The sequence below is a fragment of the Tyto alba genome, unplaced genomic scaffold, assembly GCF_018691265.1.
Source record: "Tyto alba isolate M040663 unplaced genomic scaffold, T.alba_DEE_v4.0 Super-Scaffold_17, whole genome shotgun sequence".
Taxonomy (NCBI): domain Eukaryota; kingdom Metazoa; phylum Chordata; class Aves; order Strigiformes; family Tytonidae; genus Tyto; species Tyto alba.
This window is the reverse complement of record NW_024881279.1, coordinates 15,925-134,058: the sequence shown is the minus strand read 5'-3', so window position 1 is coordinate 134,058 and position 118,134 is coordinate 15,925. Positions and strand designations below refer to the sequence as shown.

The 118,134-nt window shown below is 54.9% G+C and overlaps 7 protein-coding genes across 7 annotated transcripts; 5 read left to right on the top strand and 2 right to left on the bottom strand.

The window, feature by feature from the left end:
* Nucleotides 1–2,967: 2,967 nt before the first annotated feature.
* On the top strand, nt 2,968–10,222 carry LOC116960894 (zinc finger protein 70-like). Its single transcript, XM_042790316.1, has 2 exons — nt 2,968–3,016; nt 7,379–10,222. The coding sequence occupies exon 2, from the start codon at nt 7,387–7,389 to the stop codon at nt 9,064–9,066; it is 1,680 nt and encodes a 559-aa protein (XP_042646250.1). The 5' UTR covers nt 2,968–3,016; nt 7,379–7,386; the 3' UTR covers nt 9,067–10,222.
* An 11,524-nt stretch (nt 10,223–21,746) lies between these two features.
* Nucleotides 21,747–61,002, bottom strand: LOC104358131 (deleted in malignant brain tumors 1 protein). Its single transcript, XM_042790476.1, is given in 29 exon segments — nt 21,747–22,183; nt 22,442–22,771; nt 23,327–23,650; nt 24,046–24,369; nt 25,898–26,271; nt 26,327–26,675; nt 32,441–32,517; nt 32,656–32,775; nt 33,357–33,573; nt 34,115–34,444; nt 35,072–35,395; nt 36,160–36,465; nt 37,393–37,746; nt 43,511–43,643; nt 43,844–43,954; nt 45,400–45,524; nt 46,827–46,973; nt 48,806–49,120; nt 49,848–50,156; nt 50,761–51,115; nt 51,344–51,702; nt 52,070–52,384; nt 53,342–53,656; nt 54,080–54,409; nt 55,650–55,970; nt 57,143–58,413; nt 58,648–59,141; nt 59,855–60,069; nt 60,901–61,002. Coding segments are annotated over 26 exon segments (7,074 nt in total). The 5' UTR covers nt 57,216–58,413; nt 58,648–59,141; nt 59,855–60,069; nt 60,901–61,002.
* On the top strand, nt 60,910–66,335 carry LOC104368152 (zinc finger protein 628). The gene is made up of 2 exons (XM_042790312.1): nt 60,910–61,149; nt 61,648–66,335. The coding sequence occupies exons 1-2, from the start codon at nt 60,910–60,912 to the stop codon at nt 66,010–66,012; spliced, it is 4,605 nt and encodes a 1,534-aa protein (XP_042646246.1). The 3' UTR covers nt 66,013–66,335.
* A 1,207-nt stretch (nt 66,336–67,542) lies between these two features.
* On the top strand, nt 67,543–76,950 carry LOC116960888 (soluble scavenger receptor cysteine-rich domain-containing protein SSC5D-like). The gene is made up of 9 exons (XM_042790475.1): nt 67,543–67,669; nt 68,751–68,777; nt 70,168–70,482; nt 70,561–70,668; nt 71,293–71,607; nt 72,052–72,207; nt 72,483–74,660; nt 75,433–76,448; nt 76,930–76,950. The coding sequence occupies exons 1-9, from the start codon at nt 67,645–67,647 to the stop codon at nt 76,948–76,950; spliced, it is 4,161 nt and encodes a 1,386-aa protein (XP_042646409.1). The 5' UTR covers nt 67,543–67,644.
* Nucleotides 76,951–78,415: 1,465 nt separating this feature from the next.
* Nucleotides 78,416–79,975, top strand: LOC116960904 (CD5 antigen-like). The gene is given in 5 exon segments (XM_042790474.1): nt 78,416–78,420; nt 78,681–78,753; nt 78,933–79,329; nt 79,414–79,739; nt 79,831–79,975. Coding segments are annotated over 5 exon segments (810 nt in total). The 3' UTR covers nt 79,840–79,975.
* Nucleotides 79,976–81,829: 1,854 nt separating this feature from the next.
* On the top strand, nt 81,830–86,889 carry LOC104368936 (uncharacterized serine/threonine-protein kinase SBK3-like). Its single transcript, XM_032989800.1, has 4 exons — nt 81,830–81,903; nt 84,844–85,020; nt 85,228–85,430; nt 86,203–86,889. Exons 2-4 carry the CDS (start codon nt 84,849–84,851, stop codon nt 86,887–86,889), a joined length of 1,062 nt encoding a protein of 353 aa, XP_032845691.1. The 5' UTR covers nt 81,830–81,903; nt 84,844–84,848.
* A 25,924-nt stretch (nt 86,890–112,813) lies between these two features.
* LOC104368937 (kelch-like protein 10) lies at nt 112,814–116,889 on the bottom strand. The gene is made up of 5 exons (XM_009976358.2): nt 116,738–116,889; nt 115,740–116,229; nt 114,536–115,153; nt 113,689–113,838; nt 112,814–113,140 (listed from the first exon to the last, which is right to left on the bottom strand). Exons 1-5 carry the CDS (start codon nt 116,869–116,871, stop codon nt 112,814–112,816), a joined length of 1,719 nt encoding a protein of 572 aa, XP_009974660.2. The 5' UTR covers nt 116,872–116,889.
* Nucleotides 116,890–118,134: the final 1,245 nt, after the last annotated feature.

Sequence of the window (118,134 nt, the reverse complement as noted above, 5' to 3'; positions counted from 1 at the left end):
CCCGAGATCCTACTCCTGTGTGAGATCCTACGCTTTGCGTGTGATCCCACTCCTCCTGTGTGAGATCCCATTCCTCCCGAGATCCTACTCCTGCTTGAGATCCTACTCCTTTTGTGTGATCCCACTCCTCATGTGAGATCCCACTCCTGCATGAGATCCTACTCCTTGTGTGTGAGATCCCACTCCTCCTGAGATCCTACTCCTGCGTGAGATCCCACTCCTGTGCTGAGCTCCTGCTCCTCCTCTGCTGAGAACCTACTTCTGTGCGAGATCCTACTCCTCGTGCATGAGGATCTTACTCCTCCTCTGCCAACATCCTACTCCTCCCACGCCGAGGATGGGAGCAGCCTGGTGTGTACTTGCATTGCATGTGTGTCCCCACATGTGCACACACGTGTTCCAGGTGCGTGCTTGCATCAAACACGTGTGTCCCCACATACCCACGTCTGCTCCTGGCATGTCCCTGCAATGCACACACATGTGCGCATACATACACACATGCCCCAGGAGTGTCCCTGCCATGCAGACACATATCCCTACATGCACACACATGTACTCCAGGCATGCCCCTGCATTGCACACATGTGGCCAACATGCACGCGCATGTCCCCATGCACAATCATGTGCCCAAGGCATGTCCCTGCGATGCATGTGCTTGACCCCACATGCCCGTGTGTCTTCATGTGCAAAACCACACAAACTCCAGGAATAACCCTGACACGTACACACATCCTCACATGCACACGCATGTCTCCATATACACACATGAACTCCAAGTACGTCCCTGCCATGCACATGTCCCCATATGCAAACAAGCATGCCCACATGCACACACAACTGTTACAAGCATGTCCTCACATATATGCTCATGCTGCAGGCTCGTCCCTGCCAGGTACACACATCCCCACATGCCCACATATGTTCCAGGCATGTTCCTGCATGGCACACATGTCCCCCCCATACACACACACACTTTCTCCAGGCATATACCTGCATTGCACACACGTCTGTGTCATGTACTTATGTGTTCCCACATGTACGCACCTGCCTCTATACACACATACATGCTTCAGGCATGCCACTGCATTGCACACGTCTCCCCATGCACCTGCATGTTCCCATGCACACAAACGCACTCCAAGCACATCTCTGCCATGCACGTGTCCTCATACAGACACATGGTTCAGGAATGTCCCTGCCATGCAGTCACATGTCCCCACATGCACACATGTCTACATGCACACACATGTGCTCTAGGCATGTCTCTGCCACCTACATACCTGTCCCTATACACACACATATCCTTCAGGCACGTCCCTGCTTTGCGCACACATGTCCTCACATGCACACACATGTTCCCACAGGTATGTGTCTTCATGTGCACACGTGTTTCAGGCAAATTCCTGCATTGCACATGCATGTCCTCACATTCACACATGTCCCCATACACATGCACTTCAGGCACCTTCCTGCATTGCACACACATGTCCGTATGCACACATACGCGCTCCAGGCATGTCCCTGTCATGGACATGTGCCTCCCCATACATACCCATGTGCTTCAGGCACGTGCCTCCACTGCACACGTGTCCCTGCATGCACACTTATGTCTGCATGCATACACATGCTCCAAGCATGCTCCTGATTTGCACACACATCCTCACATGCACACACGTGCCTCAGGCATGTCCCTGCATTGCACATATGTCCCCACATGCACATGCATGTCCGCTTGCACAGACATGCTTCAGGCATGCCCCTGTACCGCACACACGTGTCCCTATGCCCACACACATGCCTCAGACACGTCTGCATTGCACATGTCTGTCCCCACATGCAGACATGTGCCTCCATGCACATACACATGCTCCTGACATGCCCCTGTGTTGGACATGCGTGCCCTCATGCCCACACACACACTCCAGATGCATCCTTGCATTGCACACACGTGTCCCCACACACACGTGTGTTCCAATGCCCACACATGTATTCCAGGCATGTCCGTTTTGCATGTGTGCCTCCACGCCCACATGTGCTCTCCAGGTATGTCCTTGCATTGCACATGCACGCACCCCCATGCACACGTGTCCCTATGCCCACTCACTCACACTTCAGACACGTGTCTGCATTGCCCACACGTGTCATCACCTGCACATGCCTATGTCCACACATACAGTCCCGGTACATTCCTGCAGTGCACATGTGTGTCCTCCCACGCACATGCATGTCCTTGTGTCCTTCTGCCCACACATATGCTCCAGGTATGTGCCTGCATTGCACATGTGTGTCCTTTCACATGCACGTGTGTCCTCCCCACGCACACGCGTGTCCCTGTGCCCACACGCTCCCTCCAGACACGGCCCCGCACTGCCCACGCCGGTTCTCCCACGCACACGCGTGTCCCTGTGCCCACACGCTCCCTCCAGACACGGCCCCGCACTGCCCACGCCGGTTCTCCCACGCACACGCGTGTCCCTGTGCCCACACGCTCCCTCCAGACACGGCCCCGCACTGCCCACGCCGGTTCTCCCACGCACACGCGTGTCCCTGTGCCCACACGCTCTCTCCAGACACGGCCCCGCACTGCCCACGCCGGTTCTCCCACGCACACGCGTGTCCCTGTGCCCACACGCTCCCTCCAGACACGGCCCCGCACTGCCCACGCCGGTTCTCCCACGCACACGCGTGTCCCTGTGCCCACACGCTCCCTCCAGACACGGCCCCGCACTGCCCACGCCGGTTCTCCCACGCACACGCGTGTCCCTGTGCCCACACGCTCCCTCCAGACACGGCCCCGCACTGCCCACGCCGGTTCTCCCACGCACACGCGTGTCCCCGTTCCCGCTCCGGACTCACCCCCCCCCCGCCCCTCCGCCGCGCTCCCTGCGCATGCACCGCCTCCCCCCCCTCCCCCGCCCCGCCCCCGGAAGTGGCGTTACCGCGCTGCGCGCGAGCGCGGCCGGAAGCGGCGTTGGGCCGCGGCACCGGCCGGGTGTGCGGGGGGCGGCAGGGCCCGGTGAGCTGGGGATGGGCCGTGTCTGGGTGATGCTGGGGGGACCGGGAGGTTGTGGTTGTAATGGCTGGGGGGAGGGCAGCGAGATGAGGGTCTGGTTGATACCGGGGGGCACCGGGGCGTGCTGGAGAGGTCTGTTTGTAATGGCTGGGGGAAGGGCAGCAAGGGTCTGGTTGGTACTGGGGGGGGACTGGGACAGGTTGGGAAGGTGCGGTTGTAATCGTGGTGGTGGAGCACTGAGAGATGAGGGGGTCTTGATGCCGGGACGGGGTGGGGGGTACTGGGGGTGCCTGGGTTGTAATGGGGATGGAAGGGATGAGGAGATGCGAGTGGCGCTGGGGGGGGCTGGGCCACGCTGGGATGGCCGGGTGGGAGCGGGCTGGGGGAGGGCAGCGAGCTGAGGAGCTCTGGTTTATACCGGGAGGGACTGAGGTACACAGGAGTGTTCTGGTTGGAAGGGGAGGTCAGTGAAATGAGAGGGGCTGGTACTGGGAAGGACTGGGGCATTCTGGGAGGGTGTGCTTATAGTGGTGGGTGGTAGACTAATGAAATAAATCTGGTTCGTACTGGGGGTGACTGGGGCATATTGTGGGCATCTGGTTGTAGTGGGGGTGAGGGAGGGGATGAAGATAGAGGGTCTGGTTAATACTGGGAGGGATTGGGGTGTACTTGGGGGGGTGTCTGGTTGTAATGGGTTTTGGAAGGGGGATGTGATGGGAGTGTCTGGGTGATACCAGGGAAACGGGGAACATGCTGGGAGGGCTTATGGTATTGTTGAGGTGGGGTGGGAATCAGGATATCTAGGGAGGGTCCTTGTTTATACTGGGGGAAAACTGGACCACGCTGGGAGTATCGGGAGTGTTTGCAGCATGGAAGAGGGGTGAGGGGCTGGGCTGTGTGTGGGTTCTTGGCCATCCCACGGGTGCTGGGGATGCTGGGTGGGCTGGGGGCGTCACTGGCGCTGGGGGGGGGAGGGGTGTGGTGTGGTGTGAAAAAAATAGTGTATTTTTGGCCCAGCAGCTCTTAGGCGGCTGCTGTTGGAGCCTTTTCTGCTGCTGCAAATTCCTCCATCGCTGCCCACTGCCTCCTCGCTCCCACACCCGCCCTGTGCTTCCACTGAAATTACTCTTTTTCCTTTCCTATCATGTTTTCTTGCTTTTATTTAGAGCCTGCAGGCTGCAATTCCTCTGTGGCTACGCGTGATGCCCCCAGCTCTTGCTCTGCAGGCAGGACTGGTCGCTCCGATCAGTCCCGTGACTCTCTGAAATGGCAACTCGCTGTCACTCTATCTTCACCAAAGCCGTTCTCACTGGGGATTGGCTCAGCTGTGGTGCTGCCCACTTGGGGAGTACTTCTCCTGCTACGTTTTAGGAGCATGTAAGCTTTTTTAGGACCCTCATGGTCACCTGTCTTGGACTGATCCCCCCAGATCTTCTCTGTTTTAGCAGAGAAGTTCCGCTCCAGCAGACATTTGCTGTTTTTTTCCCCCAGACACGTCACCTTGCTGCCCTTGTGCTTTTATTGCTTCTCCCCTTTCTGTTCCTCTGGCTCACAAGGCCTGTGAGTGCTGCCTGAACACTTCAATCCCTTCCCCAAGAACAGATCACTCTGAAACCCCTTAGTTTAAACCAGCTGGTGTGGTGCATCCCTCCTGGCCCCCAGTAAGTCCGGTGTCTCATTTTGTTCTTCTCCCAGCTAATATCCCCCCACTGTGGTGGTCCTCAAGGGGCTCCCACATAGCTGTACCCAGTGCTGCAGCAAGTAGGGAAGCCCCAAAACCCCTTGGTGACTTCACCGTAGCCATCACACAGTGCCAGAAAAACATCGAATTTATCATCTGGCCTGAATTCGCAATGGCAAGTCAGCCAGGACATGTTGGATGTCCAGATGGCAGCAAAGGCAGCTCTAATGTTTGGCTTTTTTGGAGGCACATTTCCAATGAAAGGTAGGGCATGGGGCTCTTCACCATCTGCTTGCGTGAGTCTCCTGCTCTGTGTCCATATCTTGCTTCCAGCCCACTTTGCCGTCCCTTTGTGCCTACACAAGAGATTCCCTCTTTTTAACACCTGGATTTGAGAGCAGGGGGACCTGAGATGGCAGGTTCATTCTCCCCTCTGCTGGGGGTGGGGCTTTCTCATCCCCCACCCAGTGTCACCCTGATGTCTCAACCCAAAGGGAAGGGCTCTGCAGCCTCCAGGTGATAGTCCTGGCTAAGGAATGGTCCAAATCCATCCCAGAAAGGTGAGTGTAATGCTGAGCCACCTTCTCAGCTTCCAGCATTACTCGTGCAGTAAAGACTCGGGCCTGGGCCATTTAAACAACAACGAGGGCATCTCATGAGTGCCTGCCTCAGCAGGGGACAAAAAGTAGTTGTCTCAGTTCATCTAAATAAGGACTTCTGCTGGTTTGGGGTTTTTATTGGCTTTCTCTACTTCTGGCCTTCTCACTTATTCAACTTTCCATCCCTGTCAACCTTTTCTGTTTGTAATATATTTGACTATCACCTTCATCTCCTCCCTTTTCAAGGTGGGATTCCTTGGCTTCAATTTATTGGGGTATCCAATGCTCCTGCATTACCCTTTGGGCTGACATTACTCCGTGCCAGCGAGACCAAATTGCACCTGGAAACCCTCTTGCTTTGGCCGTGAATTCCCTTTTCTGCACCTTGAGACCCAGCTGGGGATGGGAGGTGTGGGTGAGGAGCAGAGTTTCTTGGAGCACCTCTTATTCATTAAGCTTTAATGGGCTCAGAGTGGTTGTTAATAGCATTTAGCTCACTCATCCATAGCTCATCCTCCTCCTTTCTCTTGCAGTTGTCTGGTTGAGGCTCCATCCCCAGCTGCAATGGGCTCCCACTGATATTGGGGTGCTGGGGGAGAGGCTTGGAAAAATCTTGGAAAGACCCTGTTGTGTTACCAGCTGTCTGTTTTCCCACAAACTCCTGTCTCTTCATAGCAGCTACTGAGTTATACCATATTACAACCTCTGTGGCAGATGCCAGCATGGGCTCGTGGCCTCGAGCAGACTCAGCGGAGTCTTTGTGCCCAGAGTTTATTGGTCCTTGCGGGTTCAACTGCAGGTCTCCAGCATTTATTGGTCCTTGGGAGGCTTTGGCACAATGTCTCCCCAGCCTGTATCATTCTTCTCTTCTGTTTTTTATTCTCTGACAGCTGTTTCCCTTCCTACACCCACAAGAGTCCCTTCTCAGGCACCTTTAGGGCAGTTTTACGTCTGGCTTTATGGCAGCTTCCTTGCCATGTTGGCGTCAGGTCAGTGGGAACGCTTTTCTCTGTACAACATGGTGCTTGGAGGCTCTTAAAGCATCTGCTGCTCCTGACGTCCCCTCAACCCAGCTGCTTCTCACTGGGATGTCTGTGGGCTGTGGATGTCTGGTGAGAGCAAACCACCTGAATTTAGCTGCTTGCCATGAAAAGCTCCTTGTTTTAGCTGGTTGCTCTGGTCTGTGCATCAGGCTCTCGTGAGGTGTGATTTCACATGGGGTTTTGGGACACAGATTGTGCTTTAGCCTTCTTCCTTGGCTAAATGGATCCACGTGCAGTGACCTGAGTGGGAATGGCAAATCCAGCCCAGGGGATCCCTGAGCTGGATATTGGAGCCTGGTGCCTCTTGTCAAGCTGTGCAACTGCTGAACAGGCTCTGGAGGTATTGGCGGGCTTAGACGGAACTTGGAAAAACACCAGCCTAAGAGAGGAGCGTTTGTTGAGAAGGTGATCTGAAAAAACACCCCAATATGCGCCGGATCCAAGTCGTGCTCCAGGAGCTGGGGGCTGAATCCCTCTGTGCATGCACTGCCTGTGCCTGAGGCAGGGCTGGCAGCTCCTTGTTGCAGACAGGGGAGTCCTGTAGGCACCCGGGGAGACCAAGCACCCTCCAAGGAGCATTTCAGATCCCTGCCTGGAAGCTGCTGGTCAGCCAGTATGGCCCTTGACGGCTGGGGTCATGGCTGGAGCTGGTCCCTCAGCTGTTGCTCCAACCAGGTAACTTATGAGCAGGCCCTGCAAGGAAGTGAATCCCTTCTTGCTATGCATAGCAGGTGCTCTTGGATGGTAGTGACAGGCTCATGGGTAAAAAGGCTTTCAGTTGGCAATCTGGACCATTTCTCTGGCACTAGGTCTGCCTGTCACCTTGATCCCACAAAGGGGAAAGGGATTGGTGATGCCAGGTTTTACAAACTCTGTAGTGTCTTGTCTCTGCCTCCTTGTTTCCCTCCCTTCCTGTATATCCGTATCTCTCTGACCTCCCTCTGTGCTGCTACCACCATGTCTTCGTATTCGCACCAGTTCCCTCACCGTCTTGCTCCAGCCTGTTGCTTCTCTCATGCTCTCTCCTTTCTCATTTTTGCAGGGGCTGCCATGGAAGGGCAGCCAGGTCCTCCAGCCTGCGAGCCCCCCTTTTCGCAGAGGCTCTCCCCTCTTTCCAGAAGAGATGGGTCTGAAGATGAAGAAGAGCAGGAGGCGGCTCAGGAGCAGGATGCAGCTGGGATGCAGCCAGGAGAAGAGCTGGAGGAAGGCTCCCTGGAGCAGCTAGGACAAGCTTCTCCACGCCGCTCGGGACGGTGCTGCCGTGGTCAGGGCTCTCTCACCCCTCGGGGTGCATGCAGGCCTTGCCAGAAGACTGATGAGGACGAGGGGGCTTCCCCGTGCCACCAGGCACTGGGGGAACTGCGGCCATGCCGGCGGAAGCACCGGCTATGCCTAAAGCCTGAGACAAGCCGGACCCCACCATCCCCGGGTCGGGGCGAGAGTGCTGAAGAGCCGGGACCCTCCCGGGGGAAGAGGCTGCGGTTGATCTGGGGCCGGGCAGGTGACTTCAGGCAGAGGATGATGGAGAATGGGCTGGAAGAGGCACCACAGAGCAGTGAGGAAGAGGAGGAGGAGAGAGGGTCTCGGTCCTGCTCCCCTGAGCTGCCCCTTTCTGGCGATGCCCGACCCAAGCCGGACTTTGTGCAGCTGATCGATGAGCGCGGCATCTACTCCACTGCCAAGCTGGTGCTGGGGAGCGCAGTGGGCGAGCTGGAGGAGGCAGCGGTGGGGCTGCCGACCCACCCAAAGCGGGGAGCAAGCAGTGTCGGCGAGCTTGAGATTCGTGAGGTGATCGTGGATGAGAAGCCCTTCCAGTGCGGTGTCTGCGAGAAGGCCTTCAAACGGGCCTGGGAGCTCTTCAGCCATGAGGTGGTACACAACGAGGAGCGTCCCTTCCGCTGCGACCTCTGCCAGGCCTCCTTCAAGCGCCACTCGGACTTCAAAAGCCACCGTCTGGTTCACACGGAGGAACGACCCTTCCGCTGTGAGCTCTGCGGCAAGCGCTTCAAGCGTTCCTCCAACCTCCAAGAGCACCGGCGCATCCACAGTGGCGAGCGCCCCTTCCGCTGCCCCCGCTGCGCCAAGAGCTTCAAGACCCCCTACGAGCTGCAGCGCCACGCGCTCACCCACTGCGCCGAGAAGCCCTTCAAGTGCGCCGACTGCGGGAAGGACTTCCCCACCTCCAACGCCCTCCTCCTCCACCAGCGCCAGCACTGCGACGACAAGCCCCATGTCTGCGGGGTCTGCGGTAAGAAGTTCACCTACGGGCACAGCCTCAAGGTGCACGAGCGGGTGCACACGGGTGACCGTCCCTTCGTCTGCCCGCTCTGTGGTAAGGGCTTCAAGCAATCCAACGCCCTCTCCTCCCATGAGCGGGTGCACACCGGTGAGCGCCCCTTTGTCTGCAAAACCTGTGGGAAGGCCTTCAAGCAGTCATCCTATCTGGTAATCCACGAGCGGGCACACACGGGGGAGCGCCCGTACAAATGCGAGGTGTGCGGGAAGGCCTTTGCCCGGCCCTCCTTGCTCCTCCAGCACCACCGCGTGCACAGCCAGGAGAGGCCCTACAAGTGCAGCTTCTGCCACAAGTTCTTCAAGGACCTGGCCTACCTGGCCGTGCATGAGAAGGTGCACACGGGCGAGACCCCCTACAAGTGCAGCGTCTGTGACAAGGGCTTCGCTCACCCCTCCAACCTGCTGCAGCACCAACGCGTGCACCGCGATGGCTGAGCCCCGGCGTGGCGAGCGCAGACACGGTGTCGCCAGGCCGCGGTGGCTGTCAGCACGCCGCTACCAACAGCGGATGAGCCCCAGGCTGGGGGACCCCGTACGTGCGCCCGAAGACTGGCGTGGACCCCCGAAAAGCTGTGGCGCTTCTCCTGAGCCCCAGCCCTCTGCCGAACCTGGACCCGTGGCCGTGCTCTCCCCCTCCCTCCGTGGGGGGTGATCCCAGCAGGACCCTTCCTGAGCGTGTGGGCTGAGGCAGCTGCAAGCTCATGGCAGGCATGCCACAGCTCATGGCACACCACCAGTGGGCAGGCAGGAGCCCTCTTCTTTGCCCTCATGCAGGGAGAAGGGCTGCGACACACCCCTCCCCTCCTCCTTACATCATCCCAAGGTCCCTCTCCCCCCCCAGTCATCCCAGTGAGCGTCAGCCCCCAGGCTGGGGGCTCCCAGGGAGTCAGGGCACGCTCTTGCCCGCAGTAGGGGACAGACTTGCTGTTTTTTGGGGGCGGGAGACACTACGATGGTACAGGTGGTGGAAAGGATCATGGGGAAGAGTGAGGAGCGGGCACCTCCCTTTCCCACTTAAGCCTTTTGGGGTTTAAATGTCCCGTCCATATCTCATGCTGCTGCTAATGACCCGGTTAATTACCCCCTTTTTTTTTCCTGCCCCAAGGCCCTGGCGGGGCTGGTAGGGAACAGAAGAAAAGGGGGACATGCTGCTGCCGTCCACTTTTGGGAGCCTCAGCAAGCGATGCCCAGTGCTGTAAGTTGTTCTCCGACCGCTCCTGGGACTTTCCAGGCAGGAACCTGGATGGAGTACAGGCAAGCGAGACACAACCAGCCCCCTGCATCATTCTCCTCCTCCTCTTGCTTCCCAGAGCTGCCCCCGTGCTGCTGCCAGAGCCTGGATTTGTCCCCTGTTGGCTTGTGGCTGCTGGGCAGAGGGTGGCACATGGACATTTGTTCTCAAGAGCAAGACAAGAGCCCTGTCCTTACCTGTGCTGATGCCCTTGTGTTGTCCCTCGGACTCCTAGAGATCCCGGGTCCCACCCTGTCCCCCCTTTTCGTACGGTCCCTGTAGCGCTGGGAACGGGGGGGGTGGGATGTGTGTGCTCCTTGGCACTCTGCACACTAATTACAGGATGGTTATTTAACAATGGCTCTGTCTCATCGCCTCTTCCAGCTCATGGCTGTGTCTGGCTGGGTCTTGACATGGGCCTTTGGTGCTGGTACAGTCCTTGGTGATCTTGCCTCCTTCCCACCCAGTACCTTCTCTCAGCATCCTTCAGACGTGTGTGGGAGGTCACCTGGCATGTGTTGCCAAGAGATGTGGTAAGGAGAGACCTGCCAAATCCCAGGTGTGGGGCAGATTCCACTTGGCACGGCTAAGCCTGCACCCCACAGATGGGTGAAAGGAGGGCCAGTAGGCTGTCTTAGGGATTTGGGCTGGTGGATCCCCCTGCAAGGATGCTTGTAGGCCTCCTGGTCTTTGCTGCCCCACAGCTTCCCAACTTCCTTACATTTCAGCCCTTGAGACAGCACTGGGGCAGCTCTGGCCTATTCATAAGGCTGTTCGAGGTGATTTGATTAGGGGGTCGAGCCTATCCCTGAATTGTAGCCCAGCCAGTGCTAGACACATGTCAACAGGTTCCCATCCTGGGATCTGCTTTGTCCACATGTCCCTGTGGTGGCAGGGAGAGGGTGTCCAAACAATTGATGGAGACCTGGGCTAGCATTCAAATACTGAGGCTGTCAGAGATGATCTGGGGTACCCAGCTGGCTTTCAGCTCTTTTTCCAGGAGATCTTGCATCTCTTACAGTCCCTACATCCTATATGCCAGCCCCCCATGAGTGTGTGGGGTGCTTGAGGGCATCTCCTATAGCACTAGGTGAATGGTAGCTAGACTCTGTGTCCTCTTGTGGTTGGACAAGTCCCAGCCTTTGATGGGCATCCTGCCTTGTGGGATCTCCGGCCTTTGGCACCCTGGAGACCCAAGGGAGCTAACCTTGCAGATCTGCTGCATTTCAGATGCAGGGAGAGCAGCATCTCTTGTGGATCAAGCCCCCCAGGGCGTCTGCTCCCAAAGATGCCCATCTTGGAATTAAGGCTTTTCTTATGTGCTGGGATCATGCATTGCATGGCCACCAAGCAATGACCTTGTGGCCAACACCAGCTTGGTAGGTGGCAAGGAAAGACCTCACTGCTGGAGGAAATTATCACAGGTTTTGTGCTGCTTGGATGTCCTGCAGACCCCCTGCTCCCCGCTCGGCCGTGGACTGGGGAGTGATCTCATCCTGGTGCTGCCCAGCTTTTCTAATCCATCTTGAGATGTTTGCTTCAACACCTGGTGAGCTCCTGGAGTTTCTCAGGCGGGATCTAGGAGACAGCTTCATGGGGGCTCACATGGAGGGCTTTCAGTTTATTTCTGAATGTGATGGCCCCCAAGCAGCCCTGGCTGATTTTGCTCCTAATGTGGGGACAGTGCTTTCCAGCCCTTCTGAAGCATCACAGGAAAAAGGAGAAATGTGGGGAAGTGTGGAAAAGCCTTTGGTTCTGTGCTTTTCCCAGTTTTGGGATGTCATTCATCCCTGGGGAAGCTGGAGAGAGAACGGGGCACGTTGTACCCATGTTTACTTCAGTCTCTGGCAAGGAAGGCATTTGGTTGCCTTGGCAGATACCATCTCCTGCTGTTGGGACCTCTGCCTGTTGGGCCTCCTGATCTCCCTTGCATCATCCCAGGTGCTTTGGGGATGCAGCCCTCAGTTTGCAAGCCTGATCGGCCCTGAGGCGAGATTGAGAGTGGGGTCCCTCTGCACCGGGATGCTTTTAGGCGTGGGGTACCCACGGAGAGCCATAAGCTACCAGGCAAGGGCATGTCTTGTGCTACCATGAACCTCATCAGGGAGGTTCCCCAAGGGATGGACACAGGTTGAGGGCAACAGGGCAAGGAAAATAAGGTTCTATGGCTGCCCCAAAGTGGATTGAGGGAGGATGGCTGAATATTTGGGGTTGTAGGGTGAAGCGCTTTGCAGCTCTGGCACCTGGGATGGTCATGAAAGGGGAGGGGGGGACATGACTTGCCTCCATCAAAGGTCTGGAGGAAGCTGTGGCAGAAGAGCACAAAAGCAGCTTGCGTCCCTCCCACCAGCATTCATGCCTGTCACACCTAGAGGTTTGGGGGCAACCCTTTTAATTAATTTGCACCCTTCCTTCTGCTCTTTTAGCTCAGCCTTGCACCGGCTGCCAGGTTTATCTGGCTCCTCCTGAGTCACGGAGGCTGCTCAGAGTTTGGGAAGGTGGGTTAAAGAAATGTCACCAAACTGGGAGATAGCCCCCCACACCCCACCTTGGCTGGTTATTTGGGGTCTCCTGATATAAGTCATTGGCACTGTCTGCTTTTGAAATGTCCTGCCCATCAGCTGCTGCTTTGCAGTCTTCAGGAAAGCGGATGAGGGGAAAGGGGCAGCAGGAACCCCATGTGAGCCCAGGGGCATGCGCTTGGGGGGGGCTGGCATCATGGGGCAGCATCTTCCTTCATGAGCTGTGTTGTCTCAGTGTCGGTGTCCTCGGGGGCTTCGGCCTTGGTGGGGAGGTAGATGGCCCCTGCGGGCTGGAAGGACGTTGCTGAAGCAGTCTGGTCTCTGGGGTGCCGTGGGGCTGTGAGATGGAAGAGGCACTGGGCTGTCATGGGGCTCTGGCAGCCGCTGACCTGATCCCCATCCCCTGAGTGTTTTGGGGTGGCTGGAGTGGGGACCATGACTTGGGGGGGGTGGGGGGCACACAGGAGTGAGACTGTCACCTCCAGCCTGAGCTGCTGCCACGCATCTCCTCTTCAGGTTGAGCCACAGCAGGACCCCGCTCAGCAGCATCACCAGGACCAGCAGCACTATCAGCACCGAGCAGGGTGGTGAAGCACCTAGGGTTGGGGGGAGTGGGCTTCGGATTCCATTTCCAGTCAAGACCAGTAACAGTGTGCAAGAAAACCTATCACTGAACATAGCCTGACGTCCCCCAGGGGCTTGGGTGGTGGTGGAGAAAGGGTTTTCTTAAGTAGGTTTTCCATTAAGACCCATTTCCTTGGGTGGATGATGGGATGGGAGGACTTGGAGCAACCTTCAACATTTCTGCTGCTCTTACAACCTCTATCAGCTCTCTGGTGCATTTCTCCCCCCCCTTTGGATTTGGGGTGCTCCATCTCACAGAGGCCTATTTCTGACCTCATCCATCCTTCAAAGTCATCCCAGCTCTACCTCAACCTATCTGAGAAAATAAGGTCCTGGAGGGAGCCCAAAAGGTTTTGGAGGGTGGGAGGTGTGGGGGGGTGAGGATAAGGAAATTTGGGCTCCAAGAAGGAACGGGAGGGGTGAGTGTGTTTTGGGGTCAGGAAAGAATCTCTGATGCTCCCAAGGGTGATGGTAGATGAGGTGCATCCCCCCAGGAAAGGGCCTCAGCAGCTTGCCAGGATGAACATGTGCCACCTTTCCACTTCCTTCTCACCTTGGGACCTTTTTCCCCACCCAGCACAGCCACCATGGAGGATTCCAGTGCTCACCTTTTGGCTTTGTGCACACCACACCGGCCGCTGAGCCCTGCCTGCACGGCCCCGGACCCATCCCTCTCTGCTGGCACTCCAGGAGCAGTGACTCGGTTCCCCGGCAGCTCAACCCCTCCAGCAAGCTATGGCTATCCTCCCGGCTGAGCTGGGCTCCGATGGGCGCCGACTGGGCTGGACCACAGCCCAGCTGCCTGCAGACCACCTCGGCTTCCAGCAAGCTCCAGCTGCTGCCGCACACCCCATGCCAGGTCGCGTTGTAGAGCACCTCCACCCGCCCTGCGCACGGACCGGGGCTGTCCTGCAGCCGCAGCTGCAAGGGGTTTGTGCCTGCAAGAGGGAGCAAGTGGGGTGAGACAGCCCCTCCAACCCCGCAGGCAGATGGAGAGGGGCATGCAAGGTGCACAGGTGTGCAAGGATGGGCATGCATGCCACGTGCCACCTCTACCTGCTGCACTATTCCTCCCCTCAGCTCCCTTGCAAGGTCATTCCCATCACTGATATCCCACCAGTGCTGCCAGCCTTCCAGTCCCAGATAAAGCCCTTTTTTGGGATATTTGAGCATTCCCTCTGGGCACCACCTGAACACACGACTCCCGCGTCTTCCTCATGGTTGCAGTTATGCTGTCCCCAGCTCCTAAGGTTGCACTGGGAGAAGGTGGTCTCCATGCCAGTGCACTCCACGTCATCCAGCCAGATGGGTTCCAACCCTTGCCCGAAATGAGCTTGGTTCGGGACTGACACAGCTGTCCCGCAGCCCAGCTGCTGGCAGACCACCTTGGCATCCTTCAAATCCCAGCTGTCATCGCAGACAGTCCCCCACTGCTGTTTGTGAAGCACCTCCACTCTCCCGGCACAGCGGTGTGGGCCGTTGACCAAGCGTACTTGCACATTCTCAGTGAAGTTGGCATCTGCCAGGAGAAATCCTATTAGGAAAGGAGAACAGGACACCCCTTGCCTTGCCAAAAAAAAAATAATATCCAAACCAGAAGCCAGAGTGAAAATACAGAGTCATTATGGTCATCCTGAGCAAGGGATGCAACCCACCAACCCTTCCAGAGGAGCATGGCTGTAAGGATGGACTTCAGCTGCAGCTTCATACCCAAAAATGGTGGTGACTCCTCCATGGAAGTGTGTGGACCAGGCAATGGAGACCAGGCCAGGGATTTGGGGTTGGGTGGTCCCCTTGAGACAGGGCTTGGCTTGCTTAGTGCCATGGGGAGTGGAGCGTGAAGGTTTTAATGATATGTTGGTTATGAATAGGGTGGGAACCTGTTGCGGGTTTGGGGAAAGGCCTGGCCAAAAAGAGGCTATGACCCTTTGCCAGGCCCCCTCCCCAAAACCCACATCTTTCCAGGTCTAACATCACTCCAGAGACAGCCAGATGCAAGACAGACCCTTCTGTCCGTCCATCCCCCCGATGCCCTGTGTCGCAGGATGGGATGTACTTGAGCACACCACGCTGGCATCTTCTCCATGGTGACACTTAGTCTGTCCCCAGGGAGGAGCTTGGCACTGGGCGATGTCCTTGCCCCCAGTGCAGCTCGTCATCCAGCCAGATGTGCTCCATCCCCTGCCTGAAGTGAGCCTGGCCGTGGGCTACCAGGGCTGCCCCACAACCCAGCTGCCTACACACCACCACCACGTCATTCAGGTCCCGGCCATTGTCACAGACTGTCCCCCACTGCCCGGCACGGAGCACCTCAACCCTCCTACTGCAGTGGTTCGGTCCTTGTACCTGGCAGACCTCTGCTACCTTTGGCCTGGCCTGGTCTGTGGGCAGAGAAGCGGGTGATGCAGCACTGAGGACAAAAGGACCACGTGTCCAGGGGAGGCTTTCTGGTGACAGCGGCTGGAGTGCAAACCTAAGGCAGATGCCAAGCCACAGTGGGACAGGAGGACAGATCCTGGCTTGAGTCCTGCCTGCAGATGTGCAGGCAGGCATAGCCCTTGGGGCTTCATAAGAACCACCAGGCACCTGCGTTTGGCCTGCAGACTCAGTCCCTGATGGGGAAGGGGAGAAATAAATCCCATTTCTTGGAGCCTTGCTGAGATACAGTGCAGCCCACATCACAAACCATGCACTGATGTCCTTTTTCCCCCCTTCCCTGCTCAGCTGTGCCAAGGGCAGTTGGATCTGGGCAGCTCCCCAGGTTACCAGGGTGTGGGGATGGGGGCCAACACTGTCTGGTGAGGGGACAAGCCCCCATGCCCTTGAAATCTCTTTCCTGCAGCCAATGCTTCTGAGGTCAGGTTGGAGAGGAGAAGGTTTAGGGAGGGGGCAGCTCCAAGCTGTGCTTTTAGGACCCCACAGGAACAAACATCACCTGCACAGACCACACTGGCATCCTCTTCGTGGGTGCAGCCGTTGCTTCCCCAGGGCCTGGCCCGACACTCCACAAGGGCGTTCTCCCTCCCACTGCAGGCGACACTGTTCAGCCAGATGGGATCCAGCCCCTTCCCAAAGGAAGCTCCTGTCGGGGCTGTGACGGCTGCCCCACAGCCCAGCTGCCGGCAGACCACCATCGCATCGCTCAGGTCCCAGCTGTGGTCGCAGATCGTCCCCCATCGCTCATTGTGAAAGATCTCCACCCTCCCGGCACAGCGATGTGGGCCGTCCACGAGCCGGACAGTCGATGTGTTGGTTGCATCAGTGCCTGGAAACACCACAGAAACATCACAATGGGTTGGGAACACATACGGTGCTCATAGCGATGCCTGGGGCTGGGGTAAAAGGACCCCCTACCCCAGGAAGGGCTTGACTATCCTGCTGCAGCATCACCCTGGAGGCAGCGAGATGCAGGATGGACACCCCCTGGCCCCAACCCAGGACACCCCATGTTGCAGGAGCAAGACATACCTAAACACACCACGCTGGCATCTTCTCTATGGTTGCAGTTACTCTGCCCCCAGGGACGGGCTCGGCACTGGCCAAGGGTGTCCTCGCTTCCAGTGCAGGCCATGTCATCCAACCAGATGAGTCCAGTCCCCTGCCCGAAACGAGCCCGGCCTGGGGCTGCCTCGGCTCTGCCGCATCCCAGCTGCCTGCACACCACTGTCGCATCATTCAGGTCCCAGCCGTCGTCGCAGACTGTCCCCCACTGCCCAGCGTTGAGCACCTCCACCCTCCCGGCGCAATGGTGTGGCCCATCCACCAGCCGCAGGTCAACTGAGCTGGAGTTGTCTGGTTTTGTGGAGAGAGAAATAGATGGGCACATGGCTGGAGGGCACCCCCATATCCCTGGACACCCCTCCTGCCAGCATCTCTGGGCCACCCCCTACCTTCAGCGCCCCGCGTGCCTCCAGGGAGGAGCAGGACAGGGCCAGCATTGGGGCGTTGGTAGCACTGAATACAAAAGGGATTGATGTGGCCGGGTGCTGCCATTTTACCAGGGGAACAAAACCCTGCATGATGCCTGACTGCAAGGTGCTGCAGGCTGCCCCAGGATCATAGACTCACTGAACAGTTTGGGTTGGAAGGGACCTTTTAAAGACCATCTAGTCCAACTCCCTTTCCATGGTACGTCTTCCACTAGAGCAGGTTGCTTAAAGCCCCATCCAACCAGGCTTTGAATACTTCCAGGATGGACTCAGAATGGTTTGAGCTGGAAGGGATCTTCAAAGATCACCTAGTCCAACCTCCTGCCAGTGGCAGGGACATCTTCCACTAGATCAGGGTCTTGAAGCCCCATTCAGCCGGACCTTGAACACTTCCAATGATGGGGCTTCTCTGGGCAACCTGTTTCAGTGTCTCAACACCCTCATCATAAAACATTTCTTCTTTACGTACAATCTAAATTTACACTCTTAGTTTAAAACTATTGCCCCGTGTGCTGTCACTACAGGCCTTGGTAAAAAGTCTCTCTCTTTCTTATAAGCCCCCTTTAAGCACTGGAAGGCCGCTATAAGGTCTCCCTGGAGTCTTCTCTTCTCCAGGCTGAATAACCCCAACGCTCAGCCTTTCTCCATAGGAGAGGTGTTCCAGCCCTCTGACCATTTTTGTGGCCTCCTCTGGACCTGCTCTAACATGTCCATGTCCTTCTTGTGCTGGGGACCCCAGAGCTGAGCACGGTACTCCGGGTGGGGTCTCACCAGAGCAGACTAGCGGGGGAGAATCATCTCCCTTGACCTGCTGGCCATGCTTCTTTGAATGCTGCCCAGGGTGCAATTCACATTTTGGGCTGCGAGTTCACATTGCTGGCTCAACTGTCCAACTTGTCACCCACCAGGGTCCCCATCCCTTTTCTGCAGAGCTGCTCTTCAAACCCTTCATACCCCAGTCTGTACTGATACTGGGGATTTCCTCAACTCAGGTGCAGGACCTTGCACTTGGCCTTGAGGTGAAGGTCCAGGAGATACACGTGGGTGAGAACTGCAGGAAGCCCCTACACCAGCCCTGCACATGACATCTCCCCTGAAAGGGGCCAGCTGTGTGCCCCTGGGTACCAGCAGGAGCTCTGCTTCCAGCCAGCCCCATCCCGGCTCTCACCTGAGCACACCACGCCGGCATCCTCCCCATGGTGGCAGTTGTGGACACCCCACATCTTGGCTTGGCACTCGGAGAAGTCAGTTTCCTTCCCAGTGCAGCTCACGTCGTCTAGCCAGATGGGGCCGGTCCCCCACCCAAACCGAGCTGAGCTGGGGGCCGAGAGGGCCACCCCGCAGCCCAGCTGCCGGCAGACCACCGCTGCGTCGCTCAGGTCCCAGCTGTCATCACAGACGGTCCCCCACTTGTTGTTATAAAACACCTCAACCCTCCCGGCGCACTTGCTCAAACCACCCACCAGGCGAAGCCTGGGGTTGAGGTCGATCTCTGAGCCTGAAAAATATCCCAAAATGGGCATTATTAGAGATATGCTTGTGCCTCTTAACATCTGCTGGGTTGGAGCGGGCAGGACATTTCCCACAACAGGTCTGGGTGGTGTTGCTGCAGTGAGTTTGTACGTCCCTTGCCCTTTATCAGGGACTTGCAGCAAAGCGAGCACAGGGATTTTTGCAGGGTAGAAAGAACTGCAGAAGATCTCTTCCACCAGTTACACCCTGAGGGTGGTTGCACTCTGGTTCAGAGATCAGGACAGGAGAGAGCACACATCTCCACCTGAGGGATGCCATGCTGGGAAGAAGGGATGCCCAAGGGTCCTTCCCAGTGTTTCTCTGTGTTTTCCTTCGTTTCCCCCTTGCTTGGAAGCTGCATCACCTAGTTCACCTGGTGCTACACACTTCTTGCCCTATAGGAAATGGCAAAGGTTCTTTTAATGGTTGTCCCTGTTCTGACTGCCTCTGACTGCTACATTGACCTGTCCATGGAGGTTGACCTTCTAAGGCCAAGGCTAGACTGGTAACAGCTAGCTCAAAAGTGTGTATCACATGAAAACAGCTGGTTCCATTTCATCTTTCTGCATTTATCTGTGCATCCTGGCATTTTACAGTGCTGGCAGCACAAGTCACTCTGCCTGCTTTTGAGCTGGGGCAGGGTGCTGTTGCATCTGCTGCCACTCAAGCAGCACCCATGCACCCTCCAGCTACTGCTCCCAAAGGGTGCAGGTGCTTCACCCCATGAAAACATCTTGGATACCTCCAGTGGTACCAGACACTGAGGCATGTCTTAAGCCATGCTGCTTTTTTCTCAGTGTATCATCCCATGTGTCTGAACACTGCTATTTTACTGCCCTTTCTAGTGATGTGGGCAATTTGTTGGCCAGCTTGTTCCCAAACTGTTCCCAGCCTTCAGAAGGATAGGGCTTGGTCTGTCTTACAAAGAAAACACGTGGTGAGGGTTACCTGAGCACACAACGCTGGCATCTTCCACATGGTTACATGCATGGTGTCCCCAAGGCTTGACTGGGCATTCAGCGAGGGTGGCTTCTGTTCCAAGGCAACTCACCCCATCTAGCCAGATGGGGCCAAGTCCTTCCCCAAAACCAGATAAACCTGGGGCTAACACGGCTGTCCCACAGCCCAGCTGCCGACACACCACGGCTGCGTCGTTCAGGTCCCAGCCATCATCGCAGATGGTCCCCCACTGCTGGTTGTGAAAGACCTCCACCCTCCCAGCACAGCGGTGAGGGCCATTCACCAGCTGCAGGGCTTCTGAGCTACCCGGGTCCAAATCTAAAAACAGAATCAGAGGACAATAAATCCTGTCCAGAAATGCCTGCCCATCAAGTGGCTGGAAATGCAGTGGACCTCCCCTTGCAAGGAGTCTTGCAAGGCCTCCACCAGCATATAGCATTTCTGCTACTGATGCACCCTGGGTGTGCATGCATGAGCACCCTTTGGGACAAGCCTGATAGGACCATGCCCAGTAGATTTTGAACTTGGCCAAGTTACCAAGGAGCTCCCACGATGTGAATATCCTCATGAGGACAAGCAGGTAAGGAGACACCAAGTGCATCGTGCACCTGAGCAAGGAATAGCCTAGTGAAGAGAAGGGACGCCCTGAGGACTAGATGCTGTGTGGTAGCATGGATCAAAAAAAAACAAAACAAAACACCACAGTGGCAGCTGCAACCCTGGTGTGCCAGGTCTCTTTACGTGTGGTGGAAAGCCTGTTTTATAGGCTTGAGATTTCTGGGAATCCCAGGCTGGGGTTTTCCAAGTACTTTTCTGGAGGGAAGCCAGTGGCGGGTAGACCTCAAAACAGAAAATGCCTTGTTCTTCCTAGTGCAACCACAGGAATAAGGGCTGGTTGAGCCAGGACAAGGAGGAGCTGGATGGGCGAATTTGGTCAGACTGCACAGCCTCCCCCAGGGGAGGACTGATCCTCAACTCACCGCCACTGACCTGTGGCCGCAGAGCACATGACGCCTGCGTGCCCCCTTGACTTGCAGCTCTTGGCGCCCCAGAGCTTGACCTTGCAATCAAAGAGGGCCCCCTCTGTCCCGGTGCACTCCACGGCATCCACCCAGATCAGACCATCTCCTGTCCCAAACCGGGTAGTCCCTGCAGCCGAGCGTGCTGCACCGCAGCCCAGCTGCCGACACACCACGTGGGCTTCAGCCAGGTCCCAGCCATCGGTGCAGATGCCCCCCCAGCGCTGATCATGAAACACTTCAACTCTCCCGGAGCATGGGTCTGAGCTGTTCACCAGGCGGAGGCTTCCGAGGTCAGAAATGCCTGATCCTGCAACATCAGGGAGCATACACACGTTAAGGAGATGATGCTTTCTGTCCCATGAAACCTCTGGCTGCCAACAATGGGTTTACACCAGAGGCTGAGTAGCACTGGGGGGTCAAGGATGCTTTCGTGGCAACACTTTGGGTCAAGGTTGATCTTGTGATGACAGAGAGGGCAGACCTTTGAAGTGTGGTGTAAACTGGGCCAAGTGATCTCCAAGGCTTCATTGGCATGGGCTTGACTAGACTATAGTCAAGAGACCTTATATAGTTTGCCCTCCTAAAGCAGACACATTGGGCAGGGTCCAGTCACCAAGATGTAGACATCCTTGTGCCATTTGGGACTTCTGGGATACCTCCACTGCCCTCCAGCTGCTGCTCCTGAAGGGCACAGGTTTTTCTGTAGGATCTATTAGCCCAGCTAGGGTGAGATAGCTACCTTCCCATGATGGGGCAACTGAATTCAATGCTGGCCATCTCGGTCAGTGACTCCCGGATCTTGAGCAAAGTCCATCCTGATATTAAGCAACCTGGTTGCAAGCCCGTGACCCCAGATTCTTAACAATCACTAAAAAGGGCTACGGGGTTACTCTGGCAGAAAGTCAGAGCTGGAGAGGAGAGAGAGGGATGGGAGATGGGCTCATGCAGCTCAGCATCACAGGGTACATCTACCATGGATCAAGGAAAGGTGTCAGAGAGTCCTCCCTGACTATAATGGAAGAAGACTCATTTGTACTGCAGTCTGCCCTGCTGTGAAGAAGTAGGTGGCTGTGTTGTAATTTGCTTGATGGGAATGGTCTCTGGCCTGTGATAACTGCCAGGATTTGTGGTAAATAACATCAGCCAAAAGCATGCTGGAGACCATATTTTTAGCAATAGCCATGTAAATGGGCAAGGTGTTTGTTTTTCTTGGAATTTAATGTCTGTGTACATCTGCCCTCTTCCACCAGGATGGACCATGAGAGGCTGACTTCAGATGAAAGAGTCTCCAGGCTGGCTGCAAGCTCTTTCTGCATCACAAGACCTTGCACTCATAGGGGAAAGGAGAGTCAGACTCCAGTGCAGGAGGACCATGGTAAGTTTTGCCATGGTGCTCCCAATGCCATGACAAATGATGGTTACCTGAGCACACCACGCTGGCATCTTCTCCATGCTCGCATCCATGGACACCCCAGCCCTTGGCTCTGCATTCGGAGAGGGCTGCCTCAGTCCCCATGCAGCGCACATCGTCCAGCCAGATGGGTCCCTGTCCCTCCCCGAAGTGAGCCCGCCGTGGAGCCGATATCACCATCCCACAGTCCAGCTGCTGGCACACCACTTTGGCATCCGCGAAGTCCCAGCTGTCATCACACACCGTCCCCCATTTCTCATTGTGAAACACCTCAACCCTCCCGGCACAGCGACCTGGGCCATCCACCAGCCGGACTGGGGCGAAGCTGGAAACATCTGAGCCTGCAAACAGGCAGGGAGATGCTCAGAGCATCCAGCCCCTTCATGGGAGGAGGAAGGACCTTGCATTTTGGTGCTGCTTGGTCACATCTCCTCTGAACCCATAACATCTCATCCCCACCTCATGGAGGAACTTCTCAAAGGGTTTAGGGGTACTTGACTCAGCAGGAAGTGGGTTGAAGCTGGCACCTTGCTCCCAAGTGGGATGGGGGAAATTACCAGTGCATCCTGACCCGCTACTGGTGCTGGAGTGATACCCACCTGAGCATACCACGCTGGCATGCTTTCCATGGCCACAGCTGCTCTCTCCCCATGGGCTCGCTTGGCATTTCGTAAGGGCTGGCTCTGTCCCCTGGCAGTTCACATTGTCCAGCCAGATGCGTGAGGGCCCAGCACCAAAGTCCACCCCCTCCAATGCTGGCAGTGCCGTCCCACAGCCCAGCTGCTGGCACACGACCTTGGCGTCCTGCTTATCCCAGCCATTGTTGCAGACGGCTCCCCACTCCTCCTGGTGAAGCACCTCGACTCTGCCAGTGCAGCGGTGTGAGCCATTTGCCAGCCGGAGATGAGCTGGCTCAGGGATGATTGAGTCTGCAAACACCCGAGAGAGGTATTAATGCCTTCAGACAGTCACCAGTTTCCCTCCATGCTTATCCTATTGCACTTAAGCTCCCTGTCTCTCTTCAAGCTGCCAAAAGGCACAGAGGAGGGTAGCACAGGAAGGGTGAAACCCAAAACTCTCCTCAGGATAACCCTCCACCAGAGCATCTCCCTACAGGTGGTGGTCCACACAGGTCCTGCATCCTCCTGGACCCCTGCCTCACTCCCTGCAAGAACTGCTTGCCAGGCAGGTTCCTTTTGATGAGCTTCTCTGCAATTAGTTGGTCTTGTTGTTGGAGCTGGAGGCTTCTCAGAGGGGTGGGAAACAGGGGTTTCTATAGGAACGACTCCCACCGCCTTAAATAAACACCTTGGAATGGGAAGAGCAGCCCTCCAATGGGACCACCAGGTGCAGGGAGGGTCCAGGAAAACCCCACTGGCTGCTGATGCTGACCCCCAGTCTTACCTAGGGGTGCAGACCTACCATCACGACCCCCCCGCTTCCTACCACCTTGTGTGGAGTGATGCCAAAGGAACATTGGTCACCTGAGCAAACAACGCCAGCATCTTCCCCATGGTAGCAATTATTGATGCCCCACGGTCGGGCCCGGCAGGCAGACAGCATGTTCTCCATCCCAGTGCAATTCGTCTCATCCATCCAGATGATGCCGTCCCCACGCCCAAACTGACCCCCCCCGGGGGCTGACAGCGCTCGCCCACAGTCCAGCTGCCGGCAGACGACCTCGGCATCCAGCAGGTCCCAGTTGTCATCACACACGGTCCCCCACTGCTTGTTATGGAACACCTCAACCCTGCCAGCACAGCGGCTGCCATAGTTCACCAGACGGACCTGGTCGCCCTCTAAATTACCTAAAAGAGGGAAATATGGGGAACGGCTGGCATGCTGTGACCCCTGGGTAAGGAAAACAGCCCTGGTACCTTCTCAAGTCTGAGTGTTCCACCAAGTGCTGCAGGCATGTCTAATCACCACAAAAAATGGATCTGGCTGATCCCCAGGGTCTGCTGGCTAAGGGGCGAGAGGATGCAAGCTGCACTGCAGCAGCATCCCACCTGCTCGCATCGGCACTGACCCCTCCAGGAGGATGCACAAAATTTTTCCAGCCCTCCAGACGCCCCATGACACCCGGTGATGGAAACACCCACAAAGAGGACATGTTGTCCAGGGCTGCTTGGAGAGGCAGAAAATCAAGGTGATGAACCAAGACCCATCAGTTCTCATGCCACGTCAGTGTCGAGGGGATTACCTGCACACACCACTCCAGCTTCTCTCCCATGATGACAAGTGCTGTTGCCCCAGGACTTTGTCTTGCATGCAGAGAGAGCAGTCTCTGTGCCCACACAGCTCACGCTGTTGGGCCACATTTGCCGGGGTCCTTGCCCAAAATGTGACCTGCCAGCTGCCGACAGTGCTCTCCCGCAGCCCAGTTGCCTGCACACCACTCGTGCCTCGGCCAGACTCCAGCCCTCGTCACAAAAGGCTGCCCAGGTGCCATTGTGGATGACCTCCACCCTGCCTTCACAGTGCGTCGAACCGTTGGCCAGGCGGAGCTCGGTGGCCATGGACACCCCTGAAGCTGCCAACAACATGCAAAGATAAGTGCACCGAGAGAGCCGTGGCTGTTTCTGCCCCAGCCTGAGCATCCTCTGTGTGCAGTGAGTGCCCAAGCTGGAGACTGAGTGCCTGCAATGCTCAGCATCCTCTTAAAAGTGAATTTTGAGGGGTGGCTTTGCAAAGGAGATTTATTGGAAAGACACTTTATTGCAAAGTCACCTTATCGCAAAGTCACTGTGTCGCAAAGACACCTTACTGCAGTCACATTATCATAGAATCATAGAATGGTTTGAGTTGAAAGGGACCTTTGAAGGTCATCTAGTCCAACCCCCCTGCCATAAGCAGGGACGTCTTCAACTAGATCAGCTTGCTCAAAGCCCCATCCAACCTGACCTTGAATGTTTCCAGGGATGGGGCATCTACCACCTCTCTGGTCAACCTGTTCCAGTGTTTCACCACCCTCATCATAAAGAAGTTCTTCTTTATATCTAGTCTGAATCTACCCTCTTTTAGTTTAAAACCATTACCACTTGTCCTATCGCATCAGGGCCTATGAAAAGGTCTGTCCTCATCTTACTTTTAAGCCCCTTCTAAGTATTTAAAGGCTGCAAGAAATTGTTCTCAGAGCCTTCTCTTCCCCAGGCTGAACAACCCCAAAACTCTCAGCCTGTCCTCATAGGAGAGGTCCTCCACCCCTCTGATCATTTTGTGGCCTCCTTTGGACCCTCTCCAACAGCTCCATGTCTTTTCTGTACTGATGACCCCAGAGTTGGATGCAGAGCTGGGTGCATGGGTCTCATGAGAACAGAGTAGAGGGGGAGAATCATCTCCCTCAACCTGCTGGCCACACTTTTCTTGACGCAGCCCAGGATACAGTTGGCTTTCTGGGCTGCGAGCTCACATTGCTGGCTCACATCCAGCTTTTCATCCACCAGTACCCTGAAGTCCTTCTCTGCAGAGCTGCTCTTGATCCCTTCACGCTCCAGCCTGTACTGATACTGGGGGTTGGCCCTGCCCAGGTGCAGGAGCTTTTTGCAAAGGCACTTTATTGCAAAGTCACCTTATTGCAAAGGCACTTTGCTGCTCTCTGCCTTGCAGGCCAAGTTAAAGAGCTGAGCTACACACACATCAAAAACTCCATCAGAAGGCCTGCATTGCAGGTGATGGGAGGGACAGACCTGGCCCGGCTGGATGGGCAGGAACTGGGGAGGGTGAGTTATGCCTGCAGAAAGTTTTGCTTGGTGCAGCCTAGTTGCCCCCAAGGTAAACCAGGCTCTGGGGTAGGTCCTTGGTAATTCAATCACGTGACTGAAAATGAATGGCCCTTTGCTGTTCCTGCACCTTAGCACTGGATCCACAGCAGCAGGAGGTGGGTGAAGGCTTTGCAGGGCCACTTTTCCACCTGGATGCTGCAGGTGCTCCCCAGAGTTGTAAAGGGGATGCCGGGGGCAAGCACCATGGGGGGATGCAGGAGCCATTCCATGATCCCTTAGGAAACCCTGAAAGTATGATGTTGACCCCTCATGCCCCTCGGGGTGAGTTACCTGAACATATCACTCCAGCATCCTCCCCGTGGAAGCAGTTGTTGTCCCCCCATGCGCTGGCCCGGCAGTTGAAGATGGTGTCCTCAGTGCCAGTGCAGTTTACCTCGTCCAACCAGATGGGATCGTGGCCCCTCCCAAAGCGAGCCCCACTGGTGGCTGACAGCGCTGTGCCGCATCCCAGCTGGCGGCAGACCACCGCCGCATCCGCCAGGTCCCAGCCGTCATCGCAGACCGTCCCCCACATGTGATTGTGAAGCACCTCCACCCTCCCGGCGCAGCGGTTGGGGCCATTGAGCAGCTGGAGGGTGCCCAGGGAGGTGATGCTGGAGTCTGCAGGTACCCCAAGAGGACAATTGGAGAAGGGTTGTGCAGCCCTGCTGGTAGATCAGGAAGGGATGCAGGGGTGGAGGTGGTGCACAGCCAGATGGCTGCTGTCCTGGGCTACCTGAGCACTCAACGCTGGCGTCCTCTACGTGGTAACAGTTGTGTTCCCCCCATGGCCTGGCTCGGCATTCAGACAGGTCCCTTTCCTCTCCGGTGCAGTTGACCTCATCCAACCAGATCTGTCCTGTCCCTTCTCCGTACCGAGCTCCTGGTGCCACTGACAGCACTGTCCCACAGCCCAGCTGCCGGCACACGACCCGGCCCTCAGGGGAACCCCAGCCATCGTCGCACACTGTCCCCCACGTCCCATTGTGGAGTACCTCCACCCGCCCGGCACATCGGCCGGGGCCACCCACCAGGCGAAGGAACCCCCCTGGGATCTCAGCAGCTGCGCCTGCAAAGCCAGGATAGGAAAGAGGAGGGGAGGTGAAATCCTGGGCGTGAATAGAGCTCAGCTGATCATATATCTAAGATAGTTACTGCCTCCCAAAAAGGGTTTCAGAGGTGGTGTTGACCATCCCAGGCCTGCTCCGGGCATCGCAGATGGCTCTGGGGAGCTGTAGTCAACTGAGACCCATCTCTGCATCTAAACCCTGAATTTAATCATCTTAACCTCAGTGTGGATCCCACACCCCAGGAGCCCTTTTCTTGCTCATGTAACAGGCACAAAAAAGTGGGTATTTGAGCTCAGGCATGTTTTCGTACGGGCAGCCAGCAGCAAAGATGGAGCTTTGCCATCAAGAGTGGGTAATGCCTTGGGGTTCAGCTGCATGGCAAGTTTGTGGGAATGGGTGGAAAAGTGCTTGAGCTAAGGGTATTGGCAATGTGCAAGACCCACAGCGTGACGCTGCCACTGGTCCCATAGGCACGCTTTTGCAAGAGAGCTAACCAAAGGGAGATGGTGCAGAAGGAGACGTAGCTGAACGTTAGTCACGTGGAGAGCTCAACTGGGTCAGCAGAAAAAAAGATCAAGAGGGATATGATTGCAGTGTGTAAATAAGCTTGTTGACCGTGGATAATGATTTCTGAAGTGCTCAGGCATTGATCTGTGCACGGGTCTGACCATCAGCGAGCAAGGGGCCAGATATAGCGCTTGGGAAGTCATAGGGCCCAGAAAGAGACAAAAACAGGTTAAAAATCACATCCCTGAGTCACTCAAATACAAACAGCATCTGGACAGCTGTGGCACACTGCATGCAGGTGTGCCCAGATTAACTCCTTCATGCAGGCTGCGCAGCAGGGAGCAGTAAAGCATCTTTGCAATCAAGTGTCTTTGCAATAAACCCCTTTGCAAACCCCCCCCTTAAAATTCACTTCTACAAGGAGGCTATTGGGGGATGCACTGGGGGCACTTCTTCTACAGTTTGCACGTTCTCCTGTCCCCAGGGTAAGAGCACAGTCCTGACGATGGCTGGCTCTTCTCTTTCACCCTTTCCCTGTGCACTTTTTTGCTCTCCTTCCTTATTTTTACTAGGATCATCGAGGCTACCCTGTGATAATCAATAAATCAACCCTGAAGCTGAGACTTAGCCAATCTTACTGATAGATTTCTTGGCATGTTTCTTTCAATCACTGCCTGGTCACATGTGCATTGGCTGCGCTTGAGTGGACAAGTCCCAGCCGAGATGTCTCCAGTCAGCCAGGAGATACTGAATGTTGAAGAGGCAAACACTCTACTGAATTTTCCAGGAGCAGAATTAAAAAAAAAAAAAAAAAAAAAAAAATGTGGGAAGATTGTACTGTAAATGAATAGATCACCAAAGAAGGAGGAAACCCAAGGACACAAGTGAGTTAAGGCAAAATTTTAGTTCCAAGAGGCAGTGGTACAAACTGGCCTTAGCCGCTAATCAGCCTGGAAATGAAAATGAAATCTCTACCAGCTGGGAAAGCACATTCCTAATCTTGCTCACTTCAAACCTGATTAGATGAGTGTTTCTGCTTGTGCCCTTGGTAAATGTGAAACAGGACCAAAAAGGTTTCCCAAATCAAATAATCAGCTTCTGCTCTGAGCCTGGCCATCTTGGGCAAAGCCCTGAGCCCTTTCTTAACCATTTCCAAAGCAGAGCTGCCGTTGAACCATCGGCATGATATTGCTCTTGCAGCAGAGCTCTTTCCCATCCTTGCACCAACGTCTGAGAGCAAACCATGTCTGTAGAGAAGGGACCTGTAGGGTCTGCACCTTCCTTACGGCTCCACCCGAGCATGAGAAGGGACATGTCTCTTGCCGGCATCTTGCCTGTCTGCCCTGTTAGCCCAGAAAGGATTCACTTCCTTGTGCTGCACATTCATGAGACACCCAGCCCTGTCCTGGCAATGTGGGTCCCTACTTGTTCACCTCTCCATCATACAGGGAGCCACCCCTGTTAATGCACACTGCTGGTGGGTTTGGCCAAGCCTCCTCAGTCCTGTAATACCATGAGTTTGCCATGTACGGTCCAGGATAAGCCAAGATTAAAGCAGGGCAGGAGGCTGTGGCCAGCTGGGAGACAGCTTCAGGATCAGGCATGCTTCCCTCCACTCTTGTAATGATCACAAGCCTTTAATTATGGGGCACAAGCCTTTGAGTATGGGGCAAAACCATGTGTGCAGAAGTAGACCTGCAATGCATGGCTCTTGGAGTGCAGCAGAGCTAGCTGAGCTCCTGACTTCATGTAAAAAGCCTTTCACCTGCCTCCAAAGCCATTCATAAGCCATTCCCCCCTACCCCGGGCCCCCAGGTGAAGCCCAGGACCACTGACCAGCCTCTGCTGTGCTCCACCCAGTGCTAGCTGAGCAGGCTGGAGGAGCTGACATGGTTGATGGGCTCCCTGCAGTTATCAGCAAAGCGAATGCCACTCACCCCAAAGGCACACCATCAAGACGAGGGTTCCTGTGCTCTTGGCCCCACCACAGGTGGGTTGGTTTCTGTCCCTGGGGTGTCTGGATGAGGGATGGAGACCACCCAGCACCCCCATGTTTGCAGCCTAGCCACAGGCTGCAGGTTGGAGTAGATTGTCCTTGTGAGAGATGCCAGCTGAGCCCAGTGTCCCACTGGCCAACTGGGAGGGCAGACTGGGATTTCTGCAGTGACTCCTCCTCTTCCTCTTCCCTGCTCCCCCCTGGGAGTTTCACCTCCTGGGAAGCTCTGCCAGGATTTGACGTGCTGCCCCATGCAGTGGCCATTCTTGTCATCGGGTTGCGAAACAGCGAACGGTTCCAGGAAAGCATGTGGCAAACAAAACCCTCTCCACACTCAGGTCCCATCTCATACATGCCAGCCCCTGTGGACACCATGCCTGGCCTGATGCATACTAGTACAAGATACCTACTTTCAACAAGATAAATCAAGCCTTTATACACAGAACTGCAGAAATAGAGCTACATCAGCTAATTAGGAAGTGTCTCATTGGGTTTGGGGGCATAAGGGACCATCTGCTGCAAGAAAATGGGTCTATAACGGCTGGAAATAGCTTTATTGTGGATGCTGGAGACAGCACCTGCACTGTAGCCATTTGCTATCAGGCGTGTCTGGACACTATCCGTGATGGGAAAGGGTCTCGCACCCCTCTTGCGATGCTTTCAATGGCTCAGTCGAATTTGGAAAATGAGGGGAACTGCCATTTTCTTATCCCACTGTGGCTGCACTTGCAAGACCCCAAAGGGTCCCTTTTGAGTTAGCAGTTTGCTTCCCGATTGCTATTACGCAGATGATGCTCCAGGCATGCTCCTTGCAAATCGCTGCTCCAAGCATGTCCTGAGATGCTGGAAGGATGAAATAGTTTGCTGTCCTCTCATCCCTTTGTGGTGACGTGCTCAAATTGTGTAAGCAAAGGGCTCGAAGGCAGAGCAGCATGACACTGGAAAGAATGAGTTTTGCAAAAGGGTCATCAAATTCACATGACTCATTGCTCCAAATGGGAGGGTTCAGATGAGGATGGGTGCTGTGCTGGTGGTACATTGAAGGTGGGGCTTCCACTGAGCAAAGATGTGGCCCCTACCAGAAACAGGGTGGCTGGTTCTGCCCATGACCGTGCAAAAATAAGAAGCAAAACCAGAGCATGTAATGGGAAGAGGACAGCATGGCCAGGAAGGTCTCAGACTGTTTAACCTGTTCAGCAAAACCTGAGATGAGTAGTAGAGTGGAGAGTAGCTTGCTGCCTGTAGGAAGATCAAACAGGAGAAACCCAAAGCCCAGAGGCATGCAGAGCTAGGGCTGAAGACCAAAAGGGAAAAAAAGGTGCACTGAGCAAAGGCACAAGAATGAGCAGGTGAAAATTAGTTTGGAAATCAGTCAGAACTCATAAAAAGTCCAGCAGCTGGAAAAGGTGACTGTATTCATGTGTACTGAGGCTCAGTGAGCCCAAGGACTTTGTTCCCCTTCTTTGCAAACAACCAGGCTAGCAGCAAAGAGATCCCCAACACTGACTGGCATGGAAACGCTGTGAACTGTCGTTCACAGCTGATGCAACTCTGGGCAAGGATGTTTCTGCTGGGGCTGTTTTCACAGTATGGACAAACAGCCGGTCTGGATGTGAGTCATGGTCCTATGTCCCTTCTGCTCTTTTGAATTTGAGAGCTGTGTCCCGCTGGGACGTCTGAAACCCCTTTTTGAGATACTGCTGTCCCTGCAGAGTACCTCCGCAGAGTAACCCATGGCCTGAGCTGGGATCTATCAGGTGCTGGTCCTGCATTTGGAGCCCTGAAGAGCATCAACTCGTCCCAGCTTTATCAGAACAATCCTCTCCAAACGGTACGCATATTTTGTTGCACAAAACTGGGTCCAAGCTCCTGTTTTCCCCTATTCTGAGGACACTCTATTCAGAGCTAGAAGGAGCCCTGGGCCTTTGATGTGAACTTTGGGCCAGGCAAGGATGGAAGACGAGGTCTGCTGGGGTATCCGGTGGGAAGATGAGAAGGTTCAGGTGCCAGCAGGAGGATGAGAAACCCTGAAGTCCCAGGACTGATGGATGTGCATGGAGGATCAGAAGATGGCCTTGTGGCCACGTGTTGGGGCCACCTGTGGCCACCCGGCCAGGGGGGCTTAGGACAAGTAGCAAGACACAAACGGGTCACAAGCTGCAAGTCGCTGGCTGGGAGGGAAGGAGAGGCTGGACCTGAAGGGCATTGAAATACATGCCATGACTCTTTCATTACGTGAGTCTTCTCCCTGCTGCCTCTTGCACCAACTCTTCCCTTCCATGCCCCTGTGCGGAGCTTGGCTCACAAGGCACACCTTCATCACAACCAGGTCAAGCTTGTGGTCCCTTCATTCCCTCCCCATGGCACTGTGACAGTGCTCTGACCATGGCCACTCCTGGCTCCACCAAAGTGGTGGACGGTTTGGGACTCAGGCCTGACTCCATGGGATGCTCCATTAGGAACGTGAACCTTCCTCGGTGGTGGCCAGGGCTATCTCACCCAACATTAGCAATCCGGAGTCTCCTGTATCTGACGCCATTGTCTACAATCCCTCTATAACCAAGGGGCCTGTTCTTTCATCACTTCACCTTGCCAAGTCACTTCGTGTCCCTCAGTCTGTATCATGCTGCACTCTCGTTCTTTTGGGTTTCAGGGTTTTTACTGGTATTCAAATGTGGATTGAATAAACACAATGGGTGAGGGACTTCTCACCCTGTTCTGGACAAGCTTTTAAGCGGCTTCTTCATCTTGCAAAGGTGGTTGCGTACAGTGCAGGAGAGCACCCTGCTTGCTTGCTCCTGGATCAGGCAGTAATCCTCACTTCCATGGGAGTTTAGGGGAAAAGGTGTGATCCTGTTGGGAATGAGGTGAGGGTGATGGCACTGGGTGCCACTGCAGATGATGCTACAGGGGGTTGTAGGGATTATAGGGTGCTATAGGGCTGGGAATAGGAATTATAGCGGTTATAGGTCTGGGAATAAGAGGAGTCTCTGCAGATGTGTTTAGGATGCTGGAGCCTACTCAGAAGACCATATAGGGGTTATTCTGAGAAGACCTTGCTTGGAGACTGAGGGACTTCATGGTGCTGCATGGAGGAACTGGGACACACAGAGGCTCGGTGCAGTGAGCTGGGGGCTATGGGGCACACAGGGCGAGGGTCTCCGCTCTGCCAGAACAGGGCTCTCTCTGCTGACCAGCGCAGTGACTGCTCTGTTCTTCTTCCACGGAATGGGGTCTTCTCGGGTCTTGAGGGAACCTTGCCTTTGACACCAGGAGCGTGGCTGCCTAAGCCTCGTGTGACGTCCTGGTGTCCTCTGTCTTCTTTATAAGTGGCTCGTCTGCAAAATGAAGGAGCAGGGTGGTGCATGGAAGGTGCAATCTCCAGCCCCAGGTTGGGGTGCATCCAGGCCAGCCAGGAGTGCAGCTAGCTCCACAAGCAGCCCGAGTGCACCACCACACTCTGGTCCTGCTCTTACCTGGGGAGCGTCCAGCCCATCTTCCACACCTTGTCCACAGGTACAGGACCAAGAGGGTCCCGCAGAGCATTGCCCCTGTGCCGAGTAGGCCTGCCAGCACCGAGCAGGACTGTGTGAGGTCTGCGGGAAGAGTGAAGCTCAGAGGGGTCTGGTTGGATGGCCTGACCCTCTCTGCCCCTCTCACCCTTGCCTTCTGTTGCATGTTTTTTGGGACTTGCAACATCCTCCCTCACTGCCCGTTTGGGTGCTGGGCCTGACCCTCAACAGCAGGAGTGACAGATCACCCTCTGCTTCAGGAGGGTGGGTGCATGGCACTCCCCCTTTGGGCTGATGCCAACAGAGCATGTCCACCAGGGATGCTCGGATCTCCATGCCCACTGAGATGCCGTCACCCAGTTGGTCCCACTCTGCTGCTCGGGATAAACAGCCACTGCCCATCTAACATCTCCCAGCAAAAAGGTTTATGGCAACACTTCTGCCTGCCTGGCAGGAGGCCAAGAATGGGATGGAGATAGGAGCCTCTACCCTACCTGCACTGTGTTTGCCCTGCTGCAGGCAGAGCGGGTGACGGGGGATCCCGGTGCTCACCTTCCTGCTCTGCACACACCACAGCGGCTGCCAACCCCTGCCTGCACGGCCCCGGACCCATCCCTCTCTGCTGGCACTCCAGGAGCAGTGACTCGGTTCCCCGGCAGCTCAACCCCTCCAGCAAGCTATGGCTATCCTCCCGGCTGAGCTGGGCTCCGATGGGCGCCGACTGGGCTGGACCACAGCCCAGCTGCCTGCAGACCACCTCGGCTTCCAGCAAGCTCCAGCTGCTGCCGCACACCCCGTGCCAGGTCGCGTTGTAGAGCACCTCCACCCGCCCTGCGCACGGACCAGGACCATCTTTCAACCGCAGCTGCAAGGGGTTCGTGCCTGCAAGGAAGAGCGCAAGGGCGTGAGGTCACCCCTAAGACCCCACATGGTGATGACAGCTTCTGACTTGTTCCTGGGCATTTTTTTCTGCTGCCCTGCTGAAGGCAAGCCACCAGCACCCGTGACCAGCTACAAGGCATGGCTTGCCTTACTCCATTCCCTTGTACAAGATGCCTCAATAAGCAATGTCACCACAGGAGACCCACACACACCTCCCCAGTGGAACTGGACTTCTGCATCCAGGAAAGGTGCACCTGGATTCTGTTTTTTTAAGGAAGGTTTTGCCCATCCCAGGATGCTGGCACTGATGAGTATAACTCCCACCTCAGGCAGCGTGGCATTTTTGATCAATACCAAGCCAATTGTCTGGGTGAAAGCTGACTTCTGCTCTGATGCTGGGGATGGGGAAGAGCGAGCAGAGAGGAGAAAGCCTGGCCCAGCCTTGGGGTAGAACAGCAGCTCCAGCACCCACCAAGCCCCACCTCGGATGGACACCAACCCTCCTGGCTCACCCGCACCAGTCCCTGCAGCCTGGTGTTACCTGAGCACACCACACCAGCATCCTCGCTGTGGCCGCAGTTGTGCTCTCCCCAGGTGCTCAGCTCACACTCGGTGAGGGCAGACTCAGTCCCCAGGCAGTGAACACCGTCCTGCCAGATGGGATCCACTCCTGGCCCGAAATGAGCCGAGCCTGGTGCTGACAGCGCTGTCCCGCAGCCCAGCTGCCTGCACACGACATCAGCATCATGGATGTCCCAGGTGTCATCACACACGGTCCCCCACTTGTGGTCATGAAAGACCTCGACTCTCCCCAGGCAGCTATTTGAGCCATTTACCAGCCGCAGTGGGCGCTGCCCCGAAGTGTCCACGTCTGTGAAGAGAGCAAGGGGCACATTCATGCCTGACCATCATCTGCGGCTCCAGCTGGGCTTTGCAACATGCTGAGCTGTGGGAAAATCAGCACATCCTTCCACTGTGTGCAGCCTCCATCTGCCTGGGAAAGGTGCTACACCAAGAGGGCTGGCTTGGGATTTGCTTCTCATTGGGCTGAATAAAGAGGGGTCACAGCTCCAGAGCTTGGGGCTTGGAGCCTGGGAAAGGGTTCTGGGATCTGGGAATGAGTATGGGAGGGTCCTGGGATCAACAGAGGACTATGGGCGGGAGGGGGGCCCTGGGATCAACAGGGACCATGGTGGGTGGTAGGAAGCATTGCCTGATGAACTTGTGTAGCTGGAGTGATCGGAAAGGGGAGAGGTAGGAGAAGGGCTTGCTCTCCCTACACAAAACCATCCTAATAGCACGCTGGGGGCTCACAGCCTGTGCTGACAGAGGGAAGAGCATCAGCCACTGTGGCATTCATGGCCTCCTCTCAATTTAATTTTTATTTTTTAAACCCGAGTGGGGTAAAGGCACCCATCCCTCCTGGCTACCTGGGATGCAGTTGAGCTGAACCTGCACCCCATCCTGCACACCATTTATCCCAGCTAAGGTGGATTACCTGAGCACACTACACCAGCATCTTCTTGGTGGTCACAGCTGCTGGATCCCCATGGCCTGGCCTGGCATTCAGAGAGGGTGGCTTCTGTCCCCGTGCAGTTCACTTCATCCAGCCAGATGCGGCCGGACCCGTGCCCGAAATGGGCAGATCCCAGAGCCGAGACGGCTGTCCCACAGCCCAGCTGCCGGCAGACCACTGCCGCCTCAGCCAGGCTCCAGCCGTTGTCACACACCGTCCCCCACTGATGGTGGTGGAGCACCTCCACGCGCCCTGCGCAGCGGCTGGGACCGTTCTCCAGGCGCAGATGAGCTGGTGTGTCAGTGACTGTGCCTGCTTGTGATACGAGACACAAGAGGAGCGTCAGAACGGGTCTCCCCCAAAGTACTTCTTCTTGCCAGCATGGTGAGACCCACACCAGAGGCTGCTCTGCTGTGTTTTGCACAGGGGGTTCCCACGTCCACAAAGAGATGTTGAGGACTATCTAAAATGTGGGGCTAAACATCTCAGGTGTGGGCAAAACCAGCCATGCAATCTCAGAGCCTGTGCACATTCGACAGGAGCGTAAGTAAACCATAAATGGCTGTAATCCCTTTTTTCAGTCCTCCTGGCTGGCCATCCATGAACCCTCCCCACAGCCACAGCATTCCCCCAAAGGGAGACACTTCCTTCAGCCCCCCACTGCCACTGCCCCTTCTTCAAAAAGGCTTCTGGGCTCCCCCACCCCATCTTTTCATAGCCTGGGGGCTACTGGTCCCAGTAGTGTGGCGGGTTGGGACCTTGCTAGGAGCATCTAGCACCCAGCGTGGTGCTTCCCCTCGCTCCTTGGTGCCCACGGGAGCACACTTTTTGCACGTTGCCCAGTGGGCATTGTTCCCGTCCTATTACCCCTGCTGGGCCTTACTTTCATGGACCTGTGTGCTAAAGAGTGCCAGCGTGGCATCTTGCTGGAGACGGGACAAGGGGGACAAGGTCACCCACCCATGTGTCTGCTGCCCAGCTCATGGCTGCAGCTGTGAAAGCGGTATGAATCCCCAGAGCAGAGCAGCCTCCACTGAACCTCTCCTCCTGGTCCACAAGCATGATGTTACCTGTGCAGGCAACGCTGGCGTCTTCTCCATGGTGGCAGTTGTTGACACCCCAAGGCCTGGCCAGGCACTCGGACAGGGCAGCTTCGGTCCCACTGCACTGGACATTGTCCAGCCAAATGGGGCCCGATCCCTCGCCAAAGTGAGCTGCGCCGTAGCCTGACACCGCCATCCCGCAGCCCAGCTGCCGGCACACCACGGCAGCATCAGCGAAGCTCCAGTCGTCATCGCACACGGTTCCCCACTGGTGGTCATGCATCACCTCTACTCTTCCAGAGCAGCGGTTCGGGCCATTTACCAGGCGGAGCTCTGCAGGAGCAGCGTGGGTGGTCACAGGGTGGCTGGATGAGTCTACAGAGGGCACAAGAGGTGCACCATGAAAACCCCCTTGCCCCTCATTGCTGCAGGACCATTCTGCACTCCACTGCAGTTGTGGACTGCACCCAGTGGTTACCAATGTGTAGCCACCTTGGGACTGGGACAGGGATGATTCCACATGGTCCCAGGAACACGTGGTCCTTCCAGCTGTGGCTGGAGATCCTAATGGTGCTGGGACCGTGTCCTCTTTGCCAGTGGAGGTGACAAGCCAGGAGGCTCAGCACACTTGTGTGCTAAGGTCCGGTGGGACAATTGTGGCACCTGTGGTTCCAGTATCTACCAGTTGCCATGAGTACATGCACCTCGATCAGCTACCAAAGCTCCATGGTTTTGGAACTCCAAGCTTTTGGGGCCTCACAGTTTGTGCCCATAAAAGAGTGTTCTCTATCTGATTGCAGCTCGCCAGAGGCAAAGGCACGGAACCCATCCTGTCTCTCATGTTGGTGATGGGGAGGAGGACTGTGGGTGTCTCCTCCTGGCTGTTCTCTCCCCTGCCTAAGGCTGCGTCTCACAGTGCCTGCCTGCAACACACAACGGGTCTTGAGCCCTGCCTGTGCCCACAAAACATGCAACCACAGTAACGCACCCCTGGTCCTGCTCACCATGGAGGTGTGTGATACGCAAGGGGTCCTTACGCCTCTCCCAGGGGTGATTCATCATCTCAGGAATGTGGAATTAAAAGAGAAAACTTTTTCAAGCCTGCTTCCCAAACTGTTCCCTAGCCTGCAGTCCCTTGTACGGGACAAACAACAAAACCATCCCTTGCTGGAGCCGGTGATGGTTTTGGAAAAACTGGTGGGTCAACACTCCTTGCGAGGGAATTGCTTTGTGGACCATGTGTCGTTGTGCCCGCCCCACCCTATAAGTTCCATGGGGCATTACCTGAGCACACCACACCGGCATCTTCTCCGTGGTGGCAGTTATTCTTTCCCCAGCCCTTCGTCCTGCAGTAAGACAGGGCGACCTCTGTCCCCGTGCAGTTGACGTCGTCCAGCCAGATGGGACCGGACCCTGCCCTGAAATGCCCGGCCCCAGGGGCGGACAATGCCGTGCCACAGCCCAGCTGCCGGCACACCACGCTGGCATCCTCCAGGTCCCAGTGGTCATCGCAGACTGTTCCCCACCAGCCCTCGTAGAAGACCTCGACCCTGCCAGCGCAGCGGTGCGGGCCATCTGACAGGCGGAGGGGAGCCCGCTGGGAAGTAACTGGGTCTGCAAGAGGGATACAGAGAGAATTCAGTTGGAAAAGCAGCACTGGGAAAGGCTGCTTCGCTTGCACGAGCTTCACGGAGCCTCTGCAAACAGTGGCTTATGTGAACCATGGACGTGCTTCTCCTTTGGCTCAAAGATAAACCAAAGAAAATATAAATCCAAGTCCAGGAGAGAAAATGCTCTGCAAACCCCCTTTTTGAAAGACTTTAAAGGGGCTTCAGGTCCTTTTTTGCACAGTATTCTCAACCATTGAAAAGGGAATCTCTGCTGGCTGGACTGAAAACTCTGGGAAACTGTACGTAGGGAATAGCTGTCGGAGGGAAAGGGGGGTCTGTCTGTGTGCAACCTGGTGCTTTAATTAGTGATTTGTATGGTGTGATATGGAGCCTGTGTAGCAAATTAGCCCATGGACCCCAGCCTAGTGGAGCTGCATTTTAGAGGAGGACATTACATGGGCTGAAATTACAGCAAGAAAGGTAAACATGAGTGTTTAATCACAGTGGCGGTAAGCGCTGGAGTGGCCTAGCTGGTGTGAGATGCCTGGGTTGGGATCTGTGTAGATGCTGCAGCATCCATTGCAGAAGGGGCTGGAAAATGAGGCAGGCAGAACAAAATTTAAAAAGCACCTTGCCATCCCACTTGCTGCACAATTGGTCACCTCCTGGAAAACCTTGGTGTCTACAGGGAGCAGAGCAGAATAAATGTTCCTGTTTGCACTGCAGGGAAGAGAACTTTGTGCCCTTTGTAAACAAACTGGCAGCCCTGAAGAGGTGGCCAACACAAATAAGCAATTTCTGGTCTTGACTGTCACCGATTGGGAAGGCTCCAAGCATTTCCCAATTGTTTGGTGTAAGGGCAGCAGTGCAGAGGCCAGGATAATTACCCAGCTAACGAGGTCTCCTTCCCCATCCATTGCTTTCCCTTCCTTTTTAAAGACTGGTGGGTCAAAGGAAGCTTTGTCCCATCCATCTGCAAGCCCAGTCCTCCTCTATTCTTGCACATTACTGACCCCCTCTTTCTCCTAACATGCTCCTTCCCCCGTGCAAGAACCACTCACCACAGAGGCACACCAGGTAGATGAGGAGCCCTGCTGCAGTGAAGCCAGACAGGCTGCTGTGCAGGGACAGGAGGCAACATCCTGAAAACCCCATGCCCACTGCAAACAGCTTAGGACAGGTGACCGTCCCTGTGCGAGCCGCAAGCTGAGCTGGGTGCCGTGGGTGGTGAGAGCAGGTTTGTCCCCTCCTCTGCAGCAACGTGCCCTGTGTTTGCCCAGCACTTAACCCTCCTCCTGCACTGACCCCTCCTCCCTGCTGTCTCCAGGATTTTGCCCTCTGGTTTTAAGTGGTTTTAAGTGGTTTAAGTGACCCCCCAGCACCTGATCCATGTCTGTTAGAAGGTTCTTCCCGTTCCCAGCTGTGTCTGCCCCATTTCATCCACACCTCCCCACTTACCAGCCAGCTCTGGGCTCCATATCCAGCAGCAGGAGGGACTGCAATGCTCACTTATGGAGGTTTGCACCCTCAAGAGAAGCTGAGCCTCATCTTGCAGGCCTTCAAAGGTGAATCCCTGCTATATAGAGACACCCCCAGGGTGCTTGCAGAGGGAAAGAAGCCTCCTTTCCCCTGACAAAATAAGGAGTTTTGAGGGCTTGTGTACACTGAATAGCATGCTCTGGCTGGAGTGTGTCCCAAAGTCACGTTGCTGAAGCCATTTTGTGTACAAAATGTACAGCCTGTATTCTGGGAGTATCGCATAAGATAAAGAATAAGGGGAGGGTAGTCCAGAAACTGTGCTGTAGCCACTGAGATTAAGCTGCCAAACATGCTCGGGTTTTCAGGCACCCCCAGTTGCATCGATTCTCATCCTTAGTTTAAGGGAATCTGGGGAATTTACAGACCAATTTCTGAGGTGGACGGTGGTTTACAACAAACCTCTGGGTCTGCACTAAACATCCTGTCGTGGTTTAAACCTGGTCAGCTGACAAACACCACACAGCCACTCAGTCACCCTTCCCCTGCCCCCAGGGCATGGGGGATAGAATTGGAGAGGTAAAGATAAGACGACTTGTAGGCTGAGATAAAAACAATTTAATAATTGAAATAAAATAATAAAATAATAATAATATATACAAATGAGTGATCGACAATGCAATTGCTCACTGCCTGCTGACCAATGCCCAGCCTGTTCCCAGCCAGCAATCCCAGAGAAAGGAGAATCCTGAAACCGGAATCCCAGAAGACAGAGACAGTTTCCCGGCCAACCCTCACCTATACACTGAGCATGACGTTCTATGATATTGAATAGTCCACTGGCCAGTTTGGGTCTGGTGCTCTGCCTGTGCTCCCCACTGAGCTTCTCGTGCACCTGCACACTGGCAGGACTGGAGGAGTTGAAACGTCCTGGATTTCTTAGCAACAACTAAAAACATCAGTGTATTAACAACATTATTCTCATACCAAATCCCACACTGAATCCAAAACACAGCACTATTCTAGCCACTAAGAAGGAAAATTAGCTCTATCCCAGCCGAAACCAGGACACATCCCCATGCTCATACTGTAATTCAGGTCTTCAGTGAATAGTCTTGTCACCTGCAAGCAGCAGGATGGGGTGTGATGGGACCTCCTCCCCGCCCCAGGATGACCTGTGGGTTTTTGCATCCCAAGGCTGGGGTCGGAGGCATGGCTATGGGGCAAGGAGCCTGACCAGTCCCTGGGGCTGGTGCAAGGAAAGCAGAGCATTGCTGAGCCCTGGGGCCAGGGCACTGGACTGGGTGGAGCCACTGTGGGAGGCTCATGCCAAGAAGAGGAGTCCCAGCTGCTCCACTGCCCACCTCTAGCTCCTTGTAGCCTGAACATCATCTCAGGGGCTTCAGGAAGGTTTGTTACCCCTCACCAGTAATTAACGTGCACTCCTTGGCACAGTGCAGCATGGAGGCACAATATCTTGCCACCTTGTTTTCCTTGCACAGCTACTAGTACCCTTCAACCTGGAGACATGAGCCTGGATGGTCCAACTCCTAAGTAAGAGCTAAAGAGAAGTTATACAGCATTTCCCGCTGGGTCTGAGAAGTGTTCAATCCAACCCAGCCCCTAAGTGGCAGAGGAGACTGGATCAAGATGCAAACCAGGCCGCCTCTGAGAGCCTCCAGCCTCCCAGCATCTAGACTTCTTGTGTTAAGCATGGTCCCTTTAGCATCTGCTTTTAGACACATTATTCATGCTTTTGCCTAATTTCTCTTTGAACTAGCTGAAAACATCAGTCTCTGCAACCCTCCCTGGGGCAGCAGCTTCCAGAAGCTCCCAGCCCTTTGTGCACTCTCTGGACCCATTTGAGTTGTAGTACACCCTTCCTGAGATGTGGTGACCAGCACCACACACACTACAAAAGGCATGGAAGAACCAGGGTTGTATATCGCAGCAAAATTATATCCCGTGTCTCATCTTGTCCTCAGTGTTCTTCTTAGGGCATGCAACATTTTGTTGGGGTTTTTTGGCTGCTGTGGCACACGTAGATGATGATTTTGGAGAACTCGTTTGTATCTGTCTACTGGAAAAGGAAAACATTCAAAGCCAGACATGGTGTACCATGTTATCTCCTTGCATTGCATTGCATGGATGTGTAGCTAGATGGCAGAAAAATCACCTTATTATTCATTGGCAAGCAGTTGGAAACACTATCCTGTGACTGCCTTGTAGTCTCCAAACTTGCTTGCACCTTCCAGGGAGAGAATCACGTATGTGCCAAGAGCTGAGCATTGGGAACTGTCCTCTGCAAGGCAGGGGTGCAAGATGGGAGGAGCCATCAGGATCTTCTCGTGCAGCTCCTTTTTCTCTGCTGTCTGCTCCCAGTGACTGGTATGGTAGCCCAGCACAGATATCTGCACTTCAGCCCTCAGAGTCTTTGCAAATGACTGAGGTCTGCATGTGCCAGCATCTCCATGGTTCAGCCCACCATGGCTGATGCAATGCGGACTCATCTTGTGCTACCCCTCGGCCTTCACATCTCAGCACCTTCCGCTGATCTGAAGCATCCAAAATCTCTCATCCTCCCCTTCATCGATGAATTGGTTGCAAACTCTGTCCAGATAAAGGTGAAGAAGAGATTCCAGGGAATAACGAGCTGGGGAAAATCCATCAGCCATAACAGGTCTGGAGGAAGCTCACAGCTGGAAATTTTGTCATAGAAATGTTCATGTGCCCTGGCAGCCCCTTGGATCCACCCCAGAGCCCCTGAGGATCCTTGCAGTTCTGGATCTGGCACAGGCAGCCAAGCAGCCCTTGCTCTTGCAGACAGAGTCCAGCCCCACCAGGACAGGGAGGGGGAGGAGATGGTACTGGGCAGGACCTAAGCCGTGCTCAGTGTCATGGTTGCGACTGGGGAGTAGCGGAGGAGGATATGAAGCAGATTGCTGCCTGCCCAGACACTGACCCCTTCATCCACCCATCCTTCGGTGTCCTCCATACTGAACCTCCCCCAAGGGCCTCCCAAGGGAGCTCCCTCCCAGGGGATCATCACTGCAATGAAACTCAGGAGGAACAGAAATGGATACCCCATGGAGAAGTATCTCTGTTAGTAAGGGTCACTGTCCTATTTATCACCTCACGGAGAAGGCAGCGTGACTGCTGGGTCAGAAATGACAGTGTCCTGGGGCAGCAGGGCATGGACCAGAGTTACCCCCCAGGCCCATCTGCAGAAGGCACTGAAAGGGACTGCGGGGACAGGCTGGAAAATGTGTGTAGGATCAGCACACCCCAACCCTGGATGTTTCAGACCTGTGCGTGGGTGTCAGTTCCTGTTGCAAGGTGCCGTTATGTCCCTCAGTGCCACTAGACACAGGCACTCAGCTACCCAGATCCCATTTCTACCCTTAAAAAAAGCTTTACCCCACTCCTAACCCTTTCTGGCCACCTCCTTGGGCTTTGAACACAACCCGAAGGATGGGCAGACTGTAGATTCAAAGAGTTAGTGCCCAAGGAGATGTTGGGTGGTGGGTGGACTGCCTGTCCCACCACAGTGGTGGCTGGATCTCCTGCCTCACCTCCCAGCCCTCTGCAAAGAGTCAACCGAGCACCCCTGGTCTAATATCCAGGTTGCATTGAACTGAAGCTACGCAGGGATGTGTCCAGAACAGCTCATCTGCAGAGTAGATGAAGGAGCTGGGGGCTCTGCAGAAGCCTGAGATGACCACTCCACCGTGCAAGGAAGGACCCTGGAGCTGAACTCTAAACCGTGCCAGGAAAAGCCTGAAAAGGGAACTGTGCTTCCTAGGTAGGGTGTAACCCTGGACCACAGCTTCAGGAATGAGAAGAAAGAAAAGCTAACTTTGCAAAGCCTGCTGCGTGTATCTCCATTACCATCATTAGGGTCATTAGGGGAATGACCGTTACCCTGCTCTTTAGCAGAGAGCAGGACCAAGGCAGCCAGGGGTCAGCACGGGATGTCCTTTTGGCCTAAGGCAGAACAATTAATTCTGATGTGTTTTCATCTTAAAGTGCCTGAAACAAGGTGTGCTTCAGCTGACTAAGGGGTGTTCCTGCAGCATGATTGGAACCAGGTGTTGCATACCCCAGGTCATGGTGCCAGGACCTGGGTGCCTGGTGGGAAAAGACCTGCTGAGATAGCTCTGGGAGACTGGATAAGGGGTGAAGCATCCAGCCCTGCTGCAGTCCCTACCACTTTCCAGAAGCAGCCCTTGGAGGGCATCTAGGGGCGTCCCTGGGGCTCTCACACCCAAGGAGAAACATAAAGCCAGTGTTACAGCAGAAGCCCTGAGAAGTGGAAACACACAAGTCAGTGTAGAGGACAGGCATAGGATGATGGTAAGAGATGGGGCACACTGGAAGGCCCAAGGCTATCAGCAGCTCATGGATCGTCAGCTTGCAGGCCTGGATCTGGACAAAAGCAGTTTTAGGGGTAACAAAGAAAAAATACCCAACACAGAGAAAAAGCGCCATGTATAGTCGGTTTGGGTGCAGTATTGATTTGCAGGCAGATAAGGGAAAAGCAACGTGTGGCATTATGCCAGAAAACATCTGAATCCCAAAATGGAAGGTGCAGAGGAAGAACAAATCCCATCAACATTACACTGTACCCAGGCAAAAGCTAACATCCCTGATGACCCACTGCCAAGTCCCCCTGCATGAGGAAGACTGGTGCCATTGACCTTCAGGTTGAGGGAACAGCCGAAAAGTGAGCACAGGACCTAGAAAAGTGGCAAAAACTAGGGAGCGTGTGCCCTAGGCAACTCCTTCTTAGTGCATTAGAGTCCAGGACCAACCCACATCCATGCAGGTACTAACTGAAAATTCCCATCATCAACATCAGCTGGACTATGAAATGTTCACACAAGGCTTACTACAAGTTTAACACAAAGGGCTACTACTCAGAGAAGTGCTTCCACAAGCCTTAAACACTCCTCCCTACATACCACAGCCATAGAGTTGGCCATAGTGTCTTCTGGCCCTCCTTTGAAAGTGCCCTACATGCTGTAGAATCAACTTTTACTCATTAGTTCCCCAAGCTTTTGGCCCATTTGGGTTCTTCACGCACTCCCCATTTCCTTTGACAGATGCTTTGCACACAGCGTGCAAACCATCTTCTATTTCCAGCTTGGTCAACCCTCTCAGGGCACTCCAAGCCTTCATCTTTTAAGGCCCCATGACGCAGTACGCATCCCCTCTTCCCCAGCCCTGCAGATGTTCATGCTTTCACCCCACCACAGCCACTGTTCTTATCACATCGCTCAGCCTGTTTCCCTCTGGCTACCTGTCTATTTTCCTGGTCCTTCATGAGCAGGACTGTCCTGCCAACACACATCAGGGTGCTTGCACGGGGCCCCGCTTTGCTGCTTGTAGTCCCGCTCCACTTGGGTTGGCATGCACCGCAGTGGTACCCGGTGCTTATTTCTATGACCAGAGCTTCTTAAACCTCCTGCCAGCATCCCTCTGCACGGCTGACTCGCACCTCCTTGCCCTCCAATCCTTTCACAAGAAGCCCCTGTCTTCTGAGAGGCCCCAGGAGACTGATGTCCAAGGACACAAGGTACAGAAGCCTGTTTGGGAATAACAGTGATGGAAGAGATCAGTGAGATCTAGTTGTCCCCATACAGATGCATCGAGTGAGCTGTAGGTCCTTTGTCATGTTTGCCAGTCCCATATCAATGTCCTAGAAATAGAGCTTCTCGGATGGCTCTAAACATCTGTGTGAGGCCTAAATTGAGCTTTCAGGTGGAGTTTGCAAAACTGTTCCACTTAAGTACTCTAGGGAAACAAGACCCCTGCATAGTTTTGGGGGTAAACTTTTTAGCCTCTACTGAACGGCTATGAAAAAAAGAAAACTCTCCAAGAGTAAAACATTGATCAGGTCTTAGAGAATGTTTTTATTTTCACAAATGCACAAAAAAAAACTTGAAAGAAAAATATTTTAAAATTCTATGCATCACATATCTTCTGCATGGAGATGGTTGGTGCCGCAAGGCTGTGCGTCATGCCTTGCACTGCTCGGGGTATCTGACCGAGGTGGGCATGGAGGTGGGTGGTGGATCTAGTGACCTAGCGCTGTAGAGATGTGGTGGCCCAGGGCCCCTGGTGAAAGAGCTGTGTGCTGGCACAGAACTGCGTCACTGGAGTTTTAGGCCTGGGCTGGTCACAGACCCTGCTGAGCTCTCCTGTTTTCAGCATCCCCAGCAGGAGCCACCTTGGCTGCTGCTTGCTCTTCTCCGGGCGATGAGATGAATGTGTCAGAGACAACCAGCTCCTCCATGCGCACAAAACCTGCAGGGCATGGTGAGTCAGTTGACGGTTTGCTCCACACAGCCTGAATTTCCCCCTTTTTAACAAGACCAAGAGAGGGTGCTCGCTCTGTTGGAGTCACACGAGTCACCTTGGCTTGACCAACAACGGTGGCAGCACAGGGAACACCACCATCACCCCTGCCAGCACACAGACATGAAGCCTGCTTGGCAGAAACCACCCTTGAACCAGCATTTGTCCACCCACTGCAACTATCATCAACGTGATGGATGGTCAACAAGACAACATGGGGATGTTCAACACAGACAGCCCTGTTATTATCTCAACTCTTTGTGCCCCACGTTGGGCGCCAAAAAGGACTGTTGTGGTTTGAGCCTACTCAGCAGCAAAATGCCCCACAGCCATTCACCCACCCTCCCCCCACTTGGGAAGGGGGAGGGAATCGGAGGGGCAAAGGGAGACTCGCGGGTTGAGATAAAAACAGTTTAATAACAGTAACAGAATACCACGCTGACAGCAGTATCAACGGGTAATGTACCACACAGCCGCTCACCTCCCGCCGACCGACACCCGCCCGCTCCCGGCCAGCGACCCCCAACACACAGGCCCCACGGCCACACCCCCGGAAGTGAGAGCCCCCCCCGCCCCTCTCCTGCCTTTATATAGTGAGCGCAGTGTCACATGACATGGAATATCAGCCAATCGGGGCCCAGCCCTCCAGCTGTGCTCCCCCCGCCCCCGCGCACGGGTGAGGGCACTGGGACCTGGGGAGCCCCGGGGGTCTCGGGGGCTGCAGCTCCTCCCGCTGCTAAAACCAACAGGAACTCTAGTCCAGCCCCAACCAGGACAAGCCCCAACCGCTCAGCCCCATTTTCCAAGAGTCTCTACCACAGCCCTAAAACTGCAGGAACAGACACAGTTCCTTGTCTTTTAGGCTAAAGGTGGGACGTTCCTTGCCAATGGGGAGCTAGGAACCCACAGAGCCGTCCTCTGCTCAGCGCTCCTGTCTGATGTACAGGCAGCGCAGGCAGCAGAGGGGAGTGCAGGCAGCGTTTGAGGAGGCTTCAAGGGCTGTTCCATTTCTCAGCATGTCCGTAACCCAGCAGGGAAGGTGGTGTCAAAGTGAAAGGGGAAGAGTGGAAAGAAAGAGAAAGGGGAAAGGGATAGGGAGAGGTCAAACCAGAAAAGAAAGTTCCTTTCAGTGTGAGCCATGGGGAAAAAAAAAAAAAAATTTCTGCCCCAGCTCTGCTGATGTCAATGTTTTGAACAAAACCACACACTTCTGCAAACTCCATTGCCCTCTGCACCTGCAGCGGAGCTCACCTGGGGAGATGTTAAAAGCCCTACTTTGCATTCGCCTCCTCCCCTGGTACAGAAGAGCCCCGCAGACCAGCATCAAGACTGGAGGGATGATCGAGACCAGCAATGTGAGCAGTGGCAGAGGCTGCGGAGGTTTGATGGTAACAGAGCCTGTGGGGAGAAAGCAAACATCTCTTCATCCAGAGCTAATTCAGGAGATAAACAGACATCACAAGGATGTGAGGAAACAGGCACAGTGTCTGCTGTGGCAAATCCCCATTAGGCAGTGGAAAATACCCTTTTCCCTCAGGAGGATGGTTAAATATAGTAAGAGATGAGAAAGGCATTTGGATCTCAATCCTTGGGGACTTTCACATCTTCATTGGTCAAGGCCATGAATAACATGGTCTAACAAAGAGCGGAAGATTAGAGCAAAGCTCTCCAGAGATCCCTTCCAATCTACGTTGTTTTGTGATCATAATTCAGGAAAGGACATACAAAGAAAGCTTCTGCTAAGACTCTGTCACCACCAGGCACGGTCCCCTCGGTGCTGTAGCACCTTTGCACCAGCTGTGGCCATTCAACACCCACATCATGCACCATCTGGTGCATCACGACTATCTGTGCTTCAAGAGTGGACCACTGGGGAAGTCGAGACCATTCAAGGTGCCACCACTCTGCTACAAGGAGGACAATCTGCTCCAAGCAGTTTATTCCTTGTGGGCCCCACCAGACCTGGACAACTGCAGAATGGTCCCTTCTGCAAACCACATCCCATGGTCACACATTTTTCTCCTCAAGAAGTCTAGGTGACCAGTTAAGACAAGAAGTGCCTGCAGGATGTACCACCCATGTGGTACTCTCCCCAGGGACACTATATTTGAGTCCAGGTGACTCCCAAGCAAATGCATCCAGTCCTGGATAGCTCACTGGATGCAGACATCCTTCTTAGGACATGGCAATACCCCTCTGTTCCCACCAGCCTTGAAGGGACCACAGAAGCCTTGAGGTTTGTCCAAAGTTAGGTGGGACTAGAAGGGCAAAGTTGGATGCTGGGACAAATCTTTCCAACACCAACCATGGCCATCATCTTCCCAGCTCAACCATGAGGATACTGTCCATGCTTTTCCTCCAAGGTTTTCATCATAGTATTTCTCATGGTCAGGATCATCCCCCTCCGACTTGTGCTGAACACATACTCAGGAACCCCCCATCCTGAGATTACATTGCTGGCCATGGTGCCCAAGACAATTTCAGTGGGGTCTACAAACACAGGACCCACCTTGGGCTGAATAAAAGCCCATCTTCACCCTTCAGTGTGCACATCCATCTCTCTGCCTCCTGAGCCACTGGCAGGTGTGCACTGTCTGAGCTTGAGCAAGGAGATCACACTGGCATAGAATGGTTTAAGTTCAAAGGGACCTTTAAAGGTCACAGAATCATAGAATCATTGAGGTTGGAAAAGACCTTTAAGACCATCGAGTCCAACCATTAACCTAACACTGCCAACTTCACCACTAAACCATGTCCCCAAGTGACATATCTACACATCTTTTAAATACCTCTAGGGATGGTGACTCAGCCATTTCCCTGGGCAGCCTGTTCCATTGCTGCACAACCCTTTCAGTGAAGAAATTCTTCCTAATATCCAATCTAAACCTCCCCTGAACAACTTAAGGCTGTTTCCTCTTGTCCTATCACTTGTTACTTGGAAGAAGAGACTGACACCCACACCTCAATAGAACTTCCTTTCACGTTGTTGCAGAGAGCAATGAGGTCTCCCCGAGTCTCTTTTTCTGCAGACCAAACAATCCCAGTTCCCTCAGCCACTCCTCATATGACTTGTTATCTAGACCCTAGGTCTCTAGTCCAATCCCCTTGCAAAGAACAGGAACATCTTCAACCAGATCAGGTTGCTCAGGGCCTCATCCAACCTGACCTTGAATTTTTCCAGGGTTGAGGCATGCCCAGACCCTTTTCCAAACCAACGGTGGCCACCTTACCTGAGCACACCACACCGGCATCTTCCCCATGGTCACAGTTGTGTGTCCCCCATGGCCTGGCCAGGCACTCCGCGAGCGTGTCCTCCCTCCCTGTGCAGTTCACCTCATCCAGCCAAATGGCATCGTGTCCTTTCCCAAACCAAGCCGCACCAGGGGCCGACACCACTGTCCCGCAGCCCAGCTGCCGACACACAACTGCAGCGTCCTCTTCATCCCAGCTGTCATCACACACGGTTCCCCACTGGTGCCTGTGGAGCACTTCAACTCTCCCGGCACAGAGGCTTGAGCCGTTCACCAGCCGCAACACCGCAGGGTCTGAAACGGGACGAGGCGGACACCCTTTTGGAGGTCTCCTTCCCTGCCTGCACTGCTCATAGTGGCCAACGCACATCACCCATTTTTGCTTCGTTCATGCCATTGGCAATGTGGACCTCTGAGAAGGACATGCTTGGTCCTGCCGTTGTTTTGAACATCCCCAAATACCAGAGGGACGTTGTATATTTAAAGCCAGACTTTAATTAATGTCAGATATAAAAGAAAACTGCTGAAATTCAGAGAAAATGGAGACATGCTTGCTGGAAAAGGATAAAAGCAGTGGAATTTTAAAACTTTCCTTCCTGGCCACTGGCGTCTTTGTATGATGGGTTCCTTCTTCCTACCCTGCGCTCTCAATCCAGCAGCTTTTGCTGGTTTTCTGGATTGTAACAAATTCTACATCTCACCCTCTAGGTCCCTAAGGAAAGGCTCTTTCTTCCCGACCCCTTGAAGGCTTGGTCATGCGTCTCTCATTTCTTTGCTCAGGTTCTTGTGCTCAGCATTTCTCGGGTTGCTCAGGTCTTCCACACCCCCAGAATGTCACCAGCAAGACCAGTCACTGAACAAGGTGGACAGACCTCTGCAGAAGAGCAACCTGAGCATTTCTGTAGGGCTTGGTGCTACCCAGGCTCAGAGACATGTCACCAGCAAAATCAACCTCCTCCTTTCCAGCCACACAGCCCAACGCTCCCCTGAATAATGCCATTTCAGAAAAAAGAATAATTACCTGAGCACACAACACCAGCATCTTTCCCATGGTGGCAATTAATAGGTTCCCCCATCCTGGACCTGCATTCGGCGAGGGCAGCTTCTGCCCCTGTGCACTCAACATCAGTCAGCCAGATATGGTTGGACCCACGCCCAAACTGAGCCGATCCTGGAGCTGACACGGCCACCCCACAGCCCATCTGCTGGCACACCACTTCAGCATCACTCAGGTCCCAGCCGTTGTCACACACCGTCCCCCACTGCTGGTTATGAAACACCTCGACCCTCCCAGAGCAGCGGCTCGAGCCGTTCACCAGCTGGAGATGAGCTGGTCCTGGAATTACGAAAGACATGTGGAGGTCAAACATATATGTTTCTTGCCCATGCACTGGAAGATGTGTCCTCAAATGGTGGCCACCTGCAGAGTGACATGGAGACTGTCACTGAGATAAACACCGGCATCTGATCCCATTTTAGGTGCCCTCGGGCATCCAAGAAACCCACAAGGAGGGGACAGCTGTGACACAGGGCTGAATGGGAGATCCACCCCCAGCTGGAATGGTGGCAGGAGGCCAGCGCATCACAAGTGGCACTAGATGCTGCTGTCCTGGAAGTCCAACCAGCCGAGAGACCCAAGGTAGAGGGGAGCTTCAGTGGACTTTATGGTATGGCGACAATGTGTGTCATGTTAGCACTGTGCACAGAGGAAAAAGGAAAGGATGCTTATAGCAGAAGAGTCAAGGCATCAGTAGAGGGGTTATAGGGGAGAACAAGGTGGTGGTTGGGGACTGCTATTCATTCTCCTTGGAGAAAGTCCTCATAGCGGCCAAGGGGAGCTGCTGCCCTCAACAACCTGAGAACAGTTCCTATACAGAGGCAAGAGGCTTCACATGAGCAGGGCAGAGGTGTTTCTCCACCAAGTTATCCTGCACCAACATTGCTCCTTCCAGAGCTGCACCACAATGGAGTAGGAGGTGGCTTACCCAGGCACACCACGCTGGCATCTTCTCTGTGGTTGCAGTTATTCTCTCCCCACGGTCTGGCCCTGCACTCAGAGAGAGCAGCCTCAGTGCCAGTGCAGTTCACATCGTCCAGCCAGATGGGCTCGTACCCCATCCCAAACTGAGCTCTGGGTGGAGCATCTACAGCCCTCCCACAGCCCAGCTGCCGGCACACCACTTCTGCGTCATCCAGGTCCCAGCCATCATCGCACACACTTCCCCATCGCTGGTTGTGCAGCACCTCAACTCTCCCAGAGCAGCGATTTGAGCCGTTCACCAGACGGACCTCAGTAGGGTCTGAAATGGAAAGACACAGAGGTGTCACCTTGTGGTGGTGGACCTAGTGATGGAGAAAGCAAGAATCGGATGCAAGATGGAAGATGAATCCCGATATGTTCAGCATTTGCCTTCACTGAGATTTGAGGAATTCCACATGGAAAGAACATCATCAGAGATAAGCAAGGAAAACTGGCCCCAGAGCTCCTGCACTGTTGGCACCCAGGAGCTCAGCAGCAGGGGAACAGCAGCTACCTGAGCATATCACACCAGCATCTTCTCTGTGCTGGCACCTGTGGACTCCTTTCGGCTTGGCCCAGCATTCAGAGAGGGCAAACTCACTCCCTGTGCAGTTCACCTCATCCAGCCAAATGGAATCACGTCCCTGGCCAAAGTGAGCAGATCCCAGGGCTTTGATTGCTGTCCCACAACCCAGCTGCCAGCATACCACCTCGGCATCGTGCAGGTCCCAGCCATCATCACACACCGTCCCCCACTGATGCTGATGAAGCACCTCAACCCTCCCGGCGCAGCGGTGAGGACCGTCCACCAACCGAACTGCCATCGGGTCTGGAACAAAGAAGGACACCAACAACCCTTCAGGAAAGGCTGGTGGAGACAGTCCTGGGCATGGGATCTTACACGGGATAGTGGCCCCCTCTACTCTCAGCTCCTAGATGTGACAATTTCACAAAACAGGAACCCAGCATGGTCATTCACACCGTGGAGATGCTCAGTGGTTGTCCACTTGGGCTGAAAATGAGCCAGGGAACATGGGAGAAGCAGCAGTGATGGGATTCCCCTTGCATCCCTTGCCTTCATTACCATTATAACCATTATTATTATTATCGCTAGCGTCTAGGGAATTGTCATTCCCTTGCCCTCTGGAGGAAAGGGAGCTATGGCTCAGTTGTGGAACAGCTCTTCCTACAGACACACAGGAGGAATGCAGTGGGGGGGTCACCTGAGCACACCACGCTGGCGTCTTCCCCGTGGTGGCAGCTGTGGGTGCCCCACACCTGGATTCTGCAGTCAGTGAGGGCAGCCTCTGTCCCCTGGCAGCCGACTGTCTCCAGCCAGATGGGGTCATAGCCCTGGCCAAACCTAGCCCAGCCTGGAGCAGAGATTGGAGCACCGCAGCCCAGCTGCCGGCACACCACTTTGGCATCCTCCATGTCCCAGCCGTCGTCGCACACAGATCCCCACTGCTGGTTGTGAAGAACCTCAAGGCGCCCAGCGCAGCGATTCGGGCCGTTCACCAGCCGTAGCTCTGTGGGGTCTAAAGGGGGAATGAGACGAATGAATAAATGGGGGCATTGTGCACCTCAGCCCTCTGAAGAAGATGCCCCACCAGTGTTGGCAATAGCATGCAACCATACAAGGTATGAGTGCATCATCGTGCTTCCCCTATCCACATCAGCATCTTCAGTCGGAAGCAACAGAAAGACCTAGTTGTATTTAGGAGAGGGTAAAAACACTGTGCGATGCCTCACAGAGTGCATTTCCCTTTGGCAATGTCATGACTCTTGGACATCCGTGTCCAAACCATGAGCATGCTTCAGAGGTCTGCTAGGGTGACTACATCTCCCTCGGAGAGCACATCTAACGAGGAAAGACTTTAAAAACCTGTATTTATTTACTCTAGCCAAATGGAGGCTGGACTGGCTTGGCTCTGCCGAGGAAGAGAGTCTTTCCATGTTGCTGCTCTGCTCTACTGCAGTTTCTTGCAAACATTTCCTGAAGTCACCCAGGTTTTGTCTTCAGGTAAGACAGGGCTGGCATCCCATTGCAAGCTGGAGGGATGGAGGGGATGTCTTTCCATCTTGCACTGCCTCTAGAGACACAGAAGCAGCTTGGGACATAGAGATGGGGAAGCCCACAGCCATGCACGGCTAGCATCGATGGCCAAATGCACAGCGTGGAGGGCAGACCACAGGCACTTCAACATCCAGAACAGGTGTGCATGATGGACATGGCAAGCCACTCAACAAGTGACATTTTAAGGTGTCAGACAGAGGATTACCACAAATGGGCAGGAGTGCATCCAGATAGTGCATTGATACGATGCCTACAGAAGCAGAGCTACCTCACCTCCCAAGCATTTTTGACTGCTGCTTGCAATGGCATTACATCCAAAGGAAAACAATGTATACAGAGAGGGAAACAAACTGAAATTAGATGCAAATGTAGCTACAGAAAAAATTCTCTCTGAAGCTATGACTTGGACCAGGCTTACCTGAGCACACGACACCTGCATCTTCACCATGGTTGCAGTTATGGGTTCCCCAAGGCTTGAAGCTGCATTCAGTGATGGCCCCTTCCATCCCTGTGCAGTTCACTTCATCCAGCCAGATTGGACCGTGTCCTTGCCCAAACAGAGCCCTGCCAGGGGTTGACACAGCCAGCCCACAGCCCAGCTGCCGGCACACCACCTCAGCATCATTCAGGTCCCAGCTGTCATTGCACACCGTCCCCCACTGCTGGTTGTGGTGAACCTCAACTCGCCCTGAGCAGCGGCTGGAGCCATTCACCAGCCGGACCTGAGTCGGTTCTGAAAAGACAAGTGTGAAAAACATATAGATGCCCCCGGAAAGGTGACAGGGCTGGATGTGCCCAGTCCTTCAATCATCCCAGAACCTCATGGCTTCAGGGTGAGGAGGTTGCCCATCCAAAATGAGAAGAGCAGGCACCCTCAGACACTCACCACCTCCCCAAACTCATCATTCTCCCTGGCAGGTGGCATCTGGATGGATGTCCCCTCTGAAGCTCCCTCTTCCATTCCCCAGCACATACCCTACCATGAGGGGATTCTTCCTGCCTCCATTGGCAGGGCTGCAATGGGGGCATCTACATCCACGACCATTTCAAAGGTCTTCTGCTCTTTTCTCCATCCCTCCCTCAAAAAAAAAAACCCAAAAAAAACCAAACTGATAGGCTGGGTGCCAGCCCTGATGAGGCAGAAGTCAAGAGATACCTGTGCATTCAACACCAGCATCCTCTCCGTGGTTGCAGTTATGGCTTCCCCAGGATGTGGACTGGCACAGAGACAGGGCAGTCTCCATCCCAGTACAGGTCACTTCGTCCAGCCAGATGGGCCCTGACCCCTGCCCAAAGGCAGCTGCGACCGTGGCTGACAGTGCTTGGCTGCAGCCCACCTCCCTGCACACCACTGCGGCGTCCACCAGGCCCCAGCTGTCATCACACACGGTGCCCCATTTGCCATCATGGAGGACTTCAACTCTGCCAGAGCAGAAACTTGAGCCGTTCACCAGCCGGGTACGGGTGGAACCTGGAGCGGGTGCCCCTGCAAACATCCCCAGGGGAGCAAACGGTCAGAGACTTTGCTGGGCATGTCACTGCTGGCAATGCTTAGAAGCAGGGTCTCCTGCCCAGCAAGCCTGGATTGAGAGCAGCCCTGCAGAGAAGGAAACCTGCCTATGAGCCACCACCGTGTGCTCACAACCCAGAAAGCCAAACATACCCTGGGCTGCATCAAGAGAAGCATGTCCAGCAGGCTGAGGGAGGGGATTCTCCTGCTCTGCTCCACTCTCATGAGACCCCCCCTGCAGTGCTGGGTCCAGCTCTGGGACCCCCAATATCAGAAGGACACGGACCAGTTCGACTGGAGCCAGAGGAGGCCACAAAGATGCTGGGGGGGCTGGAGCAGCTCCCCTGGGGGGCCGGGCTGAGAGAGTTGGGGGGTTCAGCCTGGAGAAGAGAAGGCTCCAGGGAGACCTTCGAGCGGCCTCCCAGGGCTTAAAGGGGGGGCAGGAGAGGTGGGGAGGGACTCTGGGTCAGGGACTGTAGGGATAGCATGAGGGGTAACAGTTTTAAACTGAAAGAGGGCAGATTTAGATTAGATATAAGGAAGAAATTCTTCACTGTGAAGGTGGCGAGACACTGGAACAGATTGCCCTGAGAAGTTGTGGCTGCTCCCTCCCTGGAAGGGTTCAAGGCCAGGTTGGATGGTGCTTTGAGCAACCTGGTCTGGTGGAAGGTGTCCCTGCCCATGGCAGGGGGATTGGAACTAGATGATCTTTAAGGTCCCTTCCAACCTAAACCATCATGTGATTCTATGATTCTGTGGCATCAGACAGGCTGCACCCATGAAGGGTTTCATCCCCACAAAGCCAGGAGGCAGTTGGGCTGAGAAATGCCCAGGGAGCTGCAGCCTCAATGCCAGGAGATGTGGAGAGTTTTGGAAGGTGAGAACAGCATTTAGAACCTGCCTGGAGCAATGGTGTGAAGAGGCTAATTCTTCACAGAATTAGGTAGGGAGTAATTCTGCCTACCTGTAGGGGCCAGATCCAGCTCAAAATTAAGGGTCCTACCTGCCAGTGGCCATAATACGTGTCTATCTGTGAGATGGGTGCCTACACTCACTGTGAAATCAGAGGACACCCAGTCGACAGCAAGGGGCAACCAGTCAACAAGAAGTGGCTAAAAATCAACAGCAAGGGGCAAGATGGTTGTCCTGCCTGCTGTTTAACCCTTTTTTTGTCCACAGTGGCTGATGCAAGCCATGGTGGGTGCGTGTTCCTCACCTGAGCACACGACGCTGGCATCTTCTGCGTGCCCGCAGTTGTGGGTTCCCCAGGGCTGTGCCCGGCACTCGGAAAGGGCGGCCTCTGTCCCAGCACAGCGTACATTGTCCAGCCAGATTGGGTCTACTCCTTGCCCATAGCGAGCCCCGCCGACAGCCGACAGCGCTGCCCCACAGCCCAGCTGCCGGCAGACCACGCGGGCTCCGTCGAGGTTCCAGTGGTCATCGCACACTGTCCCCCAGGTGCCATTGTAAAACACCTCCAGCCGGCCCGTGCAGGAGTCGGGGCCGTTCACCAGCCTTACTCCAGCAGGACCTGATGCTGGTGATGAGAGTAAAGGGAAGGAAATGTTAATGGGAAATCATGGAAAAGAAGAGGCTAGGTAGCAGCTGGGAAAGCATCTCTGCACTTCCTGGCCGAAAGGAATGGGGAAGAACCAGCAACAGAGAGAGAAAGACACGAACAATTATAATTTTATTATAATTATTTTCAGTGGGACACGTAGCAGCTGGCCCCTGAGCAAACTCCAGGACTTCCCAGCTGAGAATACAGTCCCTCAAAACCAGAAAGGCCAAAATACATTAAGACATTTTGCTAACTGCTTTTTAAGTGCACTGCTAATTGCTTTTTAAGTGCTTGACTCTGCAGAGGTTGCAGGATGAACTCCCTTAGCACAACACCAGCATGGGTAACTGAGTTGCAGGCTCTTTGTGGGAGCGATCTGGAGCCAGAGCACAGGACGCCAGGGACTCTGCACCCACAGCTCTAACCTGGATTTGCAGGATGAACAGCCTTGACCCCAGGGTAAGGAATGCAGCTGAGCAAAGAGCTTCCTTATTTTCTGCAAACACCCATCCTGCTTACTCACACCAGCCTGACCCCCGCACATCAACACCAAGATATTTCCTTCCCCATCACAAGGCAGTTAAATCCCATTCCTTCTTGGTTTTTGGCCATTCAAGCTCTATAACCCATTGTCAGTGCTACCGAAATGGCAGTGACACACTCAGTGCACTTGGTTTCTACAGCTCTCCCACTTTTCACTGCTTAATCTTAATGTGCTGTGTGACTCTAGCACCACAAAATTTTCTCCCCTCTTCATGGCATGCACCTTCTAGAAGATACTGGCAGTTCTGAGGAAGCCTCAAGGCTTCTGCAGCAATCAGCTGGAGGAGACTTTCTTGTTGCAGCTGGGCTTGGCAGGTCTGCATCTACCCTGCTTGCAGAAGCACCCATGAAACCATAAGTGTTGCTCTACACACACACCTTATGAAGCCATGAAACCACGAGTCTTGCTCTAAGCATGCACCTTAAGAAACCATGAAACCATGGGTGTCGGTCTACATGGGCACCTTACAAATTTGCATCAACCATAATCAAACCGCCCAGAAACAAAGAGGAACGGCAGCACTCTGGCATGCCACACCCTGAAATACAGCATGCAACCAGCACTGGGGAGGGGAGAACTCGGGGGGAAACACGAGAGCACTCACCACACAGCCCTGCTAGGATGAGGAGGATCTCTGCAGCCCCAAGCTCAACACGGGTGGATAGTTTGTCGCCCATAGTTTGCCCAGCTGACAGCAAAGGACTTTTGGAGAATTTGCTCCCAGACTGGCACAGGTGCAGGAAGAGGTAGGCTTGGCAGAGGCTGAGATCAAGTCCACCATCACCAGCTGGAGAAGAAACACACCAAAGACCTGAAGAAGGCAGCTGGGAGAGGATGCTTTCCACGCTGCTCCATCCCCTGGCTCCCTGGTGTCTCTTGCATCACGTGGAGTCCAGTGGATGAAGGGGAACCGAATCTTCTGCTTTCAGCTGGATCCTTGGTGACCAGCAAGCATCCTCTGGCCACAGCTGCTGTGGGTGACGTCCCACGGGTCCACCGCACAAGAGGACATCAGAAGCAGGAAGGAGATGGTTGGGGGAATTGCAGGGCTTGGTTGTAGGGTATTAGTTTCGCCCCAGAGAGTGTGTCTACTCATGTGCAATGCAGACTCCATACCAACAGACAAGAAAATGGATGAGCATCAAACGGCCTGTTGCCTTGATGAGGGAAAGACTCAGGTCCGGCCTCACCAAGGGGCCTGAGACCAGTGGATTGGGCGTGGGTACCAGCATGGTAACCCTCCAGGAGTATCTCAGAGGCCTGGGACAGGCTGCAGGTGGTCCTGGTGGGGAAGGAGAGCAGCCCCTTCCCCTTTCAGCTACTAGCTCATTCAGGTCTGAAGCAGGAATTTGGCACAAAGCTGCTGAGGCCATCGGTAAAATGTCCTTTTCCCTGTCCCCATGGGCCAAGGTGGATGGTGAGGCTGCAGACATGCCCGTGGGACCACAACTGGGAGCAGGTCAGCCGAGGATCTCCCATTTACTAACTGCAGAGCAGAGGATGCCAGACACCACATCGTCCTGCCTAGCTCTTATTCTCCTTTCTTGCTTGGCTTAAGCTGCCACCTTCCTCATGATCCTTCCTTCCTCTTTGGCTCACCCGGGTCTAGGATGGGGTCCCCGTGGTTGACCCAAGGACTTCAACTGAGTCTCATCGGTCAAAAATGGCTGGGGCAGGCATCAATTTGGGGCTGCTTTTGGTTTCGGCCTTCATTGAAGGTGAACTGGAGTCCGCAGCCAGCTGATGGAGATTGGTGATGGCTGCTTGGTCTCAACTGCCCCCAGAAATGCTTGCTTCATGGCAAATATCTGGGGAGACCTTTGTACAGAAGGTGGAAGGCAAAGCAAGTTCCTTTTACCAATTACTTTTTTTCCCCTGGTTGGTAAAATTAAAATAAAATAAAATAAAATAAAATAAAATAAAATAAAATAAAATAAAATAAAATAAAATAAAATAAAATAAAATAAAATAAAATAAAATAAAATAAAATAAAATAAAATAAAATAAAATAAAATAAAATAAAATAAAATAAAATATAAGGCTGAATAAGGTAGCAATGGCCAGCAAGGTATGAAGAAATGAAACCAAAACTTGCTCTATCCACTTTACCTGGGTTTCAAACCACTTCCTGCACTGCTCCTCTGCATGAGGTGCTGATTTTGGGTGAGCAACCTCTTGCAAAAGTTGCACCAAGAGCCGTAGCCACTGTTGGAGGCAGGGAACACCTCATGGGGAAGGGAAAGGGCCTGCTGATGCCTCTGTTGCTCAGAGAAGCCTCCTGCTCCAGGGAAGGTAACACCAGGAGCAAGTGTTTCAGATAGCCTGCTGAATCAGCTGGTGCAGCCGCTGCCACCTGTACATGGGCAGGGAGACTTGTGCTGGAGCACCTCCAGCATCACAGGCCGGGCAGGGGTTTTGCATCCTACACATCATCCCCAAGGGCACAAAGTGTGGATGGAGATGGCTGGGGGACAGGGACACCTGGCACGCTCCACGTGCGTAGGGAAGGTGGGCAGAAGCATGTTCTGATCCTGAGGTCTGGTCAGGTGAAGGACCTTGCTGTCCACCTGGGTTCCTCCTCTGCTGGGATGAGATCCTGGCAGCTGGGAAGAAGCAGAAGACCGAGGTTGGTGGGAGAGCTTTTCAGGGAACTACAGGGCACAACTAGGCACACCATGGGCTATAGGGCAGTGCTGGGGAGATTTTCAAGGGTCTATAGGGCACAGCTGAGGATACTTGCTGCTGCCAAAGCTGGGGGGTATATAAGGATGGACAACATAAGAACAGACAATATAAGGATGGATGATAGAAGGGCAGACAAAAGAAAGACTGTATAAGGACAGACAATATAAAGACAGAGAAGGTGCACACTGCCATGTAGCGACAGGAGATGTGGGGCAGAGAGAGGGGGCACAGGGGGAGACGTGGGGCAGGGCAAGGTGCAGGAGCAAAGGGGGTGGATGTGGCGCAGGGAGGTGTGGGGCAGCCCCTCTGGACTGGTGGCCCAAGCCAGCACCTGCAGGAGGGTCCTCTGCCCCATGTCCAGCTCCAGCCCCCCAGGGAAAGATGGGGTACCTCAGTCACAGGGACACTGGGGCCACCACGTCCCGAGACATGCTGCCCCCTCCCTGACACCCACCTGCCCCCGGGTGGGATATGACACATTAGTGGCTCCAGGGTGGTGATGTCCTTGGTCCCAGTCCCAGGGGCTGTGAGCAAGAGGGGGCAACAACGGAGGGGAAAGGGGAGGACTGGGGAGCCATAAGCAGGGGGCAATAAGAGGGCTGTAAGGGGGTAGCAATAAGGGGACCCCTACCTCTTTTCTTATGGCAACCTGGCCCAAGTGACAAGCATCTCCAACGGGACATGGCAAGGGCAGTCCCCAAGTTGAGGGGGGCAGAGAGCAGGGTCCCCCCAGCCACCCGCACCAGGGTGGCCACTGTCCCCTCCGGGGGCTCCTTGGAGGGAGAGGGGCTCCTGTCCTGCGCCCATCACTGTGCCCTTGGTGTCACAGCCCGAGGACGGGGTGAGCTGTGGGAGAGAGAACATCACTGGGGGAGCTCGGGGAGACAGGCGCACTGTGGACAAGGGAGATGGGGTGACAGGGGTCCTGCCTGTTCCCACCCTCACCCCATATCCCAGTGGCTCTCAGCCCCTTCCAATCACTCCCAGCCCCCCAATTCCCCCCAAGCCCCCTGCCCCCCCCAGTCTAATAGTTGCTCCAACACCCTCTGAGCCCCACCCAAATTCATCCAACCCCTTTCTCCCAGCTCCCACCAACTCTCCCCAAGACCCCAAACCCCAGTTCCCCCTAAGCCCCTGCCCACCCAGTTCCCTTAACCCCCCTGAGCCTCCACAACTCCCCCAGCCCCCAAACCCTTATCAGCCCCCCAACCTCCTGTCCCGTTTCCCCCAACCACCCTGAGCCTCCTCCCCAAGCCCCTCTGAGCCCATCAAATCCCCCTCAGCCCCCCAACCTTCTGCCCTCCTAGTTCTCCAACCCCTCTGAGCCCCCAACCTCCCTAGCCCCCCATTTCCCCAACCCCTCTGCGCCCCCGAGCCCCTCATTTCCCCCAACCCCTCTGAGCACCCACAACCCCCAGCAGCCCCCCCTCCAAAATCCTGCCCCCCCATTTCCCCAAGCCCTCTGATCCCCCCAAATCCCCACCAGCCCCCTCAACCTCCTACCCCGCCCCGACCCCGCGCCCCCCCTAACCCCCTCCCGGCCGCCCTGACCTACCCGCGGCCCCCAATTCCTCAAACTCCCGCCGGACCCCTCAGCCTCCCGAGCCCCCCAGATCCGCTGGGTACGCTGTGGGGGGGTCACACACGAGCGGCATGCCCCTCTCCCCCCTCCCTCACCGGTCAAAGATGGCGCCGGCGCAGACTCCATTTCCCAGGAGCCCCCGCGCGGGCCGGGCCCGACCCAGCCACCGGGTGCGCGCGGCGCCGTGGGGAGGGGGGGGCGTGGCTCCGCGGGCGGCGCGGCCCAGTCCGTTGCGCGGCGGCGGCGGGGGCGGGCGGGCTTGCGGCGGCGGGCGGCCGGTGCGGGCCCGGCCCTGCCCTGCCCTGCCCCGCCGCGGCGGCGCCTCCCCGCGCCCTTCCCGGCAGGTAAGCGGGCACCGAGAGGGTAGCGGCGGCGGGGCCCGGGCGGCGGCGGCGGCGGCGCCTGCGCAGGGAGGACGGCGGGGGCGGGGCCTGAAGGGGCTGGGGGGGGGGGGAGCGGGGGCGGGGCCTGGGGGCGCGGCGGGGGCGGGGCCCGGAGGGGAACGTGAGCCGGCGGGGGCGGGGCCTGGCGGGGAATTACGGCTCAGGGTGGGCGGGGCCCCAAAGGATTCAGGTGCGGTGGGGGCGTGGCCGGGGAGGGGCGGGCGGCCCGGAGTGGGGCGGGGCCTGGAGGGAGACACCGGCCGGCGGGGGCGTGGCCTTCCGCGGGGTGGCCCCGCCCGTAGCAGCGCCGGTCACGCCCCCGCAGCACTGCCAGGGCGCCGGGGCCGAGTTCTCCCTCGCCAGCGAGGCCACGCCCCCACGCGGAGGCCACGCCCCACTCCCTCATATCGGGGGGGGGGTCGCACCCTGCCCAGCCTCCGTTGTGTTTCCCCCGCCCAGGCTGTCGGCATGGCGGGAGCGACGCCACCGGCGGGGCCAGCCACCTCCCGAGCCGGGGGTCCGGGCACAGCCGACCAGCCCTACGCCTGCCGGGAGTGCGGGAAGGCCTTCAGGTGGTCGTCCCGCCTGGCCCACCACCAGCGCAGCCACACGGGCGAGCGGCCCTACAAGTGCCCCGAGTGCCCCAAGGCCTTCAAGGGCTCCTCCGCTCTCCTCTACCACCAGCGGGGCCACACGGGTGAGCGGCCCTACGCCTGTCCCCAGTGCGGCAAGGCCTTCAAGCGCTCCTCCCTGCTGCAGACCCACCAGCGGGTTCACACGGGGCTGCGGGCCTTCGAGTGCGCCCAGTGCGGCCTCACCTTCAAGTGGGCGTCCCACTACCAGTACCACCTCCGCCAGCACACCGGCGAGCGGCCCTACCGCTGCCCCGCTTGCCCCAAGGCCTTCAAGAACTCTTCCAGCCTCCGCCGTCACCGTCACACCCACACCGGCGAGCGGCCCCACGCCTGCCCCGTCTGCGGCAAAGCCTTTGCCCAAGCCACCAACCTCCGACAGCACCAGCGGGTCCACACCGGCGAGCGGCCCTACGCCTGCCCCCAGTGCGGCAAGACCTTCACCCACTCCTCCAACCTCCTCCTCCACCGCCGCACCCACGCCGGCGCCCGGCCCCACGAGTGCCCGACCTGCGCCAAGGCCTTTGTCTCTGACGCCTGCCTGCAGAAACACCTCCAGAGCCACGCTGCCGTGCCGCCGCTCCTCCCAGCACCCACCGCAGCACCAGAGACACTCTGGAGTTGCTCTGCCTGCCCGCTGAGTTTCACCAGTGAGGAAGAGCTGCTGGGTCACCAAGGCAGCCATCCGGTGACAGCGGAGAGCCCTCCGGCTGCCCCCCACCACTGCCCCACCTGCGGCAAGACCTTCAAGAACAGCTCAGGGCTGTCCCGGCACCGGCACGGCCACGCTGCTGAGCGGCCCTTCAAGTGCACCATCTGCCCCAAAACCTTCACCCAGCTGGCCGGGCTGTTGGGTCACCAGCGCAGCCACCCCACCGCTGTCCCACCGCATCCCCCCCCTGAGGCTCCTGACCCCCCGGCAGTGCCCCAGCCCGCCCCAGAGCGCCCTTACCAATGCACTGAGTGTGGCAAAGCCTTCAAGGGCTCCTCGGGGCTGCGTTACCACATGCGGGACCACACGGGTGAGCGGCCCTACGCCTGCCGCGAGTGCGGCAAGGCCTTCAAGCGCTCCTCCCTCCTCCAGATCCACCAGCGGGTTCACACGGGGCTGCGGGCCTTCGAGTGCGCCCAGTGCGGCCTCACCTTCAAGTGGGCGTCCCACTACCAGTACCACCTCCGCCAGCACACCGGCGAGCGGCCCTACCGCTGCCCCGACTGCCCCAAAGCCTTCAAGAACACCTCCTGCCTCCGCCGCCATCGCCAGCTCCACACCGGCGAGCGGCCCCACGCCTGCCCCGTCTGCGGCAAAGCCTTTGCCCAAACCTCCAACCTCCGACAGCACCAGCGGGTCCACACCGGCGAGCGGCCCTACGCCTGCCCCCAGTGCGGCAAGACCTTCACCCACTCCTCCAACCTCCAGCTCCACCGCCGCACCCACTCTGCCGCCCGCCCCTACCGCTGCCCGCTCTGCCCCAAGGCCTTTGTGATGGCCTCCTACCTCCAGCGCCACCTCCGCACCCACACCCCCGGGCCCCGTGGGACCCCCCGCCGCCCCCTGACACCCTCCCCCGAAGCCCAGACCTTCCTGCTGGTGCAGACTCCCCAGGGTCTGCAGCTCATCCCCAGCCCCCCGGCGCCCCCACGGAAGCTCTTCCTGCTGCCCAGCCCCCCAGCCGAGCCCCCTGCCTTCACCCTCCTGCCCACTGAGGGTCCCCCGTCCCAGGTGGGGAAGGGTCCCCGGGCACCGGGACCCTCCGCCACCGGGCAGAGCATCCTGTTGGTACCCGGCACGGGGCAGGCGCTGCCCGGCGTCCAGCTCCAGGCGGTGGCGGGGGCCCCGGCGGGGGCCAGCGTCATTGTTCTGAGGGGTGGCATCAGTGGTGTCATTCCCCCACGGGGGCCGCAGCCCCCCGAGGTCACCAGCGTCCAGCTGCAGGCAGCCGAGGTGACCAACGTCCAGCTCCAAGCCCTGCCACAACCCTTGGAGGTCACCAACATCCAGCTGCAAGCTGCCGAGGTGACTAATGTCCAGCTCCAAGCCACAGAGGTGACAAGTGTCCAGCTCCAAGCCCTGCCACAGCCCTTGGATGTCACCAACATCCAGCTCCAAGCCAGTGAGGTGACAAACGTCCAGCTCCAAGCCCTGCCACAGCCCTCCAAGGTGACCAACATACAGCTCCAAGCCAGTGATGTGACCAATGTCCAGCTCCAAGCCCTGCCACAGCCTTTGGACGTCACAAACATCCATCTCCAAGCCGCCGAGGTGACAAATGTCCAGCTCCAGGCCCTGCCGCAACCCTTGGATGTCACCAACATCCAGCTCCAAGCCAGCGAGGTGACAAATGTCCAGCTACAAGCCCTGTCACAGCCCTCCAAGGTGGCCAACATCCAGCTCCATGCTCTGCCACAACCCTCGGATGTCACCAACATCCAACTGCAGGCCACAGAGGTGACAAATGTCCAGCTGCAAGCTCTGCCACAACCCTTGGATGTCGCAAATATCCAGCTCCGAGCCCTGCCACAACCCTCTGAGGGCACAAGCATCCAGCTGCAAGGCACCGAGATGACAGATGTGCAGCTCCAAGCCCTGCCACAATCCTCCAAGCTGACCAACATCCAGCTCCAAGCCCTGCCACAACCCTTGGATGTCACCAACATCCAGCTGCAGGCCACCGAGGTGACCAACCTCCAGCTCCAAGCCCTGCCGCAGCCCTCAGAGGTGCCCAGTGTCCATCTCCAGGCCACGGAGGTGACAGATGTCCATCTCCAAGCCACAGAGGTACCCAGCGTCCAGCTACAGACCACGGAGGTGACAAATGTCCATCTCCAGACCACCAAGGTACCTGACGTCCATCTCCAAGCCACAGAGGTGTCCAACGTCCATCTCCAAACCACAGAGGTCCCCAGTGTCCCTCTCCAAACCACGGAGGTCCCCAGCGTCCATCTCGAGGCTGCAGAGGTGCCCGACATCCATCTCCAGGCCACAGAGGTGCCCAACATCCAGCTCCAGGCCATGGAGGTGGCCAACATCCAGCTGCAGACCACAGAGGTGCCCAGTGTCCATCTTGAAACCACTGAGGTGCCTGATGTCCATCTCGAAACCACAGAGGTGCCCAACATCCATCACCAAACCATGGAGGTACCCAGTGTCCATCTCCAGGCCACAGAGGTGCCCAGCATCCATCTCCAGGATGCAGAGGTGACCACTGTCCAGCTGCAAGCCACTGAGGTGCCCAGCATCCATCCCCAAACCACTGAGGCAACAAATGTCCATCTCCAGGCTGCAGACATGCCCAGTGTCCATCTCCAGACCCCTGAGGTGCCCAGTGTGTGTCACCAAACCACTGAGGTGCCCAGTGTCCATCTCCAAGTCACGGAGGTGCCCAGTGTCCATCTTCAGACCACAGAGATGACCAGTGTCCATCTCCGAGACACCAAGGTGTCCAGTGTCCGTCACCATATGATGGAGCTGCCCAACATCCATCTCAAGATCACGGAGGTGCCCAACATCCAACTGAAGACAATGGAGGTGACAAATGTCCATGTCCAGGCCACTGAGGTGCCCAGTGCCTGTCACCAAATGGTGGAGGTGCCCAGTGTCCAACTCAAGACCATGGAGGTGCCTGACATCCAACTCAAGACCATGGAGGAAGTGGCTGACATCCAACTCAAGACCGTGGAGGTGCCTGATGCCCAACTCAAGACCGTGGAGGTGCCCAACGTCCAGCTCAAGACCGTGGAGGTGCCCAGTGTCCATCTCAAGACCGTGGAGGTGCCCAGTGTCCATCTCAAGCCCGCGGAGGTGACCAAAGTCCATCTCCAGGCTGCGGAGGTGTCCAGTGTCCAGCCGGAGGCCCCCGAGGTGCTCGTGGCAGGGGGGGGCCCATCTCCCTCCCCATCCCCACGGCTGGCGGTTGTGGGGGCGGCTGGGGGGCTGCCCCCCGTGCTGCTGCTGCGGGGGGCCGGGGGGGAACCTGCCCGCCTCTGCCTGCAGGCGCTGGCCCAGCTGCCCCCCCCCGGCCCTCCCCGGATCCTCTTGGTCCGGGGTGAGCCGGTGCCAGGGGGCAGTAGTGGGGGACAGCCCCCCCCCCCGGCCAGGGGGACATCTGGGGGTGGCAGCGGTGGGGGGGGAACAGGGACGGGACCCTCTGCCCCGGAACTGCCCAGTGTCCCACTGGTTCACACCTTCTGAGGGGGGGACGGACCCTCTGGGACCCCCCCCAGGCCTCCTCTTTGTGGTCAGCCTGGGTTTCCATAGATGCACATCTTCTGGGGGGGAGGAGGGGGCCGGACCCTCATGACCCCTAGGGCCCCCCAAAGTCACCCAGGATGCCCCATGGCTCCCCCCCCCCAGCCACCCCTGTTGGGGGGGAGAGGGGGGGGGTGTCTTTGCCCTGGAGCCCCGAGGGTGTGGGGGACGCCGGGGTCCCCGTGGGGGGGGGGGGTCGGGCCCTGGACGCCTGGGTCCGCCGTGGGCGTGGTCAATAAACGGTGCCGACCCCCCCACACCCCCCACCCCGCACCCAGCGTTTTTCCTTCCCGGCGAGAGGGGGGGGGCACCGGGGGGGAGGCTGGGCCGTCGCTAGGGGCGGGGACTGTTGCTATGGGGACGCGCCTGGCTGGGAGCGAGGCCGTTGCTAGGGGCGGGGCTGCTGCGCGAAGGAGGCGGCGAGGGGGCGTGGCCAGAGGCGGGGGCTGCGCGGTGCGGCGGGGCCGGGGGGGAGCTGGGGGGGAGCTGGAAGCCGAGGGGGTTTACTGGGAGCACTGGGGAGGGGGGGGCGAAGGGGAGCACCGGGGAGAGGGGTGGGCACAGTGCTCTGGGGGGGGGGTTGCGCTGGGATTTGGGGAGGCACTGAAGGGCGGGGGGGTGGGGGGGCTCTGAGAGACATTTGGGGGAATGTGGGGGTACAGGGGTCGGGGGGGCGCCCAGGGGTACCCCCAACCTTGCACCCAGGGGAGCCCCCCCAAACACTGTCCCCCCAGCCCCCGCCAGCCCTGGTGGGCCTGTGACCCCCCTGCAGTGCAGCCCAACTGCCCCCCAGTGTGGCCCCACTGACTCGTGTGTACATGTGCACGTGTGTCTGCGCACGTGTGTGGACATGTGTGCACTTTTACATGTGTGTGCCTGCCTGCGTGCATGTGTCTCTGCATGTGTACGTGTGCGTGTGTGTGCATGTCTGCCTGCATGAGTGTGTACACAAGTGTGTGTACATGTGTGCATATGCGTGCACGTGTGTATATGTTTGCAGATGCACACATATGTGCATGTGTGTGCACATGTGCATATGTGTATGAGTTTGTACAGGCGTGTGCGTGCACTCATGTGCGTGCACGTGTGTGTGAGTGTGTATACATGTGTGCATGTGTGTGCAAATCTCCATGCATGTATGGATGAGCACATGTGTGTGAGTGAGTGTACACACATGTTCCTGGCTCCGTGCACATGTGAGTGTACAACTGCTCCGTGTGCCCTGTGCCTCTTTGCTACAGGAGGCCACGTGCACACACGTGTCGGTGGGATGCTCCGTGTCCACGTGTGGCGGGAGGCCACGTGCACACGTGTGGGCGATGCACATGTGTCCCCTGGGCGCCGCGTGGCTCTGGCTTTAACCCCCACCTGCCCTAGCCCAAACCCCAACGGGTTGGGGGGGACGCAACAAGGGGGGACACCCTTCCCCCCCCTGCCTCCCGGCCCCCCCCCCCCCGCCTCCAGCCCAGCCCCTGGACAGACGGACGGACGGACTGAGTCATCCTTGGCCCGGCAGCCCCGTCTCGTCTTGTGCTCCCCGCCCTCCGGCCGTCCCCATCGCCACCACCGCCCGCCATGGCCCTCGCCCTCCTGCTCCTGGGTGAGCCCGGCGGCACTGCGCACGCACTGCGCTGCACTGCACGGGCACTGCGCTGCACTGCACGGGGTTGGTGCGCGTGTGGCACGGGTGTGGTGTGGGTGCTGGGAGGGGAGGTGGGATGCGGGCACTGCGCTGCACTGCACGGGCACTGCGCGGGCACAGTGCTGGACCTGGCACTAACACTGCACAGGCACTGCACGGCAGAGGCTGGGCGCTGCCCTGGGCACTGCATGGAACCGGGCGCTGCGCTGGGCGCTGGAAGGGAAGGGCAGTGCTGCGGGGGGGGGGGGGGGGGGGAAACGGGGCAGGGCACTGCAAAGGGGCTGGACTGGGCACTGGACAACGCATGGGGCACTGGGAACTGGGCAGTGGGCAGTTGGAAGGGCACTGGGGATTGCACTGGGCACTGTGGACCGTGCTCGGCACTGGACAAGGCACTGGGATCTGTGCGCAGTGCTGGGCACTGGGTGGGGGCACTGGGATCTGTGGGCCATGTTGGGCGCTGGGCAAGGCACTGGGCACTGGGTATGGGGCACCGGGTGTGGAGCACGGTGTGGGGCAGTGGGAAGGGCACTGGGTGCTGTGGGCCATGCTGGGCGCTGGGCAAGGCACTGGGCACTGGGTATGGGGCACCAGGTGTGGAGCACGGTGTGGGGCAGTGGGAAGGGCACTGGGTGCTGTGGGCCGTGCTGGGCACTGGACACTGGGTGTGGGGCACTGTGGGCTGTGCTGGCAAGTGGGCACTGGGCTGTGCGGCATACTGGGAAGACTGTGGGGCACTAGGCAGGGCACTGGGTGTTTGGACTGTCCTGGGCACAGGGAGGGGCAGTGGGTAAGGCGGGCTGTGATGGGCAGTGGGCATGGGAGGCACTGCGGACTGGGGACCGGGAGGGACATTGGTCACTGGGCAGGACACTGGGCTCTGGGCTCTGGTCAGAGAGCACTGGGAAGGGCACCGGGCACTGGACATGGAGCACTGGCCACTGGGATGGGCGCTGGGCAGGGCGCTGGGGATCCCAGGACAGGGTTGGGGTGCCTGGACGCCTGGTCCCCCCACTGATCCTCTCCACTCGGTCTCCAGTGGGGCTGCTGGGACCCCGCAGCACAGGTACTGGGGAGGGGGAGGGAGAGGGGAGGTGGGGCAGTGGGGTGGGGAGGGTCCTGGTCCAGTGAGTCCCAGTGAGGGGGAGCTCCCAGGGGGTTCCAATGTGTGCAGGGGTCCCAGCAGGTCCCAGTAGGTCCCAGCAGGTCCCAGGGTGTGCAAAGGAGCCCAGTGGGTCCCAGGATCACAGTGGGTCCCAGTTTATGTAAAGGATCCCAATGCATCCCACTGTACTGGGCTCCCAGTAAGTCCCAGCAGGTCCCCATGTGTGCAGAAGCTCCCAGTGGATCCCAGCAGGTCCCACTGTATGCAGGGCTCCCATCAGGTCCCAGTGCGCGTGGATGATCCCAGTGAGTCCCAATATGTGCAGGGCTCCCAGAAGTTCTCAATAGATCCCAGTGTGGGCAGTGGGTCCCAGCAGGTCCCAGTGTGGGCAGAGGATTCCAGCAGGGTCCCAGCAGATGCAGGGCTCCCAGTAGGTCCCAGCAGTTCCTGATGGGTGCAGAGGATCCCAGCAGGGTCCCAGTGGGTGCAGGGCTGCCAGTAGGACCCAGCAGGCCCCAGTGGGTGCAGAAGCTCCTGGTGGGACTCAGCAGGTCCCAGGGTGTGCAGAGGATCCCAGCAGGTCCTAGTGGGTTTGGAAGCTCCCAGTGGGATTCAGCAGTTCCCAGTGTGTGCAGAGGTCCCAGTGGGTCCCCGCAGGCCCCAGTGGGTGCAGAGGGTCCCAGCAAGTCCCAGTGGGTGCAGGGCTGCCAGCAGGACCCAGTGGGTGCAGAGGGTCCCAGCAGGTCCCAGTGGGTGCAGGGCTGCCAGCAGGACCCAGTGGGTGCAGAGGGTCCCAGCAGGTCCAGGTGGGTGCAGAGGGTCCCAGCAGGTCCAGGTGGGTGCAGAGGGTCCCAGCAGGACCCAGTGGGTGCAGAGGGTCCCAGCAGGTCCCAGTGGGTGCAGGGCTGCCAGCAGGTCCCGGTGGGTGCAGAGGGTCCCAGCAAGTCCCAGTGGGTGCAGAGGGTCCCAGCAGGTCCCGGTGGGTGCAGAGGGTCCCAGCAGGTCCCAGTGGGTGCAGGGCTGCCAGCAGGACCCAGTGAGTGCAGAGGGTCCCAGCAGGACCCAGTGGGTGCAGAGGGTCCCAGCAGGTCCCAGTGGGTGCAGAGGGTCCCAGCAGGACCCAGTGGGTACAGAGGGTCCCAGCAGGTCCAGGTGGGTGCAGAGGGTCCCAGCAGGTCCCGGTGGGTGCAGAGGGTCCCAGCAGGTCCCAGTGGGTGCAGAGGGTCCCCGCAGGTCCCAGTGGGTGCAGAGGGTCCCAGCAGGTCCCGGTGGGTGCAGAGGGTCCCAGCAGGTCTCGGTGGGTGCTGGTGGGCGCCGTTCACCCGGGTGCCTGAGTGCAGGCTGTCCCCAGGGCCCTTCCCACTGCGGCTGGCCGGGGGCCCTGGGCGCTGCGCCGGGCGGGTGGAGGTGCAGCATGACGGGCGCTGGGGCACCGTCTGCGACGACGACTGGGGGCTACCCGACGCGGCGGTGGTCTGCAGGCAGCTGGGCTGCGGGGCTGCCCTGGCCGCCCCGCCGGGAGCCTGGTTCGGAGAGGGCTCGGGTCCCATCTGGCTCAACGGGTTGCGGTGCCGGGGCACTGAGGAGCGCCTGGCCCTGTGCCGTCACCGGGGTTGGCGTCCCCACGTCTGCGCCCACGAAGAGGATGCCAGCGCCGTCTGCTCAGGTGGGCTGCGGCAGGCGGCAGGGGGACATGTGGGGGGCCAAGCTGGGACCCCCCTCGCCTGACTGCTGCTCCCCACAGCTCACCGCTTCCAGCCCCTTGGTGCCACTGAACCCTCCTGGGCCCCCACGCTGCCCCCCACCATCACCCAGCCGTCTGTTACAGCCTGCACGGGTGCAGCGTGCACAGGTACGGTGTGCACAGGTACAGCATGCACGGGCGCAGCACAGGAAGCTACAGTTGGGTACGGTGGGCATGGGCACGGTGTGCACAGGTACGGTGTGCATGGTCATGGTGTACACAGGTACAGTGTGCACAGGCATTGCATGCACATCTATGGTGTGCACAGGTAGGATGTGCATGGGCGCAGTGTGCACAGGCACAGCATGCACAGGTACGGTGTGCACGAGCATGGTGTGTGTGGACACAGTGTGCGTGGGTATGGTGTGCACAGGCATGGTTTGTATGGGCATGATGTACACAGGCATGGTGTGCATGGTCGTGGTGTGCACAGGTACAACGTGCACAGGCATGGTGTGCATGGTCATGGTGTGCACAGGCATTGCATGCACAGCTATGGTGTGCACAGATAGGGTGTGCATGGTCATGGTGTGCACAGGTACAGTGTGCACTGTTATGGTGTGCATGGTCATGGTGTGCATGGTCACGGCGTGCGCAGGCATGGTGTGCACAGGCGTTGCATGCACAGCTATGGTGTTCACGGCTAAGGTGTGCACGGGCGTGGTGTGCAGAGGTACGCACACCCATGGGTCCCAGGGCCCCCATTGGCGCTGACCACAGCCTCTCTCCCAGGGACCCCCAGCATACGGCTGGTGGGGGCAGCGGGGCGCTGCGCCGGCCGGCTGGAGATCTTCCATGCTGGGCGCTGGGGCACTGTCTGCGATGACCTGTGGGGGCTGCAGGACGCAGCAGTGGTCTGCCGGCAGCTGGGCTGTGGGGCTGCCCTTGACGCACCCCGGGCAGCTTTTTTTGGCGAGGGCACAGGCCCCATCTGGCTAGATGATGTGCGGTGCCAAGGGAACGAGTCATCCCTGCGGGGGTGCCTGGCTTCCCCCTGGGGTATCACCAACTGCCAGCACCAGGAGGATGCCGCTGTGGTCTGCGCAGGTACCCACAGTGCGGGGGGCTGGGGGCTGTGCCCCCGCAGGGGGGGTGCAGTAGACGCGTGGTCCCCGTACCCAGGCGGTGGGCACGGGGTGGCAGGTGGGCACAGGGGACACGGCGGCTGAATTGAAAATGCTGTGGGTGCGTGGTCCACATGGTGCAGTGCGGCTGCACTGCGAGCGGCAGCAGTGAGGGTGCAGCACATGTGCAGCACGTGTGCGGTGCATGTGCAGTGCATGGGGACACAGTCTGTGCAGTGTGTGCGTGGGCAGGGTGCAGCGCGTGTGTGCAGTGCACAGGGACAGCGAGTCTGTGCAGCGCACGGGGACAGCAAGTCTGTGCAGTGTGTGCGTGGGCAGGGTGCAGCGCGTGTGTGCAGTGCATGGGTGTGCAGTCTGTGTGCCATGCGCGCCCTGCAGGGCTCATGCTGCTCTCCTCTGCCCGCAGATGAGCTGGCCACCCTGGATGTCCACCCTGCGGAGCCCATTCCCCTCCCGCCGCGGGTGATGCCGGCCCAGGTGCTGCCCTCTGCATGGCCCCGTGGCCCTGGCTCGCTCCGGAGCACTGCAGCCGGCCAGCCCACGGGAAGGACGCCCCATGAGGGTAGGGGGAATAGGGGTGGGGGTCCCCCTGTGCAAGGTCTCGGGAAACTGGCAGGTGACCGGCTGCAATGTGGGACCCCCTGTTTTGACGCCCTGGCCCAGCTGTGGGGCTGGGGTCTGAAGCCGATTTGGGGACATGAAACCCGCCCCATGCATCTCCCCTCCCTCCTTTAGCCCCTCCCCATGTCCCAGAGACCCTGTCCCCAAGGGATGCCCCCACCTCTGGCCCTGGGTGCCCCCCCAGAGCTGGGCTGAGCAACCTTCTCATTGCTGCAGGGCGAAGGGACCTCCTGTCACCAATGGGGACCTCTCCGCTGGCCAGCAGCACCCGGAACCCTGCAGGACAGGGTCTGACCAGCACCACCCCTGGTACCCAACGCCCCACACGATGGGGTGCAACTGGTGCCTCCCCCAGTACCCAGCTCCCCACAGGACAGGGACGAATTGGTGCCACCCAAGCCAAAGCAAGGCAAGATCCCATTCGTATCCTCAGGATCACCCGACTGAAAGCAGAACGGGATCCAGCTGGCATCATTCAGAGCACCAAGCCCAAGGCAGGACGAGATCCAGCTGGTGCCACCACGTCTAAAGTGGGACGGGATTCAGCTGGTACCAACAGGTCCAAGGCAGGATGGGATCCTGCTGGCACCAACAGGTCCAAGGAAGGACGGTATCCAGTGGGAACCAACAGGTCCAAAACAGGATGGAATCCAGCTGGCACCAACAGTTCCAAAGTAAGATGGGATCCAGTTGGCACCAACAGGTCCAAGGAAGGACGATATCCAGTGGGAAGCAACAGGTCCAAGGCAGGATGGAATCCAGTTGGCACCAACAGGTCCAAGGCAGGATGGAATCTAGCTGGCACCAACAGGTCCAAGGCAGGATGGAATCCAGTTGGCACCAATAGGTCCAAGGCAGGATGGAATCCAGTTGGCACCAACAGGTCCAAGGCAGGATGGAATCCAGTTGGCACCAATAGGTCCAAGGCAGGATGGAATCCAGTTGGCACCAATAGGTCCAAGGCAGGATGGAATCTAGCTGGCACCAACAGGTCCAGGGAAGGACAGTATCCAGTGGGAACCAATAGTTCCAAAGCAAGATGGGATCCAGTTGGCACCAACAGGTCCAAGGCAGGATGGAATCTAGTTGGCAGCAACAGGTCCAAGGCAGGACGAGATCCAGTTGGTACTGTCCGCATCACCCAGCCCAAAGCAGAGTGGGATCCAACCAGTGTCATACGGATCACCCAGCCCAAATCTGGACAGATTCAGGCAGGTGCCAACCAGACCAGCAGGAAACCACCAGGACAGCGTTTGGTTGGGACCATGAAAGGTACCAAGCTCAAGGCAGGGCAGGATCCAGTTGGTGCCACCCAACTGCGAATGGGGCAGGATGTGGCAGTTACCATCCAGGTCACCCAGCGGCCAACAGAACGGGATCCTGTTGATACCACTCAAACCAAAGTGGGGAAGGATCTGGTTGGTACCACACAAGGAACCATGCCCAAAGCAAGGCAGGACTTGGCCCCCACCATGGTGGTCCCAGCAGGTGATACCATGTGGAGTAACCAGAACCTGGGAGACCCAGGTTCTGAAGGTACCATGAAGAGTACACGTCCTCCAGCAGAACTGGATGCAGATGGTAACAAATGGACAACACTTTCTTCAGCAGATTTTGGTCTAGATGATATCCTGAGGAGCACACATCCTACAGAAGAACCAGGTCCCAAAGGTACCATGAATAGTACGCATCCTGCAGCAGAACCAGGTCCAGATGATACCCTGAGGAGGACACATCCTGCAGCAGAACTGAGTCCAGATGTTACCACATGGAGCACACGTCCTGCAGCAGAACCAGGTCCTGAAGGTACCATGAGTAGTACGCATCCTTCAGTGGGCCTGAACCCAGATGGTACCACATGGAGCACACGTCCTGCAGCCCAACTAGGTCCACAAGAAGGTACCACAGGGAGCACACGTCCTGCAGCAGAACTGGACTCAGATGGTACCACGAGGAGCACACGTCCTACAGCAAAACCAGGTGCAAATAGTACCATGATGAGCACACATCCTCCAGCAGAACCAGGTCCTGAAGGTACTGTGAGTAGTACCCATCCTTCAGTGGGCCTGGACCCAGGTGATACCACATGGAGCACACATCCTGCAGCTCAACCAGGTCCAGATGGTACCATGAGTAGTACACATCCTCCAGCAGAACTGGGTCCAAATGGTACTATGAGAAGCACACATCCCACAGCAGAACCAGGTCCAGATGGTACCATGATAAGCACACGTCCTCAAGCACATCTGGATCCAGATGGTACCATGAGGAGCACACATTCTGCAGCAGAACTGGATCCAGATGGTACCACATGGAGCACACATCCTGCAGCAGAACTGGATCCAGATGGTACCATGATGAGCACATGTCCTCCAGCACATCTGGATCCAGATGGTACTAAGAAAGGAATTTATTGGAAGAAATTTTCAGGAAAAAGATTAAATGTCAGAGGGCTGGGGTGGGTAGAAGGACAGTAGAGAATTAGGCATGGACAGACTGAGAGGCGCAGGGTCAACTGATTGAACAGAAAGATGGAGGCAGGGAAGGACAGATACTTAGAAGAAAAGGATTGATGGCTGGGTGGCAAGGAAGGATTTGTGGGAGAATGGATGCAGGGATGGCAAGGAAAGAGGTATGTGTGGGTGGGTGAATGGACAGCTGGGTGAGTGGATGGATGGATGGATGGATGGATGGATGGATGGATGGATGGATGGATGGATGGATGGATGGATGGATGGATGGATGGATGGATGGATGGATGGATGGATGGGTGGATGGATGGATGGAGGGATGGGTGGGTGGATGGATGGAGGGATGGGTGGGTGGATGGAGGGATGGGTGGGTGGGTGGATGGATGGATGGATGGATGGATGGATGGATGGATGGATGGATGGATGGATGGATGGATGGATGGAGGGATGGATGGATGGATGGATGGATGGAGGGAGGGATGGGTGGATGGATGGGTGGATGGAGGGATGGAGGGATGGGTGTGTGGGTGGATGGATGGAGGGATGGATGTGTGGGTGGATGGATGGATGGAGGGAAGGATGGGTGGATGGGTGGATGGATGGGTGGATGGGTGTTCTTCACCCAGCACCCAGGGCAGGGGGCCTGGAGAGTTTTGCAGGGACTCACAGACCTCTTGTGTCCCTTCCCTCCCCAGGTGCAGATCCAGACCCAGGCCTTGCTGGGGTCTCTGCACCCCCCACAGAGCCCCCACCACCCCCTTCATCACAGAACCCCATCCTGATGCCAGCAGCCACCCCTGCCCTTGCAGTCCAACTGGCTCTAGGCTCTGGCATCCCCCGTCAGTGTCCCCCAGAGCCTGACAGCACCCAGAGCCCCCCACTACTCACCCAATCCCCCACGGAGATCCCCACCACCCAGAGCCCCTCAGCACCCAAAGCCCCCCAGCACCCCAAGGAGACCCCGAGTCCACAGAGCCTCTCAGTGCTAACTCAGCACCTCATGGAGCCCACAAGCACCCATAGGCCCCCAGCACCCACCCTGCACCTCATGGAGACCCCCAGCTCCCAGGTACCCCCAGCCTCCACTCAGCACCCCATGGAGGCCCTCAGCACGCAGAGCCCCCCAGCACCCCCTCAGTCCCCCATGGAACCCATGTTAATCCCTGGTACACAAATACTCTCAGCACTCCCTCAGCGCTCCACAGGGACCCTCAGCACACAGACCCCCACAGAATCCCCTCAGCACCCCATGGAGCCCCTCAGCACCTTGACCCCCCCAGCACCCTCCCAGCCCGCCATGGATCCCTTCAGCTCCCAGGCCCCCCCAGCACTCTCCCAGCCTCCCACAGAGCCCCTCAGCTCCCAGGCCCCCCCAGCACCCCTACAGCACCCCATGGAGCCCCTCAGCACCTTGACCCCCCCAGCACCCCCCCAGCCTCCCACAGAGCCCCTCAGCATCCAGAGTCCCCCAGCACCCGCCCAGCACCCCACGGAGACCCTCAGCTCCCAGAGCCCCCCAGCACACCCCCCACCCCCCATGGAGCCCCTCAGCTCCCAGACCCTCCCAGCACCCCCCCAGCCTTCCACAGAGCCCCTCATCACCCAGAGCCCCACAGCACCACCCCCACCCCCCATGGATCCCCTCAGCACCCAGACCCTCCCAGCAGCCCCCCATCCCTCCACGGAGCCCCTCATCACCCAGAGCCCCACAGCACCACCCCTCCACCCCATGGAGCCCCTCAGCACCTTGACCCCCCCAGCACCCCCCCAGCACCCCACAGAGCCCCTCAGCACCCAGACCCTCCCAGCAGCCCCCCAGCCCTCCACGGAGCCCCTCAGCACCCAGACCCCCCCAGCACCCCCCCAGCACCCCACAGAGCCCCTCAGCACCCAGACCCCCCCAGCACCCCCCCAGCACCCCACAGAGCCCCTCAGCACCCAGACCCTCCCAGCACCCACCCAGCCCTCCACGGAGCCCCTCAGCTCCCAGAGCCCCCCAGCACCACCCCAGCACTCCACGGAGACTCTCATCTCCCAGAGCCCCCCAGCACACCCCCCACCCCCCATGGATCCCCTCAGCACCCAGACCCTCCCAGCACCCCCCCAGCCCTCCACGGAGCCACTCAGCATCCAGAGCCCCACAGCACCACCCCAGCAACCCATGGAGCCCCTCAGCGCTCTCAGCCCCCCAGCACCCCCTTCACCCCCCATAGAGCCCCTCAGCACCCAGACCCCCCAGCCCTCCACGGAGCCCCTCAGCTCCCAGAGCCCCCCAGCACCACCCCAGCACCCCACGGAGCCCCTCAGTTCCCAGATTCCCCCAGAACCCCCCCAGCACCCCACGGAGCCCCTCAGTTCCCAGAGCCCCCCAGAACCCCCCCAGCACCCCACGGAGCCTCTCAGCTCCCAGAGACCCCCAGCACTCCCTCCACCCCCCATGGAGCCCCTTGGCACCCATCCTGCCCACACCCCGACGACAGACCCCATGCTTTCTGGGGCCCCATGTGCAGGTAAGCCTGGGGTGGGGAGCACAGTGACAGGGGGATGTCCTGCCAGTGGACCCCCAATTCCTGCGGTGACCACCCCTGGCATCCCAAGGTGCTGGGGCACAATGGGGGTGGGTACTGGTGGTGGGGGGGGAATGCAGGGCCCCCTCTGCACCCCAAATTCTGGAGGGGGGTGTTATTTGAGGGGGGATACATTTGAGGAGAGGGGGAATTTCTCGTGGCTGTGCTTTAGGTGGGGGGTTCTATATCTCACCCCACAGGTCCAGCTCTACCAGCAGTGCCAGTGGCCAGCCCCAGAGCTGGGGAGCAGTGGGGAGGGGGGGCAGGCAGCTGCCCCCCCTGCCCAGCCCCCCAGCTGCAGGCCCTTCTGCAGGAGGTGCAGGGGCTGCGGGGGGACCTGCAGGCGCTGACCTTGACCCTTCAGCACCTCCTACGGGGCTTTTCGGGGATCCCTCCTGCCACCGGCTCTCAGCCATGATGGGGTTGTGAACCCTCCCCCCCCAACTGGGTGACTTGGAGGTGGGGGGGGGGCTGCTGTGACCTCCAGATGAGATAAAGTGGGGCTGGACAGCCCCCCCCCCCCCAAGCCTCATCCCCCAATCCTGGAGCTTCTTGATGTTGTGGTGGTGGTGGTATGGGGAGCATCGTTTTGGGGAAGGGGATGGGTGGATCAGCCCCACCTCGGGCCCATCCTTGAGGGTGGTGGTGGGAGTGTGACCTGGGGAGGGGGCGCAGGCAGTGGAGCCCCTTCTTTGGGTGTGGGAGGGGCGGGCCTGATCCTGACCCCCCCATCCTGTGACCCCATCTCTGCCAGCCCCACGGTGCCAGGCTGTCTTTCTCAGCGTTTCCCCATGGCACTTTCGCTTCCCCCCCACACCCTCCCCTTCCTGCACCCCCAAGGCCCTCCCTGGAGGGAGCTTTAAAAGAGGGGGGGCCCTGGGAGGAGGGGCCCAGGCAGCTGCAGCATGGGGGGGCTGGTTGGCCTCGTTCTGTGCCTCGGTGACGGACTGGGGTTCCTGGCGGGGGGGGGTGTCAGGGGCTTGGGGGGCCACAGGGCTGAGGGTGCACTTGGGGGGCACAGATCTGGGGGTGCACTTGGAGTGTGTGTTGGGAGTTTTACTGGGGTAGGCAGGGTGTGGGGTGTCTTGGGAGTCAGTGGGGTGTTGGTGGCATGGGGTATCTGTGGGGTGTGTGCTGGGTGTCAGTGGGGCATGGGTGGTGTGGGGGTGTCCTTGGAGGGGTGTGTTGGGGATCAATGGGGTGTGGGGTGTGAGGGGTCACTCAGGTGTGGGAGGGTGTCCATGGGGTGTGTGTTGGGGGGGTCAGTGGGATGTGGGGGTGTCCATGGGGTGTGTGTTGGGGGTCAGTGGGTTGTGGGGGTGTCTGTGGGGTGGGGGCTGGGTTCCTACTCCCGGATGTTCCCTCTCTCCCCCCAGTTCTGTGCTGCAGCGGCGCGGCCGGATCCGATACATTGGGCATCCCCTGGTTGTCCCCCTCGTTGTCCCCCTGGTGACCCCAGTGTCCCCTAAGTGTCCTTTGGGGTCCTCCCCTTGGTGTCTCCAGGTGACCTTGGTGTCCCCCTGGTGACACCTGGGGGGCCATGGGGCCAGCAACCACAGGATGTGGCAGGCACTGGGGCATGGACCACGTGTAGGAGGGCTGTTAGTGGCAGACTGGGTTTGTACTAGGTGGACTGGGTTTGTGCTGGGCAGACTGGGGCTGTACTGGTCACACTGGTGCCATATACCTTCTGCCCCCCCGCTACCACAGGGGTGACAGCCCGGCTGTGGGGCAGCCGCTCACACTGCGCTGGGCACCTGCAGCTCCAATCTGGGGGGATGTGGGGCTCGGTTTGCGCCGAGGGCTGGGACCAGGCGGCCTCCCGGGTGCTGTGCCGCCAGCTGGGCTGCGGCCGCCCGCGCCTCGTCCCGGCACCCTGCAGCCCTGAGGCAGCCGGAGCTTCCCCCGCGGTGCTGCAGCGGGTGCAGTGCACCGGGCAGGAGCCGACCCTGGAGCACTGCGACCTCCAGCCAGGGCACCCATCGTCCTGTCCCACAGATTGGGTGGCCACCGTCGAGTGTGAGGGTGAGCGTGCTGTGGGGTGAGGCTACCCTCGGTGAGGGGGGGGTGGTCCCACAGGGCTGGCATCACGCCGGTGTCCCCACGCAGAACCCTTCCAGCTGCGGTCGGTGGGTGGCCCTGGGCGCTGCGCCGGGCGGTTGGAGGTGAACCGTGCCGGGCAGTGGGGCACGGTCTGTGATGACGGCTGGAGCGGGACCAACTCAGCGGTGGTTTGCCGGGAGCTGGGCTGCGGGGCGGCAGGGAAAGTCGGTGACCTGCCACGGGGATGACCCCGCTTCGGGCCTGGTGCTGGGCGCATCTGGCTGGATGACGTCCGCTGCCGGGGTCAGGAGTGGACCCTGCGGGACTGTGCCCACCGTGCCTGGGGACACCACGACTGCACCCACCAGGAGGACATCGGCGTGGTCTGCCAGGTCTGGGACCACCCCCCCCCACCACCACCGTGGGACACCCAGGGTGGCCTGGCAGGGCAGGATCAAGCCATAGTCCCTTTTGTCCTCGCAGGATGCCTGAGTGCTGCAGCTCTGCCCCCGGACAGCCCCCAGTCTCAACAGCCACCCTGTCCCCCTGCTGAGCATCCCTCCTGCATCACTCCCCAGGCAGCCTCTGGCCCCATGGGGGACCCCACGCACAGCACCCCCCAGGAGGCCGTGGGTGGCAGCTGGGGGCCCTGCGCCAGTCCCTCGTCCCCCTGCCCCGTCATTAAATGTGGAGAACTGAGCCTCTGCCTGCACCATGCCTGTGCCCAGGGACGTGGGCGCAGCCGTGGCCATGCTGTGGGGCAGCGGTGGGGTGAGCGCAGGGGCCTGGCTGTCCCAGGTGTGGGGCTGGGCTGAGCCTGGCCCCTTGCCCATGGTCCCCGTGTCCCTCCCGTCCTCCCCCCCCGCCGTGGCCTCTCGACCCTGTTATGAAACAGCTTGTTAACGCTAATCCTGCAGCCACCTGTCCTGCTCCCAGCACCCTACCCACCCTGGCAGAGGGGACCTGCCCACAGCTCTGCCCCACGGCGTGGGGCAGGGGCCAGGCCGGGGCAGATGGGGCAGCAGGGCAGGAAGGGGGGGGTGGGTTTGGGGGCAGGGTGTGGAGCAGTGGGATTTAGGGGTGAAGGAGGGCAGAGAAAGGGGCAATGGGGGCCAGGGCGTGCAGAGGGGCAGGGTGTGGGGTGATAGGAACCGGGGGGGCAGAGGGTGTCCATGGAGTGGGGCCAGGGGCTGCAGAGGGGCAGGGTGTGTAGCAGTGGAACCTATGGGTGCAGAGGGGCAGGCAGTGGAGCAATAGGGGCCAGAGGGGCAGGGTGTGGGGCAGTATGACACCAAGGGGGCACATCCCTCCCTGTGATGACAGAAGGGGGACAGGGGGATGCAGTCAAGGGCAGCGAGGATGGGGGGCTGTGGGGTGGTGGCCTGTGGGGCTCAGCACTGGGCTGTGCACTCCCCCCGGCCCTGGGGACGAGGACGGGGACAAGCTGGTGCCACCTGGCCCGGCTGCCCGCCCGGCTATTTCGGTGCCCCCGCAGCTGTCCGTCCCTCCGCCCCCGCGGCCCTGCCACCACACTCCCTCCCACGCTCTCGGGACACCAGCCAGCAAAGGGCCCCCCCTCCCCGGGGCAGGGGACGGTCAGGGACAGGGACAGGCGCCTGCATCCTCCACATGCCACTGAGGCCGGAGACGTGCCAGCGAGGCTGGATGGCCAGACCTTGGGGATGGTCCCCAGGGGGACAGAAGCGGGTCACAGCCCCCTGATTCCTGCCCCATGGTGGTGGTTGGGGGGTCCCCCCTGGGAGCAGCCCCTGTTCCCTGCGTGGGTAATGGAGCAGGGTGGGGGGGTGGGGGGGGGCTACCTCCCCCCCATCGGCCGCCTGCCAAGCTGGTCCCACTAATGTGCTGTCAAGTATTAATTACCTTCCAGCAGGGCCGGGGTCAGGGCCTGGTGTGCAGGTGGGATGAGGGGAAAGAGCAGGTGGGGAGGGAGAGGGTGGGATATACCCTGGGAAGTGGGGAGAGGGAGGCAGCCATGGGAAGTGGCGGGAGGGAGATGGTTGTAGGAGATGGAGGGGTGATGGTTGAGGGAACTGGGGAGAGGGAGATGCTCATGGGAATGGGGGAGAGGGAGATGGCCATGGGAAATGGGGAGTGGGACAGGTGTAATTGTGGAAAATAGATAGAGATGGTCATGTGAAGTGGGGAGAGGGAGGGAGATGGTCCTGGGAGATGGGGAGAGGGAAGGGTATGGCACTGAAAACAGAGAGAGGGAGGGATCCAGCCCGGGAACTGGGGGAGAAGAAGGATGCTGGGGCAGGCACAGCCATCAGCACACGCAGAGGGATGATCAGGGTGCCCCAACCCTCATGCTCTGTGGTCCCCCCACTCCAACTTGGGGAGACCCCCCCCCCAGCATCCCCAGCTCTGTGCCACCCCCACACCCCCCCGGCTGCACCCCCATGGCCAACGGCCACATTTCGGCACAGCCGGTACTTCCTTGGCAGGACAGAGGGTGCGTGTGCGGCCAGCCGGGCTCTGCCAGCCCCATCCCAAAATAGACCCCCAAGGAACGCGCCCCGCCGAGGGGGCCCAGATGTGAGTCAGAGCGGGGGGGGGGGGGGGGGGGCGAGACAACGGGGGATGGCGGGGACATGGAGTGGGGGTGGCGTGGCTGGGGACACTGTGGACGGTGGCAAAGGGGGCTTGGCATGGGGACGGCGTGGGACCCCATGGGATGATGCCTTAGTCCTGGGGATCACTGCAGGCCAGCAACCAGGGCTGGTGTCATGTCCCCCCCGTCCCCATACTATCCTGCCCCGCATCTGGGGGTCTGGTGCCCACAGCTTGCTCCCAGTCCCTGCCCCACACCCCCGTGAGAGCCAGCTGGCATGTAGGTGGGTGAAGCTGGAACTGTGAGATGCTGCATGACTCGAGGGGACGTGACAAAACAGATCCCCCCTCCCCATCTTCTTCAGGGAAAACTGAGGCAGGTGGAGGAATGCCTGCGACTTGCTGCATCCTCCCGGGATGCCACCGCAGAGGGATGAGGGGTCGTGGCCAGGCTGGGGCTGGGGCTGTGCTGGGCCAGGGGGGGAAAGAGGGGGGGACTGTGGCAATGGTGGGGGTTCAGGTGACGTGTGGTTGTGTTATATCTGGGAGGTGTCACTAGTGGAAGGTGTCCCTGCCCGTGGCAGGAGGGTTGAAACTGACTATTTAAGGTCCCTTCCAACCCAAACCACTCTATGATTCCATGATTGCTGGGCTGTGTCCTGGCACAACCGGACTGTCATGATGTGGTCAGTCTGTGTCATGGCATGACTGAGCTGTATCATGGCATGGTTAGAGTTGTGTTGTGGGATGACGCTGTGATGGCATTGCGTGGGGGACAGGCAGACAGGATGGGGCTGGGCACAGGGGGACAGACAGGGCATTGCACACGGGGACAGATATATGTCAAGGAGCATGGCTTGGCGAAGCAGAGCAGCTTGGTCTGATGGAGTGGCAGCACTGTGGGGAAGGACAGACGGACAGGATGGAGCATTGCATGTGTGGTCAAACAGAGGTGGTGTGGGGCAGCTGTGACAGAGGACTCGGCATGGACAGACAGCATGATGTATGGCAGGGGGATGGACAGACAGCACAGGCAAGGTCAGCCAAGATAAGAAGCTAGGTGTGCGTGGACAGATGGACCAAGTGCTGTGTGACATGGAGGGAGGGATGGATGGATGGGTGGATGGATGGATGGATGGATGGATGGATGGATGGATGGATGGATGGATGGATGGATGGATGGATGGATGGATGGACGGACGGACAGTGTGAAGGACAGCTTGCAGGGACTGATGGACAAAGCATGGTGCTGGGGACAGACTCTCTCTCTGGGTGGACAAGCAACATAGGGACAGACAGACAGTGCAGAGCAGATGCTAAGGAACAGCCAGGAGGCCTGCACTTTGCTTCCCCACCCTGCATTGGGTGCACTGAGCCTGCTGGGCTCAGCACAGCTCATCCCCCATCCCCAGCTCCATCCTGTCCATCTGTCCCCCCAAGCAGTGCTCTGTCTTTCCCCTCTTCCCAAGCTCCATCCTGTCCATCTCTCCCCACATCCCAAGCTTCACCCTGTCTTTCTGTCCCCATATTCATTACCCTGTCTGTCCCTCCATCCTCAGCTCCCTCCTGTACTGTCTCTCCCCCATCTCCAAATCTCTGTCCGTCTGTTCCCCATCCCCAGATCTATCCTGTCTGTCTGTCCCCCCATGCAATGTCCTGCCTGTCCTGCCTCCTGACTATCTTTGGCCCTCGGCACGCATTGGGACTGACACATGTTCCCTGCGTGCGAGCGGCAGAGATTAGCGCGGGCTGGCAGCATGGGAGCAGGCAGGAAAGTCTGAGTCACAGCTCCTGGTGCCGGGGGCAGCTGTGGGGCTGGGGGCACCCAGCCGTGCCCCGGGAGCACCCGACCCTTCTGGGACACACGGCGGGGGACACAGGTGAGGCACGCACTGCTCCTGGGCTGCTCTGCTGTCCCCGTGCAACCCCGAGGGACACTCGACCCTGCCTTCTGCTTCTGGCTTGCTTGCATGGCCCTCTTGGCTCAGCCCCACGGCAGTGGGGGGGTGCATGGTGGTGGGACAGGCTGGTTGTGCCAGCCCTGCACACCTGGAGGTGCCGGTGGTGGCAGTGACCTTGCTGCGGCTGTGCCGGTGCAGGTGGTGGGATGGGAGAAGGGTCCGTGGTACTGCTTCAGGGCTAGGGATGGAGGAGCACGGAGTCATCCCTGACCCCTTGCAAAGCGGGGGATGTGGGTGGAGAGAGGGAGCTCTGATTGCTGCTGTGGGGCAATGTGGGCTGCGATGCACAGCTGCCTGTCCCTCCTCCAGGAGGTTACAGGGCTCTTTGCCTCTCCTCTGGGGTGTGATGTGGGTCTGACCCTCCCTCCTAGATGAGAAGATGGGAACTGAATGGCGTGAGCATCCTAGCTCCCCATGGCCCCATCAGCACCACTGGACAGGGGCATTTTGGGGTCCCCATTACCTCTTGGCATGGGGCTGCACCTTCCCACCAGCCAGGACCCCCATGCCTGTGCAGCGCCTGGGGGAGAGGGGCAGGACTTGATCCCGGCCAGGAATACTGTAGGGAGAGCCCCAGGGGTAGGACTGGGCTGTACTGGGATTGACCGTGCTGGGTCAGGCTGGGCTAAACTGGGCTGGACAGAGTTGGACTGGGCTGGACTAGAGAAGACTGGACCAGGCTTGTCTGGGCTTCACTAGACTGGGAAGGGACAGACTGGATTGGGCTTGGGTGAGCTGGACTGAATTGAACTGGACTAGACTGGGATGCTTCAGACCAGGTTGGTCTGGGCTTCACTAGGCTGAGCTGGGCTAAACTGGACTGGACCAGACTAGACTGGGCTGCACTGGGCTGTCCCGACTGGGTGCCCTGGGACTGTAAGGCTGGTGCCGCTACCATCTCCCCATGCAAGGGGCTGGGGACAGTGGGGCTTTGCAGCAGCATGAGGGGCTTGGCTGTCCCCAGGGCCCATGGAGGAGTCGGATGAGGACGGAGAGGACAACGAGGAGTTCCTGGAGCGGCTGATGGCACAGACCGGCCGAGAGATGCCGCAGCGGGAGCTGGAAGAGCACTACACCGTGCTGGAGGAGCTGGGCAGCGGGACCTATGGCCGCGTGGTGCTGACGGAGCCCCTGGACGGTGGTGAGGGGTGCTGGGGGGCGGGGAGGGCGACCCTGCTGCTGACTGCAGGAACCTGCCCCCCAGATGTGCACGGATGCACACAGCCCCACCGCTGCGCCCGACCCACCCGAACCAAACCCCGGCTCTGCCCAATCCACCCCTGTCTCTGCCCCACTGCGGTGTCCCAGCTGGTGCTGACCCCTCTTCGGCTCCCCCCACATTTCCCAGGCTCACCGGTGGTCCTCAAGCTGATGTTGAAGGAGCGGACGCCGCGGCGAGCATTCCTGCGGGAGTACTGCATCGCCCTGTGTCTCTCCAGCCATGCCGCCTGCCTGCGCGCCCTGCCCGTCGCCTTCGAGAGCACCACGCACTTTGCTTTCGGGCAGGAGCTTGCTCCCGCTGGGGACCTGTGTGCCCTCCTCAACCCGGGGGTGTGTTGCTGCCCCGGGGCTCTGTGGGAGGGAGAGTGGGGGGTCAGGAGGGGTGGGAGGGTGGAGGAGGGGGTGGCGGGACAGCTTTGCAGTGGGTGCAAGTGACGCTGTGTGCGGTGGGGTGCACAGTCATGCTTTTTGTGGGGACACCCTTTGCCGTGGGGTGCAGTGATAATGTGTGCAGTGAGATCCTTTGCAGGGAGCACCCACTCAAGCTGAGTGGGCAGATCCTTTGCCGTGGGGGTGCATGCCCACACCGTGCATGGAGAGACCCTTTGCGGTGGGTGCAGTGACACTGTGTGTGGGGACACCCTTTGCAGTGTCACGCTTTTTGTGTGGAGACCTTTTGCAGTGTGTGCAGTGGTGCTGTGCATGGTGGGAGACCCTTTGCAGTGGGGCTCAGTGACACTGTGTGTGTGGGGAGACCCCTTGCAGCGAGCTCCTACTCACAGCGTGCACGCAGACCCTGTGCCGTGGGGTGCATGCCCACACTGTGCATGGCGAGAGACCTTTTGCAGTGGGTGCAGTGACACCACACACAGCAGGAGACCCTTGCAGTGGGGTGCGGTGGTATCATGCACGGGAGGACACCCTTGCAGTGGGGTGCACGTTCATGCAATGTGTGGGGAGTCCCTTTGCAGTGCAGGCATGTGGCTGCAGGTTGCTGTGAGGCAAAGCACAGGTCAGGGGTGCCGGGTGGGGGTCTGGGTGCTGCAGCAGTCCCTCTGGGGAGGCGGCTGTGTGGCAGGAGCTGGTGCCGCTCTGCCTGCAGGAGGGCCTGCCGGAGGAGCTGGTGAAGCGCTGCGCGTCCCAGCTGGCTGAGGCACTGGACTTCATGCACAGCCGTGCCCTGGTGCACCGGGACGTCAAGCTGGACAACGTGCTGCTCTTCGACCGCGAGTGCCGGCGGGTGAAGCTGGGTGACTTCGGGCTCACCCGTGTGCAGGGCTCGGCAGTGGGTGCTATGTCTGGCACCCTGCCCTACGCCCCACCAGAGCTCTGCCTTCTCCAAGGCTCTGACACGCTGGAGCTGGACTCCAGCCTGGATGCCTGGGCCTTTGCCATCCTCCTCTTCTGCCTCTGCACAGGCTGCTTCCCCTGGGCTGTGGCCACCAGCTCCGACCCCCAGTTTGAGGACTTCAGCACCTGGCAGGGCGGCACCGTAGGGCGGGGGGTACCAGCATCCTGGCAAGGCTTCAGCTCTGGCGCACTGGAGATGCTCCGGCGCCTGTTGACACTGGACCCCGACCGCCGGAGCCCAGCCATCGAGGTGCAGAAATACCTGTCCCTGCCCTGGGTGATGGCTCCCAGTGCCGGGGAGCCAGTGCCAAGCAGCTCCCAGTCCCCCTTTACCAGCAGCACAGGGGAGAGCCCAGGGGGGACTGGGGGACAGGATGCTGCTGGTGGGGGAGACGGGGTTCCTGTGCCCCCCACTAACACCCTGGCCCCGTGCCGGTAGCCAGCACCTCCCCTCCATCCCGGGGCTGGTCTCACAGCAGATGGTCCCCAGGGGTCTGGGCTCCCTCTCTGATGCCTGAGGCTTGTGGAGGTTGCAAGCGTGGGAAGGAGAAGAGATGCCTTGGACAGCACATGTAGGCTCCAGCCCTGCAGCTGGACGCCCAGCACCTTGCAAATCAATGTCACTCGGCAGTGGTGACAACAGTCCACTCAAGCACCGGTTGCCCAGCTCTGAGATGCACAAGGGAAACTGAAGGCAGAAGCAGCCCATGGGATGACAGGGAGACACAGGAGGAGAGCAATTCATTAGATACTAAACCTGTTAGGGCTGATGCAAGATCTCTGCAGAGTCAGATGGTGAAACTACTCTGCAGTGAAACCCATGAACGTGTCTGACCTTGACCTCCTTCCTGCACCTTAGGGATGAGGAGGTTGTCACAGACTGCTGTTAATTATGGAAGATGCTAACCAGCCTCCTGGGGGTTAACTGCTGTAATTAGGGAAGATGCTAAACAGCCTCGTGGGGGTTAAGGAGCAGGGGAAACAAGCATAAGTCCTCAAGGCATGCAGTTGAATCAGGGGTGTGCTGGGGCTGTGAGGAGCTGCCAGGTGGATCTCTAGGACTTGAGTTAAAACTGGTCAAACCTGGGATCTGGCTGTCTAAGCAACACAACGGACAGGGAGCTTTGCACCCTTAAGGGCTGGACGTGGGTTGGTTAATAGTCCAAAAGGCACAGTGAGAGAGCACATTGGGATGGCTCTGGGTGTGCAGGAGGGGACACACATGAAAATCGGCTTCAATGGTTGCAGATATTCTCCATTTCCAGCACAAAAGGGACTGGGCAGAATCCGGAGAGGAGTTTGTGGGGTGAGCTCATGGTTTGGAGGCTGGACAAACACCTGCCCAGGCTCAACCAGCCATCTGGTCCCTGCTGGCTTTCCCACTGGGACTGCTGGCAGCTAGGAGGAGAGCAGTGGGGTCCCACAAGCTTTGGCACCTAACCTTGGTGCCACACCATGTGCGGGCAGGGCTCTGCTCTCCTGTCCAGCCTGGGGCTCTCCTGCACCCCTTTGAGCAGTCTGCACCTCTGTTTTGGGACATGAGGCTTCTGGAACCTCTGCCTGGGCCCCCCACACACTCTGACTGGGAAGCCCCTGCCCACCACCCCCCCGGGGAACCCCAAAAGGCTGAGGGACACTGTGCTCTGCCGTCGGCAGAGGATCCATCTCCTGCATCACCAACCCTGGTGCAAAGTGGAAGGGGAGCAGGCAAATTAGCTGAGATGCTGAATCTTAATAAAATTATCTGTTGTTTTGCCTTTTTTTTTTTTTTTTTTTTTTTTTAATAAAAAACCCACTGTGTTTTCCCACTTAGGGCTGCTTGAGCCCTAAACCCTGCTTTTTCTCCTTCTTGGGGGTAGGCAGGCTCTGAGCAAAGAGGGTCCAGCCCCCCCACCCCTCCATGGTGGTAAGAAGTTTTCAGAGAGGGGAGGGCACACAGGCAGCTCGGAAGCATGCCGAAAGCCTGGCTTTGGCAACATGGAACCTCTTCCTCTGTGGCTGCCCCCCTGAATTGCAGCCTGGGATGCTTGACCCAGGGGTGGCAATGCCAGACTGGATGGTGGTGCTCCCTGTAGCTGGGGGTGGAAAACTCCCCCACCCTGGAGGAACTGTCTCACAGGTGGGGTCCTGCAGCCTGTTGCTGAATTTCTCCTGAGCCACATGGTTTTCCAGGCAAGAAAAACCTCCCCAGCACAGCGCCAGCATGCATGCCATGGAGCTTCCTCCAAAGGAAAGAATGCTTCATGGAAAATGTGTGGGGTAATGCTCACAACAAGCAGCTCGATCCGCTGTCCACTCTAGCCCTCAGTCAAGATTCCCAGTGGCTGTGGAGAGCTGGGCCAGTAAAACCAGACAGGGTGGTCCAGAGATGCTGCTGGCTGAATGGCAAAGGGGGCATCATGTGAGGGACAGCCAAGCTCCCAGGATGATTTCAAGGAGGGTCTTGGGGACTTTATGAGGGAGTGCAATATTGCAGCAGCCACCTGATATCAGTGCAGCTGGACCTGCAACGGAAAAAGCTTTGGCTGCATCTATGGGGCCAGGATGGGAGAAACCTCCTGGTCTGAGTCCACCAATCTCACCTCTAGGGTACCAGGAAGGAGAAATCCCTTGGGGTCTCAAGATCTGCAGGATTTTGCTACTTATTAATAGGTAAACCCTCACATCTCCACTCCCCAACATCATGGTGCTGTGGTGGGGACACACTGCAAGAACCTTGGGCTGGTGGCTGGCACAACCGCTTACTGAGATATCCAGAAATGATGCTCATGGGCGCGTACCAAATCAGACATATAGCATCTGGGTGTATCCAGCAGATGCACCAAAAGCAAACCCCAAGAGCACTGTTGAGGGGTGGCCCCCCAACCAAGCTGAAGCATCATCACATCACCTCTACCCTCCTCTTCCCGGACAGGAGGTAATTTGGATACAAGACATTAGAGCAAATTGAAGGCTTAACTCGTGGGCTCTGCTGAAGAATGGGATTGCTCTTAATTCCTCTTTTGGGATGGACTTTAACAGGAAAGACAGGAAGGCCACACTGAGGGCCAGTGGCACTGGTGGAGAGCTGCAGCTACCAGGCTTTTGGCATTGCTGGGGCAGGCATGGATCAACATGAGAACAAAGCATCCCAGCTGCTCCTGTAGTCAGCAGAGCTCCCCGCGGGCTCTTGGAGAGTCTCAGGGGCCATTCATGGCTTGTATCGACCTACAACTCTTGTGTAGGTCAACCTTGCAATGCCTGCCTTGGTCTGAAGATGGTGCGGCACTTCTCAGCTAAAAGGCCAGATGCAGAGGAAAATGCTTAGGACAGACCACCAGTTTCCAGGACTGGGGAGACTAAAACCCCTCATTTCTGTTTGCATTTCTTAAAACCTACCAAAAATGAGAGGTTTGCACTTAGAAGAGGTTCCAGAAATCCCAGCTCATCAAACATCCAATTGATGGTCCAGATCTGTTGGCATTGACACCAAGGACTCTTCCTGGGACCTGTGCAAAACCCAGCAAGAAACAGTCAAAGCTGTTTATTGGCTTTTTTGTTTGTTTGTTTGTTTGTTTGTTTGTTTGTTTGTTTGTTTGTTTGTTTTTAAACTCTGCTTTTCTGAGAAATGGAAATTACTTACACGGTTTGCCATTGTGGGCAGATCCAGGGTTGCAGAGATGTGGTTTTAATCCCTATAATTTATTCGGTGATATAAAACATAGGTTACTGTCAGGGCCAGTGACTTAATCTCATTTCTCTTGATTATTTTTGATTAATTGGTATTTCTCCTCAGCTGACTCTCTCCTCAAATAATGATATAAGTGACAGAGAAAAAATAGCATAATGCTCCCTATAAATTGGAGATTTTTCTTGAGAATCTTAGCAGGTTACTGCAAAATCCTAAAATTATGTTAAGGATCTGGCAGTTGAGGAATTCAGGATCACTTTATTTATTTATTAAGAAATGACTGCTTGTTGCATTGAAACCAAACCTTCTTTGACAGTCATGCTAGTGGTTTTCAGATTCTAAAAAACTCATTTAATTTCACCTGTGAGCCCTCCCTGAATTTAAAGCAAAGTACCTGATTATCCACAGTGACCATCAGGAATGGATTTATTTAAAAATTTAAATACTTATTAAAATAGTTATCACAATATTTATTTTAATGTGATCTTTAATCACTCACGGGGAGTTGGCGAAAGGCAGTGTCCTTTCACTGTTTCCCTCCATGAAAGGCTCCTCCAAGAAGCAATGTCCCATGGGGTGCTCAGAAAAGGACCTGCTTCGCTGCTAAGCTCCGCCATCCTCTGCAGTAATTTTGTTCAGTGAAGTTGCAAATTGCAAAGGCCAGCGCGTTCCCCTTATAGCTGCACTCTCCACCCTGTACAGTCATCTTCCTTCCACCTCTGCGCAAGACCTCAACCCATAACCAACACTTGATGAGATTTTTCTGGTTCAGACCAAGCTGATTCCTGCTTCTCCTGGCTGTCTTTCCTTGGGAAGGGCTGTACACCCACTGGGAGCTTCTGTGGGTGCACAGCTCTGACCTCCATCCCTCCTTGCAACAACCTCATCCAGCGCATGCACTCTGCTTGGCTCTGCTCTCCACGATGTAAAGTGGGTGCAGGTTTTTGGGTGCAAGAGCCAATCTCAGTGGGGTGTGGGAGGAGGGTGGGGGCAGCCCCTTAAATCTCCCATTGCAGCTCCATGACCAGACCAATGCAGGGCCAAACCCTGCTGGGACCTCTCCACAACAACTTGAGTGCAGTTACCCTTTTATTTTTATTTTCAAACCAGAAAAATCATCTCCGCACTCCATAGCAATATACAGATGTGAAAGGGAGCGGTTTCTTCATACATTTAGAGAAATAGTCCAGCTCTAGTCAGCAAAGGTGCTCAGCACTTGCTGGGGTTTCTGGGCTCCTCACCCCTAAAGTGGAGAAGGCAAACAGCCAGGAACACTCCCAGAGGCTAATCCCAGTTATTGCACACTCCTTTGATGATTTCTAGCTGAGGGATGGGACTGACCCACCCTCTCTTTTGCTTCACCACATGTTTTCATAGCGAGTAAAGGGAGAGAAAATACCCAGAGGCCTTGGCTCTTTGAGCATGGTGAAGTGCTCCGTCATACCCCACTGCACACCAGAAGCAGCTGGGGTCAAAGGACCATGCCCATGACACACACTCATTTAGGTTTCCCACTAGAAGAAAAAAAAAATGCTCATAAATGCCCCTTCTCTCCATCTCTGTCAGAATAAGTGGACCGAGGCCTTTCTGTCCTTCAAAGGAAAATCGTAGACTGGAAAAAATAGGTTTTGTCTGCTTACAGAGCTGCTTTTAGCCTCTCCAGGAATGTTGCACAAGTTCATAGGCTCAAACATGCAGCAGTGAAAGCTCCTGGTAACAAAAGAAATTTAAATCCTCGTTTCCCCTTGCATGCAGAATAAGAGAACAACCGTGGTTTAAACAAAATAGTTGCTGCAGTCATCCCACAGTGCTGGGATCCTCCTTTCCCATCCCTGTGCTGAAGGAACCAGGGCTGCACACTTGGCACATCCCTTAACAGGGTGTTTGAGGATGGTCCTTGCAGCTGTACCACTGGTTAGACAAGACAGCTCTTCAACAACAGACCACATTTGAGTCTGATCAACCATTTTGCAAGTTACAGCTGTTGTGTGAATAATTTTGTTATTTTCTGGGTGTTGCACACATTGCTTCATTTTTTGCTTAAATATTCTGCTCTACAGAAGCTAGCATGGAGTTGCATGAAGTTGTCCCTGCGCTTTTTTCTCTAACGTCACAGAGAGCAGATGCGATGCCAACTTTATGTGCATTGTTATTGATGATGTGTGAGGGTAAGAAGTGACTACCAAACTTTACAAAAGCCATTATTGAATCTCTGGATGAGTCTGGAAACCTGGCAGATGCCCCTATTACTGTAAATTTATAATTTTCCTGTTGCTACTTACAGAGTACTGAACCTCTTTTGCTGCCACCCACCAGAAACCCAGGCTCATGATGTGCCTTCCATCATACTTGCCTCTGTTGACATTTTTTTCCAAAGGAAGCCATCTCCTGACTAGGCTGCAGGCTCTTGTCTTTGCAAAAAGGCTGACAGTGTTCCCAGCCCTGGCAGATTCATCTGAGCTGAGATGAGAGCACTCTGTGGGAGCAGCCCATCCTCAAAGCTATAGAAAGGCCTTTTGTGAGCATTTCCTCGGCATCACATCAGATGTACCTGATTGCAGTGTCCACAGACAACAGATTTATATCCCACCAAGTAAAGGAGCTCTTCCTCTGATCTCTTGCTGTGTCCACCTCTTCCCACAGTGACTGCATTTGTTTCTGTACTCCTTCTCTGATCGAACCAGAATCTGCATAGCACAAGTTCGGTAGTGGTGTCTCCTTTTGGAAGCTGTGGGCTTTCACACTGAGTGTTTTAATGACCTTAGTGTTAATGTAAGCCTCAAAGGCGATATTCTACCCTTTCATCAAACCACTGTTGTCTTCCTTTTTTTTTCAGGATCTAGGCTCTGAGAGCACATGAAAAAACAGCTGACGAATTTCCCCTGAAAACTGAGGCATCTCCTTCTCCCAAAGAAAAGAAGCCACAAGCACAGACTGAAGTAAACAGAAAGGTCATGAAACTGCTGGTTTCTGTACCTTTCCCTTTTTTCATTGCTGGTGGGTGCTTGGAGCTCAGGTTGCAATGAGAAGCCTGGGATAGCAGGGTGCACCTTCTGTGCAAATCTCAAGGGACTGATTTTTAAATGCTAACCCATCGTCTGACTGTATCTCTGGTGGCTTTAGGTGTGCAGGTTTAATCCTGCTGCAGTTGCCCATACAGATGCAGTTTGTGAAGGGTAAACATTACCCAAACCGCTCACTACTTCAGCTGCAGTCACGATAAATGTCCACCCTGCTGCAGTCTGAAGCAGTCCACCTGCCAAGCCTTCCAGTGGGCTTTTTCCTCCCTTCCTGTGGTTGACTTTTGACAAGACAAGCCTTCATTTCATTGCAAAACCCACAGGTGCTCATGAGATGGTCTGATTGCTGCTCACTCTCACTAATCCTACCAGCCAGCATGTCCCAGCTGTTCCTGCAACCATCTATCCAACCGCTCAGCACTCAAGGCAGAAGAAAGTGCTCCCACACTTAGCCTACTAAGTTGCTGGCCATATTGCCACCTGAGTGGTACTTTTCTGGCATGGTGTTACACATCCTATAGGAAGAAGACCAAAGCTAGTAATATCATACTTTTGTTCCCAATATTCCCTTCTCCATTCCTCTCTACTCCCTGTCTGCCTATTGTATTTTGCCCCATTTCCTGGCCATGGTCTGGCAATGGCCCATACAGCATAGGGATCGGTGTGAGTGGGTCATGTGCTATTTCCAAGAGCATCTGCCACTTACCCTGTATTTTGCAAGTATTCAAGTCTGCATGTGTGCAGCAGGAGGAGCTACACAGGCTCCCAGTGGTTGCTGTACATTCACTTTAAAAGTTCCAGGGCATCTTTGTGTTGTGGGGTCCAGCCTCAGCTTGCGTTTCTCTCTAATAAGTTATAGAATGGTTGGGTTATAATATTAGATCTCAGAATATGTGCCTCCAAAACCACAAAGTCCCTAGGGCTTAATTGCTTTTTTAATACTCGGTGATGGGTAACTGCTGGATTTCTTGTGGCACCACAGTGGGGGGCCATTTTTCTCCCACATTTCCATCTGATGTCCCAAAAGCTTCCATCCTGAATGGGTTCCTCTTTCTTTTCCTCCAGTACCTCTACCCCAACAGGCTGTAGGTTTGTGAGAAGCTTGGCCACAGCCTGTGTTACTGGTTCTGCAGCCCGTAGGAAGACATCATCCATTGGCTGCACAGCAGTGACCTCCTCTGGTAATTATAATGTTTCTGCCTCTTTAGCCAAAACATAAGGCCATGCAGGTGGGATAAGGTTTGAGAGTGTTGATAGATATGGGTATCTCCCCAGGATCACATCCCTAACACAGTCTGGCTCTCAAGTCATTGCTCTCTTAAATCACTCAGCCTCACCCCCATAACCTGATACAGACCCCACAGGACTATCACGAGGATTTAGTGAGGGAAACCCAGCCAAATGCTGTAAAACTGGAGTTGGCAATCCATTTGAGTAACTGAGAGAGAGACGTTTATGTAGACACATTTTTCCATCATCTCTTAGGCTCAGTAGTGTCTGCGGGTGCTCCGTGTTTTCCCCCTTTTGCACAGAGACAGGCTGATTCTTTCCCATTGCATTTCCTTTAGCTGAGGTTCTTCCCTCGTTTTCATCTTCTGCAATGTGTGGTGGTAAATCTGCCAGTAGACATTGGAGGATGTTGTGAAAAATAATGAGGTTTAAGACTCAGGACTGTCCCAAAAGGCAGCAGCCATCCCCCAGAGCCTGCCCCAAGACATCTCAACGCATCTGACCGTGAGGTACTTGATAATTCGGGAGCTCAGAGCAGAACTTTGGCAGAAGACGGGAACCCAAGCCCAACACTATCACCCGGCACCCCATTCCTCTCCCACATGGGGAGGTTGCCCGGTTGGGTTTGGCTGTGGGTACACCCGCATGGCTGGAGCAGTCAGTCGTTGCAATGAAGTTGTATTGCACTTAAGACTATTGAAGCATTAATTAGACTTAATTAGACTCCACAGAGAATGGTGTGTTGTTCTGGTTGCCGATACTGAAATCTTCGGTCCAAGTGCGCAGTGTGCCACACTAAAGGATTAAAAAGGCAGGTAGAATATACCGCAGCCCGGTTTCAAGTCACTGATTGCCGGAGCTGCTGCTGAACTTCAGCGGCTTTTGTGATCCTCTGCGGACCCCTTGTGTCCAAAACCGGGAACTGCCGCACTTTTCACGGCAAATTCTCATTTATAAGATCGTTCAGTCGGAAGGGAGCTACAACGATCACCTAGTCCAACTGTTAACTTCAGTTAAAAAGTGAGAAAATTACCTGTGAGCTGTGCTGCATCTACAGACCTAAGGCCGGGGGTGGGGGGGCCGGGGGGAAGAGATGGAGAAACAAAATTATTTTAGTTAACCAGGGCCGCATGCATGGATCTGAATACATGCATTGAACAGATTTTTTTTTTTTTTTTTTTTTTTTTTCCAGTGAGACAGTGCCATTTTTACATAGTGATGAGTAGCATCACACCCCAAAAAGGTTTTGTAGGCTTTTATTGTGAGAAACGGGCTTATTTTGGAAACCTTGCCTTTTGAAAATGCTGGCAATCACTAGAAAGTCAAAAAAACCCCAGTCTCCCTGAGTCGTTTCTATGAAGGGGTCTGAGAGTAGTTTGCCTGGTGCTCACTTTTCTACATGGCAGCAGAATTACTGACTTTGCTGAGAACAGCCAAGACTTTCTTTGCTTAAATCCAAGTTATGACAAATCACTGTTAAGCCTAGTCCTTGCTATAAATTGTGTTAAAAACCTTATTTGAGATATTTTAGGGACCAGACAAAGGATTTGAAGGACTGGAATGGAATTCGTCCCCTGTTGAGCAGTTTCTCTGTTAATTCCATACAGGTGCCTTGATTCTTTGATCTCTTCTTTCTCTAAATAAAAATCTGTGGAGGTCTGATACCAGATATCTGCCCACTGCTAAATGTCATTCTGTGACTGCACAGCAAATCACCTCAGTCTATGCTGAGTGGCACTTAATCAACCTGGTTCTCTTTGTGGCAGGGCCTGAGGCCGTGGGACAAATGGTACAGGACAAAGCCTCCTGACTAAGACTTTCCTTGGGAGGAACAACAGACTCTCTGCCTTAACAGGGGAGACCCAAATAACTGATCATTCCTTTACTCTTGATCCACATAATGCTTTTCTGTCCCGGATTTAGATCTCGTTCCCAGATCTTAGATCTTATTCCCAGAAGATCCCTTGTGGATGAAAAGGCTGTCTGACTTGGTGTCAGATTTAAAAACCAGCTGCCCTTGCACAAGTGGTGTCCAGATAGGACCCTCCTTCCCTGGCACTGCTAGTTGCAGAGGGAAGGATGTTGCAGGGGTGGGAGAAAGCCTCATGTGTGTTTGCAGATATTTACTGGACAGTCTGATGCTCCCCAGTGATTTTTCTCTCTCATCAGGGATCCTCTTTGCAGTTTTGTCTGTAGAAACCTTTGCGAGCTTCATCAGACATTGTGTAACTGTGGCCATAGCTGTAATACTTTAGTCTCTGCTTGTCTCATAACTGCGATGTTAATATGAGGACAAAGATCAGGCATCCCAGCTACAGGCTGCTGTGCCAGTCTGGGCGATGCTTGCAGCAGCCCAGAGCCCTGGCTGTTCAAACTGATTGCATGGTCACGATTTCCTGCAAGAAGTACAAGTGGAGGAGCATCGCAAATGCAAAGGCTGGAAATATAGACCCTGCTATGAACAAACCTGTAACATAAACCAGCAACAGTGCTGCATGACTGTGATAGAAATTCCAGAAGCAGGACAGGGCTGTACCTCCTGGAAGGGGAGAAATATGCCTGAAAGGTGAGATCTTATTCCACTCATCCCCACAGAAGACTGTCTCCCACCCACTATCCACTTTTAAACCCAGCAAGGGAATAGGTCCTCAGATGTAGAAGGTCCACCTCTGCAGCTGGAGTGAAACATGCTTAGGGTTGCATGCTGCACACTTGCACTGAAGATCTTACCATTGGTAACATGAAAAACACAATGGCTCTGCAGGGTCTAATTAAGTTAGTCTAGTTAACAGTTCAGTAGTCTTAATCTGCAGTGTCTTTCCCTCCTCTGAAGGGAAAGAGGAATTTTCTGAAGCTGGAAGAGGAGTGAAAGCTCCTGGGACAGACACAGTCCTGGGAGGCCACCCATTCGTCAGAGGACTCTCACAACACTATTCTTAGACATTTTATTCCCAACCCAACACTTTCCTGCCCTAAGAAGGGCCTTCCAACACTGAACAAATAGATTTCTAAAGGTCAGATGACCAGGTTGGGAGCCCACATGTGTTTCCATTCTTAAAAGTGAAAAATGATCACCTGATGTAAAGATCCCACAGATTTTCAGCAGGTTGGTAATTCTTCCAGACAGCATAGTTCTCCTGCTCAGCATTCACACTAAAAGCAGCAATTTTAGGTCATGAGCTCCAGCTCAGCTGTGTTTTGCTGGAGGTCACACAGGCAGAGCCATTCACTGAAGATCCTTGCCCCTGAGACTGATTCTGCTCACCACCATCTCACACAACACCGTGTTCATGCCAGTGATTTTACTGAAACCCACCTCTGGAATAAATTTACTCTGGAATAAATTTCAGCAAGCATGAGGGCACCTGAGATGGGTCCTCCTTGAGTCTCCCTGTGCAGCCTCTCGAGGGGCTGCAAATCATGGTGTGCTCCTGGTGTCCAGCACGGCTCATGTGTCTTCAGACCCATCTCCAGACAAACCCCCATCCTGCCCAGGGGCCTCTCCCACTGCTGCAGAGAACCACGACCTCTAAGGGGAGCCTTTTTACCCCAAATCCAGTTTTTTCTCACTGCACATCAGGATGATGAATGAGAGTTTTGATCCTTCCCTGCTCGTGGCAGGGGTAGTCTGCTTTTGCCTTTACCCTGCTCTGGGCAACCCAATTTTGTCCCTGCCCTGCTCAGGCAGCTTGCTCTGCCCTTGTACCATTTCGGGTATCTAGTTTTGCTCCTGTCCCACTTGGTGTAGAATATTTTGGTGCTACCTCACTGAGAAGAACTGTTTTGCCCCTGCCTGGCTCAGCTCAGTCAGCCTTACCCCTGGCCCACTGTCCTGGGTTTGAGTGAGTGGTGTGGGTTTTTTTTGGTAGCAGGGGAGGGGGCTACAGCCATGGCCCCCTGTGAGAAGCTTCTCGAAGCTCCCCGGGCTCCAAGTCAGCTCCAGCTCTGCACTGAAACTGAGCCAACCAGCTGCACCTCTGAGAGAACATATTTAAGAAGGGATGTGGTGAGGAGGAGTGGGACTTGTGAGCAGGAGTTGCGGCAGCTGCGTGAACACCAAAGTCAATGGAGGAACGGAAGAAGAAAGGAGCAGGGAGGTGTGCCAGAGCAGAGACCCCCCTGTATCCTGTGGTGAGACAGCAGGGCAGCCCCCCTGCCACCCATGGAGATCTACGGTGGAGCAGTCACTGATTTATGGCCTGTGAAGGACTTTGCATCGACAACTAAGGTGACTGTATCCGAAGAAGGCTGGGATCTTGTGGGAAGAAGTAGCCCCCACTGTTTTAGTTTGATGCTGGGAGGATTGCAGCGTGCAGGGGTATCCCACACCTAAGCAGCTCAGGAAGGGCTGCAGCCTGTGGGAGGGACTTCAGTTGGAGAAAGTTTGTGGAGGACTGTCTCTTGTGAGCAAGGGACCACACTGAAGCAGGGGGAAGAATTTCCAGAAGCTCCCCCCACTGAAGATGGCAGAAGCAGCAGCACTGACTGCACCCCCCATTCCCTGCCCCTGCGCCCCTGGGGGAGGAGGTAGAGATATCGGGAGCAGAGCTGAGCCCGGGAAGAAGGGAGGGGTGGGGGGAAGGTGTTCTCAAGATGTGGCAATGCTTCTCACTGTCCTACTCTGTTAAGGGTTGTTAGTGTCTGTAATAAATGTATGTTCTTTTTTTCTTCCCCTAACGAGTCTGCCTTTTGCCCATGACCATAATGGGTGATTTTCCCCTCTCTGTCCTATCTCAAATCCCAAGCCTGAATTATTTTTCCCTTCACATTGCTGGGGGGGAAGAGAGGAGTGAGCGGCTGTGTGGAGCTCAGTTGCCCTCTGAGCTCAAACCACCACACTGACTCAGAATGACTGGGTGTCATGGTTGGAACCTGGTCGGCAGCCAGCCACCCTGCAGAAGCTCGCCCACCCTACCCCCTCAACCTGGGAATGGGAGAGGGAATCGGAGGAGTAAATGGAGACTCACAGGTTGAAATAAAAACAGTTTAATAATGGTAATAAAATAAAACAGTGACAAAACCAGAAAATATAAACAGGCAATACACAATGCCATTGCTCACCAGCCACTGACCAATACCCAGCCCGTTCCTGGCTGGCGATCATGAAATACCACGATCCCGCAACCACAATCCCAGAAGCGAGAGAGAGAGAGCCCCTTCCCAACCACTCCTCCTATATATAGTGAGCATGACGTTACATGATCTGGAATATTTCATTGGCCAATTTGGGTCCAGTGCTCTGGCCATGCTCCCTCCCTGCTTCTTGTGCTCTTGCACATGGGCAGGACACGGGGAGTTGGAGAGTCCTTGAAATCTCAGCAGCAGTTGAAAACTTCAGTGTGCTATGAGCATTCTTCTCATACCAAACCCCATGCTGAATCCAAAAGACAGCACTATTCTAGCTACCAAGAAGAAACATTAACTCTATGCCAGCCCAAATCAGGAGACACTGGGTTTCCTCCTACCCTGCTCAGGGTGGCTTGTCCTGTCCCTGGGCAGAGAGTTCTGCACATGTCCCATGCAGCACTGCTGGTATTGCAAGACCTTATCTTTATACCCACTATGGCCTCCATGTCTCCTCTTCTCTACATTAGCCAGCTTCAGATAGCAGACAAGTAGCAGTTTATACCAGGGCAGCAGCCTAAAGCCCAGCAAGGAAAGATAAGGACTGATGTGTGGTAGTTCAGATTTGACAGCGCTGAAGGACGCAGGTAGTAATTGTCTCCTATGACAGGAAGAGAAACACAGAAAGAGAAACAGAAAAAGGGTGAGAAGAAAAAAGACAAAGCAAAGAAAAGGAAATGTATTCTGAACACATTTTAATACTTCTTGTTACCTGACATAAAACAAATAGGCTTGCTGCCTGAGAACTGTGTCGAAGCCACAACAATCCACAGACATCTTGCATCACAGTCCATTGCTGACCTGAAAAAAAAGGCATCGATATCTGGAGATGAACTGCGTGGTTTCTGCAGAAAAACATGGGCAGAAAACTACAGAGCCAAGAGTACATCAAAACAAATCCGATCTAGCCCCTAAAGAGACATTCTCCCCCAAATCCTTGGCTGCCAGTAACCTTGCCATGAAAATTAGCCTTCCTCAGCACACATTTTCCTGCCATTAGGAAGTTGCTTTTTACCTTTGTGTAGCAGAAATAATGTCCTATGTACCAGGATAGCATATATGGAGCAGAGGAGTGGTTGTCCGGCTGCCTGAGACATGTATGACCAAAGATCATAGAATCATAGAAACATGGAATAGTTTGGATTGGAAGGGACCTTTGAAGGTCATCTAGTCCAACCCCCTGCCATGGGCAGGGACATTTCAACTAGATCAGGTTGCTCAGAGCCCCGTTCAACCTGACCTTGAATGTTTCCAGGGATGGAGCATCTACCACCTCTCTGGGCAACCTATTCCAGTGTTTTACTACCCTCAGTGTAAAAAAGTTCTTCCTTACATCTAGTTTGAATCTTCTCTCTTTTCGTTTAAAACAATTACCCCTTGTCCTATCACAACAGGACCCACTGTGCCCATCTTTCTTATAAGCCCCTTTTAAGCATTTAAAGGCCACAATAAGGTCTCCTCAGAGTCTTCTCTTCTCCACGCTGAACAACCCCAACTCTCTCATTTCCTTACAGGAGAGGTGCTCCATCCCTCTGATCATTTCTGTGGCCTCCTCCGGACCCGCTCCAACAGGTCCATGTCTTTCCTGTACTGAGGACTCCAGAGCTGGATGCAGTGCTCCAGGACGAGTCTCACTAGAGCAGAGTGAAGGGGGAGAATCACCTCCCTCAACCTGCTGGCCACACTTCTTTTGATGCAGCCCAGGATAAAATTGTCTTTCTGGGCTGTGAGATCCAAGTACTTGGGATACTCCACAACCTACAGAGAGACCAAGAGGGATCAGAAGTGATCCTAAAGTATTTAATGAAATAGCCTTCAACATGTAATTGTTTGGGTGACAGGAAACAGCTCTCAGATAAAGCAGCTCTGTTGGAGCAGAGTACATGCTTGTCTTCATACGGGAACTCTCCTCTCCCCAGAAGGCAATACGAAAAAACCAACATGAACAGCTTGTGAAAGAGTGCACTGCTTTGGGAAATCTGCTCCAGGGAGAAGAAGTTGCATTCCAATTGCATACACACCTTGCTGATCTTCCCACCAGTGAAATTTTCAAACTTTTTCAGACACACGGTTAGAACTTTGGGTGCGAGATGGTCTGGGTGCTATCAAGAAATGCCCCAGAATTCACTCTAGGTTGTCAACACATCAACATTCATGGATGAAGCACCAGCCACATCCATTGCCTCTGGGGATTCACAAAATCCAAGTATGCTGGTGAAGCCATTACTCACAGGAGTCATTCCCCATTGTGGCACCTCCTCCCTGCTGAGGGGTTGTAGTCCATGTGCTCCACATGAACCCGCTGCAGAGATCATAGCCCTGCCATGGGTATCTGCTGGAGATGCCTAGGAAGAGTCCTGGGGTGCTGATGGGCATGGATCTACCTCTAACATCAACAAAATCCCTCGGTTAGTTACTGTGGGGGAGTCTGGAGTTGCTACCTGCAAAATTCAGCTGTCTCCAAAGGAAACCAAAACACTCCTGGAGATGCCTGGGAGGAGTCTTGGGGAGGTAAAGGGAATGCACTGGCCTCTAACATCAACAAAACTCCTTGAGTAGCTCCTGTGGAGGAGTCTGGGGCTGCTACCTGGGAATTCATCCATCTCCAGATGAGACCAATACGCACCTGGAGATGCCCGTGAGAATTCCCAGAGACCTACCGTCGAGGGACATGATTTAGGATCCTGCTGACTATGCCAGTTTGTCATGAATGGGCTATTTAGACCGCTTAAAGAACTACCGCCAAAGGTATTAGCAAAAGTGTTTTTATTGAAATATGGTGTTGTAGAAGTGTGATCTATCAGTTTGATGGAAAGGTTCACTCTTTTATTTACAGTACAAAGGACATAACAGTGATTCATAACTACCAAAATAAAATTGAAGTTACCAAGACAAAAATCAAAGTGATCAATACAGAATCTCAGTGCACTATGAGATTATGCGCGATAGCGGTCACTTACCAAAGATCTGCAGTGTGTCAGAGGTCTCTCTGCCTCGAGGAGCAGCCTTGAGAGCCATCCCAGCTCAAGGGGAGATCACCATCATGCAGCCAGCTGCTTAGCAGGGAGAGCTCAAAGAAGGTTCACTCAGGCTGGAACAAAACAGTTGGCTTTGTTTATGGAACAAAGTGGTTGGCTTGTAGTCAAATTACATGTGATGGGAAAGGTATGCAGGAGACTCCTTATATATGCAATTTTCTCTGTTCCTTGATAAAAGAATCTTGGAAAAGCCACCTGCTATTCCTGTGTTAATCGCATGATCAGTGTGCCAAGCTCATATGCCTCGATGCTCACTGGGTCACCCTGCCCCTTCCTCTGGGTTTCCAGAGAACAAACTGGAACTAGAGAAGTTCTTGGCCCAGCCACGGCTTAGGCCTTTACCTCCTTTGGAGCCTGAACCAAACTATCTCTAGTTTAGTTAAGGAGTTAGGTGCATCCATCACAAGTGGCAACCAAAACTGTATCATTATTCTGGAGACTCTCCCTTGCACGTTCAGTAGATGTGGTGTATAGTAAGGTTTTAGAAGAACCTGAGGGGGAATATTGATTACCGTTAGACTGAGGAGCAGATCTATGGAGCATTCCAGGCATAAGACTCCCCTTTTCATCTGTATGGTCCTAAGATTTGAATTGTCCATTTCTATCCATTCTATTAATTTTAAGACTTTGTTGGCATTTCCAGTTCCCAGCCCCCACAGAGTGAGTAAGCTTGCCAATAGGTTTGCTCTCCAAGTGTACCCAGGGGTCTCCTTCTAGACTAGTGACAAACCCTTCTTGGTGGGAGAAGAGGATCCTTCCATTCTTCAGTGAAAATTCATAATGTAGATGCCTGTCTTTGTACCACTGAGAGTTCGATGGGACAGATACCCAGGAGACTTGATTTTCAGGAAAGGATGGGCTTTTAGTGTATATCCAACAGTCGGGCTTGTTTGCCTCTGCTGCTGTGGTTTGGAATGTGGCTATGGTCAAATTATGGAATTAATACCTGTAATCCATATTCCACCCCAGGTTTATAAAGAAGGCTACCATATTAAAAATGAGGCTTCCAAATCACTATTAACAGGAAAAACAGTCAGTCACAAACAGCAAAATAACTATCCCTTGGATATAGGGGACAGCACTGAAATCAAAAAGTTTCCTAATTCTGGAAACCCAAAAGACATTTAAAGATCTAAACCAAGTAGTCATGGAAGCTCCCTCATTAGTCCTGCCAGATGACAACAAGCCTTTGATATTATATTTATATGAACAGAAAGGAATAACCAGTTGGCCCAGAAACATCTGCAAGCCATAGCGTATACTCAGCAGAACTCAAGCTCATAATTCAAGGCATGATTTAATGGCCAGGGCTGTTGCAGCAGCAGCTGTGATGATTCAGAAAGCAAGAAATATTATCCTGGCGCACCTCCTAATGCTAGGAGTGCCTTATGCAGTGAAAGCTGTGTTAACTGAGAGGGGTCATTCCTTATTTACCCGCCAGCGTCAGCATCGTTACAAACTGATACTCCTAACTGAAACAAATATTACCTTAGAACCATGTGACATGTTAAATCCAGCAATCCAGCAACCCTACTGCCAGAAATATTTCAGCTGGAACATGGATCTCATCATGACTTACTAGAATCCCTGGAACTGAAAACAACGGTGTTGACAAATGTAGAGGAACTGACCCTTGACAGCCCAGACTTGGGGTTATTCTGTGATGGATCATCCTACTATGAAAATGGATGACAAGTTACAGGATACACTGTCACCACACAATTTATAGTCTGGAAGCAAGAGATCTTCTGGGACACAAGCTGTGTAATTAATAGCATTAGCTCAAGCATGTGTTTTAGCAGAAAATCAAACCACTAACATCTACAGACTCCAAATGTGCTCTGGGAGTAGTGATTGCAGCAGGGATGATCTGGAAAGAAAGAGGGTTTCTAATACCAGCACAACACAAACTAGCACATAGAGAACAAACTTTGGCCGTTCTACATGCTCTAGAAAAACAAAACCAAGTAGCAGTATTATATCATAAAGCCCACTAGCAAGCTAGTTCTGATGTGGCTGAAAGAAATAATCTTGCCGATCGTGCAGCTAAGGCAGCAGCCTTACAACCCTTACAGATTCAGCCAAAAATACAAGGAGAAATGCTATTGACCATAAATGAAGAAGTCTTAAAAAGACACCATGCAGCCTTACCTGCAGAAGTGATTGAAAAGTGGAAACATTTAGGAGCAAAACAAGAAAATGGAATCTGGACATTAGAAGGAAAATCTTTTCTCCCCAGGATTATGTTGATACCTTTGTTCAGAGAATGCCATCATTGGACACATGGAGGAGCATCTTACATAGAAAATCAGGCCTCTCACTCATAGGTGGCACCTGGATCGTCCCAAGCAATATTACAAGTCACAAAAGGATGTTTAAGATTTGCAGAATGGAACACAAACTCCAAAATAGAGGCAAAAAAATAAACGAAGGCACCCTTGGGCTGTGATACCATTCCAAAAACTACAAATTGACTTTACAGATATGCCTCCAAAAAACAGGCAAAACCACTAATTACTTATAATAGATTAATTCTCCCATTGGGTATAGGCATTCTCTACCTGAAGAACAACTGTTCAGGTGGTGGTTAAAGCTTTACTGAAAGATATTGTACCACGTTTTGGCATGCCTGAAGAAACAGACTCTGATAAGGGATCACATTTTATAGCTGAAATACTAGCAAACATTTATATACCTTTAGGAATGTGACAAAGACTCATATACCTTACCACCCCCAGTCCTTGGGACAGGGAGATAAAATGAACTCTGAAGAATAAGATGGCAAAAATTTGTAGAGAAACTCAACTAAAACTGACAAAAGATTTACCATTAGCATTATGGGAATTAAGCTGGCGCCAAAAGCCAGGTCACAAATTAACTCCTTTTGAGACTCTATTAGGAAGACCAGATAGAAATCCAGAAACCTTTGCTTCAGCCCTCACAAATCTCCTGGCAGGGGATGAAGTGATTACCCAATATGTCATAACTACAATGTAGTTTTAAGGAGAAATGGTAGGAAGCTGTAATTACACCTTTAGGACACTATTTCTATCTGTATCAAGATGGAGATTATGGCATAATAAAGGTCTATAAAACTAAAGATACATCACAACCCAACTGGGGGGAGGGGGTGGGGGTGTTCTGTGCAAGTATTGCTATGTACTTGTTCTGCTCTTAAAGCTGCAGGTGAAGCTGCAGTGATTTGCCAATCGAGTGAAAGCCACACCAAACTCCCAGCCATGACCTTCCTTTTGCTGCTGTTGAACACAATTGGAGTAATTCCACTACAGCACGTAACTCCAAGTTCAAACTGGTGGCTATTGTTAGCAAAGACTGCCTAAATGATTCAGATAAATTTTGTGTATAGAATTGAATGGGGTAATACAAAAGTTGCAACTACATTCCATATGCGTGAGCACACCCTGGTCACTGGTATGTAATGACTCAAACTTGTCCAGCTTTGAGATGAACCTAACCTATAGTCAGCTTCCCAATATAGGAAACGGCTCAACACTGGCCGCATGGACAGCTCAACATGATATGTGATTCCAACTTATCAATGTTATTCCAGCAGAATTTTGCCTGCATATGTCTAATGCTACTGCACCATCAGTAAACCTGAGCAACAGTGATTTAATCTGCAACACGACAACAAAGGTTTCCTACTATTCTGTTGATACCTATCTCCCAAAAGGATGGTTTCTGTTATGTGCGCTCAAGGCCTGTAGTTACAAACCCAAAAATGCAACGGGAGGACCATGAGCACTTGGAAGACTCAAAGTCTCCTTACTAACAGGAAATACCTCATCCAAATATTACACAAAAAGAGGCAGAATGAGCCTACCTCAGGCTCTACCATCAGATTGTGACTCAAATATAAGTGTGTTAAGGAAAGCAGAAGCAATAGCCTTAAGCATCTCATTAGTGAGAGTCCCTGCACTAGCACCAAGTGCCAACCTCTGACTGACAAAGGTGGCCTATGCTCTAGCAAAAACGCTGAATGCCACCTCCACTTTGATTGCATTATTACAGGAGGAACAATAGTCAAACAGGGAAGCCATCTTAGAAAACAGACCAGACACAAACTACTCGTTACTTAAGGCCAGCCATGGGTGTGAAGATTTTGAAGGACCTTGTTTCAATCTCTCAGGTAATGGCAAATTCATAGAAACCCAATTGTAAAACTTCCAAACTTTGGTACCAAATGTAAGCCAAGTCTCAAAAAAAATAGAATGGTGGAACTGGTTGTCAAATCTATTTCCATCTGTTACCCCAATATTAAAACAATTTATCAGTTTAGTATTAAGGACACTAGCAGTTTTACTTATTTTAGGGATTATGGTCTGATGGTTTACTCAAGTATGTCCAACCTCTCTTGCTCAAATTAGTGGATACAAATAGTATTCTTCTCCAATTTAAGGTGTGCAGGTATGCACAAAACAAAAGGAGGGAAAGTTGCGTAAGAATAAACTACAGTGTAAGGACGGCTTCCAAGACACTTGCAGTTGAACTAGATCAAAAGTGATCTCACCCATAGAAGTGGGTTTGCTGCTAGAAGAAGCCAGACCAAACTGCCTGAAAGTATCGAAGTTGCAACAAAGTCTTGCAAACTCAGCTAATAATTACGCACTAAGCACACCTGCACAGAGTGGGTTCATCTGTACAAATACTCAAAAGCGGATGGTAACAGACGATATTGTGGCTAAAGACAATAGGTTATGTAAATGGTTAAAATGAGTATGTGAATAGTCTTAAGACTGCATATAGGGAATCATGAGCTGTAACATGGCGTCCTTCTCATGCTCCCATCCTAGAGCACCTTTACTGTTGGCAATGAGAAGGGGTTTTAGCTAGTGCATAGTTCTGCTGCCTTTTTTCCCAGTACCTGAACACGAACTTGAAGAAAAGAAAAATGCAAGATGTGGGACATGTGGCTGATCTGGGAGACAGCAAGCAACCCCGGACCAGCCTTGGGGCTCCCTGCCAACCTGCCTTCAAATCAGCTCTCCCAGCAGGACATTGACCGGGAGTTACTTTGGGTCTTGCTCTTCTCCTTCAGGAACCATGTTCCATGCCAAGTACACCCAGAGCTGTACCTGTGCTGCTGATGATGCGCTGATGATGACAGTTCCCACCAACTGTCCAGGTCAGAGAAATACAAGTAAGATGCCAGAGAGAGTACACTGACTGATTGCCACTTCTTTTGTAGGAACAGGGTTTAATAGCAGGAGGAAGCCAGGGCAAAAGGGCCTATGGGGTCAAAAAAATGCTTCAAACAGCCAGAGCACAAAGCAGAGGGAGAAGAGAAATAGGTGCAGGTCATATGGCTGGGACAGTCCTTTCAAGGTACCAACTGCCACAGGAACACAGTAACAGTAGAAATCACTGGGAGTCATGAAGTGACTGATAAAATTGCCTGGTAGGGAAATGACCATGTCAAGACAGGACACAAGATAGAGATGGAGGTGAAGAAGATGACATTTTGAAACTGAAATGCTCATACTGTGCAGGTCCTTGTGGAGAAAGTGGTGGCTGAGCAGTTAATGGGGAAGGAGGAGAAATCTGGCTTCTGCTGCAGGTATTTGTGTTGTCACCTGCTGCCGAGTAACAGATAGGGCAGGAATTTTTAAATGACTTGTGCAGATGCTAGTGATATCACTTGTGACTGAGTAGAAGATAGATAGGAAAAGACACATGGCCTTCTTCGGTGTCTGTGATGTCATTCATGGCAGGAACTAGCCCGTTTCTTTCTCAGGTGCTTATGACACCACTGGCGGCTGAGTAGCTCATAGGTCAGGAGTTTCTATGTGATTTGTGAAGTGGTTTTTGATGTCATATGTGCCTGAGAAGATAATAGGGAAGGCATAGAGAACTGTTTCATGCGGGTTCTATATGCAAAACTAAATAAAATGAATAAAATCCCTTGGTAATTCTGTGCTAAAGCGTCCTCGCTTCCCTCCTAGGCTGGAGAAGAACTGACTTTTTACACAGGTCTCCAGAGCATGGCTGCTGCCAAGAAAGACCCCTTTGCTTGGTTGCTGACCTAGACCCTGTACCTGCTCACATCCCCATTCTCAACCCCTCTCTTGCTGGATTCGATGTCTAGAGCGCAGAGTAGTTCAAGCACTGGCATTCAGAGATGAAAGAGAATTCCAATGGAAAAGCACCTTTGCTCATTTTACAGTAAGTCTCATGGCACGCTTGGGAGCTAGGTGTTTTATACTTTCTGTGAGGAGAAACACCTACACATTTCTGCCTCATTTTTGCCTCATAAACTGATATCATATCTAGGATGCCTTGCAACAGGTTCAGAAAGGGGATGGAAGGTGTATGTACTGCAGCTCTTGTGGGACACTGCAGAAGCATCTTCAAGGTGAAGTGTTGTCTTTTTTACTCAAACTTCACTGCCCATGTTTACCAGGAAACCAGCTTCTTCACCAGAACAAGGAAGAAGGAAGAGTGGAAACCTGTTTCTTAACAAGATGACCTTGTTGATGGGGACTGTCAGTGGCAATGGTTGTAATGCCTTGTTTTCGTTGTCTCCTTTGTACCGAATGTTACACTTAAGAGAAGACAGCTTGAATCACACACAGGTGACCTGAGCCACTCATCGAGCTGCACTGGAGATGGTCTGTTCCCAGGTCTTTTTTTTTTCCCCAAGATCTCTACATGCTAATTTAATATGCTTAACAGGTGTAGAAAGCTTCCACCCTTCTGGATCTCAAGGGTGCTTTCATAAAGGAAGTCTTGAGTTGAAAAATGAAAAAAAAAAACCTAGACCCCTGGGATAGTTATCAGTTACCAGTCCTAGAACCCTTGGCAGTGATATTGTTGCATGATGAGAGACTTGGAAAAGGAAATTGGGACTTTACAAGATGCAAAGGAGGGTGCGCAAGAAGTAATTGCTGTTCAATCAGAGTGGTGCTATGAACTGCAAGATAATGTAGAGCAGTTAGTAGCACCTATTGCTAATAAACAAAGTGACAAATATGGGAAAAGTAAAGTTTTGATGTCCCAAGTCCGTGCTCTCACCATAAAACAGTCAAGTGATCCTGAGGAATGGGATGGAAATATTCAGAGTGAATCCTTGGATTCTGAGAATGACTTTGAATTTAATTTGGACAGGGTAGCAGTAATGAGAAATATCAAAATGCAGTTTGTGAGACGACCACCTGCCTCAGTAAAACCTTGATTATACCAGCAGTGACAAATGCTACAGGTATTGTAGGCACCCTAGCAGATACCTTGAGGGAAATTGGGGCTGTAATTTCAGGGCCATCTGTTCAGGTGGTGAATAAAGTAAAGTCATCAAAACTGAAAGGAGCCACAGCACAGGTGATGAGAAGACAAATGTAGAATGATCTTGTACGAGCCGGTATCTGACAATCAGAAATAGATGGGATCACAGCATCAGAAATGTTTTGCTAATGGCAAAAGTTATCATTTATGCAAAAAATCCAACCATCCCCAACCCTACCACCAACTCCACAACCACCTTCTGCCCTGCTTACCACCTCAAGGTAAGACACTACCTAGAAAATGCCAAAAAAGTACAAATTAAGATTTGGCGGGTCCCCAAAATTGCCACTACTGCAGCCTCTTACCATGAGGGGTACAAACACACTTATGTTCCTCTGATTATAAAGTGGTGATCTGGGGGAATTTTACGTGTATTAGCTTTGGCAGATTAGGAAACTGGGATTATTGAATTACACTAATATTGGTAATAAAGAAGCCACATCACAGATCTGGGGATTGGGGGGAATTCAACTCCTGCCCTCCCAGTTAAAGTTACCTTAACAGTAGGGAATATCACACCATTCACTGTGATGGTGTTAATAGTCCTAATTAAAGACTATATCTTGGGTGTGGATGTGTTGGCAGGACAAACAGTTGAAACATTAAATGGTTGATTCTGCTTGGGGACTTTGCAAGCGGGATTTGCTATGCAATCTATAACTGTCTTGCATGGATTCCCCAAGTGGGATACTGTTCTGCTGCCTGTGCCTGACAAGTTGGTAAATTGCTAACTGTAAAACAGTGTTGTATTCTGGGGGCGGGGAGGAGTGGGGGAGAGAGGAGGAGGAAATGACTCAAACCTTTCAGGCATTTCAACAAGTGGGGATTGTTAGAGAAACTATGACTGCATTTAATATTCCTATTTCGCCTGTTTGTTACCCAGACGGCACTTGGAGAACAACTGTAGATTACAGAGAACTGAATAAAGTCACCCCTCCTGTTGCAGTTATGGTACCAGATGTAGTTACTCTGAAAGAAAAAAATCAGCAAAAATGTAAAAGTCTGGAAGCTGGTGACAGACCTTGCTAATGGTTTCTTTTCAATAGCTATTGGTTCAGAAAAGACCAAGACCAGATTGCCTTTACCTGGCGACAAAAGCAATACACTTTCCAAGCATTGCCTCAGGAATACAAATACAGTCCCTCCATTTGCCACCAAATGATAGCAGCTGATGTGGCACTATGGCCTGGTACCATGACTGTCTACCATTATACTGATGATTTATTGATTATGTCAGAGTTACAACAACAAATTGCAGGAGCTGCTGAATTGCTGAATGTGCATTTACAGGACTGAGGCTGGGCAACCAATCCAAAGAAAATACGGGGCCTTGGTAATATCATACAATTTTGGGGAGTAGTTTGGTATGGACAGATTATAGAAATACCTAATAAGGTACAGCAAACAGACCAACATCTAATTACAGTGCAATCTAAAAGAATGCAAGACATAGCTCTCCAATCTGTGTGGGGAATTACCCCACATCAGGTTATCAAACCCAGAGTAATGTTAACTGAAGGAACCGGAGCAACAGTGTATGTATTACTGGAAGAAGATGACACCCTGTTTTCCTCCCCTATCACAGGTTGGATTTATAGTCCTATACTACAAGCACATGACATGTCTGCAAGATCAGCATGCGAATGCTTAGATTTGGTTGGCCTTTACTGTAACTGACTCATCTGCCTTTTATATTAAGGCGAGATTAACAACTGCAGACCTTTTGATAATGTGTTTCACTGGAGTGCTAACTCCAGTAGCTATGTTACAGAAGTGATTTTTATATTAATGTTTCTCATTGCTATTGTTTCTGAGTAGGTAATGGCTGTATGTCAATGAACATCACAAAACTGATTGACAGTGGACTATTTCCTCCTTCAACAACATAAACGCTGCTTCAGTTTTGAAGGCACGTGTTGCTTCAACATAACTGATGCGTTGTCCAGCACAGAGAACAACATTCAACATCTCAAGGACTTAATACATAAAGTGGAACAATCTACTGATGGTGCCTGGCTGACTGAGTGGTTAACTCTCTGCCAGGATGAATGGGACACCCAATTCAAAAGCATTATTGTAGAAATAGGTTTATTTCTTTTTTTTCTTCATATGTGATTATTGCGTGCCTCTGTAAACTGCACTGCAATACACCACACAAACCCAAATGAACACCTCCAGCTTTACCAGCCACAGCAGTAGCAGTCACTTGAGCGAAGGGGTGGAAAGTGGGAATATAATGGAAGGTCGGTGAGGAGTATTGTAAATACCCTTAAGGGACTCACAGATGGGGTGTTGAAAAACACATATATCACACTAATTATTGTTTAGCTCTGTGTGCTTGATGGGTGGAATGTCTGCATTTAGATAACATAGGTCTGTGAGACGCTCAGCAGCATCTTATCAAACATCCTTGAGATTCCTGCCCTGCTGGGGGAAAGATCAAAGCACAGTGGAAAACTATGCCTGTGAAAATCCCAGATATATACAGGCGAAAGCAGCAGGCCCAAGATCTTTTCTTTTTTTCCCTCTTTCTGGCTAGCAAGGATCAAGTTCTGTGGTGGCTGCGTCCCCACTTGCATGCCTTTGCCTGGATGCTGCTGCAGAGATCCACTGGGTCTTAAGGTAACAAGAATAAGTTTACTCTTTGCATTTCATCCATGGTTTTGTGGTTGTTCCTGTGTCCTGCCTGTGCCGGCTCACACGAACATTTACTGTAGTGAGTGAATTAATGAAGATAAACCTTTTATTTAACTTTTTGTTGTACCATTTCTTAAGTTGCTATGTAGGCTGTGGCTCATGTGCACATTTTTTTTCTGCTACAGAATGGAAGTTTTAAATAGTAATTATTCTTTCGGCCGGTACCAATTGTTTTTATTTTAGAGTAAGTGCATACATTCACTTGCTGCTCAGAAGACTTTCTTAGGTAAGTGGAGCTGTTTATACAGGCAGGCCACTTGTTGAAGAAGTGAACCTGGCTTCCCCCTAAGAGTTGTCCCTGCGGCGGTCTCGCCTGGCAGCGTACTCCCGGACATTAGATAGACCTGGCACCACACAGCAGCTCAGAGCACTACGGTGTATGCCCATGTCATCAACATCATGCCACTCGTTGGTGTTTTCATCGTAACACTCAGCACTGAAAGTAGTAGTGGAACCGTTATAGCCACCAACCACGAACAAAAGATCATCCACCACTGCAATGCCAAAGTTGCTGCGATGACTGAACATGCTGCGGACTGTGCGCCATGTGTTGGCCACAGGGTTGTAAGCTTCCACGCTCCGAAGTCGACTGACCCCATCAAACCCTCCTACCTGTGAATGCCAAGGGTACAGTGTTGAAATAGGCCTTTTCTCCCCTGCCAAGTCAGCCGCATCCTTTCACGCACAATGAAGATAGGAACTGGTCCTGCCTCACTGACTTCAGTTTGAGCATTGCTGAGAGCGTGTGATCTCAAAACATAATGCTTGCTTATCACAGACTTCTCCCTTGTTCTTTCTGGAGCTTCCAAAAGTATTTTGTGCAGCTCTCAGATTTTACACTTCTACAGTGTTTAAATTCAGTATGTGGAGAGGATAAACAGGACCAAGCAAATGTTCTGTGCTGCTAGTGCTGTTAGCAGCAGCAGAAATAACTCCTTTGCTGCAGCTGCTTAAAAATTGCCCATACACTTTTCATAACAAAAAGCGTGCAGGTGACAATGGTCTCAGGAGGCGTATCAACCATTCTGGATCTGACATTCTTCCCTAAATCTCACTGACAAGCAACTGCCCATCCTGAAAATCTAGGAAATGCAGATAAGCAGAAGTAAGTCCTACAAGTGCTGGGTGGTGCTACAGCAGAGGTACTACTTCACCCTTACCGCATACACTTTGTTTCCATACGCAATCACACCCACTCCGCTTCTTCTGCTTCTCATTGGGGCGGTAACCGTCCATTGATTTGTTGTGGCATCATACACTTCAGCTGTGATCAAGCCTTCATGTCCGTTGAACCCACCACATATATACACCTGTATATAGGGGAAAAAAAAAGGCAGCAGGGCAGCTATATTCTTGGTGAGAGAACATGCTGAAGAGAAAATGAATGGTGTGGCTCTATTTTGGGAGGGAGTGGGGGTGTTTTGTTTTGTTTTTAATGGGATTGGTCCTGTCTTTCTGGGTTTGCAGTAGTAAAAGTGCAGTGAGTTGTTCAGGCCAGCGGGATTTAGACCTGCTATTTCCTGAGATGCATGAAGCAGATAGGCATAGTATTTCCCTTGTGGCCAGGAAAAGTGCTGCCCAGCAGCAAGCGGAGAGTTGATGGGAAGCAGCTCTGGGACAGTTTTAGCACTCCTGTCTGCATCTCCGCCATGCCAGTCAGGTGCTGCCTCTTGGAGCGCTTTATATCTGTAGCTCCAGGATTTAATGAGCAAGGTTTACATGAACTTTTTTCCTCTTTCTTTTAATTGATTCATCACATTACAGCAAGCATTTGTTACCTTTTCTGCTCCCACTGCTCCTCTTTTCTCAGACTGGTAGCTGTGTTTATCAGGTGCGTAGCCCAGTAAGAGGCTGAACTCCACGGAAGTCCCTACCTCGATGCGTGCCATGTGAAATGACAGGCACTTGCTCGCTGTGTAATGCTGTGCACTGATGTTCCTCTGGTTCCTTATCCTGCTCACTATCGTTCAACCTTAACTGCTTCCCATAATCTCGCAGTCTGTTTACCTTTTCATGCAGCGTGGTCGCGTTAGCATCACTTCTCTGCTCATGCATGGGGGCGATCAGTGTCCACTGGTTCGTCTCTGGCTCATACCGTTCTGCTGTGTCGAGGCGCACGTGTCCATCAAACCCCCCCAGGGCGTAGATGAAGTTGTTGAGAACAGCAACGCTGACATAGCAGCGCCGCGAGTGCATGGGTGCAACCTGCTGCCATGTTTTCTTTAGTGGGTCTAACCGCTTCACGCTGCTCAGATGATCCATGCCATTAAATCCTCCAATAACGTAGACAAAGCCTTTTAAATAAGCAGTGCCGTGATAGGCAAGGGGGCTTTCTTGCTCACATGTGACGTTCACCCACTGGTCTGCACGGGCATCGTATGTCTCAACGGCGTTGGTCGGGCTACCCCCACTCCAGCCTCCGATAGCAAACAAGATGGCATAGGGCAGGCGCGGCCGACTGAGCGGGTTGGCAAAATCGGAATAGGTTGGGCCATGCATATTGAGGTTGTACATTTCCGTCTGTGCGTTTCTGATGAGAGCTTTGCACTCCTCGTTGTCCTTCACATAATCATGCATTTTGACATTGTTCATTAAGTATTCTGCTTGCATCAGTGCCAGTCGAACCTGAAAAATCCAAACAGGTTAGAATATCAGTGCAGATAGTTCACACCTCGGTATCCTTCATGGACGGCTCCAATGCTGGATGGCTTTGCTTTCAGGCTACAGTGCTGTCTAAAACTCATTAGAGAACCAGAGAATTAAAGGTGTAGATTTAGCTAGCCCAGAAAGGGGTATGCAAGGGTAAATAATTTGATTTCATGGAAAAGAGTCTGCTGCTGCTTTGGCATGGTGCTTTCCTGTATGCAGACTGAAACTGCCCTAACGCCTGCTGCTATTTGCATAGTGTTCAGGAAAATGCCCATAAACTTGGTGTTTCTGTCATCCCATGTGAATTTTGGCCCTTCCTGGATGTGAGGAACAGTTAGACTTGAGCTCCAAACACGAGGAAATGTGCCCCAAACGCAGCATAGGACCTTCGGCCCATGTCCCAGTGTAGCAGTGACCTATCGGGCTGAAAGCTCACTTCTGTGTGAGCAGCATTAGGAGGCTGCAGGTCCCTCTGGTTTTCCCAGAAAAGCAAAGCATCCCTAGCTCAGCTGCCCCGTGCCCTGCTCTGCAGAGCTGCCGGGGCCTGTACCGTGACACTGACCTTGCCCAGCAAGACTGCGATGTGCTGCCTCCTGCTCCGCAGGTCATGAGCAATCCACTGCAGAATAGCTTCGAACACAGCATCTTCCTGTGTCACGTTGAGCTCATCCTTCTCAATAATGTGCTCTAGGTCATTGACAGAGAGGTCTAGGAACTCTGTAGACACCTTGGTCATCTCCACAAAGTGATGGAGGATGAACACCTGCGCCGCTTCTCGCAGGTCAGGACAGTAGTAATAACCTGTGAGTCTCCAGATGCCGACACAATTTTCCAAGCATAGCTGGGATTTTAAGAACTCACAGCAGAGCCTGACGATGCCCATGACATTGAACTGGTCTGCTGCGGTTAGCAAATTTTCAACATTGTCAGCCGTGATTGGTACTGTCCTGGTGTAGGCGTACTCGATGATGAGCCTCATCATTTCAGGGGAAGTGCCATGGATTCGATATACACTCTTCTCTGCGTTGTTCCAGCCGCTGGTAAACAAAACCCTGAAAAAAACAAAGCATTGCTGAGGGAAAAAACAGCTTTGCAGTGTTAAACCCTGACCCCTTTGCCCCTGTGCCTTCTTCCCTGGACAACAATTTGGGCCTAGCAGTATCCATGCTGGGAGGCCATGTAGTTTATTAATCAATGTTTTACTAGCTGGCTGTTTTAAAAAGGAGTTACAGCCTCTGACTGTGGACAGAGATCAACAGGGTGAGTGGTCACCTTGCTTCAACAAGAACAGCAGAGAATAACGGTGTGTGGGGGAGGAAAATCTCCCTCTCGAGGACAGGTAAGCCAGGCTGGACATGCTTCCAGCCCTGCGCCACATCTGAGGGTTCATTAGACACTAGGTTGTGGATTAATTCTGGTGTCCAGGGATGTATCAGGACTATGGGGATCTGCTGGATGAGATTTGTAGTGCTGATGGACGCAATGGAGGTACACCAAGGCAGTGTGACCCAGACAAGGAAATACTGTTTGTCCCCATGCCCTCTTCTTTCAAGCACTGACCTGAAATAGGGACTGCAGCTACAGAGGATGATCTTGTGAGCATTGAATTCAACACCATTCATGCTGATGGTCACATCACAGAGTTTCCCTTCCATGCGAAGCTCATTGAAGACGGTGCAAGACATAGGACTCATCTGCCAGTCCACGGGTGAGGATGAATATTGGGTGCTCTTGCCCATGTGGAAGCCTGAGGCAGGGGAAGGTGCTTCTCCATGAGCTGCTCCAGGTCTTTTTCCTGGCGCTCCAACACCATCTCTGACACCCTGTCTGTCTGGTGGCTGTCAAATATGCCTCACTGTGACATCACAAATGCAGGGTGGACCCACGACTGGCTGTGAACCCCTCCACAGACAGTGGGGTCCTGGTTCCCCCGGTCCCCCTCGCTCCATGGCCACCCTCAGCCTTCGCTCAGGCACAGCCCAGGGGACACCCACCCTGTACCTGCACCCTGCTGGGGGCTGCTCTGGGCAAAACCAGCCGTGTGGTGCCCCTGCAGCTGATTAAGATTATTTAGCCTGGATAGGGACCTCCCCAGGGGGAGGCCCCAGTTGCCCTTGTAGCAGCCCACACAGGAGGAAGCTGAGGCCCAGGCTTGCTCATGCCAGTGAGGAGGCCACAAATCCTCTGTCACTGCCGTGCCTGCGGCCAGTTTGGAGGGGGGGAAGGTGCTGCCTGGGGCCGAGGAGAGGAGAGCCCCAGGGGGGACAGGGACCCCCACCCTGACTCCTCACTGGCTTCACTCCCGGCCAAGTGCTTCTCCTCTGTGCCAGGACGGAGAGCACAGCGGGGGCTGGAGAGCATCCCCAGGAGCTGCACGGGCTCTTGGGGGCATCCCTGAAATGGGGGTCTCCACCTGCAGTGCCTGAGATGGAGAAAGCCATGGTCCTCATACAGCAGCCAGAGTGTGTGCTGGGGACAATCCGGGCCATCCAGAAGCCGGGGATGAACAAGCTGCAGGTAGTGGCCCTGTTTGGCTCGGGCTGTGGTGGGGCTGGCCCAGCAGAGAGCAGGTGATGCATTGCCGTCACGCTCTGTCCTTGTCTTCAGCTGCTCCCCCTTCCTCTGCTCCCTGGCCATGGCCTGGCTGGTCCCGACCCACGTGCAAGGAAGCACCTTCTGCACGTTTTGCAGATGGAGAGGGAGAAGCCCCAGACGAGAGGGAGGACTGGTCTATTTTTCCTGTTGAGGCCCAGGCTGGTGGCTCTTCCCTCACCTTCCAGGACATTTCTGACTTGGATATGATGCTGGTCAGATTGGGGTGCCAAGGGCAGATGCTACCCAACTTTACACAGTGAGTTGAAGATGTTGTTTGTACTGTTGCCAATTCTATTTGTGTTCCATGTTTGTGTTCTCCACCTGTGGGGCTCCTGTTACCCTCTGCCTCCTTCCTGGACCTA

What these genes read in the sequence shown, in the direction of transcription:
- LOC116960894 (XM_042790316.1), top strand. Translation starts at nt 7,387, where the DNA reads ATGGAAGGGCAGCCAGGTCCTCCAGCCTGCGAGCCCCCCTTTTCGCAG.
- LOC104368152 (XM_042790312.1), top strand. Translation starts at nt 60,910, where the DNA reads ATGGCGCCGGCGCAGACTCCATTTCCCAGGAGCCCCCGCGCGGGCCGG. An exon ending in CCCCGCGCCCTTCCCGGCAG is followed by an intron (nt 61,150 to 61,647) that starts GTAAGCGGGCAC and finishes TCCCCCGCCCAG; the next exon opens with GCTGTCGGCATGGCGGGAGC.
- LOC116960888 (XM_042790475.1), top strand. Translation starts at nt 67,645, where the DNA reads ATGGCCCTCGCCCTCCTGCTCCTGG. An exon ending in TGCCAGCGCCGTCTGCTCAG is followed by an intron (nt 70,483 to 70,560) that starts GTGGGCTGCGGC and finishes TGCTCCCCACAG; the next exon opens with CTCACCGCTTCCAGCCCCTT. An exon ending in GGGAAGGACGCCCCATGAGG is followed by an intron (nt 72,208 to 72,482) that starts GTAGGGGGAATA and finishes TCATTGCTGCAG; the next exon opens with GGCGAAGGGACCTCCTGTCA.
- LOC104368936 (XM_032989800.1), top strand. Translation starts at nt 84,849, where the DNA reads ATGGAGGAGTCGGATGAGGACGGAGAGGACAACGAGGAGTTCCTGGAG. An exon ending in GACGGAGCCCCTGGACGGTG is followed by an intron (nt 85,021 to 85,227) that starts GTGAGGGGTGCT and finishes CACATTTCCCAG; the next exon opens with GCTCACCGGTGGTCCTCAAG. An exon ending in GTGCCCTCCTCAACCCGGGG is followed by an intron (nt 85,431 to 86,202) that starts GTGTGTTGCTGC and finishes CTCTGCCTGCAG; the next exon opens with GAGGGCCTGCCGGAGGAGCT.
- LOC104368937 (XM_009976358.2), bottom strand. Translation starts at nt 116,871, where the DNA reads ATGAGTCCTATGTCTTGCACCGTCTTCAATGAGCTTCGCATGGAAGGG. An exon ending in TCGCAGTCTTGCTGGGCAAG is followed by an intron (nt 115,154 to 115,739) that starts GTCAGTGTCACG and finishes TGGATTTTTCAG; the next exon opens with GTTCGACTGGCACTGATGCA. An exon ending in CGACCACGCTGCATGAAAAG is followed by an intron (nt 113,839 to 114,535) that starts GTAAACAGACTG and finishes CCCTATATACAG; the next exon opens with GTGTATATATGTGGTGGGTT.